Here is a 144,179-nt window from a genome sequence, read left to right as displayed (position 1 = left end):
TCAATGAAATTATTGAGTGATAAATGAATATATCAACATCTTCTCTTCCAAAGATTCTCCCCCCTCCATGCTTCCTTATCCTTAATTTTCTTCCACATGTCCTAAGCTCTGTTACTGTGTAGTAGCAAATCAGATCAGTTCCAGGCAACTGAGGGCCTGAAGGAACTTGCCAGATTCATCCCACTGTCTGTAGAACTCTGGAGAGGGCAGGCCTAAGGCGAGGATATTGGTGGGATGGCCACAGACATGGTCATAGGAGGGGAGGAGAGGCAGTAGGTGAGAAGAGGAGATGGGAGGAAGTATTGTGAGGTGGTTAAGAACAGGCTTTGAAGCCACCTGCCTGGACTCACATCCCAAGCCTGAAAGAGGTAGGTCCTCTCCTGCTTTCAGTTTCCTTGGGTGCAGAATAGGGATGAGACAGTACAGTCCTCACAGAGTTGCTATAAGGATTAAAAGTCTTAATATGGGTAAGTAACTTTGATAGTGTTTCTGGCATATGCTAAGCACTCATGTTTCTTGGTATTACTGGAGAGGGGCAATTAGAATTTAAAGGATACAGAAGTGGCCAGGCAAATGAGCTTGACATTTGTCTATCCATTTTTAGCTCTCAATTCATCAAATGTTGTCCTGATTCCCAAATAAATCTGTCTTGCACATGGCAGTGTAGACAGGAAGGGGAGAAAGGCATATGGAGTCAGACAGACCCGAGATCCAGTCCTGTCTTCTCTGCTGACTGGCTCTGAATCCTTGATGGAGCTCCACAAAGCCCATCTGAGTCCCAAATTCCTCAACTGGAGAAGGCTGGGGATACTAGAGAAGAAAAGCAAAAACACACAGCATACAACACCAACCAGCTAAACAGCCTCAGGAAGTCAGCTCCTCTCTCTCTTTCTCTCTCTCTCTCTTCTCATATATGTTGAATAAAGAATCTCTGCAATGATTTTGGAATTTAATGAACCAACGCCTTATATTTATTTCTCTAATCCAAGCATCCAAAAAAAATGGAAATACTTGAAATACTGAGAGTGCACTGACTTTGTTGAGATCACACCAAAAGTCAAGGCCCATCACATCCAGGTCAGGGCACTTGTCTCCAATGATATGAGAGGGCGTGTGGAAAAAGCACTGGTGCCTGGGGAACCTGACCCAGCACAGGAGGTGCTACTTGGCACGAGGCTCTTCCAGCACCACCAAAAGCATGGAGCATCACATACAAGCAGGTGTTCCTTTGTTTGTTTTTGCCTTTCAGTAGGAACTATAAGGACAGTGGTCTTTGCTCTGCTTGTTTGGTTTCGTGTTGCTTCCTTTTTTCCCAGATCACCCTGAGGGAACACACTTGTGACCACACATAATCGGTACTATTTCTGATGATGATGTTTGGAGATTATTCATGTACGAGGAATTTTTATTCCTGAGAATGTCATTGAAAAGACAAGCTGCTGTCAAAATGATAGAAAGGCAGGTAAATTCTCTGATTTCTCTTCAGATCACATAAACACATTGCGTTTTAAAAGGTAGTTAACTAATTGACTGAAAGCTGCAGTCTAATTGCTTCTGAATGTTTTGAACTGCAGATGATGTGTGTCCAAAGCTCTGACTCTCCTGAGAGTTCAAAGGAAATTCCAGGCGGGCACAGGATACACAAACGCTCCTGTGTGTGATCAACAAGCACAGTGACAGCCAGATGTGGTCTACTGCCTGGTTGGCAGGGCTTGCCTTTCCTGGCAGAACACCATCAAGGAAGGAGACTGACGTGAATGAACACATGTATTTCTCCAGAACACAGGTCACCTGTGTCATCTTGAACTTGAGAAAATGGTTTTTCCAATATATGGTAATTGAGTTTGTTTTGAAATAAAACCAGTATGAAAACAATGTGTCTTTTTCTTTTCTCTTCCCAGAGCTTAACCATAGTTACAAAACTAAGAATATTGCTCCTTGACTATTGATTCAGTAGACTATTACATGTAGTCAGCAAACCTAAGCCATGGAAGAAAGGGAATTGAATTTAGAATTTGGACTTGCTCATTATATCAAAAAAACACCTGCACACATATGTTTATTGCAGCACAATTCACAATTGCACAGATATGGAACCAACCTAAGTGTCCATCAACCAATAAGTGGATAAAGAAATATGCCATATATAAATCATGGAATGCTACTCGGCCAGGAAAAATAATGAAAAATGTCTTTTGCAGCAACTTGGATGGAACTGGAGGCCATTATTCTAAGTGAAGTAATGCAGGAATAGAAAACCAAATAGCGGTCCGGGCATGGTGGCTCACTCACGCCTGTAATCCCAGCACTTTGGGAGGCTGAAGTGGGTGGATCACCTGAGGTCGGGAGTTCGAGACCAGCCTGACCAACATGGAGAAACCCTGTCTCTACTAAAAATACAAAGTTAGCCGGGCGTGGTGGCACATGCCTGTAATCCCAGCTACTCGGGAGGCTGAGGCAGGAGTATAGCTTGAACCCAGGAGACAGAGGTTGCAGTGAGCCAAGATTGTGCCACTGCACTCCAGCCTGGGCAACAAGAGTGAAACTCCGTCTCAAAAAAAGAAAATCAAATAGTGTTTGTTCTCATTTATAAGTGGGAGCTAAGCTACGGACACACAAAGGCACACAGAGTGATATAAAGAACATAGGAGACTCAGAAAGTGGAAGGTTGGGAGGGGGGTGAGGGATTAACCAAACTACATAATTGGGTACAATGTGCACTACCTGGGTAATGGGCGCAGTCAGACTTCACCACTATCTGATTCATCCAGGTAACCAAAAACCACTTGTACCCCTAAAGCAACTGAAGGAAAAAAAAGAATTAGGACTTGCAGGCCGGGCGCAGTGGTTCACACCTATAATACCAGCACTTTGGGAGGCCGAGGTGGGCAGATCACCTGAGGTCTGGAGTTCGAGACCAGCCTAACCAACATGGTGAAACCCCATCTCTACTAAAAATACAAAAATTAGCCAGGCATGGTGGCACAAGCCTGTAGTCCCAGCTACTCAGGAGGCTGAGGCAGGAGAATTCGTTGAACCCAGGAGGCGGAGGTTGCAGTGAGCAGAGATGGCACCAATGCACTCCAGCCTGGGCGACAAACCAAGACAGAAAAAGCAGCAAAGGAGTAAGTGGGACATTTGGGGATTTTTTTTTTTTCTTCTATATAAAAAAGAAAAAGAAAGGAAGAAAGGGAGAAAGGGAGGAAGGGAAATCTTAGTTCTTCCTAAAAAGAATCAGAAAGAAACTGGGCTCTGTGAAGAGCTATAGGAAAATATTAACTTGGTAGACAAAGATAATATAAGGGAAAAATCTGTGTGACTGAGAAATGGCTTAGGTGGACTTGCTCAGGATATTAAACATTTAAGGAAAATGAAAAGGAAGAAGCCATTCAAGATACGATGAAATTCCCAAGAAAATGTCCACTTTTCTGTGGTTGAGTGACCACATTTTGCCCTATTGTGATGAGGATCTTCCTTGAGAAGCATTGCGGAATGTAAACAAAAGATAGTAGCTGAAAACATCAAGTTGTTGGCAACTTAAAAAAAAACACCAGTAATTAATTACTACAAAAATCTCTGAAAACATATTTGTTCTTCTAGCTACTGTGCCCAAAGCTGCCTTTTTTATTTCACCAATAACTATAGACAGTATGTTCAGCCTCCTCCTCTGACATGGTTACTATTCACTGACTAGAGCTCAGCCTTGTGAGAATCTCAGGGGGAGGGGGAGGGCTGTATAAATGAAGTTGATAATCAATACTGTGAATCATTCTATGTGGCAGGCACTGTGCGGTTTTCATATAAACCTCTCAACGGCTCTACAAACTAGGTAATATATCTAATTCACAAATGGGGAAACTGAGTCTCAGAGCAGCTATGAAACTTACGTTTGTTTGTGCACTTGCTAATCAGCCTGTGCATTTTCCCCTTCATCGCACTGCCATTAGCTGGAGAAATAAAACTGACCCATGAAGCAATGAATAAGCCATATAAAGTAATACTATGCTGGAATAAACGAGGGAATAAATGGGAGGAATTCAGAAGAATATAGAGATTCAGAAGAGATAAAAGATGACTGAATCTTGGCAGAAGACAAATGCTTTTCAAAAGGCATTTGCTTTGACGGGGAACATGGGATATGGAGAGGCGGCTTGAGAAAGAGCGGCATGACTGCTCAAAGGATCTTCCAAGCAAAGGTGCTGTGGCGGTCAGTGGCCAGCATGGTGAGAAAACAGAAGTCCTGAAGTGGATCCGTGAATTGCTGGAAGGCCTGAGTCAGGTTAGAGGATATGTGAGCCCCTAAGGTCACTACAAAATTTATTATCCAAATAGGAAATTTTGAGGCTGAAAGGGAGCACTAACTGGATGAAACATCACGGTTCCAGATACAAGGAAGGAATGGCACAGGACAAATTGAACTGTGCGGTCATCCTACACTTGATCCACACACCAATAAGTCCAATCAATGTTAAGTAAATTAAACTAACCTCTGAACCCATTGTCACTGTGAGCAAAATTTTACGTGTCTTTTTGTGTATGCATTTCCTAGGGAGAAGATTCATGGTTTTCATAAGCTTTCCAAAGAGGTCTGTGCATCCCTTCCCCACCTGCCCCACCAAAAAGCTTAAAAACTGCCTGATCGAAGCCAGGTATGGTGGCTTACGCCTGTAATCCCAGCACTCTGGGAGGCCCAGGCGGGCGGATCACAAGGTCAGGAGATCGAGACGACCCTGGCTAATATGGTGAAACCCTGTCTCTACTGACAATATTAAAAATTAGCCGGGCGTGGTGGCGGGCGCCTGTAGTCCCAGCTACTCCGCGGCTGAGGCAGGAGAATGGCGTGAACCCGGGAGAGGGAGGTTGCAGTGAGCTGAGATTGCGCCACTGCACTCCAGCCTGGGCGACAGAGCGAGACTCCATCTCAAAAAAAAAAGAGAAAAAAAGAAAAAAAAATTTGCCATTTGTTTGCCCCCTTGGTGCTTCAAACTCCACATGTGGAAAGATGCACTCAGGAACTATCCTTCAAACCTGCTTCTTCCTCACCTTTCCCTACAGTTGGAATGGCACCTCCATCCACCTAGTTGCTCAAGGTTGAAGCCTGGAAGTCTTGTTTTACTCCCTCTTTCTCGTAAGTACAACCTCCAGGCAAGCCCCAGTCTGGAACCTACTACTTCCTAACTGTCTCGCTCACCAACCCTCTTCTCCCTAACCTAACCTTCGGTACACTAGGCCACGCCAGCATCATCTCTGCCTGAAATCCTGTAATGGCCACCTAATTAAATAACCAGAAGCCCCTCCTGCCTCCTCCAGCCCACACTCCATGTGGCACCCAAAATGTTCTTTTTAAAAACCCAAATATAATTATGTTATTCACTGGCTTAAAATGTTTTCACTAATTCCCTTTGACCCTAGAAAAAGAAGTCCCACATCAACAAACAGCCTAGAAGTTCCTAAATAATCTGGTTCCTTCCTCGACTATGACATCCTTGTCTTCCCAGTCCCTCTCCCTAACGATAGGTTCCATGCTCATAGCATCCTACACATTCATTGTATAGTATGCATCACACATGTGATCACCTGTTCATACCTGTCTCTCCTGCTGGGTTAAAGCTGTCAAGCAAGGGCCCTTAAGAAGTCAGTATATCTCATGCCCTAATCGAGTGTCTGCACATAGAAACTGCTCTAGAAATGTTTGTTCAATGAATGAACGAATGAACAAATCATATATGACCGTCAGTCTTACATATATGCAGACACCCCTGTGATATGAACTCTAAGCACAGCCTCTAAAAACAAGTTGAAGCAGTGGTGGTAGAAACAATAGCGGGAGGCCACAGCAAGGGAAAGCCTGGCTACAATATTCCTTCTAGTGCCTTCGTTCAGATCACCAGACCACGGTAACTTGCCACTCTCTCCATGCTCCCTGCTATACAGGTCCTCACCCTAAGAAATATTTACATCAACTCTGGGAACTTACACCTGGCCTATGCAAACACACTACTCAAAAAAGACACCTCTGGAGTTCAATAATTACTTACAGAACAAATGAATGGAAAGTCAGTGGCCCTTGTCAAAACGGTGAAATTTGAGTGTTATCTTCTTCTTTCACCATTTCCCCAACTGTTGTGTGCCCTGTGAATGCTCCTATGAGCCACCCGGGTGCCCTTTAACTTTCCCCTCTCTGAGGAAATGATTGCAAATGAAATCAGTTTTAAAGGTATAAAAGACTGCAAAGGTGCAACGTTTTACCACCTAAGGGTCATTCTGCAAAATTAGGAAATAAAATTTTAAGCCAAATGAGTGTACTTTAATCTAAAATTCTAGGCATTCACAAGCTGAAGCTTTGTAAAATAGTGGCCTCCTTGATACCGCTGTCCACACAGCAAGTGAAACTGCTTTTTCTGCCCATTTCCAAAACCAGCTCTTTGGGCTCAATTGTTTCATTTTCTGCTGCTGTTTCCTGCTATTCAAAAGCTTAACTAATTAGCCGACAGCTGAGCCCAAGGTGCCTCCTTTATACGGTTCCTTTTGACATCTCACCCTCCCTTCCCATCATTCTATATCATACTCCAAAAAAATGCAGTTTTAAGGAGACCACCTCTTCCATGAAAAAGAATAGCCAGGAATCACTTACTAAACAAATACTTGTGGAGTTTAACTGTGTATAAATGAGTAGACCTTAAAATTGGCCATGATTTTTTTCCTATTAATTAAGTTTGACCGATTAAATTATTCAAAATTAAAGCATTTCCACTGTTTCAAAACCATGAGAAAAGTTTGGCAGTTTTACCACACCCTGGATTAGTTTCAAATTAAAACTTTGCCCTCATCATAAGTGGTCCCAATGGTATCAGGATATTCTTTTTTTCCTTTTCTATACCTGTGATTATGTCTGAGCAAAGGACTAGGAAAACCATTGTCTTTCGTGCAGATCTCTTTGTTAACAACAACAACAACAAAAATCCTAGTTACAGTTGCTTCTCAGCAGAGTAAGCTGCATAGTAATTGTATTTATCCTTTTGAGATGAATTCTGGGGAACTGCTTTGATTTTGAATAGTAAAAGAGTGCTGAGTCATGGAACACCTGCATTACTGTATTAGTGCAGGCAGTTCTGCTATAAAGAACTGCTCGACACTGGGTAATTTATAAAGAAGAGAAGTTTAATTGACTCACAGTTCCACATGGCTGGGGAGGCCTCAGGAAACTTACAATCATGGTGGAAGGGGAAGCAGACACTTCTTATGTGGCGGCAGGTGAGAGATAACGTGTGTGTGTGCAGGAAAACCTACCATTTATAAAACCATCAGATCTCATGAAAATTCACTATCACAAGAACAGCATGGGGGAACCACCCCCATAATCCAATCACCTCCCACCAGTTCTCTCCCTCTATACCTGGGGATTACAATTCAAAATAAGATTTGGGTAGGGACACAAAGCCTAACCATATCAAATACCAAGCTGGGAGTTCTTCATCATGCAATAACATATGAAAACTTATGAAGTTTCTAAGTCATTCAAGAAATTTTTTGAGTGCCCCAGACATGGTTTTCTGTGTTAGGAAGACAGCCGTGAACCAGAAAATAACAGCCCCTACCCTTGTAAGACTTCCAGTCTAGTGGTCATGCTTGTGAAAGATTCAAGTGCATAGAATGGACTGAAGGTTTGAGGTGGAGGAGCAAGTAAGAGGCTTTCCAGCAGTGCAAGCTTTATGCATACATAAGACCAACACAAGGGTGGCAAAGATGACTCCAAGGTGTTGAGTCTGAGGAACCAAATAGCTGTTATTAGTATTAAGAGAAAGATAGGATTTTGAAAGAATTTGGAGAAAAAGTTGATGATGTTGATTTTATATACTTTCAGTTTGAGGAAACATTATAAAATCTAGACGGAGATGCCCAACTGGCAATGAAAATCCTGGACCTAAAGCTTAGGAAAGGAAGATGTGAGGCTCCAATGAACAAAGACATAGCAGGCATTATAACAGTATCTGAGGTTGACCAGAAGAAGGTAGAAAAGAGAATAGGGACACTAAACTCATCTTTGTATCCAAAGTTGAACAAAAAAATCCTACATTGTTTGCATTTTATCATCCAAGTTTACACCCACAACTGTGGTGCCTGTGAAATATTATGATAAAGGCAGAGAGGAAATCTATAATTCAGTGCATTCTCTCCTCCTTAAATGAATGAAAGTCAGATGAGTCCACACCCTAGAAGGGAAGAGGCTGGCCAGCATTTCTGCCTGGGTCAGCTATTTGCCAGAGCCCTTGATGGTCTGGAATCCCTCAGAGCAGCAGGTCCCAAGCTCTTTGTGCCTTTAATTAATAAGAGAGATCACTATGTTTCAGGCCTATGTTGTTTGTGAGAGAGATGAGGTTAGACAGTTGCTGAATGTATTCCAAGGAAGGAATTCATGACAGAAGATGCCTGATCCAGATACTCAATTACTACTGCAAATCCCATGGAAAGACTAGCTTTGCTGGAGCAGAGAGGGGCCTGTATCAGGGACGTGGAAACTGATAAGCTGCTGTTCTCTCCAGAAATCATGTGAAACAAGGAGCAGCTTGGAAACCACAGGTTTGTAGGTATTTAGAAACCAAGATATGTTGAAAATAAGATCCTAAAAGAGTATACTATGCAAAGATCAACTCCTAACCAACTGAAATGGTGTGTTATTTTTCTGACGTCAGGGAAGACTTAAATAATTTGGGAAGAAGGCTGCCCAGTGGTATGTATAGAGGAACTCTCTCAGTTTTAAAATTGTTTAAGGAGTAGTAATGTATTTATGTTCAGTTGTACTACTCAGAGATCACACACATCGGCTCCCAATATAAAATAAATAAGCAGGACATTTAAATAAAGCAATATAATTCAGGAAGGAAAACAGCAACTGGGAACGCAGTGGATTTGCATACATCAAGCATCATGATAGTGTTAACTGCCATCAGATTCAGTCTACACTCAGAAGTATACAAGTAAGACAAAATATTTTTAATGCATCACAGAAATCAGCTATACAATGTTCTTACCAAATGCTAATGGTTGTTTCTGTCTCTACAATAAGGACATGATGGTCCCATTCTAAACCTGATCTGGTCAAGGTACATCTGGGGTATTGGTCAAATTTGAGTGCCCCATTGGAAGCTGTTCAAAGGAAGGCAACAACAACAAAAAAAAAATCAAAAGCTTTCCAACAAAAGGAATTATTGAGGAGGCTTTAGACATTTACCTTAGGAAAAATAATATTTAAGAGGAGTGTGGTACTGCCAGTGGATATTTTAGTGGGTTGCACTTATTTTATATAACTATAGAGGGAAAAATAGCAACAAATGTTTTCACTTAACAATTATTTCTTGAGACTCTGCTATGTGCTAGATGTTTGGTATACAAAGTGAGTAAAAACAGTATCCTTGCCCTCTTGAAGTTTACAGTCTAGCACAGGAGGGAGTAACTAATCAAATACCCACATATATAGCAGTGACAAATTCTACAAAGAGGTGCAGGCCATAGGAAAGCCTGTAAAAGATGAATTCGATGAAACCAGTTGGCTGGAAATGACTTCTTTACAGAAATGATTCAAAAAGGTACAGATGTGGGCTTACCACTAAGAAAATCATTTGAAGAATCATTCAAGAATGGTCAGCTTCCGGAGGAAGTGAGCCTCTTATCACTAGAGGCATTCAAATGGCTTTTGAATGGCTGGTTGCTGGTTGATTCATAAAGGAAGTCACCCACTGGAAGGGTTATACTATTTAAGGTGAGAATCCATCTAACCCTGAGATTCTGGGAATCTACAAACAGTAACACCAAGCACCCCCAAGAAAGCCTTGCCAGCGGGTTTTTAAGATGTCTGATTAAATATTGCCCTTCAGTTACAAAAGTACGAAACTAAGCAACCTGAGACATTTGCATACATGTGTACATACACTTGTACACATACAAAGATTTATATTTTTATACATCTATGAGTATATATAGATATGTTTTTAATCGTGATAAGAAGCATTATTATTTTATCAAAGCAATGCCATCGCCCCTACCATTCACTCTACCTCTTCTCCATGATTGCCTCTTTTCCTTTTCTGACTAGTTAAATAGAAATACATTTTGGTAGGATCACGAGATAGAGCAAGGATTAAATACACTTAATGATGTGCATTTGCTAGGCATTTTTGTCTTAGTACACAGATTGTGATTATTTTAGAACAGGAGTCCACAAAAAAATGGCCTGTAGGGCTGTCTTTTTTAATTTATTTTTTATTTATTTATTTATTTATTTATTTTGTATTTTTTAAAACCAGAACATTCATTGCATGACTAATCGTTGACATTAAGATGAACTGGATGCTGCAACAGCTGCCCTCTTGGGTTTAGGTGTTGTTCCTTCACGGAATCCATGCCTGAATCTATGGTATACAATTTTTAGGTGCCTCATTTGACCAGTTCTGGTGGTATTTCGTCTTTTAGCCTTGGCACTCCAGTTATACTTTCTCTTGCGCTTGGCAGTGTAGCCACATTTGCCACAGGTCGACTTCTGAAGGTGGTAGGCCTTAGAGCCACAGTGGTGGCATAACGTGTGCGTCTTATTGCAATGCTTTCCAAATGATGACGTTTCCTTCATCATCTCGCTTCTGCGGCCAAGACTAGAAATAAACACAGCCACACTCATTTATTGACATACCATCTAATGGTAATTGCAACACAGACTTTACGACCTGCAAAGCCTAAAATTTTTACTATCTGGTCATAACAGCAAACATGGAAGCTATCACATTCCTAGGGTTGTTTCAAAGACACCTGCTAGATATAAATAGGTTGATTTGAGTAGCAATGAGGATAATAACTGAAATGTAACAAAACATTAAATATAACTAAATTAAACCTATACATTCATATGTATTAAACATGCACTGTGTTTGGAATACAGACAGAAACCACACATTATTTTGAAAACTACTAAACATTCATCCTGTCTTTTCTATGCTCAGGTTAACCTAAGAATGGATAAGGGGAAGTTTCTCTCTATAGAAGTATTCTAGCTAATAAATGAAAAATAGGTAAAAAATTAGAATTTTGCCATTTTACAATTTCTAAGAAAGTGACAGATTTAGACAATAGTCATCAATGGCTGGTAGCCTGACAAGAGGCAGCCCAGAAATTGTATGACTCCTGAGGAGGGGAAGCCCCACCACCTAGGAGGAAGTCTCCCTTTCAGCAGGGATCAACAGGACCAGGCATTGCTCCCCTGTCATCCCCGGAGAGCTTCTGTACTGGCTCCCGTTATCACCAATGTCCATCTGGACTCCAGAGAAGGATGAGAGGTTGGCATTCTGTCACTTCCTTTGTATCTCCCGAGAGAATCTCTTCCTTGCTACCCACAGAAACACCCTTTCTCATGTTGGTCCTCCAATACTACTGCTTCCAGGCTTGTTTGTGGCTCTTACCAAAGTAAAATTAAATTCTGATTCTGTTCAGTAGCTCTACAACCATAGGATAAGTGATACATGTGCAGTATTCACCAGTACCACAGCTGATCTCCTTAAAACAAGTAACAGATGGCTCCCCTTCTGAGTTAGGTGAGGATTCCGCATTTCCCCGGGTGCCCCCACAGAAGCACACACTGAAGCCCCATCTTCAGGCTGTTCCTCAAGTGGGTGTTTGTGTTTTTCCATCAAGCTGTCTGCAATGCAGAACAAGATGCTTGACACATAACAGGTGTTTGAGAACTCTTTATGGAATGTATTGAATGTATCAGTAATAAATCTGTGAGCCCAGTAAATCAGCAGTGAGCTCAATTTACAGCCTGCCTGTTCTGTAAGTACAGAGTAGATATAAACAAAATACCCCTTGTAGTATCACAGTCATACCTGAGTTTATAGCCATGCACTATGTCACTGTTGTCATTTGGAGTAATATACAAAATTCAGCCGCATTGAATAATAGATCATTTTAACTGGTATCAATTATGCTTTATGGTAATTATCAAGATGTCATAAATTTAAGTGGGAAAAAAATGTTTGAAATTATTTAGGTGTCCCTTAGCATTGAGTCTTGTGCTCCCACAAAATATGAAAGAAAACAAATTTAACCAGGTGCAGCCAAAATGTTGGCTGCTTTCTGGAATAAGGCAGAAGCCTCACTAAATGGAGAATAAAGTAATTTGGGGTGGTAATCTACTCTTTAAGTTGAAAAGAAATTAAAACATAGAAATATAAACATTCTGAAAGCAAGTATTTTCTTTGTGTGTGGGTTTTTTTTTTTAGTATTTTAGAAGTTAGGTTTTTAAAAAGAGCACTTCGCTATTTCTTTTTATTTGAAAAACAGCTTTTCAAATCATTTATAGAGAATGGTCTGATTTTTTTCTTCTAAAGCAATTGCTTTAGCTGCCAGGGTATAAACAGGTCGTGGAATATAAAAGGAACAGCAAAGATCAGAGAACCTTAATATCCAGCTATCAAACTCAGAGCACTGTTTTCTTTTCAATAGGTTGACTCCTGGAACATTCTTGAGTTTCTATTTTTTTCCTTTTGAGATATTACTTACCCTAAAATCTAAGACCCATTTAGAGTTATGACTTAATAAATGTGATAACTTTCCAAGTTATCATGGAGTAACTTCAAAGAAATCTAATTGACATATTTCTGATTATAAAATTGGGAACTTAAAATAATTTAATGTACCTCATAAGATCTAATGTGAAACTTCAAACAAATTCTTCTAGTCATGAGAAAATTAACTTCTTTTTGCTTAATATCAAATCTATTAACAACCCAAATAAAGTTTGAGTGCAATTAACTTTGTATCAATTTAATCTCACCAAACTTTCATATTTTCTACAGAAGACAGTTTACGTAAGCTAACTTGGGAATAAAACTATAATTTAGATTGTTGAAATAAATTTACTTATCTGATTAAATGCATTTCTTGGTGTCCTTCAGTAAGGAACTCAAGCTTTTGTTTGTAATCCCTAAGTAATAATTTTTAACTTTAGAAGCCTCTCATTGTTTTCTAAAACCCAAATGGTGTAAATCTGATGTTTCTGAAAAAGAAATTACTTGGGTCAGGATTTTCTAAGGCTATGAATTAAAAACACTGGTAAAATAGTCTCTGAGACCCAAAAGGATTCCATCTGTTTGGGAAAATATGGTTGTTAGGCATGAGCTTTTAGTTTTCCACTTAACTTTATTTTGCTGATTTAAAATAAAAGACTTGTTTCTGTCACAATTAAGACTTTAAAGCAGCTGCATGACTTTGTTCTTCAGTGCTCTAAGGGGTTTGTTTTCTTTTAAATATGTAAACCTACCAAACTAAATAAATGGCCTTTATGTGCATCCAAGGTCTATTAGCTCATTAGGGACAAGAATTTAGCAAATACCACCAATAAAGGAAATAAACAAACTGGCTCTCTGGTGCCCTGGGCTCCAAGGGCTTTCTCCAAGGGGCTATTTTCACTGGGGAGAAGGGCTAATTGCTCATCCTGAGGGCTGTAGTGATTTCTTCACACCGAAGCACTTTGCTCCCTATTCACTTGTGAGTTGAGAAACAGAGAAAAGCATGCTCACGGTCCCTAAAGACCCCTAGAAATCTGGTGTAAATAAGAACTTGCCTTCAGAACTGTGAACAAAGCAGGCATTCCACTTGCCTGATGAAAATGTAGAAGAAGATGAACCCCAATGCAAATGCTGGCCTGTGCTCCCTTCCTCCCAGGGGCTCTCTCTGAGCAGACTTATTGCAGCAACACATTGTACCCTGATTCGCACCACTTCTGCCCTCAGCTTCCACTGGCTTCATGCTGCCTCTGGGCCTCCCCTCACACATGGCTTCATCTCCCAACCCCGCAAACAAGCATGCACACATGTGCACCCAGGGAATGTCCCTGACCTCTCCTATCAAGGTGCCCCATTAGCGTCCCAGGAAGGCCCGACACCGAGCCACCAGCTGACACCCACAGAGCTGAACGCAGCCAGTGGGGCCCCAGGAAAAGTGCCCGTAATTGGAAACCTAGTGCAAGCACCCAGAAATGGAAATGCGACTGTGATGTCTCAGCTCTGTTGCTAATTACTGGGTGTGATCACCCCTGTGGACAAATGATGTATGTCCTCTGGGTTTCAGTTTCCTCATCTGTGAAGTGAAGAATAAGTGGTAAATAATCTCCTAGTTGCTTTCAGTTCAAATATGATCTTAATTCCTACTGAGGTATCAGAGGCTGATAAGGGCTGATCATGTCCCCCCACTCTCAATCCTGGGGAATGCGTAATTAACAACAGCCTTAAAGCTTTGGTATCTTTCCGCAAAATAATAAAGCTTATCTATGAAAATATAAAGGAACCTAAATGGGGGCTTTAGAACACCCCACAAATCATACCTCTCCCTAGCATGTACTTCCGCCAAGCGTGAAGTCTCCCTCTGCACAGACAAGGGATATGCCTGGAACCTCTGTGCTGATTATTTAATCAATTGAGACTATTTTTTTAATGATAGTTCATTCGATTTGATACTAGATATTTTAGAAAATTGTAAAAATCCCTGGGGAGAATTCTGAGACTGTGACTACCAAGTAGAGAATAGGCAGTTTTGTATGAAAATTTTGTCAAGATAAAAAACTAAATTATCTCAAAACAGACAAACTATTCAGGTAGGAAGCTACTGCATTTAGGTATTCTTTAGAACATTTTAACAAACTGGAAACTTTCAGTGGTGAAAATTTAACAGACTATATTCACACAACTAAATGGCTTTAAATGCCTGTTTTCTTTGGCAATTATGAAGCAAAAATGCCTATTATTACATGAACTCACTTTATATATTCTATAAACTGGTTAAAATCTGTCCATAACTTTTGAGTGATTACCTCTTTTAGAATTGAGTAAAGAAACACTGAAAAAAACAGGTATCCATTAGTTGGGAGAAACAATGAACAATTAGAAACGTTTAAATCAGCAAAGAATTGATGGGCTTATATGTCTTTTATTGTATTTATCCCATTTCCTTTGTGAGTTTCTTGGGGACAAGAACTGAGTTCTGTTTCACTTGCATCCCTCCATGGCAGAAAAGGCAAAAGATCCCGACAGACAAGGAGTCCCCGGGAGATCCTTAGGAACTGATCTTGCCTGACGACTGGAGGTGGAGGTTCAAGTGTTCCCAAACCAAACTGAGGGTTGGGCTGCTATTTCTCGTGGCCCAATAATGAAATGCAGATGAAGTTGGTGGGGAAGAGAGTTTTATTTCCGCTACTGGTTACAGGGAGAAGGCCTGGAAGTTATTGCCAGACCAACTCAAAATTATGAAGTTTTCCAGAGCTTATATACTTTCTAAGCTATATGTCTACATGTAAGTGTGCACTCATCTAAAAACATAAGTGATTAACTTCTTCTAATCTATAACTAAGATCTGAGTCCTGAAGACCTTCCTCTGGAGCCTCAGTAAATTTACTTAATCTAAATGGGTCCAGGTGCTGGGGTGATTACCCTTATCTTGTCTCCTGTTAAATCACGGAGGTTTGAGGAGTTCCTTCAGAACCCCAATAAACTTTTTGTGGAGGCCTGGGGAGTTTCTTCAGACCCCCCAGTAAAACTTGTTTAATCCTAAAAGGGGCCTGTTCAGAATTCCTTCATTATTTTGTCATACTTTAAGGCCCAGAAAAGGCCTAGGCAAAACTCTTGGTGGGCTTTTTTTACATTCCAGCCTTTGTATAAGGACACTGGCTCTATCAGCTTTTAATATTTAACTTAACCACTGGGTCAGTACTGAAAGAGTTGTTATGGAGGCCTGCGTTAGTGAGACCTGGCCTGCCACATAAGGGCACCCTGACAAGGTCACACAGAGTGCCTAATGAGAGGTCATGGAGGTCACAATGCAGAGCTGAAGACATGCATATGCCAAGAAGCTGTCCCTGCTTCCAAATGTCATAGGGACAATCATAGAAAGATCTTCAGGTCTTTTCTGGGGACTTGAAAGACACTGTATAAGTGTGTTCTCACATTGCTATAAAGAACTACCTAAGACCAGGTAATTTATAAAGAAAAGAGGTTTAATCAACTCACAGTTCTGCAGGCTGTACAGGAAGCATGGCTGGGGAAACCTCAGGAAACTTAAAATCATGGCAGAAGGTGAAGGGGAAGTAGGCACATCCTACATGTCTGGCAGGAGGAAGAGAGCAAAGGTAGAGGTGCTACACACTTTAAACAACCAGATCTCCTGAGAACTCTCTCACTATCACAAGAATGGCAAAAGGGAAATCCGCCAACATGATTCAATCACCTCCCACCAGGCTCCTCCTCCAACACTGGGGATTACAATTCAACATGAGGTTTGGGCAGCAACACAAATCCAAACCAAGTCAGGCAGGAAAGAGGAAACTCCCTTGGATCATCACATATGGGGGCTCTGACAAGGAGGCCTCTCACAGCCCCGCCCCTCAGCCTTCCTGGGCCAGATGAAGAGGGAGGAAGAAGCCAGAATGAGCTGCAGTTTCCAGGCCCTCTTTCCTTAGAATGAGATTGTCCTTACAGTTAACAGAAAGAAAGGAGCCCTGAATTCAGTATAACAATTAAGCCTAAAAGGTATGAGGGTAACCAGAACCCAGAGAACACCAGCTGCTGCCTTCATACTGAGCCATCTCCTCTAAAAATGTTTCCACAGTTCCTCTATTACTTATGAAGGAAGCATACACATGCACCAGCGTGTCCACAGCACAATCACCACAGCCCTGGCAGCACAGGAAAAGCCCCATCCAGCTACACTTGGCTGGATCTTGGTATAAATTCTTTGGTTGATCAAGCACCCTCTATCTTTCCCTTCCATTTCCTATTCCTGATGAAACCTCCACTCAGTCCTGGCAGCAGAATGGCACATCTTCTCATGTCTGGTCTAAATGGGCAATGTTGAGGCAGTTTGCTCCTCTTTGAATGTTAAAGGATCAGTCTGTATTTTTCCATGTTCCATCCAGCCATACCCTGGCCACACAGGCCAGACATCCTGCCAGCCTCCTCTCTACTTTTGTAGGTCAACATGTTAGCTTTCTCCCTGGGACACGTGACCTCCTGACTATCTAAAAGTTTGTCTTTCCAGAAGCTCTGAGGACAGCCCTCCCCTTGCTTGCTCAAAAGCCTCCTGGGGGCTCTCTGTGAGGAGGAGGAGAGACTGGCCTCAGGAGGTTGTCAAAAGGGCTGTGTGCTCCACAGGGTCCGACCAGAACTGGAAGGGCCAGCAGTGTTGGTCTCTTTCTCTGTGCAGCTGACATCCTCTCCTGGCCTGTTGACAAAAAGAGTCGAACTCTGTAAAATATTTGAAGAGATTTATTCTGAGCCAAATATGAGTGGCCATGGCCCGTGACACAGCCCTCAGGAGGTCCTGAGAACATGTGCCCAAGGTCGTCAGGGAGCAGCTTTGTTTTACACATTTTAGAGAGGCGTGAGACATCAACCAAATACGTTTAAGAAATACATTGGTTTGGTCCAGAAAGGCGGAACAACTCAAAGTGGACAGCTTACAGGCTATAGGTGAATTTAAACATTTTCTGGTTGACAATTGGTTGAGTGTGTCTAAAGACCTGAGATTGATAGAAAGGGAATGTTCAGGGAATGTTCAGGTTGAGATAAAGACTGTGGAGACCAAAGTTCTTTTGAAGTCTTATAGTGGCTGCCCTTAGAGACAACAGATGACAAATGTTTCCTATTCAGATCTTAATTAATCTCTTTAGGATTGGGAAAGTGTGGAAGAAAAAGATCTAGCTATGTTAACAGAGATTCTTTACAGATGCAAATTTTCCCCCATGAAGAACAGCTTCGCAGGGCCTTTTCAAAATATGACAAAGAAATATGTTTTGAGGTAAAATATTTTTATTTTCTTCCTTGTCTTATAATGTTATGCCAGAGTCAGGTTGGAAAGTGAGTCATGATATATAGAGTTAAATAAAACCCATATGGTGATAATTTATGATTTGTAGGGCATGACACTCAAGGAATTTGGGCAAGATTAAAAAAAAATCAGAATTTAGTCCTCAGGGCAAATAACCTCTAGAAAACTCACAGCTTTTCTTGCAATCCATAAGCAAGTTTTCAGAGTTCATGAAGCCTCTACAATCTCTTGCTATTTCCAAGGTTGCAAGTGCAAACATGGAACATCTTGACTAGGACTCTGTTCTGTGAGATCACTGTGACCAAGTCTGGCATGCATTTTCCAGACGTTGCCCAGCATGGGCGTGTACTCATCTCCCACAAGAGTCTTCCGGGTGGGGGAATTCAAGTTCAGCCTGGAACCTTCTCCTAGAAGGATATGAGAGCCAGCAGGAAGAACATTCCTTTTCTTTTTAAGTACTTTAGCCTTAGATTTCAGGCAAATTTGAAACAATTGAGCATCTTACTGAAATGGGGAGGAGGTGTCTGAGCTTATAAATATTCTCTTCTTCTTTCTCCGGAAAGAAGAACCTGTACTTTTTAGAGGAGAGGCAGAAAATCCAAGAGACCACAGATCTTTTCCAATTTGGTCACAACGTTCAGTTTTCATAGGCTAGCCACTTTATGTTTGAAATCTCAAACTCTCTCTGATCTATCCAAATAATAATTACAAGAATAGAAGAAAACACTTACATAGTACAAATTATGTCTAAGCATGAATATTCCCAGCAACCTTAAGAAATACTATTCCCATATTACAGATTGGACAAGTGAGGCACAAAGAGGTTAAGTAACATACCCAAGATTGTACAGCTAAGGTATGATGAGCTGAGGTTCAAATCCAGTGTCTGATGCCGGATTCTATGACATTAACCACTTCACAAGGCACTAGTGAAACCTGAAGTTTTTGTGTCTCAAACTGAAAGGTATAAGGATTTGCTGGGAGATAAGAGACAAAGTGGCTTAAAAAAAAAAAAAAAAGGAGCCAAGAGTAGCAGGTACCTCTGCTCCACCTGCAAAATCCATTATTAAGCTACATTTTATAACCCAGGTGTCAGCCGGCCCTCCCTGCCTGCTCGGGATGTTCCTGAGATCTTGTCTTAAACTCCCAAATTCCTCAGCATGTGATGTTTGAAACATCAGCCAAGATTTCCACAAATTTCTAGGTGCTCACACTATTATTTCATATTTTGCCTTTTGGTCTCATGTTTCGGTTACACCATATAATAAAATCTATTCTCACAAAATATTTTTGGACAAACAAAGCTATCACGAGGAGACAACTGTTCCTTAAGTGTCATCTGGTCACCCTGACTCTGGTATCTTACTGACTCCCCCTCACCTCAGCCTCTCTCCATTTCCCTCTGGCCCCTTCTTTCTCCTCCTCGTTCTTCCCACCCCAATCACCCACCACCACCACACCCCAAATGGAACCAATCTTCCTTCAGGTCTTGTTCTTAGCAAAATCCTTTTGCTGTTTGGCCCTGCTCTTGAAGTCTCACCCTCTACCCTAAGGAGTGTCTTAAACAAAGACATTCTGGTGCCAGCTGTTCAGATAATAACATTCGTTCTCCCCCATTACAACGTGGTAATAATGTGGTGAATGTGATAAAAGGGAGGAGGTGTGGTTGTATAGAAGAGATCAAGACTGACGATGCCAGGGAATGCCTCAGTCTGCTGTAGCCCTCTATTGGTGTTTATGCCTTTCCATGCAAAGCCAATAAAAAGTCTAGAGTGAAGCCCTTTGGAGGCAGGGCAGCGGACGCGAGGGAGACAGACCAAATGGCCCCTCGTGATGTTTACATTCTAGAAGCAGAGACGGACAACAGATACACAAATGAACATATGACAATGTCAGGCAGGGATAGTACCATGAAAGTAAGAAATAAAAATAAAATCCTAAGACCACCACTCAACTGAACGGATCCACTCTTAGCCAAGGAGGCCCCAGAGAAACTTTAAAAACTGAGTTCCTGGCCATGACAGAACAGGATGCTGGAGACACCTCGGTATACCCCCTCCTTCGCTAACATCCAGTGAACTTTATTTCCTCAGGGAGAAACAGAAACCAGCCCTTTTAAGAAAGACTTGCTCCACTGCAGATTTCAAACACCTACCTGATGTTGTAGCCTTTTTGTGGTTTTGACACAACAACTGACAGCATTTCTTCCTTATAAAAGACCACTGACCCTGGAGTGGTTCTGGCCAGTTTACACAGGCTGTGCACAGAATGCCTTTGTCTCTTTTTCACCTTTTGATGTATACAGCCCAATGTTAATGCAGTTAAATGTTAAGTCTCCATGCCAAAGTAAACATGGGACATATGTAATATTCACTGTTGCTTATGTGTGTGCAAGTGTCCCTCCTTTATGAATATTCAAGGCTCCTCCTATAAACTGTTAAATATGTTTACTTAGCCAACTCCTTCAGTATAAACTCCTGTTTCACCCTTCCTCCTTTGAAATACCCACTTTCAGATTCTGCTGGCGGCTATGCTTCCCAACCTTCAGGCAGCAACCATTTATAAGAAATAAAGATCTCCTCTCTAAATTTACAGCTATTGTGATTTTAAGTTGACAAAAGAAACTAGAGCTGATGAAAGGACCGAAAGTGAAGTACGTGTAGAGGGAGGTATACTGAACAGGTGGTCGAAGAAGACACCACTGAGAGGTTATTCGGGCAAAGACCAGAGTGAAGTGAGGAAGGGAGCCACGAATGTCTCTAGGGAAGAGCATTCCAAGCCAAGGGAGCAGCAAAAACGGGGTTGATTAAAATGGCAAGAGGATGTGACTATAGTGGAATGGTAATAGAGTTCAGGCCATTATGCTCCATTCATTGCAAATAGGAAGGGCAGGGTGTTGACTTCCATGCATAAAATTTTTTGTCTTTAATCAGCTAAATATTTTGAACATATGATTCTATAAAGACATATCTTCCCCTTTTAGACCTAAGTATAGAACTTTACATTAGTTTTCATATTTATTAATTTTTGCCAAACTTAACCCATAACAAAAATGTTCAAAACAATGGTTTGAATAGTGACAATCCTATTTCCTCATATTATTTTGTTACTCAAGAATTCTATCAACTTTCTTCCCATACCACTTCATGAATAGATGCTTTCTTAATGGTCATGTAGCATAAAGTATAATTTATTTGGTCCAGGCCTCATTGGTGGACATTTAGCTTCCTTCTTGAAATATGTGTGTGTGTGTGTGTGTGTGTGTGTGTGAAAGAGACAGAGAGAGAGAGACAGATTTGTGTTCTCCTGCTCATCATTCCCCTCTCCCACATTTGTCTACCTTTTCTCTTCTCTTTATAAGATTTCCTACTTCTATTCCCTTGAATGTTGATGCTGCCCAGGGCTCTGTCCCCTGCTTGCTGTTCTTGTTGCTCTACATACTCTCTGAAAGGCTCTAAAAAACTATGCATTCCTTTCCTATATTCCGGCAATGAACAAGTAAAATTTGAAATTAAAAACCCAATATCATTTACATTATCACCCTCAAAAGTGAAATGCTTAGGTGTCAAGCTAACAAAATATGTTTGAGATCTATATGAAGAAAGCTGTGAAATGTTGATGAAAGAAAAAAAAAGAACTAAGTAAATAAAGAGATAATCCATGTTCATGGATAGGAAGACTCAATATTGTCAAGATGTCAGTTTTTTCCAATTTGATCTATAGATTCAATGCAATCTCAATCAAGATCTTAATAAATTACTTTGTGGAAATCAACCAAGTTGTTCTAAAGTTTATGTGAAGAAGAAAAAAGACCTAGAATAGCCAATTCAATATTGAAGAAAAAGAACAAAGTCAGAGGACTGACATAACCTTGATACTTACCTAGGTACTTACATACTTATAGTATGACTTCAAGACATACTATAAAGCTACAGTAGTCAAGATAGTGTGGTATTGTTGAACTAATACACAAATAGGTCAATGGAAAAAATAGAAAGCTCAGAAATAGATATACATAAATATAGTCAACTGATCTTTGAGAAAGTAGTAAAGGCAATACAATAAAGCAAAGACAGTCGTTCAACAAGTGGTATTGGAACAACTGGACATCCACATGCAAAAAAAAAAAAGAATCTAGACAAAAACTTTACATCCTTTCCAAAAATTAATTCAAAGTGAATCACAGACCTAGATGTAAAACACAAAACTATGGCTGGGTGTGGTGGCTCACTCCTGTAATCCTAGCACTTTGGGAGGCCGAGGCGGGCAGATCACAAGGTCAGGAGATCGAGACCATCCTGGCTAACATGGTGAAACCCCGTCTCTACTAAAAATACAAAAGATTAGCTGGGCGTGGTGGCAGGCACCTGTAGTCCCAGCTACTCGGGAGGCTGAGACAGGAGAATGGCATGAACCCAGGAGGTGGAGCATGCAGTGAGCGGGGATCCCGCCACTGCACTCCAGCCTGGGCAACAGAGTGAGACGCCGTCTCAAACAAACAAACAAACAAAAAAACATAACACAAACTATAACTTCTAGAAGATAACAGAAGAGAAAACCTAGTTGACCTTAGATATAGAGATAACTTTTCAGATACAACACCAAAGGCACAATTCATGAAAGAAAGAATTGATAAGTTGGACTTCATTAAAATTAAAAACTTCTGCTTTGCAAAAGACAATTTCAAGAGAGTTAGAAGACAAGCGACAAACTGGGAGAAAATATTTAAAAAGACACATCTGATAAGACTATTACCCAAAATATACAAAGACTGAAAGATAGATATTGTATGATATTTATATGTGGAATTTAAAATAGTCAAGCTTAGAGAGACAGAGAGTAGAATGGTGTTTGCCAGAGGTTGGGAGGCAAATAAACATATGAAAAGATGTTCCACATCATATGTCCTCAGGGAAGTAAAAATTAAAACAACCATGAGATGCCACTACACACCTGTCAAAAGACAAATTACAACACACTTAGTTTAAAGGTTTAATCAGCTTTATTTGTGAACCTAGAATCAGACACTTCATGTCATCAACTAGAATGAGTGCTCTGATAAGCTGAGTAGAGAAGGTTGGCTTTATAGGCAGGAAAAGAGTAAGGAAAGCAGAAACAAAAAAACAAAAAGCAGATTAGTCATTTTGAAGTTGCTTTTCTTATGAAGATTAAAGAAGAGGGGATGTCCTTATCATGCCAGCTAAAATTGGCCAGTTTGGGATTTGGCTATTCTCTCTCTCTCAATTTTTCAGAAGTTTAGATAAAGAACTTAGTGTAGGCTAGGTGGCATGGAACTTCAGTATGAATAACTCCATTTTGGTTTGGTCCATTGGGCCCAGTTTAGGAGATCAGTCCAAACCAATGGCCTCCTATAAATTGTATTTAACACACCTATTAGAATGGCCCAAATCTAGAACACTGACACACCAAATTCTAGGAAGGATGTGGAGCAAGAGAAATCTTCATTCATTGCTGGTGGGAATGCAAAATGGCATAGCCACTTTAGAAGATGGTTTGGATATTAACCATGGGTCTTTTAATATGGATATAAGCTGGGTAAGTCTCAGTCCAGCGAATTTCATTCGGTAATTAACTAACTAGGCAAATATGGAGTTCCAGGCACTGGGAGGGTCTGGGAGTAAAATGAAAAGCAAAGCAGACACAGGGCCGCTTTATCTGGATTTGTCTGGCCTTTGTCGTCCATCCCTGGGAAGGAAGCTTTAAACCCTTAGAATTTCCCAAGTGATAAGAACGTCTCTGTTACTCATGGTGGGTCCCTCAGACCACAGCTGAGTTTATGCTAAAAGGTGACTCAGGATGGGGCAAGACCAACTATGTGATTAGAGGTTTCAGACTTGGAGCCACATACTAACAGCCTGCCCTCCAGGAAGGGGAGGAAGGCTGGAGACTGAGTTCAACCTCATGGCCAGTGATTCTATTGATCATACTCATGTAATGAAAACCCAATAAAAACTCTAGACTTTGAAGCTTAGGTGAGCTTCTCTGATCAACAGTACTCTATGTGTATTATCATGCATGGGTGTGCCAGGAGAATGTGCCTCACTCCACAGAGAGGTCAACAGTGGCTTCCCATTTGGGACCTTTCCAGGCCTCACCCTATGCATCTCATTTTTTAAAGCTGGTCTTAATTTATATTATTTTGTGCTGTAATAAAATTGTATAATCATAAGTATAGTATTTTCTTGAATTCTGAGTCATTCTAGCAAATTATCAAAGGAGATAGTGGAAAATCTCTGGTTTATGGCCAGTTGGTCCAAAATGCAGGTGGCTGGGAGCCCCTGCAGTTGTGGCTGGCATCTGAAGTGAGAGAGATCTTGTGGGGGAACATGCCCTTCATCTGTGAAGTCTCTCAGAATTGCCTTGCAACCACCCGACTGTCATGGGTCTTGCCTAAGCTGGAGGGAACTTGTTGAACAACAACAGAAAATTAATTGTGGCCTTGCCTGTAGCCTAGAGTATGTTCCTTTGTTATTCCATCTCAGAGATAACATTTCTTCCCTTGTAGCACCTGCTTCAGTTTATTACACTTGATTAGGTGACCGCTAATTGAAGTTAGCTTTCCTCCCTAGTGAAGCAGCCATGTGTCTGCTTTGCTTTCCATTTTACTCCTAGCACCTCCCAGTGCCTGGAACTTAATATTTGCCTAGTTATTTACAGTTACTTAGTGAAATTAATTAGAAAGAGACTTACTCCTACCCCAATACACTCATATCCAGATTAAAAGATTCATGGCTAATATCTACAATTGATTTTCCTAACAGTGAAAAAAGTTATCTACATTTTTTTTTTTTTTTGACACAGAGTTTCGCTCTTGTCACCCAGGTTGGAGTGCAGTGGTGCAATTTCAGCTCATTGCAACCTCTATCTCCCAGGTTCAAGCGATTCGCCTGCCTCAGCCTCCCGAGTAGCTGGAATTACAGGTGTCTGCCACCACATCCAGCTAATTTTTGTATTTTTAGTAGAGGTGGAGTTTCACCATGTTGGCCAGGCTGGTCTCGATCTCTTCACCTCAGGTGATCCACCTGCCTCTGCCTCCCAAGGTGCTGGGATTACAGCTGTGAGCCACCGTGCCCAGCCGTGATTGACATTTATAATTGTGAAAACAATTATTTTTCTAGGCTTTGTTCTAGGGCATCAGAAATGCAGATAGTAAGAGCTCTTAAGAAATTCACAGCTTTTATGGAAAACTGCAGATCAAGGAAATGTCACATCTGCTGTTATCATACAACAACTTGGGAGTTTCTTTCAGTGAGTTCCAATCCTGGGGTGCCCTGTACTCTTCCACATGAGAAAGTATGTGCACCTCCGACACTCCATTGCTTTGTGCACAACATTACCACGTACAGAGAGGATGCTGTTTCTGTGGCTGGTGCCATCGTGTTTAATTACTACAGAAGAAATGAAGCCTATAACAAGACCAAAGAAGTCAAAGAAAAAAAATTAGTAAATGAAAATGGAAGACTGAAATATGAAGCTAGTAGGAAGGCAGGCACTGGCATAGTCTCATAAAAGGTCTTTCACTTGCCAAAAATTGTGCTAGGCACTGGGATACAAAGAGAACAAGCCATGATCCCTGCCCTCAGAGAGAACCAATCAATAAAGAACCATTACAAATTGATTAGGCCATAGTTTAAACAGATGTGCCTACCAAGTGCAGTGAGAGGAGAGGGGATGGGAGCATTGAGGCCAGCCTGAGGTTCAAAGAAGATATTGAGAAGAAGGAAGCATTGGAATTGCAGCTTGTGTAACATGTAGGGATTTTCTAGTGGCTGGGTGACAGAAAGGTATTATGCCTGTGGAAGGAACCACACATTCAAAAGGGTGGAGAGTATGTACTTGTCTAAATACAAGTAATTGTATTTGGTTTAAATATAAAGTGTGTGTGTGAGAGAGGGTGATAAAGGAAGAGTGAAATAGAGGAGAAAGATTGTCTTAGGCCACAAACGAGGTTTGGCAGCTACAGAGATGCTGGATCACAAATGCTAAACATGCAATGTAATACACTTTAGACTACAACTTCTAAAAGAATTTTTAAAAATTAGTAAACAGATGAACCAAAAAATGAACTGGAGTATGTTGAGGATGGGAGTCTGATGACCTTATTCGGAAGATGTGGACATTATAAAAATCATGCTGAGGGCAATATGTAATCACAGAGGGAAGTGAGGCAGCCAGTGAGTAATGAAGAAGAGGATCTTGTAGTGCAACTATATCAGGGACATGGGAGATAGAGGACAAGGGCAGGCAAAAGAAGTATTTGGGATCTGGCATCAATAGACTTGCAGATGGTTGAGAAATGGCAGACAGGGAGTCCATGAAGTCTCTAAGGTCTCTGGCTTGGATTGGTAATGGATCATAGAGTCATTATTTGACAGGAGAATACAAAAGGGAAGTGGCTGAGTTCAGCGTGGGAAAGCCGCATGGAGATATGTAAGAAACAGCTGGAGCTCAGAGGGAGTGTTTGCTGGAAGTGAAGCCTTGAGAACCACCAAGTCTAAGTTATGGTTGAGCTCACAGACTAAATAAGCTTGATCAGGAAGAGCTTATAAAGTGAGAAGAGAGGAGGCAAGGGCAGCCTGTTCTGAAGAGCTTGGGGCAAACATCCTGAACTTGACCATCATCTACAAAGAAGCTGTTCCAAGAAGAAAACTACTAGTTACTGGCACACAGTCTGGCTCTAAGAGTGTTCTTTAGATTTTTTGTCCAGATTACTTTGCTCTCTTGATTTGCAACTTCTACCTGTGCATATTTGATGAATAAATGTATGAACCTACCTATTTCCAGACTTAAGCAATACACTGACAGGTGCAACAGGAGCCACAAAAATGAAAAGAAAAAACAAGAGGAAAATTGTAAGTATAAAAGAGAAGCAGCCTTATGTTATGTAAATAGAAGAGAAATAAATTGTTTAACAGCGATCAGTGCATTAGACTAGTAAACGTAACTAGTAATTAGTGATATTACCTGTAAAGGAACCAAAAACATAGAAATGAAAGATAAAGAATAGTTATGGAGATAAAGACATAGCGATCCATAAGAAAGAGCAAAAATTCAGAATTGAGATAATAACCTTTCCATAAAAACACAGAGAGACCACATGGCTGGATGTTCACCTTATACCATATACAAAAATTAACTCAAAATGGATAAAAGGCCACTTGATTTAGCAAAGATTTTTTTGAAATGATGCCCAAAGCACAGGAAATAAAAAAGAAAAAACAGGTAAGTTAAACTTCAAAATTTGTGCATCAAAGGACACTACCAACAGAGTGAAAAGGCAACTCACATAATGGAAGAAAGCATTTGCAGATTATGCATCTGATAAGAGGTTAATATCCAGAACACATAAAGAACTCCTACAACTCAGCAAGAACAAAAAATGATTTAAAAATAAGCAAAGCACTTAAATAGACATTTCTCCAAATAAGGTTACAAATGACCAACAAGCACACGAAAAGATGCTAACATCACTAGCCATTAGGGAAATACAAATCAAACCACAATGAGATATTATTTCACACCCACCAGGATGCTATCATCCAAAAGTTAAATCTTAAGAAAATAGAAAATCACAAGTATTGATGAGCATGTGGAGACATTGGACCCCTGTGCATTAGTAGTGGGAATGTAAAATGCTGCCGCTGCTATAGAAAATGATGCAGCAATTTCTTAAAAAATTAAATAGAGGATTACCACATGATCCAGCAATTTCATTTCTGGGTAAATACCCAAAAGAAGTGAAATTACTGGTTTGCTAGAGTTATAACAACATACCACAACTGGATAGCTTAAGAAACAGGAATTTATTTTCTCACAATTCCGGTGGCTAGAAGTCCTAGATCAAGGTGTCAGAGAATTTGTGTCTCCTGAGGGTTTGTTTCTCTTTAAAAATTAAGTTAAAACTTTTACCACAATTTTTAACTAAAAATTAAGTTAATTGCTATAGATTTTTGTTTATAGCCTGAGAAACATATTTTTTGCTACTCTCCAAGAAATGCTAAAGCATAATTTGATTAATGGGAAGTCTAATTTTAACCATAAATTCCACTATCAGAAGGGAGCATTGCAAGAACTGACCACTTTGCATGCAAGAGGAGCTTTTTGTTTGTTTTGTTTTGCTTTGACATGGACTACCCTAGGGAATTGCTTGCACTTTTCCCTTGGCTGTAAATAAAAACATGGATCTGTGTTCTTATTTGGATATAATATTTTAAATATAAAAATAAGACAGTTGGGTAATTAATTCATGAGAATATCCCATCCAATTAAACATCCTGACTGGACCATGGCCTTTGTGTGGCCTGCAGAGAGCTTGAAACAGCTTAAAATTTGTATGGTTAGAAGCACCCTTTTACCAGTTTTAGTCAGTTCTGGCTGCTATAACAAAGCATATAGGCTGGGTTGCTTGGAAACCACAGACATTTATTTCCCACAGTTCTGAAAGCTGGAAGTCTGAGACTAGGGTTCCAGCAGAGCTGGGTACTGGCGAGGGCCCTCTTCTGGATTGCAGACCGCTATCTTCTCATTGTGTCCTCCTATGGCAGAAAGAGAAAGAGAGCTCTCCGGGATTCCTTTCAGAATAGCTTTAATCACATCCATGAGGACTCCACTCTCATGACCTAATCACCTTCCAAAAACCCCACCTCCTAATACCATCACCTTGCGTGTTAGAGCTTCAACATATGAATTTGGTGGGCAACATACACATTCAGTCCATTGCGCAGACTAAATATGAGACAAGTCATTCATTAAGTCAGTCTTTCTAGGACTATACAAAATGTCAAAATAACTAGGAGAAAAGAGAAAACTACTCAAGTGTGACATCAAGGGGAAAACGTTATCACAGAACTTGGTAATTTCTTACAGACAGGACTGGCGATAGAATCTGCAGGGCCTAGTGAAAAATAAAAATGTGGGACCCCTTGTTCAAAATGCAGACCCCAAAGTGCCATTGAAAGTACCAAAATATAAAACTTTTTCCTTTATTTTATGGTCTCTGACTTGGCTTGTGAAGATGCTTTTTATTTGCTATTTAATGTTGCTCTAAGTACAGAAAATTAAAACATTAAATTATTAGCACAAATTTTATTATGCATTTTTATATTGTTTTAAATGCAAATATAAGAACAGCTTACTTGGATGCAGAATCACCAGAATTACACAATTCTCATTTTGTAGTTCATGCATGCATGTGCATTTTGTTCTTACCAGAACAAAGGAAACTACACAAAGTTAACTCAACTGTGTTCATCTCACCTCTTGGTGTGTATATACTCTACCAACACTCTACCTTAGGCTACGGATAAGTAAGGAAGGATTGAAGGGGAAAAGAACAATATCATCACCCCATGTCATCCTTGTCAGCATAAGTGATGGCTAATACAAGGAAGTAACACCAGTAAAAAAGGATATCGAAGGGTCTGTTGGTCTTAGAAAACCATTTCCTTCTTTCCGCATTCGAAGGAAGTCCTGGTTCAAACAGAGACTGGCCTTTGGGGAGAGTCAATGCAAACCATTTCCTTCTTTCTGCATTCGAAGGAAGTCCTGGCTCAAACAGAGACTAGCCTTTGGGGAGAGTCAATGCCCCAGCTTACTTTGTCCTCACTCTAAGCTTCTCTGAAATCCTACCTGTCATGGGTCCATGGGAATTCTGGACTCATGAGGCATCTCAAATGCTATATGCTAATGGCGTAGCAAAAGAGCTCAAAAGAATTTCAAGACAGTGACAGCAGAGCATTAAAAAGCAGCATGAGCCACTCTGAATGTGTTCCCTTTGTGACTACAAATGTCAAACACCAATTTGCACATATTATTGAAATCTATTATATGTGGCCATCTAGGAAGGCTCAAGGTAGGCTAGGAAGGCTCAAGGTAGGCTAACAAGGCGGTGTTCAATGACATATCACTGTGGGATGGCTGTTTTCACCAATGCATTCACAGAGGGATGCTCGGAATGTTATCGGCTCTGGTATTCTAATATTGCCACATGAGATACTATTGCCATGCTCCTCAGTGGTATTTTCTTCCAAAAATAAGTACATTAATTAAAAATAAGAAAATACACGAATATAGTAAACAAATAATACTTAAGCAGGAGCTGGTAGGAATGAATGGAGGAACACTACCAAATCATCTAACAACAGCAGCACATCTCACTGGCAGAAATTCAGATGTGGAATTATGCTTCAAATGCTACTAATGGACTACGCAAAGGAGATACTGAATCTATGAAGGGTATTGAAATGCATACTTTTCTTCTACATATGATTCTACAGTGAATAAGTCTTATGAGACCTGATGGTTTTATAAAGGGGAGTTCCCCTGCACAAGCTCTCTTGCCTGCCACTATATAAGATATAAGTAGAAATTACTCTACTTTTAATTACAGTGGCTCACGCCTGTAATCCCAGCACTTTGGGAGGTTGAGGCGGGTGGATCACGAGGTCAGGAGATCAAGACCATTCTGGCTAACACGGTGAAACCCCGTCTCTACTAAAATACCAAAAAAAATTAGCCAGGCGTGGTGGCGGGCACCTGTAGTCCCAGCTACTCGGGAGGCTGAGGAAGGACAATGGTGTGAACCCGGGAGGTGGAGCTTGCAGTGAGCCGAGATTGCACCACTGCACTTCAGACAGAGCGAGACTCCATTTTAAAAAAAAAAAAAAAAAGGAAAAAGAAAAAAAAATAGAAAAATCCCAGTTTTTCAGGCCACACAGAGTTGTTCACTAGCTGCACTCTGGACCATGAATCCAGCCATTCAGAATCACATCTTGGTGGGATTTACTATCTACTCTGGATTGGAATATTGCCATTATCAGCCTCCAATGAAATAATGGACTTAGGCAATCATGGTTTTTAGTTACTAAAACCATAAGATGAAAAGTTGATATGTAAGATCACAGTGGATGAATCAGGCTGATACCCTAGGAACTCATTGATCAATCTTAATATTACCAAATATGATATTGTGTGCCTCCTCTCAGAAATACACACCACCACCTGGAAAGTATCAATGCCAAAAAAGTTGAATAGAATCTGATTAGCCATCTAGATCTATCTACAATCTAGAAGAGCATGTTAATTGTATATTTGCATGATTTTACACTCATCATACTAATCATCAAAGTCCAGAATGTAGTGAATGCTACATGACAACCTATATTCTTTCATAAATGAATTGCTGGGAACCAAAAATGTCAGGACGTGGACACCTGTAGATGAAAACAGATTAGAGCTACATATTCACCAGATATAATCAGTGAACCTTGTTTGGATCCTGTATTAGTCTGTTCTGACACTGCTAATAAAGACATACCCGAGACTGGGTAATAATTTATAAAGAAAAAGAGGTTTAATTGACTCACAGTTCCACATGGCTGGGGAGGCCTCACAATGGTGGCGGAAGGCAAAGGAGGACCAAAGGCACATCTTATAAAGTGGCAGGCAAGAGAGCTTGTGCAGGGGAACTCCCCTTTATAAAACCATCAGGTCTCATAAGACTTATTCACTATCAAGAGAAGAGCATGGGAAAGACCCACCCCCATGATTCAATTACCTCCCACAGGGTCCCTCCCATGACGTGTGGGAATTATGGAAGCTACAATTCAAGATGAGATTTGGGTGCGGACACAGCCAAACCATATCAGATCCTGATTCAAACTAAGCAACTGGAAAAAAAAAATGCATGTGACAATTTGAACACTAACTAGATAATCTGATAATATTTAGAACTCATTATTAATAATTCAGATAAGATAATGTTTGCATCTTATGGTTTTAGAAAAAAAGAATTACCTTATAAAGATAAATACAAAGACATTTATAGCTGCAATTAATTCTATGATGTCTGGAATTCAAAATAATCCTGTGGTAGAGGAAGGGGAGTATGCATCAAATAAGACTGGTTGAAGTCAGATGATGAGCACTTGATGGGGGCAGAGTTATCTATTATTATACGAATACTATTAGACCTTAAACTATTCTCTCTACTTTTGCACCTATTTGAGATTGTCCATAATAAAAACTTTGAAACATAAAAATTTTTGAAAACAGTATTTAAACAATGGTTTCATACCACGAGCTGTAGTCTTTACTCATATTTCATCCCTCTTCATGGCCTCTTCCATGATGCCAGGTGTGTGTTACTCACTTTACATATGTTCCTTTGTATAAGCCGTTCCTCTGTGCCCTCAAATGTCCAACTTACAGAATCCCCACGTTGCCCACACCCTTTCTTGTTTCTTGCATTGAAACAGAGATACTTCAATACAAATAAAACATATTTAACCCATTAATTGTTTTCTCCGGTGAACTTAGTCTTTCAGAAGTTAGTCTTCATTCATCTTTATCTTCCTCTCAAATGTTTAAATAGACAGATGCCAAGTATGTAACACTCTTTGGTATAAATAAATGAAACCATGTAATCATCATTTTCATCTCTGTTTTCTGACTTCCTTAAGCAAAGTTCCTCCTCCATGATCTTGTGAAGCTCTTCAAACTTCTGCCAGCATGCTTACTAAGTCTATCGCGAGTGTCATTTTGCATATACCTAAACTTATCTGTCTCTTCCTCCACAAGAAAGTGAGAGCTTTGAAGTTGCCAAGTGTTTCTTATTCCTCCATCTCCAGTTTGACACACACTAAGAATTCAATAAAAATTTTTTTTACGTAAAGGAAGAGAGGTAAGAGAAGCAGGGGCAGGAGGGAGAAAGAAATGTTTAAATAAATACATTAGAAACTGTGAATATTAATAGTTTAAATGTTTGACTCCTATGTTTTTCCAATCTTGTTTGACTGGTAAGTCTGCAGTGTTCATACCTTAAACTTGAGTCATGCTTACTACTTATAACCAGCTTCCACTAATTCTCTGATTGTATAAGAAGACAAGAACTATGAAAATCCACAAATATAATATCTGAAAAATCACAAAGTACAAGGTTAATCACACAAGATTAGGATTGCATCCCAAATTAGAAAATAAAATTGTTAACAAAAAAAGCATATTATTTTTGAATAATAAATTAGGTAAAAAATTTTGCAAAGAATCAAAATTTCCATCAAAGAAGAAAGGAGAAAATATGTACATGATTACAAACTTAATCAAAATGGACATTATTTAAAGAGGATTTGGCTTGAAAGCTTCTAGGTATTAGTTTGTTTTAATTCTGTATGTTCAAAAGTTGTGAAATACATAGTTTCTAGGATAGAGTGACCAAATATGTTTTATTTAATCATTCCACATGCCTTCCACCTGTTGGGAATAGACCATCTCTGTCAGGTCCTGTCTACTTTAAGTCAACATCACTCTATTCATCAAGCTGACAATCTTAAATGGAAGTCAGTGTTCTATTTGATTTTCTGCCATCATAATGTGCCTTCAGCCACAACCACTTTCAAATTGCTTTTTCCTGGGGAAGATTGCAATATGATAAGCTCACAGCCAAAAAGCCTTAATACATCAAATGGAATGGAGAATAAATGTAAAAAATGCACTAACAGAGGATGTCAGATCTCATTTATTTTTCATTTTACTCTTTCAGTACACATATATCTTTTTTATGTTGAAATATTATCTCTAAATCATCCATTCAAAAAGGGATTTTCAAATTAATTTAATTTTCATAACATGTGCAAGCAAACACAATAAGCAAACAAACAAAACAATCTCTCAATGGCCAAGCTGTGCTTTTCCTTTCTCCATGCAACACCTGCAGGCTGCATTGACTTCTGGGAGAACTGATGCACTGTCTCAGAACTTGCAGGTTTTTAACATGAACTTATACCACAGCAACTACAAGAAATTGTTCTGGGGCCTACCAAAAGTTAGGGATACCTGTTGTTTTAGTCTATTTTCTGCTGCTATAACAAAATACCTCAGACTGGGTAATTTACAAAGAAAAGATATTTACTTGGCTCACAGTTCTGGAGGCCAGGAAGTCCAGGATTAAGGGGCTGCATCTGGTGAAGGCCTTCTAGCTGCATCATACCATGACAGAAGGCATCACATGGTGAGAGAGCCCGAAGAGAGACTGCATGAGTCAGAGAGAGGTTGGGGGCTGGAACTTCATCCATTTTTATCAGGAACCCAGCCTCACAATAATGGCATTAATCCATTCACAAAAACAGAGTCCCTCATGACCTAATCACTTCTTAAAGGTCCCACCTTTCAACACTGTTACAATGGCAATTACATTTCAACATGAGTTTTGGAGGGGACATTAAAACTATAGTACCTGTGCATCAGTTAGGATCTGTTCCTTGGCAAATAATGGCACACAACAGGGCTTAACACACCATTTACTTAATATGGATTCAGAGGCAGGCAGTGCTAGGGCTGGGCAGGCACACCAACAATGCCACCAAGGACTCCACACTTTCACCCTTCCTCATGATCCATAGCGTGTGGGCTTTTGTCCTTGGGCTTTTATTTTTTTTTCTTTTTTGACGGAGTCTCACTCTGTCACCCAGGCTGGAGTGCAGTGGTGTAATCTTGGCTTACTGCAATCTCCGCCTGCCAGGTTCAAGCAATTCCCCTACCTCAGCCTCCCAAGTAGCTGGGACTACAGGCGTGTGTCACCTCGCCCAGCTAATTTTTGTATTTTTAGTAGAGACGGTGTTTCACCATGTTGGCCAGGATGGTCTCAACATCCTGACCTGTGATCCGCCCACCTCAACCTCCCAAAGTGCTGGGATTACAGGCGTGTGCCACTGCACCCAGCAGGGCTTGTTTCTTTATAGTCATCATATGCTCACATAGCAGTTGTCCAAAGGGAGGGAGGAAAGAAGGCAAAAAGAGCTTTCTCTTTGCCCCACTCTCTCTTCTGTCAAGGAGAAAAATCTTTCCCAGAATCCCCAATAGAGTTCCCATTTGGACTCATTGGCCAGAACTGGGTCACATGCACAAACCTGGAAAAAATCACTGGCAAAACAAATGGGGTTAATATGATTAGCCTGAATCAATTACAGTTCAACCCCTGAGGCCTCACACTGTTCAAACAAAGGAAGACTTCACTGCTAAATGAGGAAGACTTCACTATTAGCAAATGCCTTCAATCTGCCAAAAATTATATATTTATTCCTAAAGACACCTATAATTCCATTTTTAGCAAGTTAATACACTGAACATGGACATGCAGTGAAGTAGAATGGAAATCAAAATACAAAAGATTGATAAAATATTAGCCTTGATAGTTGGAGCTTTAATAAAAGGCCAAACAAGCGTTATTCTTACTTTTAAGATAATTCTAAGTGTGTGATATTTACCATAAATCCTTCATTAGTGAATATTAGAGATTTATCATTTTCCTTTCATGTAATGACCTTTACCATTAGTAAATGACATTTTTAAAATTAAATCAACAAGTCCTCCAAGAAGAAACATGAAATTGTAGAGAAGTGTCTAAATGTTAATGTTGCAAGACCATGAATAACCTTTAAGTTGTCTCTGCAGAAGCAAATTCATCATTAAATTTGACCAGTTCACTAGCACTGAGGATACCAGGAGCACCTGTTTTCTATGAGATCATCACCATTATTCAGATTCTACACAAGAATTTTTCAACAACCTATTTATGAGTCTACCTAACCATATCATCAAAAAGGACTTACCAAGTTCTTACTTAAATACAGCTATACTATTTCCCTGCTGTACCAAACCACAATCATATATATACATATACACACATACACATATGTTTATTCTGGAAAGATTTTTTTTTTTGAGATGGAGTTTTGCTCTTGTCGCCCAGGCTGAAGTGCAGTGGCACGATCTCCACTCACTGCAACCTCCACCTCCTGGGTTCAAGTGATTCTCTTGCCTCAGCCTCCCGAGTAGCTGGGATTATAGGATTATAGGCATGCACCAACACGCCCGGCTAATTTTCGTATTTTTAATAGAGATGGGGTTTCATCATGTTGGCCAGGCTGGTCTCGAACTCCTGACCTAAGGTGATCCACCTGTCGCAGCCTCCCATAGTGCTGGGATTACAGGCATGAGCCACCGCGCCCAGCCTGGAAAGATTTTTTTTCTGAGACAACTGGTGCTGACTCCCAGCAATCAGTTTTTCCTCTTCTAGGTTCCTGCTAATCGTTCATTTGTTAACTGCCCATGGTGCTGCCTTCACTGAGCTCTGTGCCATCAGTTACAGGGGGTTCTCCTTAGAGAGGAGCATAGCTGTCCCTCTGTGCTTTCCTGGAGCAGCCACATTCTCCACAGTCCTCAAATATCACATAGACTGTGGTTCACTTGGGTGTATTAAGTCGTTCTTGCATTGCTATAAATACCTGAGACTGGTTAATTTATAAAGAAAAGGGGTTTAATTGGCTCACAGTTCTGCAGGCTGTACAGGAAGCACGATGCTGGCATCTGCTCAGCTCCTGGGGAGGCCTTGGGAAGTATAATCACAGCAGAAGGCCAAGAGGGAGCAGGCACATCACATGGCCAGAGCAGGAGCAAGAGAGAGAGTGAGGGGGCAGGTGCCACACACTTTTAAACAACCAGATCTCACAAAAACTCTCTCTCAGGAAGACAGCACCAAGCCATGAGAGATCTGCCCCCATGATCCCAACGGCTCCCACCACACCCCACCTCCAGCATTGGAGATTACATTTCAACATGAGATTTAGAGGGGACACAGATCAAAACTATATCACTGAGCCATCTCTGTTTGGGTCTGTCCTCAGAAGAAATGCTTCTGGAAAAGGAGCTCAGATCCTTTGTGTCCATATTTGTTTCACTCTGAAATATCCTTAGACTTGCCACAAAGCAATGGAAGCAAATGAGGGCTGTGTTGTCTCTTTCTGATGCCTCAGCTGATACGGCCTGCCCAGAGAATGAAACTCTACATTTCTTGTACATTTTCTTGATACAAATATAATATTGAAAAGAACAATAATTTATTTGTTTTCTTTTATTCAGAAAATGAAACACCTTTGACAAATCTGTAATGACCCTGAATTCTGGGTGGTGCAACTGTGTGGTCTCATATTCCATGCACTACTCTCCTGTGCTTTCACAAGCTTTTAATATAAACAGGGCCTCTGGAGTCTTTTAAGTTTTTTTTTGTTCCAGTGGAAAACTAGTAGTTTTGAATTCCCACTATTCATTCAGAAAATATTTAAGCACTTACTATCTGCCAGGTGTTGAACAAGACACTCAACAAATGCCATCTCTAACCTGTTGGTAATGATTGCTAACCATTTAGGTGTTTTCTGCATTTTTCTGTTCAGGGAATGAATGCACAGAGAGCTTATTGAACCTGCTCAGGGTCCCACAGACAATAACTAGAGGTGCCAGAGACCCATATTACTGCCCAGTTTGGGTTTTATTGTAGTAACACTACTTCTAAGAATTGTGTCACTTTGTTCCTATGAAGAGCCCAAGAATACTAAATGGGGAAAGGAGAGCCTCTTCAACAAATGACAATGGGAAAGCTGGATACCCACATGCAAAAGAATAAAACTGGATCCTTATCTTCCATCATACACAAACCTCAAATCAAAATGGATTAAAGACTTAAACCTAAGACCAGAATCTGTAAAACTACCTAGAAGAAATCAGAAGGGCAAAGCTCTATGATACTGGTCTGGGCGATGATTTTTGGGAATGACCAAGAAAGCACAGGCAATAAAAAAGCAAAAATAGACAAACAGGATCACATCAAACTAAAAAGATTCAGCAAAGTAAAGGAAACAATCAACATAATTAAGAAACAACCTATAGAATGGGAGAAAATATTTGAAAACCATGTATCAGATAAAGGGTTAACATTGAAAATACATAAGAAACACAAACAACTCAATATCAAGAAAACAACCTGATTTTTAAGTGGGCAAAGGATGAGAAAAGACATTTCTTAACATAAGAGATACAAATGGTCAATGAGTGCATGAAAAATGCTTAACATCACTAATCATCAGAGAAATGTACATTAAAACCACAATGAGATACCCTCTCACACCTGTTAGAATGGTTGTATCAAAAAGATGAATGATAACAAGTGTTGGTGAGGATGTGGTGGAAAGGGAACCATTGTATACAGTTGGTAGGAATGTAAATTCGTACAGCCAGCATGGAAAACTATACAGAAGTTACTGAAAAAAATAGAAATAGAACTACCATGTGATTCAGCAATCCCTTTACTGGGTATCTATCCAAAAAAATTAAAATCAGTGTATCAAAGAGACACCCACACTCCTATGTTCAATGCGGTATTATTCACAATAGCTAAAATATGAAATCAACCTAAGTATCTCTCAACAGATGAATGAATAGAGAAAATGTGGCATATATACACAATGGATTATTATTTAACCTTAAAAAGAGGGAAATTCTGTCACTTGTGACAACATGGATGAACCTGGAGTACATTATGCCAACTGAAATCAGCCAGGACAGAAACACAAATACTGCATGACCTCACTTATGTGTGGAATCTAAGAAAGTCTAACTCCAAGAAGTAGAGAATAGAATGGTGGTTACCAGGGACAGGGATGGGAGAGTTAGGAGGATGTTGGTCAAAGAATACAAAATATCTGTTAGACAGGAGTAGTAAATTCAAGAGAGCTATTATACAACATGGTAATATAACTAACAACAATGTATTGTATTCTTAAAATTTTTAAACAAAAATATATAACAATTAAAAAAAATTGTGCCTCTTGGTAATACTTTGCCTTGCTTATGTGGCCCTTGCCTACAGTTAACACATATCATTTTTATTCTCGAGCTCAGCAATACATTTGGTGTTTATAGAGTAGTGGCTTCAGGCTTCAGACACTTCCTGGTTACCGTCTTCATCAGGATCATTCATAACTGAGGTGACATTTCACTTTTAGTGTGCTTCAGTTTCCTCCAAGAGCACATCTCTGAGGCATAGCCACCCCCAAATTCAGAAAGGCAAAAAGCCCGGGAGGCATGGGGTAGCTAATCCCAGTTGAGAGATGACAGCAGCCTTCCCTCTGGCCCCAGCACTGCCTTATCCGAGGCTCTTTCCTCCCTCTCCCTCCTTGTTCTCAGCCCTGTGCTTTGCTCAGGATGACAATGGTAAACTCCACAATGATCCGGTAAGCCCAACCAATAGTCCCTCTTTTGCTCTACAACTTCAGCTCTGACATTTTGTAAATTTCCTGTCCCCTGCTCCAGTTCCTCTTTCATTTTCTGTGCTCAGAACTCTCCCAACTCCTCTGTGCTACCAACAAAATAAAAACAACAAAACCATCCTCAAAAATCTGTCATTCTCTTGGACCAGCATTACCTTTAGTGTTTTGGATGATGAAAGCACAACTGTTCGTTGCACCTCTTTTTGTTTTTATTTTATTTTTAATTGGCAAATAAAAGTTGTATGTGTTTATGGTGAGGAAGTCGGGGAAAGGGGAGATGTTTGCCAAAGAGTGCAAAGTTTCAGTTACATGGGAGGAATCAGTTCTGGTGGTTTATTGCAAAACATGGTGACTATAGTTAATGTACTATGTATTTCAAAACATCTAAAAGAAGAGATTTTAAGTGTTCTCACTACAAAGCAATGATAAATATTTGAGATGCTGAACTTTTTAATACTTACATTCTTAAGTTTTTCAAGGCTTTTCTAATAAGTCTGGCATTCCTGCCCTTGGCAGTGTGAGATGGAAGATGATGTCGCAAGGGTGGCCGAGAAGCAGCTGGGCTGAGCTGTTAAAAGCACAGAGACCGGGGCCAGACTCCTCAGCCTGAAATCCTGCTTCCACTAAGTACCAGCTGGGTAACTTCAGGTAAGTTACTAAGCCCTTCTCTGCTTTGGTTTCTGTTTTATATAAAATTGGATTAGATATAGGAAGATAAAATGAGTTAATACTTGTAAAGTGCTTAGAACAGTGTCTGGCACATAGCAAGTACTACATAGTGTTTGTCAAATACATTTTTAAAAGAAGAAAAAAGAGAGAGCTTTGAACTGTTCCAGAACCAAAAGAAAACTGAGTTATTAACTCCAGAGTTGGGGGTTGCTGAAGTGTTACTTTCTGTTATATGTGGAAGGGGGAGGTTACTCCCCTTATCATGACATCAGGCTGTGAGGACGAAGAAAGGTAGCTGTGGTTGGACAGAGGGAGACAAGATTGGAGGAACAAAGCCCCAGTGGTCTCACAGAGACACAAGGCAGCCACAAAAGGAAAAAATGAGGAAGAGCAGCCAGAAACCAAACCAGAAATGAGAAAAGAAAGAAGGTGTCGATAGATCGCTTCTGCCGACGACTGGTTTCTAGGAAGAAGCCATGTAACTGATGTATCTTTTCAAATGGTTTATTTACATACTCATTCCCTTTTCATTTACAACTTGTGTAAAATTAAACTATTTTTTATTCATACTATGGGTAAGTGCAGCTTAACAATGGGTCATGCCAGCACTTATTAGTGCTAAGCTACCACAGGCACAGTAAGATGCATTTCAAACACATAATCTCATTTAAATACAGCAATATTGCAACAGAAACGTTGTGATCTGCATTTTGCCCATGAAACACTGGAGACCCAGGAAGGTCATAACCTCTCTCAAAGTCACAGGGCTAGTCAGAGCACAGCTGAAATCCAAACTCAAAGCCACCTGCCTCAACAGTGCACTCGCAACTGCTCTGTGAGACCCTCCATCTTAAGGTCTTATGTGGCAAGTGCTGCGAAGTGGGAAGAGCTCTAGATTAGGAGGTAGGTGGGTCGCCCTTGGCTCCTGCTGGGCCATAAACCAGCTGCTCACTTTGTATTTGAATCACAGTAAGAAAATCCCGAGACTGTGCCTGTCATATTCAAGATAGAATTTGTGCAACTCTGGTAAGGATGAGCAAGAGTTTCGACTTATTTTAATCATATTTTGTTTAGTATCTGATTTTGCCAAGTAAGGAAAACTTTAACCTGGAGGCGAGTGGGTGTTAGTTACCAGAGGAAAATAAGGAATTGACTTAATCAGAAATGATAAAGTAGTTCAGTGGAGATCTATAAGAAACAAATTCTCATTTTCTCATGGCTACACAGAGAATACTGTTTCAAAGTCAATTAAGATAAAAATTAAACATGGGACTTCCCAGGAAACTGTCTCATGAATTACCAAAGGAGATAGAGCAGGAGGGCCGTGGGTCTGTGGCTGTTGTCGCCTGTGTGCACCGGAGCCCTCCGCTAGGGGGCAGCACCCCACCCTCACTGCCCTAGGTGCAGTCCCTCGCTGTGTACGGAATTGACTTCAGTTCATAGGCGAGAAATTAGTATCCCCTTTGGCCCACACATAAAACCCTATTCTCCTATCTGGCTTTGGTAAGTCATAAAGCCGGTATTTTGATCTCTAACTCTCAGTCTTCTATACGTCTCTTAATTGGCTCTGACCCCAGGAAAAAAAGAGAAGGCTGTTAACAGTAGCAACAACTAACACATGATATCTGCTAAATTGTGCCCTCGAACTTGGCTTCTTGCAGCGTGCATATTGATTTAAGTATATGTTAGGAAAACGAATTTTATTGGCTATTTTAAATCCAAAAGAGAATGTAAAATGTGTCAATTTTTCACTCCCTGAGTAATCCCAAGGAATATTCTGAAACCTTACAACATTTATACTGCTGTTCATCAACATTAGTAGCTCATCTCATCACTCGGTTCTAATGAAGGTCTAGGTCCCTGTGCTGATTTTTATTTCTGTGAATTTTAGAAGTTCCTGTGCCCTTTCTTTTTCCCAGTAATGTGTTGGTATTCTGCTGATGTCTAATTATCCTTTCAGCCTTCTTCTTTGAGAGGAGCAATGTTGCTGTAGTTTTTCTAACAGACCATTTAAATCATAATCTCTTTTAAAATTGACATTTTTATTACTCTCTTGATTTAAATGCAAATATTTGAATATACTTTGAGAAGACATCATTGCAGACTCAGCGGGCTTGTGTGCCAGCTGGGGATGATCACAAACAGCAGAGTAAGGCCTCCCCATAAGACCTCAACCCTGCTTTGGGAATGGTTGTGATGATAAACCATTCTGGGCATTCTCACTCTGCCTAATTATGAATTCATATTTATTTATTACAGACACTGGTCCCAACTGCTCTCAAGTGTCCTTCCTACTAAGCACAAATTAGTTGAATGGGGCAACCTTATCAAGACCACATGCAAAACGGGAAGTGGGAATGGGCCACTAAGTAGCATCTAGAAAAAGATTTATTGGGTTATGCTGTTTTTTAAAAAGAAATCAATCTATTTAATACCTGACAAAAATCTTCAAAAAATCAAATAGGAAGCACAAATGCTACTGGGAAAAGTAGCAACCATAGAACCATAAACTATTGATGATCGTGAAGGTAGTAAGTAGCTACCAAAACAGACTTTCTAACTATTTCTGAGATTCTTTGATATGAATAGAATTCTGGCAAACTTAACTTTCTTATTAGTTAGACAGCGCTCCCTGCTATTTGCATACTTAGCATCACCAACTCAAGCCAGTTTTGCAAGATGTTTCTGTTTTAAGCAGAGAATACATAGTTCCTGTCCAGGAGAAACTAGATGGATCTTAAACAGAAAGTGGAGACGTAGAAATATTGAATACAGAGCATTTTAAAGCAATATGCATATAAGCTCAATGTGTATACAATGATTGCAAGACACATATGTCTCCCTTACCAGAATTCATCAAATAAACATAGGCACAAAAGTAGTCTTGCAGAACTTATTCTCTTTTTATTTCCCTTCTTTCAATAACAATTTCTTCCTCGTTACAGGTAACATTAGTTCAATGACATTTAATTCCTTAGATATATCAATAACACATTTTTTAAATGAGTATTCAATTATTAGACAAAAACAAAAAAGGAGGGAAATTTAATTTTCCCTTTTAATTTAAAGCCTAAGTGACTTTAAAGAATTTAATTCTTTCTTGAGTCTATTTGATTACATTCAATCATATAGTCCCTGTGCAGAAATAATTCTGAGGAAGTAATCCAGGCAATGTTTCCCAGCTGATTCAATTTAGTTAATAACTGGAGTTGTCAATCAATCAATCAAATACCAATTAATTCATAAAGCTGCTGGAAAGAAAGTTTAGGGAAAAATTTATATTCTACCCTAGGAAGTACATTTACATTATCAATGTTTGTATTAGTCTCATGCATGTTTCCTGTTGTTTTTTAATCTCCGCCTTTGATTAATTTCTTGTTTAAACTGCCTCCTAATCTCATCAGTTGCACAAATCAATATCCAGTGTTGACTAGTGTTTAATGAGCCCAACTTCAGGATAGCTACTGCTCTGCTGTGTTTCATGTCTTAAGAGAAACAAGATCTATTGCTCATCAGAACTGCAACCAGACAGAATTCTTCACAGAGTACTCATTGGAAAACTCTATGTAGCATGATGAATAATGTTTTTAACAATGTTTTTATAACCATAAACCCAAATTTCATAATGTTGCTTCTTGTAGGGTCTGTCAATTCAAGCTTTACATTCCAAGTTCACTACAAGAAAAACAAATGCACTAAAAGACAAAAACAAGGCAGTTCAGGCTCTCTGTAACTGACCAGGGATAAGCAGGGGTAAGCTCTCAGGTACTTTGTATCTTTACATTCTCTCGTTTCATAAGTCTTACCATATATATTTCACATAAATATTTGGAAAAGTGTTTCTCCTACTAGCAGAGTTAGCCACTTACTGACGCTCAGCTCCAAATTCACCCTTTTTGCTTGCTCTGTGAAAATGGTTCTGAGCCACTTAAGTATTTTCGCTTTGCTAAATGTTATGATATTAAGCTTTGTCAGTAAAGGCCACTGGTGAGATACTGCACAAGTGTTTTGCTTCCTGCTCTAGACAGGTTCCTGCAGGGCAGACAGCTCCCCCATACTCCCAGGCTCCTGCAGGGCAGGGCAGCCAGGGGTGCCTGGCACCCAGCAGCTGCCTCCTACAGTCTCTCTTGGGCACTGGGTGCAAAGGCTCAGTGCCTCCTGGGAAATACATTCCCACAAACAGCTTCCCTTGTCACCTTAGAAGGAATATCTCCAGTGAGTTCCAGAGGGTGGATTTCCAGCAAGTCCTGCCAGTGCCTCAGGGAATGGCAGCTCCTTCCAGCTGCTATGCCAATATTCCTCTAGTTCTTATTAGCCAAACACTCCTTACTCCAGTCTCCTGTTACAGTTAATAATTCTTTATGTTCATCTTTCCCTGTTCAAATTTCTGGATGATTTCTCTCTCCTAACTGATACATAGAATAACCAATAATGAGTAATGCTAAAGTCATATCACACTAACACCACTTAAAATTAACCAAAGTTAACCAAAGGGCAATCCTTACCTGTTATCTTTTTATTAATGTCACTATAATTTTATCTTAACACAAGGAAAAAAATTAAATGTTTGAAAATTTTAATTACATGTCAAATATTAGTGGTAAATACTTGTTAGTTGAGTAATATAAAAAGGTAAACACTTAAGAATTTTTATTTTGTCAGAAACTGCAGCATGAGTTACACAAATATTAACTTACTTAGTTCTATTTTTTTAAAAAACTTCAAGGTATTTTGTTGGTGCCCACTTTATAGACAAGGTAACTGAACCTAGAGGTTAAGTAATATGCTTAAATTCATATAATCCATAAATGGTGAAGCCTAGATTCAAAGCCAGACTCTCTTGAGCTCCAGAGTTTTTTCTTAACACAACTCAAAGAATCGTGGCAGCTTCTGCAGAAAGTCTGTGAGCCAGTCATTTTCTGCATCAACACAACAGCAGTTGTGCTCCAGGTCCAGAGTTGCTTTCTCTCCTCCTTTGTTAATTTAATCTCATTCCCTGAATATATATGCAAATTAATAGGAACTCAAGTTTACAGCTATCTTGGACAACTCTAATCTCTTTTTTGGGGTGGGGGAGTTACAGAAGTGGCAACTTATATTTAAAAATAATTCTTCTTCACATTTTTCCTTTTCACATTTACATCTCTGTACCAACATACTGCCTAGTGATCCCTAGTTGATACTGAAAAACAGATTTTATATTTTATCCATACTTCCCTGTGGAAACAAACATTTCCTTTGATTACCTATAAATAAAACATTCCCCTTAGGAAAAAACTGAGGAATCATCTTTTGGGTTGCTAAAATGTTCATAGGCCTTCCCATCTCTTACTGAGAAGATAAGCGTTGAAAACTTGTTTGTTTAAAAATGGAAAAACCCATAAAAATCAAAGACAAATATCCATAACTTGAAATTAAAATGAGAATTCTGTATTGCTGGGTTTGAATCTGACTTAGTTCTTGGTCATTATTAAATGCTTACTCACATGCCTCATAGCATTGTCACTGAAAACTCAATACAGGACTCAAGGTAACATCACAATGCCCCCTGAGAACAAAGAAAGGGTAAAGAATGCATATTTCCTATTACCTTTCACTTTCCTAAGAGAACAATGAGAAAACCATAGGAACTAGAGGATGGTTCAAGGAATTAAAAATCTTTACACAGAAGGAAGAAAATAAACAAAACAAACACCTACTTGGCAAGGCCATCTCATCAAAACGGTCTAATATGTATAAAAACATCAATCCATAAATAGCTCTTATTATTTTGAGATATGTCCCATCAATACCTAATTTATTGAGAGTTTTTAGCATGAAGGGCTGTTGAATTTTGTCAAAGGCCTTTTCTGCATCTATTGAGATTATCATGTGGTTTTTGTCTTTGGTTCTGCTTATATGCTGGATTAAGTTTATTGATTTGCGTATGTTGAACCAGCCTTGCATCCCAGGGATGAAGCCCACTTGATCATGCTTTTTTTTGATGGGCTGCTGGATTCAGCTTGCCAGTATTTTATTGAGGATTTTTGCATCAATGTTCCTCAAGGATATTGATCTAAAATTTTCTTTTTTTGTTGTGTCTCTGCCAGGCTTTGGTATGAGGATGATGCTGGCCTCATAAAATGAGTTAGGGAGGATTCCCTCTTTTTCTATTGATTGGAATAGTTTCAGAAGGAATGATACCAGCTCCTCCTTGTAACTCTGATAGAATTCAGCTGTGAATCTCTCTGGTCCTGGACTTTTTTTGGTAGGTAGGCTATAAATTATTGCCTCAATTTCAGAGCCTGTTATTAGTCTATTCAGGGATTCAACTTCTTCCTAGTTTAGACTTGGGCGGGTGTATGTGTCAAAGAATTTATCCATTTCTTCTAGATTTTCCAGTTTATTTGTGTAGAGGTGTTTATAGTATTCTCTAATGGTAGTTGTATTTCTGTGGGATCGGTGGTGATATCCCCCTTATCATGTTTTATTTTGTCTATTTGATTCTTCTCTCTTTTCTTCTTTATTAGTCTTGCTGGTGGTCTATCAATTTTGTTGATCTTTTCAAAAAACCAGCTCCTGAATTCATTGATTTTTTTAAGGATTTTTTTCTGTCTCTATCTCCTTCAGTTCTGCTCTGATGTTAGTTATTTCTTGCCTTCTGCTAGCTTTTGAATGTGTTTGCTCTTGCTTCTCTAGTTCTTTCAATTGTGATGTTAGGGTGTCAATTTTAGATCTTTCCTGCTTTCTCTTGTGGGCATTTAGTGCTATAAATTTCCCTCTACACACTGCTTTAAATGTGTCCCAGAGATTCTGGTATGTTGTGTCTTTGTTCTTAATGGTTTCTAAGAACATCTTTATTTCTGCCTTCATTTCTTTATGTACCCAGTAGTCACTGAGGAGCAGGTTGTTTGGTTTCCATGTAGTTGAGCAGTTTTGAGTGAGTTTCTTAATCCTGAGTTCTAGTTTGATTGCACTTGGTCTGAGAGACAGTTTGTTATAATTTCTGTTCTTTTACATTTGCTGAGGAGTGCTTTACTTCCAACTATGTGTTCAATTTTGGAATAAGTGTGATGTGGTGCTGAGAATAATGTATACTCTGTTGATTTGGGGTGGAGAGTTCTGTAGATGTCTATTAGGTCCACTTGGTGCAGAGCTGAGTTCAATTCCTGGATATCCTTGTTAACTTTGTGTCTTGTTGATCAGTCTAATGTTGACAGTGGGGTGTTAAAGTCTTCCATTATTATTGTTTGGGAGTCTAAGTCTCTTTGTAGGTCTCTAAGGACTTGCTTTATGAATCTGGGTGCTTCTGTATTGGGTGCATATATATTTAGGATAGTTAGCTCTTCTTCTTGAATTGATCCCTTTACCATTATATAATGGCCTTCTTTGTCTCCTTTGATCTTTGTTGGTTTAAAGTCTGTTTTGTCAGAGGCTAGGATTGCAACCCCTGCCTTTTTTTGTTTTCCATTTGGTTGGTAGATCTTCCTCCATCCCTTTATTTTGAGCCTATGTGTGTCTCTGCACGTGAGATGGGTTTCCTGAATACAGCACACTGATGGGTCTTGACTGTTTATCCAATTTGCCAATCTGTGTCTTTTAATTGGAGAATTTAGCCCATTTACATTTAAGGTTAATATTGTTATGTGTGAATTCGATTGTGTCATTATGATGTTAGCTGGTTATTTTGCTCATTAGTTGATGCAGTTTCTTCCTAGCCTTGATGGTCTTTACAATTTGGCATGTTTTTGCAGTGGCTGGTACCAGTTGTTCCTTTCCATGTTTAGTGCTTCCCTCAGGAGCTCTTGCAGGGCAGGCCTGGTGGTGATAAAATCTCTCAGCATTTGCTTGTCTGTAAAGGATTTTATTTCTCCTTCAATTATGAAGCTTAGTTTGGCTGGATATGAAATTCTGGGTTGAAAATTCTTTTCTTTAAGAATGTTAAATATTGTCTCCCACTCTTTTCTGGCTTGTAGAGTTTCGGCTGAGAGATCAGCTGTTAGTGTGATGGGCTTCCCTTTGTGGGTAACTTGACCTTTCTCTCTGGCTGCCCTTAACATTTTTTCTTTCATTTCAACTTTGGTGAATCTGACAATTATGTGTCTTGGAGTTGCTCTTCTCGAGGAGTATCTTTGTGGCGTTCTCTGTAGTTCCTGAATTTGAACGTTGGCCTGCCTTGCTAGATTGGGGAAGTTCTCCTGGATAATATCCTGCAGTGTTTTCCAGCTTGGTTCCATTCTCCCTGTCACTTTCAGGTACACCAATCAGACGTAGATTTTGTCTTTTCACATAATCCCATATTTCTTGGAGGCTTTGTTCATTTCTTTTTACTCTTTTTTCTCTAAACTTCTCTTCTCACTTCATTTCATTCATTTCATCTTCAATCACTGATACCCTTTCTTCCATTTGATCAAATCAGCTACTGAGGTTTGTGCATGCATCGCGTAGTTCTCATGCCATGGTTTTCAGCTCCAACAGATCATTTAAGGACTTCTCTACACTGGATATTCTAGTTAGCCATTTGTCTAATCTTTTTTAAAGTTTTTTAGCTTCTTTGGGATGGGTTCGATCTTCCTTCTTTAGCTCGGAGAAGTTTGATCGTCTGAAGCCTTCTTCTCTCAACTCATCAAAGTCACTCTCCATCCAGCTTTGTTCCATTGTTGGCGAGGAGCTGCATTCCTTTGGAGGGGGAGAGGCACTCTGATTTTTAGAATTTTCAGCTTCTCTGCTCTGTTTTTTCCCCATTTTTGTGGTTTTATCTACCTTTGTTCTTTGATGATGGTGACGTACAGATGGGGTTTTGGTGTGGATGTCCTTGCTGTTTGTTAGTTTTCCTTCTAACAGTCAGGATCCTCATCTGCAGGTCTGTTGGAGTTTGCTGGAGGTCCACTCCAGACGCTGTTTGCCTAGGTATCAGCAGCAGAAGCTGCAGAACAGCGAATATTGCTGAACAGCAAATGTTGCTGCCTGATCTTTCCCCTGGAAGCTTCGTCTCAGAGGGGTGCCCGGCCATGTGAGGTGTCATTCTGCCCCTACTGGGGGATGCCTCCCAGCTAGGCTACTTGGGGGTCAGGGACCCACTTGAGGAGGCAGTTTGTCCATTCTCAGATCTCCAGCTGCGTGCTGGGAGAACCACTACTCTCTTCCAAACTGTCAGACAGGGACATTTAAGTCTGCGGAGGTTTCTGCTGCCTTTTATTCAGCTATGCCCTGGCCGCAGAGGTGGAGTCTACAGAGGCAGGCAGGCCTCCTTGAGCTGCAGTGGGCTCCACCCAGTTCAAGTTTCCTAGCCACTTTGTTTACCTACTCAAGCCTCAGCAATGGTGGGCGCTCCTCTCCCAGCCTTGCTGCTGCCTTGCAGTTCGATCTCAGACTGCTCTGCTAGCAATGAGCTAGACTCTGTGGGTGTGGGACCCTCTGGGCCAGGCGCGGGATATAAACTCCTGGTGTGTTGTTTGCTAAGACCACTGGAAAAGTGCAATATTAGGGTGGGAGTGACCTAATTTTCCACGTGCCATCTGTCACAGCTTTCCTTGGCTAGGAAAGGGAATTCTCTGATCCCTTGCACTTCCTGGGTGAGGCGATGCCTCGCCGTGCTTCAGCTCATGCTCAGTGGGCTTCACCCACTGTCCTGCGCCCACTGTCCGACAAGCCCCAGTGAGATGAACCCGGTACCTCAGTTGGAAATGCAGAAATCACCCATCTTCTGCATCGCTCATGCTGGGATGCGTAGACTGGAGCTGTTGCGTATCGGCCATCTTGACAAACCTGACAAAAACAAGAAATGGGGAAAGGATTCCCTATTTAATAAATGGTGCTGGGAAAACTGGCTAGCCATATGTAGAAAGCTGAAACTGGATCCCTTCCTTATGCCTTATACAAAAATTAATTGAAGATGGATCACAGACTTCAATGTTAGACCTAAAACCATAAAAATCCTGGAAGAAAACTTAGGCAATACCATGCAGGACATAGGCATGAGCAAGGACTTCATGTCTAAAACACCAAAAGCAATGGCAACAAAAGCCAAAATTGACAAATGGGATCTAATTAAACTAAAGAGCTTCTGCACAGCATAAGAAACCACCATCAGAGTGAACAGGCAATCTATAGAATGGGAGAAAATTTTTGCAACCTACTCATCTGACAAAGGGCTAATATCCAGAATCTACAATGATCTCAAACAAATTTACAAGAAAAAAACAACCCCATCAAAAAGTGGGTGAAGGATATGAACAGACACTTCTCAATAGAAGACATTTATGCAGCCAAACAACACATGAAAAAATGTTCATCATCACTGGCCATCAGAGAAATGCAAATCAAAACCACAATGAGATACCATCTCACACCAGTTAGAATGGCGATCACTAAAAAGTCAGGAAACAACAGGTGCTGGAGAGGATGTGGAGAAATAGGAACACTTTTACACTGTTGGTGGGACTGTAAACTAGTTCAACCATTGTGGAAGTTGGTGTGGCGATTCCGCAGGGATCTAGAACTAGAAATACCATTTGACTCAGCCATCCTATTACTGGGTATATACCCAAAGGATTATAAATCATGCTACTATAAAGACACATGCACATGTATGTTTATTGTGTCACTATTCACAATAGCAAAGACTTGGAACCAACCCAAATGTCCATCAATGATAGACTGGATTAAGAAAATGTGGCACATATACACCATGGAATACTATGCAGCCATAAAAAATGATGAGTTCATGTCCTTTGTAGGGACATGGATGAAGCTGGAAACCATCATTCTCAGCAAACTATCACAAGGACAAAAAATCAAACACCTCATCCTCATGTTCTCACTCATAGGTGGGAATTCAACAATGAGAACACTTGGACACAGGAAGGGGAACATCACACACTGGGGCCTGTCGTGGGGTAGTGGGGAGGGGAGAGGGAGAGCATTAGGAGATATACCTAATGTAAATGATGAGTTAATGGGTGCAGCACACCAACATGGCACATGTATACATATGTAACAAACCTGCATGTTGTGCACATGTACCCTAGAATTTAAAGTATAATTAAAAAAAAATCAATTCACTCAACCTTCTCCCCAAGACAGCCATGAGGAGGCAGGAGCCTGCTAATTTCCTCTGCTCTCCTCCACGTAGCCTGTTCAATATCATTGAAACTTTTTCATTAATTTGGACTTGGAAATCACATTTTACTTTTTTCTTAGGAGAACGGCTGTAGATTCTAACACTCAAGCTTCAAAATGCTAAGCTAATGACTAGGCTAACTGAATTAGTGAACAAAATTGAGCCCAACTCCTGCTTCATCCTCACTCCTCTCTCAGCCTTAAATAATTCTCTTAAGCAAAGCCAATATAGGAGAAACAAATAGCCCCTTTCAAAAAACTTTTTTATATCTGCTGCTTACCTGCTTTTTAGTGACTCAGAGCCATCCAATTTGAATTGCAAACCATGGGAAATGTTGCCAGACTTTACTTGTAAAGCAGAACATATCTTATGTGCTCTCACATAATATAACAATAATTAGTCATTTAAAATCAACCAAGTGTTCTAGTTGTTTAAGAAGAATTTTATTCAATGACAATGTACATAATTTTAGAGACCGAACCACAGTGACTATGAAGTATAAAATAGCTTAATCCAAGCTTCTACTATGATGTAGACATTTTGAAATGCTTTTAAACCCTGGTATCTAAAGTCTATTCAGAAAATTATAGTCATATGCTTGAGTACTCACCGTGCCTTACAATTTTTGACTAAAAGTAGCTTGTCTCCACGAAATGAATTCCACATTATTGGTGACCTACATGACAAAAGAAAAAAAAATCCAGTTCAGAGGATAATTGAACGACGTGTAAGCTTAGCACTCCATGGTTTATTACTGAAGTCCAGTTCTGTGCACTTCAAAATTTAACTCTGTGACCTGAGAGCTTAGGAGTAGAGCTGAAGTAACTTCACAATCATTAATTCTGCATGTTTTACATTAGGAATTCATAAGATTTTTCCCACCTTCCTCTTATGTGAGTCTGTTTTGTTTTGTTTTTTAATGGAGAAAAACTCCCCAGATCTTCAAATACAATCAGCTCTCCACCAAGATGTTCTTTGTTTGTGCTGTGGTTTCTCATCTCCTTGGGGAAACCACAGCACCCCCATTTGAGGAATACAGCTGATCAAGTTGGGAGGCCAACAGCTGTCTTTGAAAGAACTGTCTAGTGCTCTGATAAGTTTTATTTTTCAGTAAAATATTAGGTACCAATAATCCCCATTTTTAAAAGCTGTTCATAAGAGCAACAATCCACAGGGAGAAAACCTGAAAATTAATCCACGTGTCCAACCAGAACAGTCAGGTGTGGAGTTCCTGACTGTTCTGTCAGGCACTGACCTTACCTGACCGCTCCCCACACACTGCACAGTCTGGGAGCCATGCCCTGCCTCTGAGGCTTCACAGGGAGCACAGCATCACCAAACTACTTCTGTGTCCTCAAATCCAGGAAGGGGCACTGCATTTTCAAAGGAATGTTATCCAACGACTAGTTGTTTAACATTTTTCCATTTTCAGTGTCAAAAGCCTGGCCTGTCTTCTTCATTTTAATCCCAGGGCCTAGCAGAGTGACTGGCACATAACAGAATGCTGAGGTTCGGGAGTCATGGACAGCTTCAGCCCCAATATAGGTGAGATCTTGTGGAGGCCACCTAACTTCTCTAAGCCTCAGAGGACTGTTTTGAGGAGTAATAAGGTCATGTACAATGTTTGGCACTTAGTGACTATAATTATGTTTGCCCTTATCAATAACACCTTAATGGAGCAGAGGACGCAGGCAAAATGGGGTGCCCCATACACCAAGCCGAGGAGCTGGAACCTGGTCTCCCAGCTGTGACCAACCACTCCAGTCTGCCTAAGACAGAGGGGCCTCCCTGGATGTGGGATTTCAGTGCCATAAGAGGACCAGCCCTAAACAAACCAGGTTGGTGGGTCACCCTCTCTCCAGATAACAGTAACATGGGAGAAATGTGTAGAATGGGGTCGAACTGTATGAAACTGCTAAAATTTGACCATTTTTAATCTACCAAAATGGCAAAATTGTATGCCTTAACCAAATGATTGCCAACTCCAAAAATTGTGGATCCAGCTGGGTGCAGTGGCTCACGCCTGTAATCCCAGCACTTCGGGAGGCCAAGGAGGGTGGATCATGAGGTCAGGAGTTCGAGACCAGCCTGGCCAACATGGTGAAACTCTGTCTCTACTAAAAATACAAAAATTAGTTGGGCGTGGTGGCACGCACCTATAATCCCAGCTACTTGGGAGAACTGCTTGAACCCGGGAGGAGGACGTTGCAGTGAGTCGAGATTGAGCCACTGCACTCCAGCCTGGGCAACAGAGCAAAACTCCGTCTGGAAACAAACAAACAAAAAAACAAACAAAAATAGAAAATCCGTGCACTGACTCCCAGAGTGCTGATTCCTCCTCCATAACGCACCAGCAGTAACCATTCATTCTTTGTGCACTGCTGGTGCTGACATCTGAATTCTCTGGAAGAATTTGAAGATGTACGTTCTTGGTGGGGTGGCCCAGTTAATGGGGGAAAATTGTAAGAGCTATTTAAAGCATCCTCTTGTCCAGACCCTGCAGGCCTCAAATATGTTTTTTTGGAAGGAAAGATCTGTCTTTGAAATTCCCAGCTAAACAAAAGCTAAAGTAGGATTTTCTGAAGGAGCAAGTGTTTAATAAGTGAGATGGGCAAACTCAGCCGGCTCCAGCAGGTAGTGTCAAAGGGCCATCAGTTGGGGTCACGTTCATAGAGCCTGCCAGGTGATTTTGATGCTCAACTCACACTGAATTTGGAGGCACTAATACTTCCCCTTCTAGGTTGTCTTTTGAAATACGGTGCCTTGCCCACATGGACTTGGAAGCCCTGGACTGTCTACACCACACACATTCATCAGACCAATGTCAATCAGTTTTAAGTTACAAGGAATCTAGCAGAAAAAAAGAAAAAAAGAAACACCACCACCTTTGTGAATCTCTTATAGCAAAATTGAAAAACACAGGAAGATGGGCAGCAACTGAACTTGAATTTTCAACTTGTTTTGATGTAATGTAAACAGCCAGAGTTTGTGGCATTCACTTTTTTTGAAATTTAGTTCTTGGCTTCCTTTGAGTAGAAGGCATTACAGTTGACATTCAACTGTAAAATGGATTTATGGTTTCTACAAATCACTCCCTGGGGCCTTTAAGCAACAGAAGCCCTGTGAGGCCAAGAGGAACTGTGGCTCAGGCAATGGTTTGATGTGATTCAGACTTCCAGTGGTCTCTGAGCTACCTGGGGCATGAGAACAGGAGCCTGTGAGCGGCAGGGATTTGTGAGGCCTGGCCCTGTCTTCAGCTGATAAGCGGAAGACTCTTCATGGGTGTCCAGCCAACCCATCAGTTTTCATCACCAGTTATTAAAAAACCAGTGACAAGGCTGGGCACAGTGGCTCATGCCTGTAATCCCAGCACTTTGGGAGGCTGAGGCAGGCAAATCACGAGGTCAGGAGATCAAGACCAGCCTGGCCAACACGGTGAAACCCCGTCTCTACTAAAAATACAAAAAAAAAATTAGCTGGGCATGGTGGTGCACCCCTATAGTCCCAGCTACTCTGGAAGCTGAGGCAGGAAAATCGCTTGAACCGGGAAAGCAGAGGTTGCAGTGAGCCGAGATCATCCCACTGCATTCTAGCCTGGCAACGTAGCGAGACTCTGTCTCAAAAAAAAAATTAAATTAAAAAATAAATAAATAACCAGGGACAGGGATCTTTCATGTGCAAAGGCCAGATGGCTTATCTGCTGCAACTTCATGAAGGCAGCAGTGATTTCCAATTCTCGCAAACACAAAATCCTTCACTTTGAAGCCAGCCCACAGCCATTTCCACCATTTCCTTTCCTTTCTGCAAATGTGTGCTGTTTTCTGTGTCTGCTCGTCCGCTCCCCGGATGTGTCACTTTGGAAGGGTTATTTATCTCCTCTGATCCCAGTCATTTTCCTGATTTGAAAAATGCATCAGTGGACAGGAGAACGTGTGAAGATTGAATTAACTAATGCAGTGAATAAACTTACAGCAACGACTGGCACAAAGTGAGTTTCCAATGAGAGATGGCGATATTATTATTCTTCTATTCATGACTCTCTTTCGAGTTCAGTAATTCTAAACTGTTTTAAAATATAAGCTTTTTTATCATTTAGGTCTGGCAAGGCCAACAGATCAGCAGACAAGTGCCACTGAAAAGACAGTTCATTACTCACAGATCCCAAGAGGATGGGGTGCACTACATGGGGGGCAGTGCATAGAGGGAAGCGTCAGGGTCAGTCTGGAGGTGGGTGGAGGAGCAAAGCACCAGCAAGAGCCTTTACTGTGGTTTCCATGGGGAACACAGGCAAGGCAGGATATGCATGCTTAGGATTGGCTGGTTTGAATCATTTCAAGGCTCTGAGGACTTAGGGGCTGTCCTTAGCTGTCTGGTCCCTGCCCTGGGGTGATTAGGGAAGGGAAGGCTGGCCCAGAGTGTGAAATCCCCATAGAGGAGGTGGTGGGAGTAGGCTGTGGATTGGTTGCTTTGCACATGAAAGGCAAGCTCCCAGAGGAGTTGTCTGTGATCTCTGGGAATTAGCTACCCACTTCACACTTCATACCGTCAAAGTATGAAGAAAAGAAAAGGCATGGTGAATACATAAACTCTCCTTCCATACCTCAGGAGACCTGCCTATCTGAGTTCACACTAGGCTTCTCCTCAACCACCTTCACCCGAATCCTGAAAGCCATTATGTAGGACCTCTTGCAAATATATGGCCTCCCAGATAGTAGAGGCCAGCTCAGGGCAAAAAGAAGCACTCAGAAAAGTCTTTTGCTTTCTTCTTCTTTCTGAAATCCTGAGGCATCAGTCCTGCCATGGTTCACACCAGCAGTGCAGCCCATGCTCATGGAGGTGAAGTGAGAGACTGGCCTGCAAGAGTGACACATACAGAGAAGCGGAGGTAAGGCAGGCCCAGCATTCACTTTGAAGATATATTATTTCAAGATATTTCCCTTTATTGAGATGTGGTAGTGATAGTTAATGATGGCTCCTCTCCCTGCTCAGAGTTCAGAAAGAATCCAGAAAGAGATGAAAACATCAGGTTTGTTGTGAGTGAAGCAGAACTGGAAACATTTTGCATCTGGGGACATAATAGAGCATTTACATTCTCCCTCCAATTGTACTTTCCCGTCAGCTGACAGACAGACCACTGCAGACCTCTCCATAGGGAAGAAGGAAGTGTATGACCCCTGGATAGGCTGTTCTGGAAAAGAGACCACCCCAGTGATAGGAGCAATCCGGTTCCAGCTCCTTCCCCCAGTTTCACATCCTATCCTGTGCTCCCCTCCATTGGGGATGATGAGTGTGGGGCAAGGAAAGGAGGGAAGCCAATTTCCTCTAAAACCTCAGAAAGGGAGGGACTTCTTCTTTATTAGTATGGGCCAACCTGGGATGATGGGGAGAGGAGAGAACAATGTTTCCTACAAATGTATGAGTACTTACTGAGGGCAGGGCTTTGTGCTGGGTCCTGCAGCTGCAGAGATCAATTAGGCAACTCTCCTTTCCTAACACTCATGGGCTGGCAGGGGAAAGAAAGGAGCCTATGAAACAAGTCACTCTCAGCCACTGCAGTTCGCATTTGGAATGTATTAAAGGCGACAATGCTGTGAATATTCCAGGTTTGTCTAATCTCACAGTTGCCTACTCCCACTTCCTGAGGCCTGGAGCAGGATGGCCGTCCATCACCACACACACACACACACACACACACACACACACACACACACACACACACTACTGATAGTCCACAGTGTAAACCAGGTTCTCCCAGAATCACAGAAAGGCCATTTTACAAAGTGGCATTGAGCTCCTTTTATGTGCTGGTCTGCAGACATTCAAAGAAGTATGAAGTACAATGCTTGCCTTTTAGAAAGGAAAAAAAAATGTAAAACAAGATCAACATTATTTCTAAGGTAACCATGAGACAGGCAAGTTTGTGGTAAATTTGTACAGAAAATGCAAGCAATCAGAAGAAGGAAAAACTATCAGAGACTGTCATCATCCACACAGGCTTCCTGGAGGAGTTGGGTCTCTGTCTAGACTTTGAAAAATGTGTCTAGACAGAGAAAGAGAAAAATTTCCAAAGAAAAGAAACAGCTACTTGAAAATACCTGGTACAGGAGGGTTAAAGGCACATGGGGGAAGGCCTCAAAGTTGGCTAGGTATTTCATCAAGGCATGGGCAACATGAGAGTGTGGCTACTTCTCAGACTGTGGATAGCAGTTCACCAGCTGTTCAAGGTCAGAAGGGACTTCCTCTCTGCCAGCTGATGGCCTGATGACCTCCTATCTCTGGCCTCAGAGGGTGGGCACACTGGAGGAATACTTAACACATCTGAGGCCAGAGGAGAAAACACACAGAATCCTTCAATGGCCCAAGCAAGCCTGAGCCTGGCAGACTTTGCAGTCGGATCCGCCAAGCTGTTGCATTTGCTACCTCAGCTGGCCGCTGTCACTGAGTCCCACCGGGCACAGAGACAATCCCATTGAGGCACTCCTGCCTCTCTTACAGGACAAGAATGGAAATGGCAGCACACGGTAGTCACCTCAAAACCACTTTCTAAAGGAGAGCCTGCACTGTTGTGTCCCCAGGACACCAGGGACTGGATGGGCACCTTTTCTGTGCTCTCCATCATCACCTAGGCACCCCACCTAGCCTTTCTCAGTGAAGATAAGCCTCTACCTTTTGTGTATTCTCCCTTTGTGTTTTCATCTCGCATGCTCTTCCTCATCTGAAGTCTTGTGTTGAGGACTAAGCAGCATAAGATGACTGATGCAGTCTAATAAACTGCACTAAGACAAGTGCTCGGCAGCAAATCTATTTTCCTGACAGTTGTAAGATGCAATCTCCTTGTTGTTGGAGGGTGTCATGCACAGGGCTGGGCTCCTCCAGTCTGCACATCCCCCAAAGTATTGCAGTGTGACAGCCTTCATTAGGAGAGGAAGAAACCCCTGGACAAGATATTGCCACTCTGGAAATTCGGCTCTGTGGGGTGCCATGAATATCTTACCTTCTGACAAACAAGTTTCCTCCAGAATTGACATATTCTTGGCCATGTGACATGATCTAAACTAAGTTTCCTGGTGGTTTTCTTTTCTTTTTCTCTTTTTAAATGAGGTTTTGCCTGACAATCTAGAAACTGAACACACTCTGACAGGTGATGCTATTTGAAGCATTTGTTACTGTGAGGATAGGAGGCGTAAGGCGGGGCACCTAGCAGATTCACCTCCCTCTGTCCCCAGAGAAAGTTTCTGAGCTTCGTGGAGCTCATGTGCCTCAAGCGCGTGGCTTCTGCCTTTCCATTTTCCGGTGACACAAGTACACCTGTGGTAGCAAACAGGTCTGGAACACATGTGCTGCGGCTGAGGATCCAGCAAACCATACCTGAGTGTGCACTGTGTGCCTGGCACTGCATTCCACCTGGAATTCAACCTGCATTCAACCTGGTGCAACCTGGGATGTGCACTGTTTGGTTTAATCCTCCCTACCATCCCACAGGATAGATATATTTCTGTCCACATTGTACAGATGTGGAAACTGGGTTACTGAAAGTTTAAGTGCTAGGATCACCGAGCCAGTCTGTGACTCTAGCCGAGGCGCTTATCCAGGGGAGATTTGGCCCCTCGCCTCTGTCCTTTAAAATGTGGATTGGACTGGCCAGGAGCAGCCAGACTCGGGTTAAATACTTGTGCTGTTTGATTTCCTTTTATTTTTCTGATATGTGTTCTCCTTGGAAAAAGAAATGGACCAGGAAAGGTAGATGGAAATCTCCTTTAAGATGAAAAATGCTCATAACACATAGAATCACTGGAAGCACTTACATTGCCATGGAGAACGAAGGGGTCATCATCACGTGGATGTTAGCTTTTTTAGCAGCTTTTTTGTGCCCTACCTACGTCTGAGTGCCTCGATTCCACCTTCATGGCAAATGAAACAGGGGCCTCAGAAAGCAAGGGGAGGGGAAAGGGAGTTGATGCGCCTCCTCTCCATTGTAGAGAAGGCCTTGCTGCAAGCATCACTTCAGATTTGCCTCTGCTTGTGCATAAAGGCCCAAAAAGAATGAACTGGACAAACATTCTCATGGACCTCTGGAAAAAACAAACTGCATTTTGCAAGTTTTCCCATTTTTCCCGGAAATGTTATGCTCTAATCAACCTGGTGCTCAGCTGCAGGGAAGTGTTTGTGGTGTCCAAGCAGTGGCTGCTGCCCAGAGAGAGAAACTACTTGCACCTCCATTCACTCAATCCCATCCACATCTTTTCCCAGGGTACCCGGGCTCATAAACTCTAGCAGATCTCCACCCAGGCATGCTGGGGTCTATGTTATAAGAGGCAGCATGTGGTAGAAAGGGGCTAAAATGAGAGTTAGCAGGCTTCAGTTGAGTCCATCTCTGCCACTTCCAAGTCGGGTAACTGGGTAAGCTAGTTGACGCTAAAACCCTGGCAACATAATGCAGGGTGCAGGTGAAGAACAAATGCAATGGAGCTCAACAAAGGGCTTTGTGAGCTCGAGAGCACAATTCGATGTCACCCCCTCCCTGACTAGCATGTGGGCTCCCCAGGTTGGAGCCCCTTTCCCTCTCCCCTGCATGTCCATCGCGGGCTTCAATGTGTCTGGCAGGCAGGTAAGTGCCCCGATCGCACACAGCCCTGGGACCTCTGCAGAGGTGGCTGCGAGGAATGACACGTCCTTCCTTGTATCCAAGTCATCCTTCCACAATCACAGGACCTCTTTTTTGTTCTCAATTGAGAACATTAGGAGAGCTCTCTACTCTCACTGTGGTGGCTCCCTTGCCTATCCCATGCACCCTGGCAGGAGGTCAGTGAGGGCAAGATGGGGAGACCAATCTCTCTCTCTCCCTGATTCTCCACCACTCTCCCCCACCCTACCCCCATCTCTCTCTGCCTCTGTGTATGTTGGTGCTTCTCTGCCCCGCCACTGTCTCTCCCTCTCTCTCTGCCTCTCTCTGTCTGCCTTTGTCTCCTCTCCTCCCTCTCTCTCTCTCTCTCTCCCCTCCTCTGCCTCTCTGTCTCTTTCTCCCGTCTCTGCCTCTCTCTCCCTCTGCCTCTCCCTCTCTCTCTCCTCCCTTGTCTCTTCCTCTCCGTCTGTCTGCCTTTCTCTCTATCTCTGCCTCTGTGTGTCTGTTTGTGCTTCTCTGCTCCCCGCTGCACTGTCTCTCCCTCTCTCTCTGCCTCTGTGTCTGCCTCTCTCTTTCTATCTCTCTCCCTCTCTCTGCCTCTGTGTGTGTGTGTGCTTCTCTGTCCCACCCCTCCACTGTCTCTCCCTCTCTCCCTGCCCCTCTGTCTCTCCCTCCCTTTCTCTCTCTGCATGTGTGTGTGTGTGTGTGTGTGTGTGCACGCGATAGTGCTTGCTTCTCTGGCCGCCCGCCCTCTCCTGCTGTCTCTCCCTCTCTCTCTCTCCTTCTCTCTGTGTCTTTCTCTCTTTCTCTCCCTCAGTCTCCTCCTTTCTCTCCCTTCCTCCCTCCCTCTGCAACTGCCACCCCCGAGCACGCTCATATTCCAGCTGCCACTGTGAGGTGAACACAGTCTCCACCTGCTTCAGGGGTGTGCTGCACAGAATGGGGAACCTGGCTTGGGAATTCCAGTTTGCTGTTGAGACATTTGGCTGTGGAAATGGCTGTTCCACTGAAGAGTGAGCACTTCGTCATAGAGACAGCATCTGTTTTGCCTCATGGGGAAAGGAGAATGATAGTTATTCTTTTTATTATGAGAACACCAGGCTGTGCCAAGTACATTATTCCCATGCAGGGGAATTTTACTAGCACCATTGCCCTCCCTCCTCCTCCCCATTCCGTTCCTGCCCAGTGTTCTCCCTCTCCCATGACAGTGTCTTTCCCCAGCATGAGATTGCAAATGTCATTTCCTGGCATCATACTTATGAAGGGGAATGAGAAGACATTACCATTTTTATTAATTATATTCTGGGATTTTACAAAAACAAATTCATCTTAATTCTAAGAGACTACAGAATCAAATTCATCATGAAAGACTCCCATGATCACCAGGTCAGTTTTTTAGTAGATTGATAATGGACCTGTCACTCTTTGCCATTTCCACCCAGGAAAATTGAAGTGCGAATTTGAGTGACCGTCTGTACGTCCAAAATGGAAAATGGCATTCATCAGACTACTTCTTTCTCTTATTTCATGTGTAACTCCTTAACAGAAAACAACTGCTGCACACGGAGGGCCTTATCAGACACGGGACAGGGACCACAGTATTAGCACTCAAGTGCTCATAGCCTTTCCCCCACCAAGCCCATCCATTCTGTGCACTGTTGGCCCCAGGGGAGACAAGGTAATTTTCTCCCTTCCTGGTCATCTTGGGGCCCAGACCACCAGCTGGAGAAATGATGCAGAGAGAGCAGGTAGGAGCTCCCTTCCAGGTGGGAAACGCAAGGCAGGCAGCCTCCTCTGACGATGCTGCCGTGGCTGGACTGAAATTGTGCTCACTTCCACTCAAGTGAGCAAAGCACATCTGTGTTGCTTATTTTCTACTATTGATCTTTCCTTCCTTAGTCTCCCACCCCATCAACGCCACTGTACAGCAAGGGAGGGGAAAAGGACTTTTAAACGTGTCTATTCACAGGAAAGCAGTGTCCTAAGGCTTCTGACTGCCTCCTTCCTCACTGCAACTGTCATTTCAAGCGTATGCTCCTTCTCCAGCCTCTCCTGCCACAAGAGCACCCAGCGGGTGGGATACACATGGAGTTACCATGTCCCCAGGTGGGCAAGGGAGACACAGGTCTCAGGTCTGTGGGCAGCCAGTGTAGGCCCTGCTGTTTGGGCTCCTGCTGGCCTCTGCAGCAATGCAGTCCTCTCTGCCAGGCCCTGCTCACCTCTGCTCCTGAACCCTGCACCTGGCATCTCAAGGTCCATGTTGTCTCTGTCATGCGTAGCATCTTTCTCAGCTGCTGACGTGGCCTTGCTTTGGCTCTCTCATCTATTCTGCAGCCCTTAGATAGGATTACCATGCCCCCTTTGACAAGGCCCCTGGGTGTTTACCCTCACCTAGTGATTCTGATCTCAGCCCCTCCGTCTCTCCTCTGGTACACGGGAACTCCAAAATACCTTCCAAGATACTCAAGGTCAAAATAGACTCATGGTCAATAAATTCTGAGCCTCGTCTGTCTACATACACCCACCTGTCATACTATTTATTCTGATGTGGCTGTAGGATGCTTCTGGCAGGGCCCCATGCAAGATGGTGTCAGTCTAGGCCCACCGGGTGAAGAAAAAAGGGCCTGTTGACTTTTAGCTTTGCTGCCATCCCATTCAATGCCACCCTCTCTTTCAAAAGTCTGCGCTCAGAGTGAGATTAATGCAGCAAACAGGGTTCGGTTGCTGCCTTTTAGAAAGGCTTGCCCACAATCCACAAGCCAGACAGAGCCACTTCCACAGGGTCATGCTCTTCCTTCCCAAAGGGGCTTCTGCCTTGTCCTCTTTTCCCGAATCATAAGGACTATTGGAGCAAAATGAGAAAGCCAGCTTGCAGGTAAGAGAAAATCCAAAATATTACTCTAATGATACTTTCTCCCCTCAAGCCTTCTACTAAATAATAATAATGACACACAGTTGTGGTCATTGTTAAAGAAAAAGGAAACACAGCAATCCATCTCAACATCACTGAATTTAAGTAATCAATGACTATAATAAGAAAGGGATGATTTAGGGGAAATTCTTATAGTGACAAAATGTTAGAACTAGAAGTTCCAGAATCATATAAAACATTTAGGACCTTTCTATTCTGTAGATGAGAAAGCTGAAATACTGCAAGTTGAAATGACTCATCCTAGATCCCAGGTCTAGTGAAGAGTGAGCACCAGAAATCACACGTACTAGACTACCAGCAGTCAGATATAATCAGCCCCCAAATCTCCTGTGGTTCACTATATATAAAAGAAAAAAAAAAAACAAGGAATATCCAACCAAAACAAGGTAAATACACAGGAGGGTTCACTGGGCAAGAACAGATGCAAACCAGAGAGATTTTGAAGAGCCTGGGGTCTCTAGACAATTCGGCACTGCTGTGGATTGCATGTTTGTATCCCCTCTAAATACATATGTTGAAGCCCGAGCCTCCAGTGTGATGGTATTTGGAGATGGGGCCTTCGGGAGGTGATAAGGTCATTAAAGTGGAGCCCTCATGAATGACATTAGTGCCTTACAAGAAGAAGCAGGAGACAGCTTGCTTCCTCTCGCTCTCCCCATGTGAGGTCTGAAATTGTCTACAAACCAGGAAGAGGGCCCCCAGCAGAGTCTGACCATGCTGGCACCCTGATCTCAGACTTCCCAGACTCCAGACTGTGTTAAATAAATTTCTGTTGTGTGAGCCACCCACTCTATGGTAATTTTTTATAGCAGTCTGAACAAACTAAGACAGGCACTTCAAAGAAAACGTCAATGCCATATTGGGCCATTTACTCAACAAGTTCTTAATAACAGTGTGCTATGTGCCAGGCACCATGGTACATCAGGGCAGAGCCGTAAGGAAGAGTAAAACAGCAACCTGGGAACTGGAGACCACACATTTCAAGAAGCAAATGAAAGAGGCCACTGAGCAAGAGGTTGGGATAAAGAAAGACAGAAATACAAGGGATAGTCCAGATTCTAAGCACCATATTTGGCAAACCCCACACCATTTAGAAGATTGCACACAGAATCAACCATCTGCCCCAGGCAAGAAACTTCTAGGCTGCTTCTTGCTAAGGCAGAAGTCTCTCCCAATAAAGAATCCTCAGGAATGTGCCCTGCACACCAGCCCCATCCCACCAGACCCTTCCTGCTCCCCACCTCATAGACCTCTCTGGGACAACACCTGTTTCTAGCTTGGCTACTTTTCTGCTGGAAAATAACCATGTGTACCTACCAAAGCAAAGGCTTCTGGTTATGTTACCAGAACACCAGGGGTTTGGCCTAGGTCCTCCTGCTTGCCATACAGCAAAAAGCCGAGCACTGAGACTTTTATTGCCAAGGAAGAAGGCTTTAATCAGGTGCTGCAGCCAAGGTGATGGGAGCCCAGTCTCAAACCCATCTCCCTGACCTACTAAAACTAGGGGTTTCTAAGTAGGGAAGAAACGTAACAATGTGTACAAGCAGGATAAATGAGGGGTCCTCCATCTCATTGTCTGGATGTGGTGATCTGGTGAGTTTCAATTCTTTGACACTTTCTTTGAGAGACCTGAAGGTCATTTCCTGAGGAAGGAACTCAGATTAAACAAATGTAAGGTGTAAGCTTTAAGACCAGAAGGGTCAAGTTCTGTGTTTATGCAAGAAACTATCTATGGGATTATTGGGTTGGTTTCAGTTAGCTAAATGTTCACCTTTCCATTGACACTATTTGGACACAAATTTCCTCTCTGTTTTCCTCTTCCCCTCCTCTCTACATTTTTTGCCTGTGCAAAGGAAACTTGGAAAATCAGAACAGTAAGAACAATTTTTCAACCACCATGATTCCAGCAAAAAGGATTTTCTAATCACAAGAAATCCTCCAAATGGAGACACAAAATTCTTCACTTAAACAAGATTGTGCTTTATAGAGTGGAGGAGATAAATGTTTCATGTAAACCCCTGTAAAATATTTCTGTTGGTAAAGTATGTTAGATATACAATTGTTATCAGTAAGTATTTTATAACAATGAATTGCATTGTAAATGCGACATCTAGAAGGCTTTTAAACTATTCCTTTTAAAAAATTTACATCTTCCTCGTTCCAAAAACGTTTAAGGTGGGGGAAAATCCTATTACTAGTTGTATGTGGTAGTTTCCTTCCATGTCACACTCTCAGAGTTTAGCATAGCACTAGATCTGTTGTTCACATTGCATTGATGGTTGACCCTTAAACAACACAGTTTTAAACTTTGAGGATCCACTTACAGGTGGATTTCCTCCTACTTTGCTGCCCCTGAAACAGCAAGACCAACCCTCCTCTTTCTCTTCCTCCTCAGCCTACTCAACATAAGATGATGAGGATGAAGACCTTTATGGTGATCCACTTCCACTTAATGAATAGTAAATATATTTTCTCTTCCTTACAATTTTCTTAATAATAACATCTTTTTCTGTAGCGTACTTTATTGTAAGAATATAGTATTTAACACATATGATATACAAAATATGTGTTAGTCAACTGTTTATGTTATTGGTAAGGCTTATGGTCAACAGTAAGCTATTAGTAGTTAAGTTTGGGGAAAGTCAAAAGTTATACGTGGATTTTTGATTGTGCAGGAGTTCAGCGCCCCTGACTCCCAAGTTGTTCAAGGGTCAATTGCACGTACAATGCTATCCTGTTTCATATTTTATTGTCCATAAGATGGAAAGTAGACACATGTTGTAAAATTTTTGTGCCATAATTTAACTTTTTTCCCTTTTTGGTAATGCCATGATATTTCCATAATTCAGAGAGAATTGTGGACTACGTGAATGTCCTGCTACACCACAACGCATGCCTAACCCTTCAGAGACCTCACTCTTTCTTTCCCCGGTCTCACATCTATTGTGATGAGATGATGCAGTGATGGGCATGCACCCTGCCTGAAGTTCTTAGCCCGAATTGAGCTCTCCTCATTTGGACTCAGACAGCTTTCCTGGTTTCTTGGCCCACAGGCCCCATACACTGCATGCCCTGGCTACTCTGATGCCTTATGCTCCTACTTTCCTATTGTCACTCCTTACTTTCTCTCCACCTGGGGATATTCTTCCCCAAATCATGCCATGAAATCTCCCTCATCCTCCCCCTCTCTCCAGACACACTTTCCTGGTGTTCAATTTTCAGATAATTGTTTCTTTCAGTTACTTGGATTCCTGCCTTATTTACCCATCTGTATGTGGAATCGGATCTGTCACTTTGCTGCACACTCTGCTCCCACTCACCCTTGGATCCTGACCAATGCATCCTATCATCAGGTCCCATAAGCCTTGAAAGGCAAACCTTACAGACCCTCATTCTTCAAGCATCCCTTCATTCATCCGACAAATATTTCCTTCGTGCCTAATATGTGCAAGGGCTTCCGTAAGTTGGGGCTGACTCAGGAATACCTTACCCTGTGCTTTTGGTCAGCTTTTTGCTTGGTCTCCTCTTCTTGGCTCTGAATTCCTGGCCTATGCCTCATCCCTCATACCTCATACCTATGCCTCAGGACCTGGGCATTAGACTTATCTTCCTGACATCGCAGAGCTGAATTCCACTATCCTCTCCAGTTCCTCATGATCACTTTCTGCTCCTGGACTTGGCCCCACCAAGCCCTATTCCTGAGTCAACACTAGATGGTTCCCCAGCAGGCCTGCAAGCCTCCATCCCTCCATTGCTGCCCTGCCATGCAACAGTCATTTGTTTCTAGATCCATAGTATGTGGGTCTTTTACTGAAAACTAACAATAAAAAATTAAATTAAAAAATCCTCAAGAGGAGGCAATTAATCTATTAGTCTAGTTACTGTGTTTTTCCAACTATGTATTGTACAGCAGAAGCTCTGTTCCTTTCTATTTTGTCTCGGTGAGGTTGCATGATGATATTTCCTGACTTTGACTTTCAACTATTCCTGAGCCTCTTTGGCTTAGCAAATGATTAGGTTTGAGCCAAGCTGAGGCTGTCTCAGAAAGTAACTGTGCATTTCTCAACAAGCCAGTGGGGCACTTTGTTCTCTTTGTTCTTCTTAGGTAATTAACACCTGCTCGTTCTGCAGCTCATACAGTCATGAAATGTTGAGATAGAAGCAGGGGAGGGAAAGATCACCTCACCCCACTTTCCATCCTATGTCATAATTCAGCCTATAGGGAGGCTGATGGTGACAGAGATTATTTACGTCACAAGGAATTTCCTTTTTTAGAAGCGTACTTTTGTGTGTGTGTGTGTGTGTGTGTGTTTGACTGAGTTTCTCTCTGTTTCCCAGGCTGGAGTGCAATGGCACAATCTCGGCTCACTGCAACCCCAACCTCCACCTCCCAGGTTCAAGAGATTCTCCTGCCTTAGCCTCCCAAGTAGCTGAGATTACAGGTACCTGCCACCACGCCCAGCTAATTTTTTATATTTTTAGTAGAGACAGAGTTTCACCATGTTGGTCAAGCTGGTCTCAAACTCCTGACCTCAGGTGATCCACCCACCTCAGCCTCCCAAAGTGCTGGGATTACAGGAGTGCACCACCGCGTTTGGCCGGAAGTATATTTTTTCAACCTTTCTACTTATGGTGGGTTAAATTGGAGCATTGAGCAAGTGACAAATGCCCTGAATGTTCTTGACCTGCCAGTCTTCCTCTGTCCAGGGCTCATTGTCACTGATGGAGGGCAAAGCAGTGGTCCAGGCAGCCACACCAGCCCAGCCAGCCCTGTAGGGTCAAAATGGTACATCCAGGCCACCTTGTCCTTCTGTTATAGTGAACCAAGTGATAACTCCCACGACTTTTCTCCCAACCATCTTACTACTTTTAGAGGTTGTAAAAAATGTCAGTTTTCCATGAGATGTCCTTCCAGTACAGGAATGATAATTATTATCATAAGTACCAAATAATATAACACATGTAAAATGCCTGGCTGTTCTGTATGGTTAAATAAATGATCATGGTATGATTTCACAGATCACTCAGTTTACTGCCATACAAAGAGATATTTTTTCTTTTGGGTCACAATGCTTAAACGTGAACACATCTTACAGGGAATACCCTCGATTAGATGAAGTCCATTTACCACATAGTGGGTGAGCTTCAAACTTAGTAAAGTCAAATTGCTCAAGTGGGATGGAATCAGGCCTCTGTGGAAAGGAGAGTCTAATCAAAGACTGAGGTGTACCTTTACACAAGCAGTTCTCAGAAGAGATGGCATCCAACGCAGCAGAGATCTGTGACTACTAGAAGGCACCTGGAAGCTGGCTTACTTTGTTTTGTCAGAGAAGTGGCTAGTGGAGTGCAGCCTAAGCTCTCAGAGTATCTGTGAAACTCTGGAGTTTCTATGTATTTGAAGTTCAGCAGCTGACATGTGTGGTCTCATAATGTGTGATGTCACATTCTCAAGACAGCAGGAAAACCCTCCAAGTTCTCCTCACAGCAAAACATGTCACTCACGTAGAAAACTACAAAAGTGGAATCATTTCAAGGCTCCATAATACTGGCACAGTATCTGGCACAGAGAGGGCATTTGAGAGGCACTGGGTTTGCAACAAATATTTTAAGAGATCTAGGTATCGGCCTTTGGTTTTTTCTCTTCTCTAGCTGTTATCCAAACCTAATTAGTGTCCCCTTATGACATGGATTGGTAAGCAATTCTTCCTCATATTCTGGCATAAACTATACACGTGAACATAGCCTCATCCACCCCCTCAGGCATAAACTGTAAATAAACGAAGTTCTACTTTTGCCTTGTAAAATGTATACCCTTTGTCATATCTTTATTTTGAAAAAATATAAAAATTTTCATTTATAAATAAATGAAATAAATGAAATAATTAAATGAAATTTCATTTAATTATTTCATTTATTTCCCTAGATTTTCAAGAAATAATACCTTAATTTGAATTACAGCAGGGAATTAAAGTTTTTGCTTGGTAAATAGTCCAAAGAGAACAGCTTGACTAATATCATATCTTCAAAGATTGTCATGTGGAGATTTGCCTTGGCTTTTTAGAAGGCAGATATATAACTGTTCAGGTGTCTCTAAATGACCAAAATATCCAAAAGATGACAAAGAATAAGAATGAAGAGCATATGAGAAGGAATCTGAAGTATAAGGAAGCATTTAGCCGGGCGCGGTGGCTCACGCCTGTAATCCCAGCACTTTGGGAGGCCGAGGCAGACGGATCACAAGATCAGGAGATTGAGGCCATCTTGGCTAACACGGTGAAACCCCGTCTCTACTAAAAATATCCAAAAAAAAAAAAAAAATTTGGCGGGCATAGTGGCGGGTGCCTGTAGTCCCAGCTACTTGGGAGGCTGAGGCAGGAGAATGGCGTGAACCCAGGAGGCGGAGCTTGCAGTGAGCCAAGATAGCACCACTGCACTCCAACCAGGGCAACAGAGCAAGACTCCGTCTCAAAAAAGGGGGGGGGGAAGCATTTAAATGACTGTGTTTACAATCTTAAATCAACTCTATTAAGTAATAAATAGTGAAAGTTGCATTGACACTTATATATATACATTTTTTTTTTTAAGACTGAGTTTTGCTCTTGTTACCCAGGCTGGAGTGCAATGGCACGATCTCCACCTCCCGGGTTCAAGCTATTTTTCTGCCTCAGCCTCCTGAGTACCTGGGACTACAGGCGCACGCCACCATGCCCAGCTAATTTTTGTATTTTTAGTAGAGATGGGGTTTCACCATCTTGGTCAGGATGGTCTCAATCTCCTGACCTCGTGATCCACCCACCTCAGCCTCCCAAAGAGCTGGGATTACAGGCATGAGCCACTGCGCCTGGCCCAGTTAAAATATTTTACTCCAGGATTACAAGAACGGTAAATTTCTTTATTCAAACTTGTAGTGGGTGAGCTCTTTTAATAGAATATTTCATTTTAGTCTTCATCTTTCTTCACAGTGATACCTTAGTTTGTACAACATTGTACAATTTTCAAAGATACCATCGTAAACCCTTAAGCCTTTTAGAAATCTTACAAGTCAGGCTGTTTGACTCCCAATCTGGTACTTGAGCCTCTTCAATGCATCCAGCATCCGGATGCTCACTCCTGGAGCCTCTGGCAATCCCACACCTCCCACAATGGGGAGTCTGTTTCCTTCTAACACAGCTCATTGCACATTTACGGCTCTGTACCTCAAAGTCATCTGTAAATATTTTACTCCTACAACACGGAACTGTACATTGTATTCCTGTAAGATGTTTATAAGACTGATATTGAAATGGGAAAAGTTCCCTTTCCCCTCTCAGATAGCATGGGATGGGGGTGTGGCTCACTTCTTCAGTGCTCAGACCTCTAGGGGAGCATACAGATGGGCAGGCTCTGGGGCTCCAAGTCCACAGCAGTGTCTGGGGGTGAATGCTTACAGCTCCTGAAGTCCCAGTGAGCATGTGTTACAGGATGCTCTTTTAGTTTAGCTGTCCATAGGCAGCTTGTGTTAGTCAGCTCAATTAGACCCTCTACCTCATCACAAGGACAAAGGGCTTTCTGTATCCCTGGGTTCTTGTGTTGGCGTACCAGAAAAATCGGATCACACGTGGCCTTGGAGAATGAGTGCAAGGTTTCATTAAGTGGAAGTAGCTCTCAGCAGATGGGGGAGCCAGAAGGGAGATGGTTTTCCCCTAGAGTCGGGCCCTTGGTGGCCCAGGCTCTCCTCCAACTGCCCCAGCCAAACTCCATGTCCTTCTGCTTCTGCCGGTCAGTGGCCTACTGGCGTGCTGGTGCCTATTGGTGCATTCCTCTGGACGTTCAGCTGCCTGTGTGTTCCCCCACTGATGTGTTCCTCTGGAAGTCCAGCTGCCTGTGCTTCTGCCTACTGGGGTGGGGGCGGGGGGCAGTGTTTATAGGCACAGGATGGGCATGGCAGGCCAGGGCGGTCTTGGGCAATTCAACCTTTGGGCAGGAAATGCCTATCCTCACCAAGGTCCGTGGGGGTGGAGGCTTAGCCAGGGGCCACGCCCTCCTCTACCCAGCATTTCCCTTCCCAGCTTCAGTATCATTTAAAGGGACCATACTCTTTCCTTCCCAGCACTTCAGTACCAAAATTACTATTTTAAATGAAAAACATAGAAATTTTATTCCAACCTGTATCATTATTCAAACTAATAAAATACAACCCAAATTTAGTCATTATGCAAGAAATGTTCTCTAAGGATGAGGAAATGAGGTTTAAACAATGCCAACTGATGCCGAACTATCCCTCAACAGCTGAATCACAAAGCTGAAACCAGAACTCAAATCTGCTATTTCCTAGTAACTCTGTTCAATAACATCTCATTTTCAATCAATAGGCCTCCAACTCCCTCATAAGACAATATACACATCAAATGATGAGACCAGTTACAACTAGTGTGGTCTTTTCCTCATTGATGTGGCTGGAAATTTTGACTCCAAATAAAGCCTAGACTTTAGCATCTTGCCTCTAAGACAAATCAGATTTTAAAACTTAACTGTTATTTTCGTAAAACAAGCAATAGACTCAGCCTGGTTTAAAATTCAGTACATCACCAGATGTTTCTTTCACCAAAGAGAATCACAGGCATTGTGTAGGAATGACACCTGCCAATTCTTAGAATGTCTGATTTCAATAGTACATTTTTAGCTGAATGGCAATCATGGAAATATAAGCTGCATTTGGTTCTCCAAGATTCCAGCATTTGGAGCTAGGTACTGTTGCTTTAAATATTATATAAGCATTGAAATTTACATGCCTACCAGCACTAGCATGAATTAGCCTCTTTGAATCATGAATATCCTTAAAACAAAGCTATGAGCAAAACATTAGCAATTTCTAAGTTGCACTTACTTTTGACCATAATGGTCCCAGAAATATTTTTCCTAGGCACTTTTTATTTACCATTAATTATCAAATTACTTTAAATTGGCAGTATTTTTAAAGACACTATATAATTATGTGTCTCATATATCAGCAGGTGCTCACATTACTCAGAGTTTTTCAGTCATGGGAAAGTTAATTATAATAACCTTAATTGTTTCTCTGCTACAGTAAAAATGGACCCTGAAAAATACCACTAGGGGCTTAATGTTTGACACACAGATAAAAATGAGCAGAGATTTTTTTTTGTAAGCCGCTGCATTAAATCACATAATTGGACAGAAAAGATTTAGGTGCAATTTGTTTTTGTAATTGTATTCTAAGTGGTGTAATTTTTAATTATACACAGAGAGTTCAATGTTCATTCCTTGAATTTTTAAGCTGAGATTTTTCTTTTCTACCTGCAGCTCCTTTGTTCAGGCTTGCTTCTTTTTTGACATGGATTATTTGAATTCCTAACTCAACAATAAATTCACAGCTTCCTAAGTTTTACTTGTGCAATGGTAAAATGAAAAACATATAGCTTGGGAAATACAGCACAACTCTGGAAAAAAAGTAATAATCATTTTCTCTAATTAAGAAATTTTTTGAGAATGGTATAAGGTTGTTCCTTTCTATCCTTTCTTCTTTAGGCAAAGATCAGCTGCCTTTGACGTCTGACACAATCACATGCATATAATGTGACAGTCACCAATTCTGTACTTTTCCAGACATCAGTCCGTACTCCCTTGCCTTCACCTCAGTTTTAGTACAGCAGGAAGCCCACAGCCATGCTGTTAATGGCTAACGTCGTGGTTGTTGTCCCTCGGCACCCCAGTGTGTGGTTTCCTAGCTTGATTTGCCCAGAAATGTGTCAGAGACTGAGTTGTAGCTGATGTACAGGGTCCAACTCACATCAGACTGATTTGGATGAAAACCCAAATAGGCAATCACACTTTCTAGTAGAAAATCTTGTTGGGGCATCAACATTAAGATCTGAAAATATGGCCGGGCGCGGTGGCTCACACCTGTAATCCGAGCACTTTGGGAGGCCGAGACGGGGGGATCACGAGGTCAGGAGTTTGAGATCAGCCTGGCCAACATGGTGAAAAATCGTTTCTACTAAAAATGCAAAAATTAGCTGGGCATGGTAGTGGGCACCTGTAATCCCAGCTACTCGGGAGGCTAAGGCGGGAGAATCATTTGAACTTGGGAGGTGGAGGTTGCAGTGAGCTGAGATCGTGCCACTGCACTCCAGCCTGGGCGACATGAGTGAAACTCCAACTCAAAAATAATAATAATAATAATAATAATAATCTGAAGATATTTGAGGGAAAATGCATACCAGCAATAGTAGTAGTAGCAGCAGCAGTAGTAGTTAACTGACCTAAAGAAAGAAAAGACCAATATCTGGACACACCTTTTAAGTGTTGGGCCCCATTTCCACAGTGAACCTTGGAATGGATTGGTCCTCAGCTTTCTTCATGTCTCTTTTTTCAGACCCTGAGTTGCCTCACTCTTTCTTCTGACCACAATAAGCATTACTTCCTTTCAAGAAGACTGCCAAATCTGCCCTTAGAAAAGACAAAAACAAACATAATTTAGAAAAAACTTAACTGCAAAAATATGCTTCAACTAGGTATTCAAAGTAGTGAAAAACTAGAGAAAATGTGGTAGGTACAGTGGAAAGAGAACAAGCTTCAGAAAGCCATCTCATTATTTGGAATCACAACCCCTGCTCAGAAACATACCCTGATATGGTTTGGCTCTGTGTCCCCACCCAAATCTCATGCCGAATTGTAATCCCTACATGTCAAGGAAGGGACCTGGTGGGAGGTGATTGGATCATGGGGGCAGGTTCCCCCGTGCTGTTCTTGTGACAGTGAGAGGGTTCTCATAAGATTTGATGGTTTTAAAAGTGACTGTTTCCCCTGTGCTCTCTCGCTCTCACTCTGTCTCTCTCCTGCCACCATGAGAAGATATACCTTGCTTCCCCTTCACCTTCCACCATGACTGGAAGTTTCCTCAGATCTCTCCAACCATGCAGAACTGTGAGTCAATTAAGCCTCCTCTCTATAAATTACCCAATCTCAGGTAGTATCTTTATAGCAGTGTCAGAACAAACTAATACAGAGGACTGGAGGCTGAGGCAGGAGAATTGCTTGAGGTTAGGAGTTCAAGACCCGCCTGGGCAACATAGTAAGAGCCTGTATCTACAAACTATACAAAAATTAGCTGGGCATAGTGTTGTGCACCTATAGTCTCAACTACTGAGGAGGCTGAGGCAGGAGGATCACTTGAGCCCATGAGTTTGAAGCTGCAGTGAGCTATGAATGTGCCACTGCACTCTGGCCTGGGCGACAGGGCAAGATCCTGTCTCAAATATATATATATATATGTTTATCTGGTCTTTTCCCCCAGCTCTTAACACAGAGCTTTAAAACTCCTTGGCATTTCCTGAGTGATGGAAGTAACTTTGTTACGCTAAGGAGGTGATTAGTGGTGGGTGTCTGGATAGCTTCAGGAGGGGGAGTTGGTCCCAGAGAGACCATGTGTGTATTAGAGAGCTGGACTTTCAGCCACCTAACCTTTGGGAAGAAAAGCTGGAGATCGAGTTCAATCAAGTGGCCAATGGTTTAATAAAACCCCAATAAAAACCCTTGCATCAAGGCTCAGAGGAGCCTCTTGGTTGGTGAACTGATGATGTGCAAGGAGGGCAATTCTTTGAGGACAGGGCATGGAAGTTCTGCCTCTGGCTCTGTGCTTATCCCTTGTAAAAAGAAAATAAAATCTTTGGACTCCACACTTGATATGCCAAAGAAAAAAGTTAAGCTTGAGAACTCAAATGAAACAAACAAAAACTTCCTCCTTTTGTCCTCAGAGAGCTGTGATTCCACATGCTTACTTTACCTGATTTAAATGTATATCTACCAAGAGCAAGATGCATGCACAACTGACTTTTCCCCACTTCTGTCTTTGGACAGGTAAAATGTGGATTCAATGAGCATTAATCAAAACCTCACAAGAATGTAGCCACTGGCCTCATTGCCTATCTTCCTCTTTCTAGTTTCTTTCATCATTTCCCTCCTACCCAATCTTTCCCGTTTAAATATTGAAGTCCTCAAAACCCTCTTTGGAAAAGGCACAGGCCACAGATCCTATTGTGATTTGTGTTTCTTTTTCCTGGGTGCACCTTCGGCCTTGGCAAAATAAACCTCTATACTGATTGATATCTGTCTCGGACACTTTTTGGTTTACACCCTTATAATAAAACTGTAAGAGGCCAGGCACAGTGGCTCACGCCTGTAATCCCAGGACTTTCGGAGGCCAAGGAGGGCGAATCACAAAGTCAAGAGATGGAGACCATCCTGGCCAACATGGTGAAAACTTATCTCTACTAAAAATACAAAAATTAGCTTGGTGTAGTGTCATGTGCCTGTAGTCCCAGCTACTTGGGAGGCTGAGGCAGGAAAATCACTTGAATCCGGGAGGCAGAATTGCAGTGAGCTGAGATTGTCCCATTGCACTCCAGCCTGGTGACAGAGCGAGACTCCGTCTCAAACAAACAAACAAAAATTGTAAGAGTAAGTATAATGCTTTTCTGGGTTCTGTGAGGCATTCCTGTGAATTATCCAAACTGAAGCACTCATCAGTCAGAACTGTGGGGGATCCGGGGGGGCCTGGAACTTGCTGCTGGCCTCTGAGGTGAGGGCTATCTTATGGAAGACTTAACCCTTCATTGTAGGGTCTGACGCTAGCTCTGGATCATTAGTGTCAGAATTTAATTGCACCACCCCCAGTTCGGGTGGAAAAGGAGCTAGAACAATCATACCTGGCTTTAATTATTATATAAACTTCATTCAAAATCACCAAAGTTCAGACAAATTCTGTTTCCCCACATTGTCATTGAAAATCTCTGCGTGGTTCCAGATTACAAGTCAGGGTGTAAGTCAGGGATCTGCAGCAAAGATAAATGAGAGAGACATCCCCAACAGGGCAGGGAGGTCTGCATTCAAGGCAAATGTGGACCCTCAGTTTTTCATAGTGTAATAGAAGGCCACAAGAGTGGCTTTTGAAATACTTATGTGTTACAAAGCCAAAAAAATGACTCTTACGACAGAATATCCAGGCCAGTGAGCAGGCTTGTTCCTATTCCCAGAGGACAGGCTGGGGGTGCAAAACAGCCTAGCAACATGTAGATCTGCTTGCAAGAGACAAGGGCACAGCCAGATCTCTGTCCTCAGGAGGGAGTCAGACCTGAGAGGTGTTCCTTTTTTAGATGTGCAAAAGAAACAACAGTCTGACTTCCCAAAAATAGGGGAAGTTAATTAAATTATAAGACATCATCTAAAGTTAAATTATAAGATGTCATCTAAAGAACACTATGTAGCCATTACCAATCAGGTTGCAAAAGTGAAATCCTGTGGAAAGCTATTCACCATTGATTAAGTAGAAAAACGCTAGTGACTGAACAGTGCTTTCGAATGAGCCCTGGAGGATGGGGTAGCCCAAACCCTCTCACACAATCTCTTTCCCTCATTCCAGCACATTCTTCAGGATGTGGCCTCCCAGTCACCATTCCCAGTCTCCAAAATGCTAGTCTTTTCCAGGTCCTCTTCTCTCTACGAGAAGAATGATAAAAGGAAGGAAAGCAGGGAAGGAGTGGGAGATAATTGGTCTTGCTTTCTAAGTCTTCATCTAGGTAACCTGCTACCTCAATATACTTATGACTGAGGAGCTCCAGGGAGCTGAAATGTTTATCAGTCCAGGTAAGATGCTTGATTTTAACTTGAGCCAAGTGAGGGATTCATTTATTCAATGAACGGAAATTGGGCATCTACGAAGTACCAAAGAATGAGAGGAGGGCAAAGAATACAGACATAAAAAAGGCAGTCCAGCCTTCCAGTGAGCAAGGTGACAGCAGCATGAGCCCATGCATTAGCAACTTTAGAGCAAGAAGCAAGCAGCTGTCTGCAGAAGTAAGGAAAAACTTCGCAGAGGAGACAAAGTCCCCTAGGATCTGAAAGGTGGAGCAGGAATGTCATGCAGGAAAGGGCGAATGGAAATTTCAGAGAGGAAAATCACAAAATGCAATGCGAGGCTCAGCCTGCTTTGGAAACAGGGAGATGTCCAGTGTACGTGGAGTATAAAAAGTGGGTGGATGCGTGTCTTCTTCCAAGCACTTCAATCATTAATTTTAAATCACCGGTTCTTCTCTCTACCCCTTCAGATTTCAAGTTTCCTCGCAGTGTCTTACCCATCTTTATTTTCCCTGTGCCTTGCATACATTAGGTATGCAATAGTACTTATTGACCTGAACTTAGGCAAGAAGTAAGTGGGGTTGGATGTGAAGGGCTCTGTGACATGTGGAGTTTGGACTTCATCTTATACACTCTTAGGGAGAGGTTGGAGGCTCTGCTGAAGACTTTGTTAGGGTGAAGGAAGCACATCTGTCTTTTAGAGGGAAAATCTGCTGGCTCTGTGTGTGTGCATTGGGGACTGCAGGAGACAACTACAGTAGTGAGGGATCAGAGGCAGGAAGGACAGCAATGGAACTGTGATGATTTCACAGGTTTAGGATATATATGCCACAGAAGCAATAGTTTCTGGTGACCAATGCACTACTAAGAAGTTGTAGTCAAAACTAACTCTATGAAAAACGGGTGGCTGCAGGCATACACCATGACTGGGAACAGAGAAGGCAGATAAATTTTATGCTTGAGGGGATTAACCTAAATTTTGGATTAACCTAAATTAGCTTTGATGTCTATAGTTCTTAGAGGAAGCAATCAGGAGGCAACTGAAAATCTGGGTCAGGGACGTGATAGAAAATGGGAGCCATGCAGATTTGATAGAAGTCGTGATAGAACTAGGAAAGAGGACTAAGGACATGACCAGGGAGCCACATTAAGTGTTAGGCCAAGGAGGGTGGACAGGAGGAGAAAAAGGGTGATCCAGTGTGCACAGGGAGGGAGCTCTGAAAGCCATCAGGCCATTGTGAAGCTCAGCAGAAGGCGTTTGGGAATAATTGTGTAATGAGTTGCCAAGTGTATGAGGAACTGCAGACTCTCATGAAGAAAGTTACAGTAAACCAATCTCTGCATGATGTGTTGCTGCAGGAAGATGGTCCTGACTTTCCACAATCCCGAAGGCTCTGCTTTGCCTTTCTGCATCTAACTTTCCTGCCGTCTGCCTCCATCTTCTACAAGCCCAGGCTTGGAAGCAGAATCACAAGGAAATTGCTGCAATTCCACAGTACAGAAAAGCTTCAAAGGAAAGCCACATCTCCCAGATCTAGGGATAAGAGGGGAAAATGCATCCACTCTTTGCTCTTTGCAGCAGCTCTTCCTATACCTGGCTAGTTCCATTTCGATGCTCCAGTATTTGTCACCCTGAGCTGAAACAACATGAAAGAAACTCATTTTGAGGAATGTTTCTTTCTGCACATTTTCTTTTGCTCATGCAGAGTAGTTTAGATCCTTTGGCTGCAAAAAAGATAAGCCACTTGTGACAGAGTAACATTTTGAAGATAAATTACTTGGCCCACCACCGGTATTTCACAACCATTTACTCGTGTACTTCCACCTCTTTGCTATTTAGTAAGCACAGCCAAAAATGGCAATGCTCTGAAAAGTAAATTCTGCCTTATTTCTAAAATTATATATATCCATCTACTATAAGTAATAAGACTGTATAATAAGTTTAACACAGACTCATTGTTCTAATTTAAATATGAGCATAAATTTTCCTTTAACATATTAGGTAATATTTTTGAAAGTTTTAATATTTTTAACTATGTTATTATGAAAGGAACTTCATATTTCATTTACAACAGTTTAGGAAAAAGGAAAAGAACTGTTACTTCAGAAAAGAATGAAGGCTGTCTGAGTAATAATGCTGTCATACTTTGAAATTCAAAGCAGTGTCTTTGCTATCTTTATCAGAAAGAGTAAAATGCCACCTTATTTTGAAAATTATTCAGGACTTATTGAAAACAACCAAGTAGATGGCTTCTCTATAATAAAACAGATTCTACTGATAGACTTTTAGGAGAGAAGGATTATAACCCTTCAAAAGTGTGTGATTTCTAGTGACACACACATTTGTTTTCACAACTACTTTAACATAAACCTATATTCATGATCTTGGATAGAACAGAGTAAAAACAAGAAAAACCACGCACACATATTTCTTTACATTAATCAGATGTTAACATTAAAGCCATGTTTTATTTCTAATTAAAAGCAGCTCCAAGAGAACAAAAAACAAAAATAAACAACAACACAACAGAAAACTTAGCATTCTCTTTGTGCAGTGCAGGACATAATATTGGAAAATCAGTCCTTCTACTTAGCCACACTTAATGTCAAAATCAAGTGGGGATGGGACCAATTATTTCTCACAAAAACAAGCCTTTAAAAGAAAAGTAAGGTAGCTAAAAGATTTACAGTCTCTTCAATGGTGACCCAAATCATGTTATTCTCAGAATGCAAAGGGCTTCAGCATATTTGCAGCTGCTGTTTTCTCTGCCAGGAATGCTTGTCCTTTGGTTCTTCCCATTTCTAGATTCTTCTCATCCTTTGCAATGAGATCTACGCCTACAGAAAGGCCTTCCTGAATCACCTTACCTACATTGCATCTGAAACAAGTTCTTGTCTCCTGGAATCCTGTTAGCGTCTTCTATTGCACTAATCTGAATCTGCCATCATCTCTGTCTTTATCTTATTTTTCTCTTGTTTCCTAGCATATTGTTTGTCTCCCTCCATAAAATATCAGCTCATCCAGGACATGAGCTGGCTCAATCTTACTGTTAAGACCCTCAGGGCCTGGAGCAGGGCCTGGCACAGAGTAGGCAGACACTCAATAAACTTCTGGGCTCTACTAAAGTTGTTGTCATCACTGTAAAAGAATATTTCATGTATTTTACAAAGAAGATAGGTCTTCTGTGCTCAGTTTCAGACCCTGGAGGTCCATGCTCCTGCCCAAGCTGTGTCTCATCTCTGCAGGTGGAGCCCAGTTGACAGGAAATGTTTCTCCAGAAGCTGAAAAGCTGCCTGGTAAAGGCCTTTCATAAAATGGTCTGCGTTTGGGACCAGGAAGACAGAAGACTCCTCAAGAAGAGAACTGGAACCTTAACCTACTTCAGACTTCTTCATGTCTGAAGCTTATTTCCACCATCCCATTGAGAACCAAAGAAGTGAGCTCCTTGGAGAATCGGCTCCCACCTGGACCTTCTGTTTATCCTTCCAATAGCTGCTGCATTCATCCTTCCCAGCTAATGACACTTCCAGCCTTTCGTGTTTCAAAGTATCACGGACTTTGCAAAAGATACCAGGTTTCTATGGAGCAGATAGTACTTTTAACAATCACCATGTGCATTATTATTTCCTCCTAAGGCATACTTAGACATCAATGCATGCTACAGCAAGGCAACTTATCTCACCCTCACCAAGGTATGAACTTCGGAATTTGAACTTGTTCCTTTGGGGTAAGTTGTATCACCAGCACTCACTAACAGAGTGTATTTTCCAGTGAGGTTTCATTCTGTTTCAGATATTCTGCACTTTCAGTGGCAAAATTTTAAAGAAAAGGAGACAAAATGGAACACAAATTCAATATGACTATTGTCATCCTTCCCTCCCAGGAAGTGTAGGAATCATCCAAAGTGGTAAAAGAGCAGCGCTTCTAAACTCTGACTTCACATGGAAAATAACGCGACTACTAAAACTGATAACAATAGCAGTCCATGCCATTTGACAGGGGTGTGTAGGAGAGGTGGTGAGCAAGCTGAAATCCCTTCAGGTATTTGCAGAACTTCTGAGCAAAAGCTAAAGCTAAAATTAACATTAAATATGCAAAGTATTTTTAACCCAACATAAATTAACAATGTTCCTATTTCAATTCTATTGCTCTTGGGATGACTATGTCCTTTGGAAAATGTTTAAATAACTTAAGATTTCCGTCATGAGTTTACTATTTCAAAACTTATTTTTTTAACTGCAAGATACCTTTTTATGTTACCAGGAGTGTTACCAGCTAGCTGCCAAAACCTGGTTGAAGTTCTCCCACTTTATATTGTAAATGATTACATAGTTTATTAGTAATTTTGTCCCCTGTCCACCCACTGGTCCATTTGGATGGGAAAATTTTCAAAATAACTTCATAAGAAAATGATAAGAAAAATGTGGTCACCGGTATCATCAGGAACTTCCAGACAGCTCAGCACAGAAAAGTTGGTTTTAAAGTCCTCGAAAACGTTACTGGTAATGAGCTTCCACTCCTTTAGAGTAGTCGTTGTCCATAGATACACCACAGAGTAAGGTTATAAAAATAAAAGTTGTTTCAGGAAATTTCCCATTGCTTTATTACATGATCAATGAGAGTAAAGAGAAATGGAAGCTGAAGGGATAGGAATGAGGGACCTGCTGGGAGAGTGATCACAATATCCAAAGGAAATTTAAAATGCCTGTTGAAAGTGACACACTGACTCAGCATTGTCACTAACACAGAATCACCACAATAAAACTGCCCTGCCTTGTGGCTCCTGGCACCTCATGTCTCTTTAGGTTAAGCAGAGAGAGGTCTGTGTTTCTTTGGAACAAGGTGCAGCCTCCCCCTAAGCTACAGAGAGGCTCTGAGCAAGGACCAGCCCCCAGGGTGCAGCCTTGCCCACCCTCCACAGGCTCCAGAGCAGATGGGGTGGCTCTAGAAAGCAAATGGTCAAAACTTCTAGCACTAAATAGAGCTTTAACATGTCTCAGATACTAGCAAAATAGAGAAGCCTCAGATGGCTTTAGGTCTGGAAGTGTGTTGCTAAAAATGCTAAAAATTTAACAAACTTTTATAAATCCTTAAGAGATCTTTTTCAGTTTTGTGAAGCACTGTTAATTGCCCATGTGTTTCAACTTGCAGACAGGCAAGAATTTGGCTTTGTATGTTTAAAAATATGTACATCTTGGTTCATAATGATGATTTATTTCCAAAATGGTGACTCATACTAGGATTACATATAAAACATCATATGTGGGCCTTATATGTAATAATGTGTAAGTATAGTATATTAATTACTCTGACATAACATGGGCAGAGATTTGTATTAATTTATTTCTATTTCATCTAATCAATATTTTACTTAAGTCTAAAACCTTATATATATGTTGACTTATGTATCATCATATATATAAATATTGTATCTATTGAACTGAGCAATCTGTAGTTTATTTTAAATTCTGATACGTTAAAGATGTGGAGAACTACATGAAATCATAGGAAATTTTTCATTCAAATAAAAATTGCAAAGAGCCATTCCTAAATGGCAACCTGGTTTTAGCTGCAAAGACGGAAAGTGATAAGAAGAGACCCCGAAAATCTAAGTTATGCAAAATGTCAACTTATACCTAGATGGCTAAACTCAGGGTTCACTGTCTGGACTTAACAGAGAACATGTTTGCAGAAAAAGAAAATGGAGGCCGGGTGCAGTGGCTAATGCCTGTAATCCCAGCACTTCGGGAGGCTGAGGTGGGTGGATCACCTGAGGTCAGGAGTTTGAGACCAGCCTGGCCAATATGGTGAAACTCTGTCTCTACTAAAAATACAAAAATTAGCTGGGCGTGGTGGTGTGCGCCTGTAATCCCAGCTACTCAGGAGGCTGAGACAGGAGAATCGCTTGAACACGGGAGGCAGAGGTTGCAGTGAGTGGAGATCGCGCCACTGCACTCCAGCCTGGGAGACAGAGCAAGACTCCATCTGAAAAAAAAAAAAAGAAAGAAAAGAAAAGAAACTGGAGACTAGTTATTATCATCAGGAAAGTCAAATGATGGAACAAATAGAAATGAGAATCTGTAGATAAAAATTATAGATTCACATAGCATCAATTCTAATTTCAAGTTTGATTGTCTGGTCCCAGTAGGCTCTATCTATAGTTCAATTACAATCAATGCTGTATTGACGTTGACAAAATCTGAAAAAGATGCTTCAATGAATGCTTAAGTTAAATAGGTCTCAAACAAAATAAGGAAAAGGAAAAGAAGAAATAAGAAAGAGGAGGAGGAGAGGAGGAGGAGGAGGGGAAAGAGGAGGAGGGAGAATCAAGCTATCTATTTCATTAAAGCCATCTCAAGCAGCAAACTTTGGACTACATTGTCATCACTATACTAGAAATAGACTGTGTCTATACACTAAGTATACTGTAGCAGGTTTCCATTACTAGCCAGCCTCCAAGACCACTGACTTAATTTTCTGCTGTTTAGAGTCATGCATAATTTAAATTGATCAAATACATTTCTAATGCTCTATTCCTATCCCAGATGTAATATACCTTTCTATTCCTTGTCAAATCTTAAGAAATAGTAGCCCTAAGGATGCAAAGTTGCTGAAAGTGCATCAAGGCAAGAAACAAATTCCTCTTCCCTTTATTCCACAAACACTGTCCTCACCGACCTGAGGTTTCCAGCAAGGGAACTGTATATCAAGCAGGCACAGGAATTGCCCTTGGTGTTCAGGATTTACAATCCAAGAAACAGCATGTTAGCAAAAGTACTCCCCTAAAAAGTCATCTTGGCCTGTTTTGATTAAGTCTATTTCCTTTTTTATTTATAGTAGAAGAGGTGCCGGACAACTCGTATGAAAGCATACCGTATCTCTTGCCTTCTAAAGAACATGCAATTGTTTCCTTCCCGTGGATCTCGTTTCTAAATTAACATTTATGGTCCTCCATAATCTGTCTCTTCTTTCTTCTGCTCATATTTATCTTCCTGTACTTCTCAAAATGAATCCTAAGTTCTAGCCAGGACAATTTTCTAACTGTTTTTCCTACTTACTCTTGTTCTCTTTTTTTTTCTCTTTTGAGACAGGGTCTTGCTGTGTTGCCCAGGCTGGAGTGCAGTGGCATGATCTCAGCTCACTGCAACCTCCGCCTCCTGGGTTCAAGGGATTCTCCTGCCTCAGCCTCCCGAGTAGCTGGGATTACAGGCTACACCTGGCTAATTTTTGTATTTTTAGTAGAGATGGGGTTTCACCATATTGGGCAGGACATCCAGTGATGTGCAGTCTGGGACTAGGATGGCAGTTCCATGACGTTGCCAGAGCCCAGGTCCTCCGATTGCTCTGACCAACCACCCTGAGGAAGTGGCTTTTGTCCTCACAGTGTCCTCATGGTTGTAATCCACCTGATACTCCTCCTATATCCCATACACAGGCACGGAGGACGAGCCAATGGCCAAAAACTTCCTTCTCCAAGGCTTTGCCTTTTAATTAGAGAAGAGAACCTTTCCCAGGAAGTTCTATGTACATATTATTGGCAAAGACTGCCTGCCCTGCTACCTACCTTAAGCTACACACAAAAGCTGGGAGATTGAATATTCAGCTTCCCAGTGTCTGAGACAAGGGAACACAAGGGGCTGGGAGATTGAGATGCATGTTGAATAAGCCAACCTATAGTATTTGCTGTACCTTCATAGTCAGCTTATAAACCTATACATTTATCAAAGAATTCGCCCTAAATCTACCCTTGAAAAAACTGCATTAACTGTGGATATTCACAAGGACATGTCATGGACTCTGCAGGCAATTCCAAAAAAGAAAATGCAAATATAATTTGTACAATAGCAGCAACATTGAAATAGTTATTCAGATTCCAAGAGCAACTATATTAAAATGGACCACATTCATCTAAACAGATATCTTCTTAAATGTTTGGGCTTTAAACCAAGTCGGCATGTCACTGCAGAGTGGCGTGTTTACTATATTATTCCCACAGGATGCATATGCACACATGTGGGTGTCTTGAAAAGGTAGGAAGCTCTTTGAGGGTGGCCTGTGCTCTGTGCCTTTTTGTTACCTCTATTGTACCCAGAAGGGTTCACGATAGAATACACTGAGGTGTACAATTTAACTCACAAATGGACAGGGTGATAGGCAGCCACAGATTTTTGCTGGGCACTTAGGGCATCTTATTTTATATTTTTTTGTTTGTCTTTTGTTTTGTTTTGTTCTTTTAGACAAGAGCCTCGCTCTGTCACCCAGGCTGGAGTTCAGTGGCGAAATATTGGCTCACTGCAACTTCTGCCTCCCGGATTCCAGCAATTCTCCTGCCTCAGCCTCCTGAGTAGCTGGGATTATAAGTGCATGCCACCACACCTGGCTAATTTTTGTATTTTTTGTAGATACGGGGTATCACCATGTTGGCTAGGCTGGTCTTGAACTCCTGACCTCAAGTGATCCACTGGCATTGGCCTCCCAAAGTGCTGGGATTACAGGTGTGAGCCACTGCACCCGGCCTACTTAAGGCATCTTAATATTATAGTTGCACCTAGCAGAGTTCTTGTATGTGGTAACTACTCAAGTCTTTTCTGTATTGGATAAAGGCAATTCATCTGCCATAGGCTAAACAGGGGTGACCCTTTTTCTGAGAAACTGCTCTAGAAATGTGTGCTAGACACTTCTGACATTTCTCATTTTCTAGCTATTTAGTTGTCAACTTGAGTAGGGAATACATATAAGTAAAAATAGAAAGAGCAGCAGCATTGCACAGCTCCACAGGCATCATTCTTATCGGAGCTGACGTGAGGGGCATCTCCGGAGCTGTGCTCTGTATGACCCATGTGGCTGTATGCATCAGGCCTTTGGGAATACTGCAAGGGACATGGCCTGTACTGTCCTTATGCATTTAATGATGAACGATGGCTTAGAAAGAAAAAGTATTCTGCAGGATCAAACCTCAATTCAAAGAATGCTTTGCTATTAGATCTGTGGCTAATTAGACCCATTTTACCCATCATATGGCAAACAAGTGTTCTTTCTCCCTTCGATGAAATAACCTGTAAAGCAGATGAATTTTGACATTTCTCATTGAGACACCCAGGATGGTGAGGAAGACCAACAACACTGTCCACAATGCTGCCCTGTGATGTGCAGGATAAATGTCAGATGTGAATTCGGATTTGATTCAAGGTCTCATGAAAGCTAAATGCCACTCAGAACACCAGCTCACCTTTGTGAATTCTGACGTCAGTGTTAGGCGCCACTGAAGTCCCCTGGTTTCTACTTTTAGAGGAGTCCAGTTGCAGTATGTAAGTCAAGCAGCTCAAGAATGTCAACTGCAAAAACTTTGAGGGCTTTTGCGAGCCAGTTCCTGTCACGACGGTAGCTCAAAGCTGGCCATGATGAAACTATTTACACCAAAGAAAACCACAAATCAGTGGGTTTTTTTTTTTTTTTTGAACTGGTTGGAAAACATTTATGAATGCACCACTGATCATGTGTAAAATGAGAAAGCAGCTGCAGCCTCATTGTTACCTGGGCAGAAACACCCAGGTCACAGTCAAAAAAGCCAGGGTGTGCTAATAGAAAATCATTAAACTCTAGGAAATAGAGTCAAATGACAAGTATTCAGCATCTACAGATGTTCTACCCCATGCTGAGTCCTGCAGAGATGAAATAGAAAGCTGAAAGCCAATTCTCTGACTTTAAAGAGCTTTCAACTGACTGACTTCAAACTATGATCATATCCCTAAGAGCAAACACTCAATGAATCCTGGCTGTGTGCCAAATGTCTGTCACCTCATTTCATCCTGAAAACCTGATGGCATTGTTCCTGTTATTAGCCTCATTTTGTAGATGAAGAAATGGAGGCTTAGAGAATCTTAGTCTATCATTCAAGTTTGCACAGGAAGTGAGCAGAGCTGGGGGCCAGCCCCAAGCAGACAGAAGCACCTGATGGTGACCCCCACAACCCAAGAGCACAGTGCAAGTGAGGGCGGGTCCACGCCAGGGCTGTGTGTGTGGATCAAGGGATACCCCAGCGACACAGGAGAAGGACAGACCCGACCGAGAGGAGGCAGGAGGCCACAGGGATGAAGGCAGAAGAAAAGTACAGAGCTGGGGTGAGCATGGGGTGGATCCCAGGCCATCTCAAGGATCTCCTCCAAATGGGCCTTCAGAGGCAGATGTGACATCACCTCCCCATGAGAAGCTGCCAAAAGGCAATGCTTGGGCAACCAGCTCCTCTACAGTGGATGAAGGAGAGTGAATCTAAACACATCGCTATGAAATTTCCCTTTCCTTAGAAACTCTAAGTCAGTGCTCCAAATTCTCATTCCCCACAATTAAAATTGAACTAAAATAATGTTTGTTTCAGTGTACCAAAGCATATTTTAATAAGATAATTACAAAAAGTCTGGTGGTAGAAATTACACTTTGCATTCATGTCATGGTTTAAAGCTGATGATGCTGGAAATTGTAAGACTCTAGTCTAGTATATCTAAAAACAGATTAAGTACTAATTAATGATTTCCTCTCTTTAGTGAGCCTGACATCTCATTAACTAATTATCATCAATCTTTAACTTTTTCAAAGCATGATGTTCTGCCTGCCAAGGTTCTGTGGGCTGTCTTCTTAACACTGTGGTACAATTCTCCACCCTGGCTCCAGCATAGCAAAGCTGTGCTACATGGAATCAGATACTCTGTGAGCCAGGCTACACCCTCTGAGATACATGAATGCCACACAAACAAGCTTTAGTGAAATAGCTGCTAAAGTAGTTACAGTCCTTTCCCTGCCCACAAATGCCAGAACTAACCAGGGCTCAACTGGCTGTGCAGATGCACAGTAGACAGAGAGAGGAGAGTCCTTTGTCTGTGATGGGCGGGGACAGTGCAGTGGGAAGGGGCTCTCCCAGCTTCCTTTCTTTCCTCTGACATCAGATATTTAGAAAGCAATTCCACTATTCCACAATTCCACTTTGGAAATGTTTCTTGACTCAGTTTCAGCAAGACACTAAATTAGAACACAATCATCCCTGCTTTTGACTTATTAAAGGAATGACAATTTAATATTATCAAAGAAACAGACTAAAATCTAAGTTCGAGATCACTCATTGAAGCATTTTTTATAATAATGAATATTTAGAAACAATATAAATGGCTAAAATCAAGTAATAATTCATTTTTATCATGACATCATGTATCATATAGCTATTAAAAAGCATGTATTTGGCCGGGTGCGGTGGCTCACACCTATAATCCCAGCACTTTGGGAGGCCAAGGCGGGAAGATCATGAGGTCACGAGATCGAGACCATCCTGGCTAACATGGTGAAACCCCGTCTCTACTAAAAATACCAAAAAAAAAAAAAAAATTAGCCAGGCGTGGTGGTGGGCTCCTGTAGTCCCAGCTACTCAGGAGGCTGAGGCAGGAGAATGGGGTGAACCCGGGAGACAGAGCTTGCAGTAAGCCAGATCACGCCACTGCACTCCAGCCTGGGTGACAGAGTGAGACTCCATCCTCCCCCGCCAAAAAAAAAAAACATGTATTTGAAGACTATCGAATCTCATGGGGAAAATGTCACAATGTAATGTCAGGTGAAAAAAAGGAAAACATAAACTTTATTATTTCAAGTTTAAAACAAAATTTGTGGGTGTTTCTGTGTATATATATGTGCACATGTATATGTAAATAGTGATATTTTGTGTATTGCCAATATTAAATACATAACATATTTTAGCATATAAACATTATGTAATCTATATTTATATATAAATAGTATAACAGATGTTTGTAATAATATGTTTAATGTATATTTCATATTGGATAAGTAAAATTTTGCTAGTTATTTCTGAGAAGTTGCTTTACAGATGAATTTTATATTATTCTTCCTATTTTGAAATATTTCTTAATTCTCTATAATAAGCACATATAATTGTATAGTTAGAAAAACATTAAAGAATGCTTGGATTAATTTGGTAACCAGAACACTCTTCCTAGACATAAATATCTCATAACACTTCACTCACTGCTTCCCTAACAAACTGACTGTTCCTCTTGCTACACTTCTGTGACCGTGGGCGCCATCTGGCCTGCTCTCACCCTCCCTGGCTGTCTGTGAAGGCTGATGTGTCCCCATCAATCCAGTGCACATAATTGGAGCTCCGCACACCCTCACATGCTCAACTGTGCTCCAACCAGCAGGCAGGGTAGAGACAGTGTTATATGACAAACAAGTGAAGCTGAACTGTCTCTGGATATCAGACGAAAAAAAATTGGGTTTGCCCTTGGCTAGGGACCTAGTCCACCAATTTATCACCAATTAGCTCCCTCCACCACACTCACTCATTCCTGAGGCTGGCTCAAAGGAAACATGAATGCCTGAGCTGCGGGTACTGCTGCTTCTAGAACAGTGTAAAGCTTTGTCCATGAGCATCTGTATCAAAATCACCTGTGATTCTTTTAAAAAGTGAAGTTTCTGAGCCCTGTATCAGACCTACAAACCAGGGCAGTTTTCTTACTGTCAATGAAAAGCAGAGCTTTTAAAAGAATGTACTTGAACTGAATACATGAAAATGAAACCCAGTATGAAGTCACCCTGAGTCACTCTGGGGACTTGAAAGGCAGGTCTCCTGGGACAGAATGAGTGCCAAAGCCCAGGAGCGATGGGGAGAGGGGCATCCACCAGGCAAGCCGCTGCCCCTGGAATTCCGATTTAATAAGCAGACTAGGGCTTGTGCACACCAGAGGGTTGCATGACTTTTCAGAGGCGAATCACAGCACCCGCCCAGAAGAGCGAAGGAGCAAGAGAGGGTTAACGTGGCCTAGACTGGATAAAGATGACTGGGCATTGCAGTCACCTACAACCCAAGTGCTGACTAACAGCCAGGCTCTCTGTGTGGTCCTAACTTCAGCATCATTCTGGCAGGGAATTTGGGCAGCTTCAACCCAAAGAAAGTCCATGGAGAAGGCTTGGTCATCATCAGTTCCACTGGGTTCTTCTGGAATCCTGATTCTTGCCTTATTGGCTCATAATTCACATCCTTGAAAGAATTCCAGAATACCTGTGTCCACTTAATTTACTAAATCCCTAGTATTGGACTCTGAGAAGTTAGACGTCTAGAAATAATAGAGCTTTATTGGGATGTCCCACATAAGAATCACATTAAATAGCCCTGAGTTGGTGGATAAAAAAGCATAGAATCACAATATGTGAAATGTTTAAAATTAACTTATAGTTCATGTATATTTCATTCATTTTGGTATGCACTCAAAAAATATTTATCCAGCACCTCCAACAGGCCAGGTACATGAGGATCCATAGTGAATGAAGATAAACCTGGTTTCTGTCCTCAAGGAGTGATGTTCAGAGCGGGAGGCAAGGAGGAATCGAATGAGCATATGAGCTAATATAAAACTGCAATGCTGACATGAGTTAGGAAAGAAAGGTCCTGCCCTGGGAGAGTCAGGAATGGGGGCCTGCTCAGTCCAGGGAGGCCTGAGGAGGCTTTTGTGAGGAAATTGCACTTGAGCTGGGGGCAGGAGGCTGAGTAGGGGCTGACCAGACAAAGGGGCAGTAATAGCACTGTGGCAGAAAGAAGTTAGTGGAGCTAGAAGTTGGGGGGTGCCCAGGTGAGGTGAGGTGGGAAGAGGGTCTGAAGAGGCAGGACACCCAGACTAGGACAGGTTTGGAGCCTAAGGAAGGGGAAGGGGCTTGTCTTTTATTCCAAGAGCAGAGGAAGACACTGAAGGTGTCCATTGGAAAAGTTTGACCTGTGATGTGAGAACAGATGTGGAAGAAGTGGTTGGCAAAGCAGCAAATTACATAAATCAATTAGGACTTGCAACTTGCAACACTTCAGGCAAGAGAGAGTGGCCACTCAGACTATAGTGGTCAAGGGAGGCACGTGGTCCGTAGATTGCTTTGAAAGATCTATTCTCAACTTCTCAATGCAGAAATGAGGACAGGTGTCTACAGAAGTCAGCTGGCCTCCCCAAAGTCCAACATCTAGATGGGGGTACATGGGCTGGAACCCAGTCCCATGACCCCAGCACTGGAAGCAATGAAAAGTCAAGTAACATTAAAATAAATGTTCATGGCCAGGCACTGTGGCTTGCACCTGTAATCCCACCTACTCAGCAAGCTGAGATGGGAGGATTGCTTGAGGCCAGGAATTTGAGACTAGCCTGGGCAACATAGCAAGACCCTGGCTCTATAAAATAATTAATTAATGAAATGTTCTTCTTTGTTGCATTGGTCTTTTGTAATGATATGGCCAAGTCAGCCAGAATTAGACACAAGTGGAACACAACAAAATGCGAGTAATGGTGTTCAAGTCACCTCGCCGATAAAGCCCCAGCAGGCACGTATCCTCACCAAAGCTTATCTGGTCTTTAATCTTTTTGTTGCCCAGGCTGGAGTGCAGTGGTGTGATCTCGGCTCACCACAACCTCTGCCTCCCGGGTTCAAGCAATTCTCCTGTCTCAGCCTCCCAAGTAGCTAGGATTACAGATGCCAGCCACCACGCCAAGCTAATTTTTGTATTTTTAGTCGAGATGGGGTTTCACCATATTGGTTAGGCTGTCTCAAATTCTTGACCTCAGGTGATCCACCCACCTTGGCCTCCCAAAGTGCTGGGATTACAGGCATGAGCCATCACGCCTGGCCTGGTCCTTAATCTTTATAACCACAAACCTATCATATGTGAACGTAGTACTTTGTATTTTAAAAAAATAATCTAATATGTATGATTTCATTTGGTACACGTGACCTGTGAGGGCACTGGTGTTTCTCACACCCCTACCTACCACTGGTAACTGAGAAACCTAAAACACAGAGAAGCAACCTGCCTGTGGTTGCAAAGCCAATCAGTAAGAGAACCTGGATTCCTGCTTCTGGGCTCCACATTTTCCTGCTAAAATGTGCTATTTCTAAGGTTTACCCTCAATGCTTTCCCACAACCACGATTCTACTCTTTCAAAATAATGCCAAAAATGTCAATAGACTACAAGAGAGTCACACAGATGATGAGGATGATGCTGACAGTTATGCCTTAGCAGCATGCTTAGTGGACACAAATAGTGTCTGATTTAATTTTTACAATAAACCTGTGAGACAGGTGGCATCATTATGCCAGTTTCACAGATGAGAAAACCAAGGCTCAGAGACATTAAGTAACTCAAGCCCAGCCAGTTTATAAGTAGCAGAGAACAGATTCAAACCTGATCTGACTCCAAGACCTGACTTCAACCATCAACATCTATTTCCCCTTGTCTAGGGAGCCTGAGGATCTCAGCCACTTCCTATTTGGTCTATACAAGAGTCACACATGAAACAAGCTTGGTGAGCACAAGCAGTTTCATGAAATTTTTGTGATCTCTTTATTGCTTGTTCCTTCACACACCTAACAGACCTAAAATCATATTTATACAAACTATTTTGTCAAGGTACATGTCACATAAATAGACGATGAACACTCTTCTCCAAAAAAAATACGTCATTGAGAATTTTCTTTCCATTTTTTGTTTTTGTTTTTTGAGACAGGGTCTCACTCTGTTGCCCAGGCTGGAGTGCAGTGGCACTATCTGGGCTCACTGCAGCCTTGACCTCCCAGGCTCAAGTGATCCTCCCACCTCAGCCCTGTAAGTAGCTGGGACTACAGGTGAGCTTCACCATGCCCAGATAATTTTTTTTGTATTTTTAGTAGAGACTAGTAGAGACATGGGTTTTGCCATGTTGCCCAGTCTGGTCTCACACTCCAGAGCTCCAGCAATCCACCAGCCTCGGCCTCCCACAGTGCTGGGATTAAAGGCATGAACCATAGCGCCTGGCAAGATATTTCTTTTTGAACTGCATCTTCTGTTACAGTAAGTGAAGTGTCTGGCTTGGACAAGTTTATGTGACATTACATAGGATGGATTATGAGGAGGAGCAATTTGGGGGTTCAGGGTACTGTTTGGTTACTTGAGATGGGATAATCGTGATGTCATGAATGTTTGTTCTGTACTGATGGCTTCACAAATAAGGCTGAATACTTTGCTAAAATTGCTGCAAAGATCAATCAATCATAAAACATCCATCCAATCCCAGGATCCTGACTGATTCCAGCTCAGATATTAACTAAATCTGGGAAGGACAGTGGAGAGCCAAAACTAAGTTAGGAAGAAATATAAATATGTCCAGAAACTAGGCAATCTCGTATGAGCAATGTCAGTGTATTCAAAAAAGTGACTAAAAGCAATAAATAAGTGACAAACCTTATCATCTAAACTATAGAAGTTTTGATAGTGAAAAAGAGTTCTATTAATAACTATCAGGACAACATAAACTGAGCTGTTCCAGAAAATAATTTGTAAGATCACGCTTGTTAGGTAGAGAGAGGGTGGGCTACAGAGAAATACACATCAAAATAAGTGTGTATAACTGAGAAACAGTTATGAATGAGGAAACAATGGTGTGACAGGAAAGTTAAGATGAGATGCTAGGACAGTCACAAGGTCACAGAAGTCCACAGGTGAAGACAGTCAATTGAGCTGCTCAGAGACAGAGGAAGAATTGACTGGAAGCTAAAATGCTTAACCTTCAAGACACCTTCCAAGATTTTAGCAATTTGTTCACATGATTCTATATCTCATAAAGTAAGGAAAAGTGGTCAGGCATGGTGGTTCATGCCTGTAATCTCAGCACTTTGGGAAGTGGAGATGGGAGGATTGCTTGAGCCCAGGAGTTCAAGGCCAAGAGCTATGATTGTACCACTGCACTCCAGCCTGGGTGACAGACTGAGACTCTGTTTAAAAAAAAACAAAAAAAAAGAAAGAAAGAGTAAGAAATGTCTGTATTCTTTTACTTAAAGTTGCTCCACTAAGTTGTAGGAGCATACGGCTCCACAACAGCTGTATGCATTCGGCTTGCAAAGCTGATTCTTCTACGTGGATGCCACTGGGCTCCTAGACTTCAATGCCAGTCTTAGACCACTAGAAACAAAAGGTTTTCAGAAATACCAACATTACTCCTTTAAATTCTTAAATTTTTCTCAGGCCACAATTATCAAAAGTGGGCTGAGCAGTCAGCGTTAGAGAACCCACACACGCTGCACCAAACTAGCCATGGAAATGTCACCGACTGAGTGGTCCATGGAAGAAGTTATGCCCTGAACTCAAAAGAGAGGGTTGGAGGAGCTCTAGACGAGTATGCCTAATGTCCCAATATCCAAGCGATTCTGCTGGTCTTCTCTGTGGATGAAGCCAGATACTATCCAACAGTTTTGAAAAGTCTCACTTAACTGTCTTAGGACAGGTATTCCCCAGTACCTAAGGGTCAGCTCAGGAGCTTCCTCCCAGTGGTGCTGAGCAAACTCTCCCTTTTACCCACACCCCTTGAACCACAAAGAGGCTCTGAAGACTGAAGAGCAGGAGAAGAGGAAGAAGAGTTGGAACTTTCTAGAAAAGGTCTTGGGATACTCCAGAATCAAATGCCAGCCTGTGCTGAAGCAAAAAAAAAAAAAAAAAAAAAAAAAAAAGACCCGTAATCTGCCTCACTTTCTTAAACTGAGCCAGTGGAGGGAAAAGGGGAGATGACAATTTCTCCCTCAGAACAATGAACCTCTGAGAGCTGAGTGGGAGGAATTAGTGACAATAACATGATGTCTGTCAACTTTTGAAAAATTGGAATCAGGAAATCCAAAAGTAAAGTCGAAAGAAGACAAATTAGGTATATCAAGATTTGACACATTACTGAACACCTGCTAATGAAAAAAAAAGTATTTCCTTTTAATTTTTTATTGTCTTTATGCATAATACTTTTAAAAATCACATAACATTTTCATAAAAGCATAAAGAGTATTTTTTAAAACTTTGCTTCTAACATGGAAAAGAATAAAATAGCCGTGTGAAGCTCATCCTCTAAAAGAGACAGTAGCTTGCTCTTGAGTCTTAGTTTTTTCGTTTTCTACAGCTTTCCTAAATAATTCAGATAGAGGAGCCTTAAAACATGCCAATTGTGAGAGCTGTTGCTGTTCTGCTGGAAGTTTTAAGAAATGATTGTAGTAAAGCCAGAGATGTAGCAGGGAAGCAAAAGTGCAGATGATTTTCCAATTTGAGTATCTTTCTCAAGGGATTGAAATGCAATTTGTCAGGATAATAGACTGAGTCATTTTCTGTGGTCAACAGATGTGACAAAGCCACATAGCCACATGGCTTCTTAAATGTGACTGGACATTTAATAATGCTAATGCCAGTGATCACTTAGAGATAATCAGTAATTGCTCCAGGAGCAGCCATGAAACCTACATACCCCAGAACACCTCATTCGAAGATCCTCACTGGCAGTGCACGTTCATATCCAAACCGGGGGCCTAGTTTGGAGCACTTGGGCCACATGGGAGGCGGTCTAGAGTTCAATAATCCTCGGTTTCAATTTCCTCTGCTTCTTACGAGTTTTATAACTTTGAGCGAGTTACATAACACCTCCAGTCCTCAATTTGGTGTGTTGTGTGGAACCAATGAGGTAAACACTTAGCATTCAACCCAGCACCATATAAGCCCTAGAATGCTAAGAAACTTCAAGGAAATGGCTTTCTGACTTAAGCAGAATGTATGAGAAGGTTTTCTTATCCAAGTTAAGTCTTTTACTCATCCTTCAAGTTATCCTGGCAAAGGAAATAACTCAGGTCAAATATCTCTGTGAACATGTAGAGTCTTGATAATTAATTGAGCAATTATCTTGGAAGCATCTACATTAATGAAGCATCGAAATGTTGGCAGCTAAACAACACATTTCTTGTGAACCATAGATATCCCAAGGTCTGAATTCTAATTGTAATTATCCAGATTCCTAGACTCCCTTTGTCTCTCTCATGCTTAATGTTGGGAACTCTACTCTGCATCTCATTCTCATATTCTTTCTTTCTAGGAAGGAAGAGGGAAAAGTGAGAAAACAGAGGAAAAGTTCCCAAAGCAATCAACTTTATTCTTTGTGAATAGCTTTCTAAAATGTGCCAGAGCTACTATTCAATATCATGTTGATGATTTTGGCCAATGTAATAAGACAAGAGAAGCAATTAGTAGTCTAAGAATTAAAAAGAGGTATTTGCATGTGATAAAATTATACATCCGTAGTGTCCCCCTAAAAAATAAATCAGTGGAAAACCAGTATTAACAATAAGATAATTTATTATAGTAGTTTAAATGGATACTTTCAAAAATAGCTCTCACATGTAAAACAAAAATCAATTGAAAATTAATGGGAAATTATAATGGGAAAGATTCTATTTACATTTAGAAAAGAAAACATTGGGCATAACTTTAACACTAATATTAAGAAGTATATAAAGCCTATATGAGGAAAATCATAAAACACTCCTAAAAACTACAGAGCTTACTTAGTGGAAAATGGGAAGACATGTAGTATACCTTGGCAGAAAAACTCATTACCATAAAGATGTAAATCATCCCTAAGTTGATTAACAAGCTTAATGCCATCTCAGTACAATATCAACAGTCTTTTATCTCTAAAGCTAGAGAAAGTGGTAACAAAGTTCATTTGGAAGAACAAACAAGCAATAATAACTACCAAAGCCCCAGGAAAGGAGCACAGTGGGTTGGTTGTGGGGGGAAACTTTTCCTACTGTGTATAAAATGACATTACAAATTATTGTTACTGTATGAATGATAAAGTCTATATAATTAAAAATAGCATAATATTGGTTCACATACAAACTAATGTGATAAAATAGAAAATCCAGAAATAGGCATGGTTGTATGTGGAAATTTAATACATGTAAAAAAGCAGAATTTCAAATCAATGGGGAAAGGATGGCCTTCTTGACAAATAATATTGGGATAACTCAATAGCAATGTGAAAAGTGATAATATAGGATATATTTCTTTTAATAGACACCAGGGAAATTCAAAATAGTTTAGAGATTGAAATGTAAAAAATAAAACCACACAAATATGAAAAGAAAACAGAGATGAATTTCTTAATTACCTGAAAACGCATAAGTATTCCTAATCATGATTCAAAACACAGAGGCAACAAGGAGAAATAGTGATAAATTTAGCTCTGTGAAATTAAAACACATTTACAGTAGCAAAGTATAAAACAAATGACAATCTAGAGAAGTATATTTGCCACATGTAACAAACACAAAGAGCTAACTAATATCCTTAATTTACAAAGGCTTCTAAAAGTGGAGAAAAGACCAACAACCTGATAGAAAAAAATGGGCGAGAGGTAACAATAAAAAATTATTTTAAAAAGAAACACAAATGACACTTAAACATATAACAAGATGCTCAATCTTGCTCATAAAAAGTAAATGTAACGTAAAATTTACTCTTCTAACAAACTGGCAAAAATCCAAATATTCTACCAGTAGCTACAACATGTACAAGGAGAAATAAACAGGTACAAAAATCCATAGAAATTTTTTCCTGTTCTTTACATGCCAGATGGAGTTGCCTGCTCTCACTTAACCAGAAGGATAAGAAGGCTGTAAAACCCAAGATAGTAAAAAAGTTTGGCTCAGCGATAATGTTGCATCATGTCCAAGACTAATTCTTTTTTTAAATGTTCAGTTTAAGTAGTAATAAAGTCAGTGGAGATGAAGTTTGGCTTTTATTTAGTCAACCAACATTGATTATCTACCATATGCCAGACCCCATCTCCTTTCCCTGTTAAAATCAATATCTTTGCAGAAACACTAATGTTATCAGCATGTTCTGGATATGCAAAGAGAAGAGGCAACTGGAGAGAACTACCCACAAGAGAAGGAGGAGAAAAGGTGCAGGAATGGACAGAAACTGGCCAATCATGAGGCTGAATAAGTGGCCCTAAGTCCTATCCTGCTGAAATATTCCTGAAAATGGTTTGAAGACTAGAAAAACCTCTTATCAAAATTCTTCAGTGGTTGTTTCTTTCCCTTGTCCTCAAAACTGAGATTATTACAGTATCTTTCTTGTTTATTCAGTACCTACACCTGGGATTTCCAGGCTCCTTACAATGGCATCCATCTCTGCTGATAACCACCGTGCTTGGAACTCTAGCAAGACTGTGGTAACCCTGGGCAACATAGTAAACAGAGGGCAAAATAGTAGCCCTCTGTTTGAAGCAGAAGCCATTTCACATTAGATATTGCCTATGTTCCAGTGGCACATAAAATCCCACATTAAACAAGACATCATTTTGTTGTACATCTTTCATCATTACAGTTGGGTAAGGAGGTTGGGGAGATTTTGTCTCTCACCACCTCTCAGGAAGTTGGATGTCAACATATGAACCCCTCCCCTCTGTTACCAAGGGCAAGAGATATTGTAAGTATTCTGAAATGAGACACAGTTTGAAAAAAAAAAAAGGAAATGTTTTCTACCAAAAAACCCTACCTCAACTGGACAGATTTGGAATGCAAGGAAAGTTTCCTGAAATATGCACTTCTCTAATTCAATCTGGTACACTTGAATCAGATTTGCAGGATAATTGGCTCTTTTGGACATTTAAAAGCAAAATAGCCAGGTTTGCTAATGGAAGATCAGGTGTTGGGTCTTTCAAAATATTATTCACAGTCATTAAAACAGTTCCAGTAAAAACACTCCAGGACGATGTCGTGCCTGTTAGGCAGTGCTGTGAGATTAAACTGACAGGCATAGATAGCATCACAGGCATCTGCCGGCTGCCAGAACCAGGAGGGGAAGCTCCCAAGGCCTCCATAGGGTTTTCCAGAACTCTTGTCCAGGGCCCCATCCTTTGGCCAAGAAAAACAAAGAAGTAGGGCTTTTATGTGAACTGAAGGAGAACTTGAAAAGAAAATGCCCTAAAATATGGAATACCCTGATGGTTCCAAGTTAGATATGTTTATAACTTTAGAATTTCTTCTTCTTTTAAGTATAGAGTCTTTCAATGATGTGATCCCCTTGGGGCGTTAGGTGTACTTGAACTCACCCTAACAATAAAATGAAAGAACAGCTTAGCTGGAAGTCACCACTCTCAGCAGCCAAGCATAAAGGTTTTATTTTCTCCCTTGATCATTACCCAAGTTTGCTTTTGATAGATCCCACTCACCAGGGTTTGCCATATTGGCCTATTACAAGGGATGTTTATTTTCTTCCAAATGCTATCATATGCCTTAACTCCACAGTGGCAGCAAGAAAGAAATGTGTGATTGGAAACTGTAGGCACATTGCAGACGTGGATGGATGATTGCCACAGAACAAAAGGAGGCGGGAAGCCAGAGCGGCGTCGCTTTTCCACTGGGGGTAGAAACCCAGACAGTCCTGTGGCGAGATAAGCCCAAACAAACCTTTCTTTCAAAACACATTTTATTTTTTTAAAGATCCATTGTAAGAGCTATTCATATCATATTTTTAAAAATTTTCCTGATTTCCTCATGAGACTCATTCTCAACCATCAGAAATTCATTTTCAGGGGTTTTGTGCTGCAAGATGCAAGACACAGTTACATTAAAAATGTTGTCACACTCAAGGGAAAATGCAGCAAAGTAGTTCACAAAGCCACACAGCACCATCCACCATATAATTTTTCCATTCTCTATTACTTCCACTGATGAAGTACACTTCCTTCCTCCTTAACCACCCAGAACAGGATTATGTGTGAGACACGCTTCTTTTGTGACCCATAATCAGACTTCTGAAAATCTTTGCAATCATCTTGCCTGCAAGGAGCTAGGTTAGTTTTTGTAAAAGTTGCATGATGCTTTTTTAGTTGATTTAACATTTTTTTGGAAGTACCTATGATTTTTTTTTAAGAGACAGAGTATCAATCTGTTGCCCAGGCTGGAATGCAGTGGCACAATTTTGGCTCACTGCAGCCTCAACCTCCTGGGATCAAGCCACCCTCCTGCTTCAGCCACCTGAGTAGCTGGGACCATAGGCACATGTCACCATGCCTGGAAAATTAAAAAAAAAAAAAATTCATGGAAATAGGGTCTCACTATGTTGTGTATGCTGGTCTTGAACTCTTGGCCTCAAGTAATCCTCCTGCCTCAGCCTCCCAGAGTGCTGAGTTTACAAGTGTGAGCCACAATGCCTGGCTGTATCTATGATTTTTACTCCCTGTTCTTATGTACCTATCATTATAGGTTTAATTATAGAATACTTTAATGATGCTATGCAGAATTTGAGATTGTACTATTTGGGTTTGAAGAGGAAGAGAGTGCAAATGCATACAGTTTAACAATTCTGTAAAGATGTGCCTGCATGTGGATTTTGTTGTTGAAACAGGGAATAGAAAGGTACAAACTGGGTGGAAATTCCACCACATCCAGAAATGCAACAAGCAGCTTAAGATGAAAGAAAATTCCAAATGGCTTTGGGCATTTTTCTGGCTTTATCTCCAGTTTGATTTTTAGTGATCTGCTCATAGGTCTTAGTCATAGATATTACATATATTCCTTTGTATAGATATTTTAGTACATTTCCTTGTAGAGGTGTTTTGTGATTTAAAAAAAGGTTAGTGCTTTATCTTTTCATTAAAAGATACACAGTACAAAGGAAAATTGGCACTGACTGCAGACATGTTGATTGGAAACATGGTCAGGCTATTACTTCAAAGACGAAGGTAAAATCTAAGTAGATGTTTTATAGACTGTCACTTGCCAGGACATGTTACAGCTCCTCAGAAAAAAACACATGAAACTGAAATCACAATTCTTTGTTTGTTCAAAAAAGATAGAAAATATATCAAAGTACATTTTTTACTGTGTTATTTCCTAAACACAGGAAGTAGAATTATTCTGGCACAGAAAATATAATCCTCAATATATTTATTTGCAGGTTAAAATTCTTGCTAACTGCTTATAACAGCACACATATCATTTAGGTTCTTCAAAAAGTTCATGGAAATGCATATTATGAAAAAACTATGCATAGATTTCAAAACTTGTTTACACTGAAATAAACTTGTGCTAACTTGTTATACATATATGAATAGGATCTAGTTTGCGTTATTAAGAAGAATAAGATCTCAGTTTGAAAAGCATCCCTATCAGAGCAACATGAATTCTGCTGAACTTGAAGGAAGAACAAACATCAAATTTATCGTGAAGCTTGGGTGGAAGAATGGTGAAGTCACTGATGCTTTACAAAAAGTTTATGGGGACAATGCCACAAATAAATCAGCAGTATACAAATAGATAACTCGTTTTAAGAAGGGACAAGATGATGTTGAAAATGAAGCCCACAACAGCAGACCATTCATATCGATTTGAAAGAAAAAATTCATCTTGTTTATATCCAAACTGAAGAGGACAGATGATTAGCAAATGAAACAATAGCCAACACCATAGATATCTCAAGTGATTCATCTTACACAATTGTGACTGAAAATTAAAGTTGAACAAACGTTCCACTCTATGGGTGCAAAAACATTGCATGACAGATCAGCTGCAGACAAGAGCAGAGCTTTCAATGGAAATTTTAAACAAGTGGGATCAAGATCCTGAAACATTTCTTTGAACAACTGTCACAGGAGATGAAACATGGCTCTACTATGTTTGAAGTATGATCCTGAAGACAAAACACAGTCCAAGCAATGGCTACCAAGAAGGAGCAGTGGTCCAGTCAAAGCAAAAGTGGATCGGTCAAGAGCAAACGTCATAGCAACAGTTTTTTGGGGGATGCTCAAGGCATTTTCCTTGTTGACATTCTGGAAGGCCAAAGAATGATAACATCTGCTAATTATGAAAGTGTTTTGAGAAAGTTAGCCAATGCTTTAGCAGACATATTCCCAGAAAAGCTTCAACAGAGAATCCTTCTCTACCTCGACATACTCCTGCCCATTCCTCTCATCAAACAAGGGCAATTTTATGAGGATTTCAATGGGAAATGATTAGGCATCGGCCTTACAGTCCTGATTGGCACTTTCTGACTTCTTTTTGTTTCCTAATCTTAAAAATATCTTTAAAGAGCACTTATTTTTTTTCAGTTAATAATGTAAAAAAGACTACATTGACATGGTTAAATTCCCAGGTCCATCAGTTTTTTAGGAATGGACTAAAATGGCTGATACCATCACTTATATAAGTGTCTTAAACTACATAGAGCTTATGTTGAGAAATCAAGTTTATATTTTTTATTTCTTTCTTTTTTTTTTTTTTGAGACAGAGTTTCACTCTTGTTGCCAAGGCTGGAGTACAATGGCATGATCTTGGCTCACTGCAACCTCCACCTCCTGGGTTCAAGTGATTCTCCTGCCTCAGCCTCCTAAGTAGCTGGGATTACAGGCATGTGCCACCACGCCCAGCTAATTTTGTATTTTTTAGTAGAGACAGAGTTTCTCCATGTTGGTTAGGCTGGTCTTGAACTCCTGGCCTCAGATGATCCTCCTGCCTCGGCCTCCCAAACTGCTGGGATTACAGGCATGAGTCACCATGCCTGGCCTCTATCTTTTAATTCCATTTTCCAAGAACCTTTTGAAGTCCTCTTCTATATTACAGACAAATAGTCAATGGATATTTGTTCAGTTATGTTAACCTGAATTAATTGTATCTCCAAGAAAAAGTGTTTGGGTGGAACCAGTAATGTTTTAGAAAATACCACATTGCTTTCTAAAGCACAAAAGCAAAGAAGTGCAAAGCCTGCCTTCTACAAAGTTTTTTTTAATAATATATATTTTTCAGTCAATGACAGAGAACCAATTACTAGAAATAAATAAACTGGGACTTTTAGAAATGCGAGAATATGAGGAATATGTACCACTCAGTCAATTGTCTTCCTGTGTGGCGGCTTGCCAGACAATCACTGGAGACATCTGGAGGCAGAGAACAAACACTTCTGCCCACTTCTCTGCTCAAACTTGAGTCATCTGCTGTTTGTACTTAGAGAGGTAAAGAGCAAAACTATCTCAAGGCAGACACTAGCTTCAGGCATTTATCTGTCCAAAGCTGAGAACCCACTGTTTCTTCTCCACCAGTGCCTCACTCCCCACTTTGGGAGGCTAAATATTGTATATGTTTTCTTTTCCATTCATCCTCTTCACCTTGTTTCACCTGCTTGGCCTCAATCTTTCCCATGGGAAATGAATGAATGAATGAATGAATGAAAAATATAATTGAAGATCAACATCTTATTTCTAGCCTCTCTTATCTCAACCTATAGAATAGAGGGTAGAGATAGACAGCAGGGGATGGAACAGATGTGCCTTACTTTTTTCTCTTGCCTTGCAGTTGAGAATTGGGTTGTCAAGTTGAAGAAAAAGAAATTGTGTCTCCTTTCTGATTAATGGTTCAGTGTTCTTCCATACTGCTTTCCCAAAAAGATGGGTAGAGAACAACCCTCCAAATAGGTCTTCTTCCTAACAGTACACTCTGAACCAAAACATAGACTACTAAGAAATAAATTTGTATTATTATAAATCTTAGTTAAGAGATTGAAATAGATTTATTTAGTTTCCAATACAGAATATAAGGACCAATAGCTACAAAACAATTCAGGTAAATATAATTAAGGAAAAGATTTTGAGTGAGAAGTAGGAAGGTCCTTAGCTTTTAGGACAGAATACCATCAATCTGTCCTCCTGCTAATGATGACAGCCAAAAATGCTGTCTATTCTTTATTGATGGCAATAGTACCGATTTCAGTGTCCTGGTTATTTTGACCTTATTAAAACCCAAATGACTTCAGAGAAACGATACTGAAGACTTACTATCCAGGTTGGGATCTAACACAACTATTCCATGTGAGACCTTGGTTTTCTCAATCTCAGTAATTTTCAGAAATCAGCATAGTCATTTTTCTTTTTTCCATCCACACCCCCCATCCCTTGTTTATGGATGGCAGAGGCCCAGATGGCAGTACCCCAAAAATACCAACCTGTCTCCATACTGAAGAATTATCTGGGGATAAACAGGGAGCAAAATGCCGAATAAATTAATTCCTGTGTTAATGTCTCCATCCTGTATGGGTAGCAATAAAGAACAATCCACCAGACAAACCATTGGAATAGAATTAAAAGAGCAATAAAGGCAAGTGGAAGAACAAAATTAGGAAACCAAGTCCAAGATATGCTGATGGATGGTAGTCTCAGCTTATAGGAAGGAGTTAGTCAGATATATCTTGTGCATAGAGCCGAGTCAACCCTGGCTAGTGAGATGGTGGTTATGAGGGGAGCAGTGGCAGATGTGTGGTCTAGATGGGAAAATATGATAGGAGAGATGCTCAGGCAAGGAAGGTGAGAGAAGGAGCTGATTAAGGGCTGGAGACTTGAATGAAGGAGTTAATGAAAGAGTAAGGTACTTGTGAGCAAGAAAGATACACTAAAAAAGAGATAGGAAACCTGGGCCTACCTGTGGAAATTTGTTTAAAGCTGACCATCCTTTAGGCTTGCCATACAATTGCTGTATGACTGACATAGTTCCTCATATTTGAGACAAAGTTTACTTTAATTCTCATGCAAAAGTACATTTTATTGGCTAATTAGGTTTCTACCTGCAGAGACACACATACAAAAAAAAACCCGTAGTAGCAACATCTTACTGGGTTTTCTTAAATCCAACAGGTGGCTTCTTCTTGGATCTCTGAATGGTGGTGAGATCAACCTCTGGGCCAGCCAAGTATGGAACTCAATCCAAAACAACGGACTTCTTTTGTTTCATGTCAGTTCAGCTTCCTACAAACAAAATTAAAGCAGCATTGGGTTAGTAATTGGAAATGCATATCAAAGAGAAGAAGCTTAACTCAAAACAGATTTTCCTAACCATCTTCAATGTACATGTGTAGGAGGAATGCATTCTTTATTTGTAGCAGTGCAAATGTCAGTGATTACAAACGTGTGTGACTGTTTGCCAGCAATTTGTTCTTGCCCTTGGATGATCAGACCCTTACGGAATCTAGGCAGAATGTGGAACTTCCATTGGCTTCCATTGGCTTTGGTGTGAAATATAGAGATATGAGTAGTGGTGACAAGAGGGGACACGGGAAAGGCCCGTGGGAATAGGCCTTTGAGGGGAAGCACGCTGATCTCTTGTTCTGCAGTGCATGCTTGGGATGGTATACGCATGCCTTCTCTCACTAAGACTAGGACTGCTTAAAGAATGCGAATATAAGTATCCATATTTGGGTGAAAAATACATTTTCAAGGGCTGGTAAAATGACATGGAGGAAGGGAGGATCCAGGGAGCCTTCTGAAGAGTATTGTCAGGATGTCTCTTCTCTGTCAGCCACCTGGATATGTTTCACATTTTGTTTCCCAAACAAGGACTAGATTGGATCCCAGAAGGGAATGGTTTCCTTAGTATACATTCCGAATTCCTTTGTAAGGGAAAAATCCACTTCATCTGGTCTAAGAATACATAAGAACAAATGAAAATGTTGTGGCTGGAGATGTTCCTGAGTTAATATCAGGATGTTTGCCTGCTGGTTTCTGTTTTACCAAACAAAACATAGCTGCCAATTCATCCATCTGTAAAAGTGCTCCTTGTGGACCCCCTCAAGAGAAGTACTGGTTATTTTATTTGCAGAAAACGTTTTTTTGGGAGTTGTTTACTTTCTGTGACTGAAGTGGGGAACATGAGGGTCCCTTTACCGAGCCCTCATATTCCATGTGTACTCTGTATTTTATTGAGGCTGTTTCCCAGTCAGAACGGCGTCTCTCTTTGTTTGTCATTCCAAATCTTTCAGTGTCTTTAGGGCTCTGAGGGCCCTGGAGAGCCTCACCCAACCTCTCATCCTTCCATGGCTGTCCCCACCTCTGTGCACTTATGAGTCAATGTTGCCGCACTTCATTACATGCTGTTCATATTACAGCATTATAAGATTTTTTCTTTTAAAAGCCTATCTTCTTCAATCAGGTAGTAAGACCATTGTGGGTTGAGGCGTGTTTCATACTTCCCACATAATCACTCCAGACTTAAAACAGAACCGGAAATACATGAAATAAAAAATTATTTGTCTGTTCTCAAATAAAAATTATTCTTCTGTTCTCTACAAATCTCCAAGTGCATAATGCAGCAAATATGCAGGTTATTCTGATATTCTACACTATTATTTGATGAAAAAGAAGATTTTTAAATATGCAGTAATAGGGAAAATCCTGTGGTCATTTAATGATTCTGGTAAGTCAAGGAGAAAAGGTATAATTAATGAGTAAAACCAAAGTGCACAAACTATGTAACCAGGAAGAGAAATTGAAAATTGAATAACAGAGACTTAGATGGTGGGGGATGCAATTGTCTGGGAGGGGAATTTTTAAAGGAACTTCTTTGGATTTTATAAAAGTTATAAGCTTCAAGAAGGAGGATCCATCTCCCATTTTTTTTTTTTGAAAACAATTCAGCACTTGATTTAAAACATTTGAAGGATAACTAAATAAATGTAAAAAAAAAAAGAGACTAAATTCTAAATTGTAAGGGCGGGTTTAATCAGAAAACACAGTCTTCAAGAAGAGAATTTCTTATGGCTGCATAGTGTTCCATGGTGTATATGTGCCACATTTTCTTAATCCAGTCTATCATTGTTGGACATTTGGGTTGGTTCCAAGTCTTTGCTATTGTGAATAGTGCCGCAATAAACGTACGTGTGCATGTGTCTTTATAGCAGCATGATTTATAGTCCTTTGGGTATATACCCAGTAATGGGATGGCTGGGTCAAATGGTATTTCTAGTTCTAGATGAGTTTATGTCCTTTGTAGGGACATGGATGAAATTGGAAATCATCATTCTCAGTAAACTATCACAAGAACGAAAAACCAAACACCGCATATTCTCACTCATAGGTGGGAACTGAACAATGAGAACACATGGACACAGGAAGGGGAACATCACACTCTGGGGACTGTTGTGGGGTGGGGGGAGGGGGGAGGGATAGCATTAGGAGATATACCTAATGCTAAATGACTAGTTAATGGGTGCAGCACACCAGCATGGCACATGTATACCTATATAACTAACCTGCACATTGTGCACATGTACCCTAAAACTTAAAGTATAATAATAATAAAAAATAAATAAATAAATAAATAAATAAATGCTTTGACATTTCATCATTAAAAGGGTTTAATCGTTATAAGTTTCAGGGACAAATCTTTTTCAGCTTAAGTAGATTTATTTTTATTTCTAGGTTATGCAGAGGAGAAATGATTATTTTATTAAAATGTATAAACAGAATTATTAATACATTTATATAACACATATTAATATACACACATTCTTTCAAGTGATTCAATTTAAATAATTTCATTAGTAAATTTTATAATGTTGAACTATCCCTGCACTTAAAAAAAAAACCCTACTTGATCATGAAAAAAAAAAAAAAGAGAATTTTTGGCAATGTGGTGGATCACCTATTATAAGGAGGGCCTCTACCTGCTACAAACATAAAATACTGGATGACATATGTATAAAAAGTATTTCCAAATATATCTTGAAGCTTAAAATACAGAGAAATGTCCAGTTGTCAAGTATTAAGAATGAAAGAAAAGAAAAGTCTGTACAATAGAGGGAAGCTAATCCTACCAGGGCAGTGGGGGTGGGGACTTTAGGGTCAGATATGAGGATTCTGACACTCACGCAGAGAGAGGGAATGTTGCTACAAGCCTGCACTAAGGAGAAGGAGCTCTATGCCTTCGCAGACACACACACACACACACACACACACACAGAGGCTGCCCACCACTAGCCTTGGGAAGCAGCAAGAAATGTTGTTATGTATCCAGGCCTTGATGTTGAGACAAAGGCATCTGTAGATCTGCACCAAGTGCAGTTTTGAAATTACACTATCTTCCTTACCTGAAAGCCTCAAGCCAATAAATGAATATAATCGTTGTTCCGGGAACACTGACACCTCCCCTCCGGCCTGTTTATCAATTTGGGTTAGGCAAAGATGACTTAGGAAACAAAAAAGCACAAAACATAGAAGAAAAAAACTGCTAAATTAGACTTCTTAAAAATAAAAAAGTATGCTCTTGAAAAATACTGTAAAGAAAATGAAAAGAGAAGTTACAGACGGGGAGAAAATATTTGCAAAACATATACCTAGTAAAGGATATGCATTTAAATTATAAAGAACTCAATTTAATAATAAAAAGGCACAAAACTCAATTTTTAAATTGACAAGAGATTTAAACAGACACTTTACCAAAGAACTCTTTTAAAATTTAAAACTAACAGTACGACGTGCTGGCAAGAATGCACAGCAGCTAGAACTCTCATACACTGCTGATAAGAATGGAATGGTACAATAACTGGAAAGCTATTTGTTTCTTATCGTACCCATAAGCAATCCCACACCTAAGATGTTACCATAACAGCCCTGCAACTCTACTCCCAGGTGTTTGCCCAAGAGATATAAAAACACCCATAGGTAAATGTTTGTGGCAACTTTATTCAAAATTGCCAACAACAGAAACAACTAAAATGTCCACCACTAGTATGGATCAACAAACCGTGATACACTCATGCTATGGAACACTACTCAGCAATAAAAAGAATGAACTACAGATGCATGCCACAATCTGCGTGAATCTCAAAAGCATTACACTGAGTGAAAGAAGCCAAATAACAGCTATATCCTCTACGATTTCATTTATATGACCTTCTAGAACAGGTAAAACTATAGGGACAGAAATCAGATCAGTGGTTTCCAGGGACTGGATGTGGGGGAAGGGGATTAAATACAAAGGTGCATTAGCGAAATTATCTGAGTATAGGAATATTCGACATCCTTTTAGCACTCACATGAGCGCATACATTTGTCAAAACTCATCGAACAGAGCACCTAAAGAGAACACTTTACTGTGTATAAATTATTCCTCGATGAACCTGAGATCATGTTAAATGAGTATATGTTACATTTCTGACTTCGCAAATACTCTATGGAATTAGAGGCTCAACACACATAAATCGAAGTTCCAGAAGTAAAGAACAAGGTGGGTGGGAAGTGGCAGTATTCAAATGTATAATAACTGAAATTTTTACAAAATTAAAGAAATATATTTCTTCATATTAAAGAAGCACCTTAAGTCCTGAGCAAGCAAATAAAACAAACTGCAGAATACCAAGTTACAGAAAAGTCCAATCGCCACTAGAGAAAAAAGATTCACAGTAATGATAATTTTCTCAATGGATACAGGATATCTGAGTCTCCTGTTTCTTGCTTTGTTTTGTTTTGTTTTGTTTTGTTTTGTTTTGTTTTGTTTGAGATGGAGTCTCGCTCTGTCGCCAGGGTGGAGTGCAGTGGCACGATCTCAGCTCACTGCAACCTCCTCCAACTCCCTGGTTCAAGCAATTTTCCTGCCTCACCCTCCCGAGTAGCTGGGACTATAGGCGTGTGCCACCATGCCCAGCTAATTTTTGTATTTTTAGTAGAGACTGGGTTTCACCATGTTGGCCAGGATTGTCTCGATCTCTTGACCTTGTGATCCACCTGCCTTAGCCTCCCAAAGTGCTGGGATTACAGGCATGAGCCAACGCACCCAGCCTGAGTCTCCTGTTTTATTGTCTTCTTCCTATATACCTGTTAAAAACTGTGCTAACATAAGTCAGGCTCCTTTTTTCTCTCTTGCAAATAAGAGAAAATCTCTGCTGAAATCTAAGAGTTGTTCACACTCTAAGTATTTCTCTTTCTCTTTTGACTGATGTTCAACTCTGATGAAAATCCTAATGTAATATTTAGAGATGATTCAGAGCTTAAGAATAAGATATTCTTTGTACTTATATGTTATAATTTATAAGTATTTTAATGTAAAATAATCTGCTCTAATTCTACTGAGATAACTCAGTATGAACATAGCCCCTCCCCAGATATTTAAGAGTAAATATACCACTAATATATTTTGCTTTTGGAATTATCCATGATTTCAGCATGCTATGGAAACAAAGGAGTTTTCTAACTTATTCATGTGCCTCTCCACTGAAAATTCTAAAATAAATTAAGAGCTACCTATTGGAGACAATCTAACATCCAAAGAAAACCAAACTCAGTTATTTAGATTAAAAACTTTTTTTTTTTTTTTGAGGCAGGGTCTCCCTCTGTCACCCAGGCTGGAGTGCAGTGGCGTGATCTCTGCTCACTGCAACCTTTGCCTCCCAGGATCAAGTGATTCTCCTGCCTCAGCCTCCCAGGTAGCTGGAATTACAGGCGTGCACCACCATGCCCAACTAATTTTTGTATTTTCTGTAGAGATGGGGTTTCACCATATTGCCCAGGCTGGTCTCAAACTCCTGAGCTCAAGCAATCTGCCCTCCTTGGCCTCTCAAAGTGCTGGGGTTATAGGTGTGAGCTACCGCACCCAGCCTTAACACCTACTTTAAAGATATACTTTTCAATTAACTAATTATTTTTATTTTCAGACAATTATAGATTCACATGCATTTCTAAGAAATAATAAGAAAAGAGTCAATATAACTTTTATCCAGTTTCCTCCAATGGTAACATTTTGCAAATCTATAGTACAATGTCACAATCAGGATATTAGCATGCAGTCAAGATACAAAATATTTCCATAACCATAGGGGTTTGTTGTATATTCTTTGGGATTTTCCATGTCATCTGCAAATAGGGATCATTTTCTTTCTTTCTAATCTGTGCACATGTTTGCTTTGTATTGCCTTATTGCATTTGCTAGAACTTCCAACATTATGTTGAATAAGAGTGCTGAGAGTGGGTGTCTTCAGGTGGACTACCAGTGACCTGCACTTTAAAAAATGCTGCATTTCAGAGCCTGGAAAATCTTAAAAAGAAAGTATTTTGAACATACATTGGCCTATTTGCTCAGGGATCTTGTCACAGATGCATACCATTTAATAAAAACCTACATTCAAAAAAAAGTAGACATCTTTGCCTTTGCCCAATCTTAAAGGGAAAGTATAATGTTAGGTGTAGGTTTTCTGTAGATGCTCTCTGTGAAATTGAGGAAGTCCCTCTCTACTCTTAGTTTTCAGAAAATTTTTATCATTAATGGATGTTGAATATCGTCAGATACTTTTCTGAGTCAATTGATATGATGATGAGATTTTTCATCTTTAGTCTGTTAATATGGTGAATTACACTGATTGACTTTTTAAATTTTATTCTTAGAGACAGGGTCTCACTATGTTGCCAAGGCTGGCCTCAAACTGCCAGGCTCAAGTGACCCTCTTGCCTCAGCCTCCCAAGTAGCTGGAAATACAGATATGTGCCACCATGTCCAGTGATATTAATTGATTTTTGAATAATTAACCAGATTTGCATCTCTGGAATAAACACCACTTGGTGATGGTGTCTGTTCTGCAATGCTATAAAGTGATACCTGAGGCCAGGGGCGATGGTGCATGCCTTTAGTCCCAGCACTTTGGGAGGTTGAGATGGGCAGATCACTTGGGCCCAGGAATTCAAGACCAGCCTGGGCAACATAAGGAGACCCCATCTCTACAAAAAATTAAAAAACTGGCCAGGTGTTGTGGCTCACACCCTGTGGTCCCAGCTACTCAGGTGGCTGAGGTGAGAGGATTACTTGAGCCCAGCAGTCAAGGCTGCAGTGAGCCATGATCGTGCCCCTGCACTCCAGTCTTGGTGAGAGAATGAGACCCTGTCTCAAAAACAACACCGCCACCAACAACATAAATAAATAAATAAATCCTGAAACTGCATAGCTTATAAGGAAAAGAGGTTTATTTGGCTCACGGTTTTGCAGGCTCTACAAGCATAGTGCCAGTATCTGCTTGATTTCTGGTAAGGCCCCAGGAAGTTTTACTCATGGCAGAACGTAAAGGGGGAGGTGTCACATGGCAAGAAGAGCAAGAGAGAGAGAGGGAAGAGGTGCCAGGCTTTTGTAAACAACCAACTCTTGCATGAACTAATAGAGTGAGAACTCACTCATCACCAAGGGCATGGCATCAAGTCATTATGAGGAATCCCCCACTATGACCCAAACAATTCCCACTAGGCCCTATCTCCAGCATTGGAGATCACAGTTCAACATGAGGTTTGGAGGGAACAAATATCTAAACCGTATCAGTGTACAATCTTTTTAAATATTGTTGACTTCTATTTGTTAATGTTAGTTTAATATTTTTGTGTTTTTATTTGTGAATCTGTATGTTCTGGGGTGGCTGGGTGTCTTTGTGTGTCTACTGTCTATTTCTGTTTTTTGTGTCAAGGTAACATGAACTTCATAAAATGAGTTAAGCAGTATTCTCTCTTTTATTTTCTGGGAGAGATTATGTAAACCTGGTGTTAATTCTTCCTTAAACATTTTGGAGAATTTTCTAGTGAACTTATCTGGGTCTGGAAAGTTCTTTTTGGGGGAGTTTTTCAATTATAGATGTAATTTCCTTAATACTTATAGGACTATTCAAATTATGTTTTACATTGGATGAGTTCTAGTAATTTGTGTTTTTCAAAGGTCCATTTCATCTAAGTTGTTACATTTATGTGTAGAGTCTTTAGTAATATCTCATTATTTTTGGATATTTTAATGTCTGTAGTGATATTTCCAACTGTAACAATAGTCTCCAACTATACTTGTGGATTTGTCTAATTATCCTTTTAGATCCTTCAGTTTTTGCTTCACACATTTTGCAACTTTGTTTTTTGGTGTATATACATTTAGTATTGCTATACCTGCTGGGTAAGCTGATTCTTTTTCATTATATAACATCTCTCTATGTCTTTGATAATATTCTTTGCCCTGAAGTCTACTTCATCTGATATCAACAGAGCTAGTCTTGATTTCCTTTAAAAATTTTTGCATGATATAACCATTTCCTTCCTTTTAGTTTCAACTTGATTATATCATTGAATCTTAATTGAGCTTCTTGCAGATAGCATATACAAGGATTGTGATTTAAATTCATTTTATCCATCTCTATCCTTTACTTGGTATATTTAGATCATTTACATTTAGTGTAGTTAAGAGATTGTACTGAGCTGGGGTTAATTCTTCTTTAAACACCTTTGAAAATTTCCCAGTAGGCCTTTCTGGGTCTGGAGCTTTCTTTTGCGGGGAATTTTTTAAATTATGAGTGTAATTTCCTTAACAGTTATAGGGCTATTAAAATATTTTAGGGCTTATGTGTGCTGTTTTGTTTTCTATTTTTCTCTATTTTCTTATTTTTTAATGCCTTTCTGTGGGCTACTTAGACATATTTTAGAATTCCATTTTGATTTATCTACAGTGTTTTGGAGTCTATCTCTGTATAACTTTTTTCAATAGTTGTTTTAGGTATTTACATATATATTTATATATGTGTGTAAGTATATTCATACATATGTGTGTGTACAAAAATGTGATATAATATGGTTTCATCAAATGAAATATCAAAATCTTATCTCCTTTTGTGTTCCTTTATCATCCCCCATTTATAATATATTTCTTAAATATTTTCTCTACACGTATTTAGAACCACATCAGGCAATGTTATAACTTTTGCTTCAACTGTCAGACATAATTTAGAAGTCTAGTGGAGAAAGAAAGCCTATTATTGTATTTATTTATATTTTTGACTGTATTTTTCTTTCTTCCTTGCTGATGTTCCAAAGTTCCTTCTTTTATCATTTCCTTTTTATTTAAAGAAATTCCTTCAGCATTCTTCAGGATAGATCTTCTGGCAACAAATTGTCTTTTCCCTTATCTGAGAATGTCCTAATTTCCTGTTTATTTCATGATATATTCACCAGCTATAGGACTCTAGGCTGACAGGTATCTTTTTTAACCTTTGAAAAATATTGTGACACTACCTTCTGGCCTTCATGGTTTCTGATGAGAAATCCTCTATAATTGTATTGTTGTTTTCTTACATGGTTAGGTATCATTTCTCTGTTTCTGCTTTTAAGACCTTTGTCTTTAGTTTTTATAAGTTTAATTATGATGTGTTTTGGTACTGATTTATTTAGGTTTATCTGGTTTGGATTCACTCAGCTTCTTGAATCTAGGATTACATCTGACACCAAATTTAGAAAACGTTCAGCCCCCACCCTCTTTTATGTCTCCTTCTGGGACTCCAATGCCATGACAGTTGGGTATTTTGTTATAGTCCCAAAACAGAGCCCCTTGAGGCTCTGTTCATTTCTTTTTAGTCTATTTTTCTGTGTTATTTAAGTTGAGTGATTTATATTATTTTATCTTCCAGTTCAGTGATTATTTTCTCTGTTCCCCCAACCGGCTGTTGAGTCTATCCACTGAGCTTTTATTTTAATGATTATATTTTTCAATTCTAACATTTATATTTGGTTATTCTTTATATATTCTATTTCTTTGATGAAGCTTTCTGTTTTCTTGCTGTTATGGGTTAAAATTGTGTCTCTCAGAAATTCATAGGCTAATGTCCTAACCACCAGTCTCTCAGAACATGCCTTAGTTAGAAATAGAGTTGTTGCAAATGTAATTAATTAAGATAAGGTCATACCAGAGTAGGTTGGGTCCCTAATCCATTATAGCCAGTGTTCTTATAAAAAGATAAAATTTGGACACAGACATGCACATTGGGAGAAAGCTATGTGAACATGAAAGCAAATATCACGGTGATTTGCCTACAAATCAAGGAACACCAAAGACTGCCAGCAAACCACCCCAAGCTAGGAGAGAGAGAGGCCTGGAACAGACCCTCCCTCAAAGCCCTCAGAAGAAATCAACCATGATGATACCTTGATCTTGGATCCCTAGCTTCTAAACTCTAAAACCTATTGCCACTTGATTTGTGGTATTTTGCTATGGTAGCCCTAGCAAACTAGCATACTTGCTAAGGCTTTCTATTTTTCTCATTTGTTTCCATTGTTTCTGTAAATTCTCATTAAGCTATTTTTATCATTGCTATTTAAAATCTTTTTCAGATTATTTTAAAATCTCTGTCATCTTGAAGTTGGCATCTGTTGATTTTTTTTTTTTCATTTAGTTTCAGACGTTCCTGGTTCTTGGTAAAACGAGTAACTTTCTGCTGAAACCTGACATTTTTGTATTATGTTTTGAGATGCCAGATCTTATTTAAACACTGTTTTAGCTCACTATCTCTGACACCACTCCAACAGGGCAAGGGGAGGAACTGCCTTGCTACTGCTAGATGGAGTAAGAAAAGTCCAGACTCTCCACTTGGTCTCAGCTGACACCTAAGGGGAGAAGCTCCTCATAAGTGCTGGGCAGGCATGGGAGTTCATGGTCCCCACAGGATCTTCACTGACACATGTTAGAGGTGGCCCCAATACTGTTAGGCAATGTTGAAAGTACTGACTTTCTACTCAGCTTCCTCTGATACTACCACAGCGGTAAGAAAGTGGAACGCTTCTTTACTGCTGGATGGAGGTGAAAGTCTAGGCTTTCTACAGAATATCTCTACTGACACTTTGATGTGGAGAACTCTTGATACCTGCCAACAAGAAGAAAGTCTTGGCTCCCCACTTAACTTTCTCTGAAACCACCTGGCAGAGGTTTAAGGATACCTTATTGCAACTTCAGGAAGGTGGAAGTCTAAGCTCTCCACTCAGCCTTTGCTTGTGTTGGGGCGGGGGGTGGGGACTAGTTTTTCTGTGGTTTTTTGACTAGAGTAGAATAGCAATTGTCAAAAAGTCTTCTTCCTAAGCTACCCCTTTCTTGGTCTTTTGGCTACAAAGAGCAAGCTTTTTTTTCCTGGAGTTTTTCTTGGGGAGTTGGGTGGTCGGGAGGTCTGAGTGATTTGGTGTTTCTGTGTTGCTGAGTTATTTGGCTCCAAGTTTGAGATATATGAAATAAAAAGAAAATCCAGAGAACTCATCATCACATTATTCTCAGATCTGAAGGTCCCTAACTAATCTGCATTCTCCTCTCCACCTCTAAGAATCCTTCTTTTATATTGTTTTATTTATAGTCCAGAGCCTTTAGGTGTATTTAGCAGAAGGAATAGGAAAAAGTACATCTACTTTATCTTCGGGGAAGTGGATGTCTAAAAGTATACTCTTTTTTTTTTTTTTTTTTTGAGACGGAGTCTTGCTGTGTCGCCCAGGCTGGAGTGCAGTGGCAGGATGTCGGCTCACTGCAAGCTGTGCCTCCCGGCTTCACGCCATTCTCCTGCCTCAGCCTCCCGAGTAGATGGGACTATAGGCTGCCACTGTGCCCAGCTAATTTTTGTATTTTTAGTAGAGACGGAGTTTCACCGTGTTAGCCAGGATGGTCTTGATCTCCTGACCTCATGATCCACCTGCCTCAGCCTCCCAAAGTGCTGGGATTACAGGCGTGAGCCACCGCACCCAACCTTAAAAATATACTCTTAAAACTAAAGAAAATTTTCCACCTATTTGCTAAATTGTCTTTACTGTTTTAATCATAATTAGTACTATAAAACCATTCGTTGTTTGCTCTGATTTCTGAATAATAAAACAATATTTAAACATAGCTGGCTGTTTATATAAAAAAGAAAAGATATGGCCGGGCATGGTGGCTCACACCTGCAAACCCAGCATTTTGAGAGGCTGAGGCAGGTGGATCACCTGAGGTCAGGAGTTTGAGACCAGTGTGGACAACATGGTGAAACCCCGCCTCTACTAATGATACAAAAATTAGCCAGGCGTAGTGGCACACACCTGTAATTCCAGCTACTCTGGAGGCTGAGGCAGGAGAATCGCTTGAACCCGGGAGGTGGAGGTTGCAGTGAGCTGAGATTGCACCATTGCACTCCAGACTGGATGATAAGAGCAAAATTCCGTCTCAAAAAAAAAAATGCTATCTCAAAAATTGTGCCACATGAAGTCACCCAAAGCCAATCTCCGACCTCTCATTGTTATCTAACAAAAACTAATCTATGTAACAGAGAAAATTGGATGAAACTTTTCAAAAACATTGGGATGAAAAATGTTCCCCAAGAAACACAATGAGTAACCAAATACTTCCATAATTAAAAACTACAAAGGTAGGGCAAGACTTAGGACCCTACTCCATTGATCATTTGTGCATTTACAAGTGAATTTCATTCAGTTGCTTCAAAGTTTAAATATGCATTAATAATAATGTGTAAATGTCCTGGTTTAATTCAAACTCTTTCCTTACCAAAACACTAAAGCTCATTTACACACACAAAATATGTTAATACTTTCCCCACTTGGAAAGAAAATATTAACATACATTAATGACAATATGAATATGTTAATGTTGTCCTTCCAAGTGGAGAATATATTCAATACTCTCCAATGATTAAAAATATACACCATGGAATACTACTCAGCCATAAACAGAAACTTCCTTAAAGCCCTGGGAAAACAAACTAAGATCATGATATTTTAAAGTAAAAATATTAAAGTCCTCAAGTTCACTTCCTGCGCTAATGATAACAGCCACCAGATCTACATCTCATGAAAGATGTACATCTGGAAGATTGAGTACGTTAAAAGAGTATCGAAAGTGAGCCTTGACGCCCCATTGGAAAGAACTACTTCAGGTTCTCCTAATTACAAATGTTGTCCTTAAGCTTCAGGACACACATCTACAGATACATGTGCCCTAGGGCAAATATTCTTTGAATTCCATAGCCTGGGCATCAAGTACAAATGAAGATCTGACCCTGAGGCTCATGAAAAGATCCCTAGAAGCAGGTCATATGTTAAAGTAGACAGATTCCTTTCAAAATTCTATGGATTAAGAAGGTGTCTTCCTGAGTAGAGAGCTTCCTCCCAAAACCTTCAGATTGAAATCCTTGATGGACCATCAGACTTACCTTTGCATTTTTATCATATTATGCATGTCCTCATTCTCTTCTTTTCTTTCATAATAGTCCTCTTTAAATCTTTTCTCACCACCACATCTGTCAAATGTTAAATTTGATAACTGGCCTCAAAGTACCCTATAAAGTATTAACCCTCATACATGTATGAGACAGGGTCCGGCTCTGTCACCCAGGCTGGAGGTGCAGTGGCACTGTCACAACTCACTGCAGCCTTGACCTCCTGGGTTCAAACAATCCACCCACCTCCAACTCCCAAGTAGTTGGGACTACAGGCACATGGCAACATGTCCAACAATTACCTGCTGCCACTGATGCTTTCAAAGCTTTACAGGAATCCAAGGAATACCACAAAAGAAAGGGACATGGGCATACTGACAGAAACTTCAGTTTAATTATTTTGTTCTAAAGCAATGCAATAATCACTATATAATATTTTAATTCTAGCTATGATTGTCTCCCTCCAAAATCAGACAAACTAAATTTAGACATCTATTTTGGATACATTCATTTTACCTTTCCAAATATTCTAAAGAAACCTCCTAATTAGATCTTATGAGAAATCAGACACGACAATTTTAGGGAGGGATCTAAGACATTGACATTGGATTTCACTGGTTTGTAAAAGGATTTCTACTCTAGTTAAACTAGTTACTAAAGTAGAGTGTGTAATTTCTAACTTGCTTATGGCTTAAATAACAAAATTTAATTATTTAAAAAACCAAAATTTTAAAGATTATCAAGAAATTGTTAACTAAAATAGCCCCAGGTAATACAATTGTCCTTGATTGTTAAGCAGCCACTATGAAATGTGTGTAATAATTAATATTTAATAGATGGGTAAACAAAAATAATCAATTAGAGGTGAAAAAGTCACTTTGTTAACTAAAGTTGATCAGACTAATTATTGAGACTTACTCTGCTTATTAGGCAGAAAGTAGTTTTTAAAATGAATATAGGCCAGGTGCAGTGGCTCTTGCCTGGAATTCCAATACTCTAGGTGGCCAATGTGGGAGGGTTGCTTGAGCCCAGGAGTTTGAGACCAGCCTGGGTAACATAGCAAGACCACATCTCTACAAAAAATTTAAAAATTAGCTGGGTGTGGTGCCATGCTCCTATAGTCCCAAATACTTGGGAGGCAGAGGTAGGAGGATTGTTGGAACCCAGGAGGTCAAGGCTGCAATGAGCTGTGATGGCGCCACTGCCCCCTCAGCCTGGGTGACAGAGCAGACCCTGTCTCAGAAAAAAACAATGAATACAAAATATCTTCAAAATATTTTTCATAACTTTTATGATTTTTCTTCTATGGGTTTTCCTTCTTCTCATGTCTAATGTCCAGTAAACTTCTAACTGATGATTCTGCGTCACAGAGGCTAAACATTCTTAAAGTCAAATTTGCTCCTTTGGGAAATTCTTTTGACTGAAAAAGAAGAAACTAAGAAAATTTTTTTTGAGTAAAACAGTGCATATCCTGTCTAACTAAAGCGAAGGTGCCAACAGAAGGATATTATGCAGACTTTATTCAGAGATAGCCTGTCAAGTATATTCAACAACTAAACTCCCAAAGTTTTGGCCTTGTTTTGTGGTGTTAGCTACAAGTTATTCAGTGTGTTTATCCCAAAAATAAAAAACAAGACTCACTGTTGCCAAACTGCCTAGTTTTTTCTCTTCTTTCTTCCTCTTCTTTTCTTTCGCTCCTTTCCTTCCTTTTTCTTCTTTTTTTTCTCTTATACATCCTGGTTTTTTCCTTTGTCACTGATAAAAGGCTAAAAGCTCTTCCTTTCACAAACAAAAGTGAATTGCTGACTCTGTGTTACCCTTTAAATTATTAAATAAAATTAAACAGTAGCCAAATGTATCCCCCAAAATTCCAAGCCCAGTAGGTTTTACATGAAAATTTTACCAAATGTACGAAGAACAAATAATCACTACCTTGCAAAAATTGTTTCAAAGAAATCTACCAATTTATTTATTAAAAATAGAAGTGAAAAATGGACTAATATTATTTATAAACATAGATATGAAAATTATGAAAAATATTAATAAACTGAACCTAGCACTGTGTGTGATACATATGTGTGTACGTATGTGTATATGTGTGTGAAATTGAAAGGTCTTTCTATTAAAAAGACCTAGTAATAAAATTCCCCTCATTAATAGACTAAAAAATAAAAACAATACAATCAAACTTGGAATTCAGAAAAGGCCTATGAATACATTAAACTCCTGTCATGACTAGAAAAATAATATTAACCCATTTATGCCGGAGGTTGCAATTTTTTGAATTTTTGCACAAGTGAAAAAATCAGACCTTGGTGATGACCTTGAGTAGTAGGATATAAATAACTCCCACATGCTTAGGGTTCCAATAATGGAACACTGGGCATAAGTGGGTTAATGAGGAAATGGAAGGGAACTCCTTTAACCTGAAAAAGAGCACCAAAACATACAGCAAACATAATAATAAGTCATGGAGTGTTAAAAGTCTCCCTTAAAAGTCAAGAATAAGACTTATCGGGCTATTATCACTGCTTACATGCACCACTTCTATGTATTGGATATACTGACATTGTACAAGACAAGAAAATAAAGTTATAAGGATTAGAAAAGAAAAACAAATTCTCATTGTTCTGTAATATATGGAAGTTTTAATAGAATTTATACATCAAATATGACCACTAATAGAAGAGTCCAAAATGATTGTTCTATACAAAATCAGCATACCAAAATCAATAGCTTTCTTAAAAATTTGAACCAACCAGTAAAACTACTGTAATAAAGAAGGCTTTTATTCACAATAGCAACAGAACAATTAAAGATAGAAATCAATATAAAAAGAGGTCCAAGGTCTATATTTTAAAATTTACAAAACTTTATGGAAAGACATTAAAGAAATTTTAAATAAGTTGAGAGATATATTATGCCCTTGAATAAGAAACTCAATACCATAAATTTTGCACTGCACCCCAGTTAAATGGAATAACAATCAAAATCCAAATAAGATTTTTATGTTAAACTTGATAAGCCCTTATTAAAACTCTCATAGAAGACATAGTCAAGATAATTTTTTTGAAAGAGAAGAACAATGAGGACGGACTTGCCCTATCAAAAATCAAGACTTTGTTATAAGGCTATAGTAATTAAGGAGGTATGACTCCAGCACAGAGCTACATAACAGACTAATGAGGAAGTAAAGAGACCAAAACCAGATCCACAAGTAACTGAAGGAGGATGGACTATGCAATAAATAGGACTGTAACAAACACACCATATTCAAAAGTGAACTCTACATAGATTAAAGCCCTAAGTACACAAGTCAAAAATTAAAACTACCATAAGAAAATAGAGATAAACATCTTTATGATCTCCAATTTGAACACGATTTCTTTTTTAAAATTTGTAGTTGTGGCAAAAATATATATATAAAATTCATCATCCTAACCAATTTATTTTATTTTTTGTTTGTTTTTATTTATTCACTTACTTTGCTTAGAGACAGGGTCTCTGTTGCCCAGGCTGTAGTGTGGTGGTGTGATCACAGCTCACTGCCACCTCAAATTCCTGGTATTAGTCTGTTCTCACTGCTATAAAGACATACCTGAGACTGGGTAATTTATAAAGAAAAGAAGTTTAATCACTTCACAGTTCTGCAGGCTGTACAGGCTTCTGCTTCTGGGGAGGCCTCAGGAAACTTACAATCGTGGTGGGAGGCAAAGGGGAAGCACACACAGTCTTCACATGGCCAGCAGGAGAGAGAGAGCAGTGGGAGGTGCTACATACTTTCAAACAACCAGATCTAGTGAGCACTCTATCACAAGAACAGCAAGGGGAAGTCCACTCCCATGATTCAATCACCTACCAACACTGAGAATTACAATTCGACATGAGATTTGGGTGGGGACACAGAGCCAAACCTTATCACCTGTGCTCAAGCAATCCTCTTACCTCAGCCTCCTGAGTAACTGGGACTAAAGGCATGGGCCACTATGCCAAGCTAATTATTTTTATTTTTATTTTTGTAGAGACCAGGTCTCCCTATTTAGCCCAAGCTGGTCTCAAACTCCTGGCCTCAAGTGATCCTCCCATTTCAGCCTCCCAAAGCATTGGGATTATAGGCATGAGCCTCAGCACCCAGCCCATCTTAACCATTTTTAAGTGTAGAGTCCAATTGTATATAGTATATTGAGATTGTTGTGCAACAGCTCTCCAGAACTTTTTATCTTCAAAACTGAAATCTTATACCCATTAAATAACAACTCCCCATTTCTGTCTCCCCTCAGATGCTGACAACCACCATTCTATTTCTGTCTAAATCTGACTACTTTACATGCTTCATGTAAGTGGAATCATACAGACTTTGTCTTTTCGTCATTGTCTTATTTCACTTAGCATAATGTTCTCAAAGTTTATCCATCTTGTAACATGTGAAAGGCTTTCCCTCCTTTTTAAGGTTGAAAATTATTTCATTTTATATTTCTGCCACATTTTGTTTATCTAGTCATTCACTGAAGGATATCTGGGTTGTTTCTACCTCTTGACTATCGTGATATGTCTGTTATGAACATGAATGTGCAAATTTATCCTTGCGATCTTGTTTTCAATTCTTTTGGATATACACTTGGAAGTGAGTTGCTGGATTATATGGTAATCCTATGGTTAATTTTTGAGGAGGCTCCGTACTATTTTCCACAGCAGCTGCACCATTCTACATTTTCATCAATAGTGCACCAGGATTCCAATTTCACCACATCCTTGCTAACACTCATTATTTTAAGGTTTTTTTGATAGTAGCCATCCTAACCAATATAAGGTGTGGGCAGGATTTCTTCAGACACAAAAATCAAAAAAACATAAGAAAAGGATTAATAAATTTTACTTATTTCATGATTTGAAAATTAATTTAATAAAAATCTTAGACTAAGAGCAGTTATTTGCAACATATTGAATTTAAAAAGGATTAGGGACTGCAGCCCTCCCGCCTTCCCGCCGCTGTAGCCGGGACCAGCGGCTCCGGGCCGGGCTGATACAGCCTCTTCACCGTGCCCCCGCCCGCGACCATGGCTCCGAGGTGGCGCGGCACCTGCTCTTTCGGTCTCACATGGCAACGAAAACAACTTGTATGTCTTCACAAGGATCTGATGATGAACAGAGAAAAAGAGAAAACATTCGTTCCTTGACTATGTCTGGCAATGTTGGTTTTGAGAATTTGCCTGATGAGCTGGTGAACAGATCCATTCAGCAAGGTTTCTGCTTTAATATTCTGTGTGGGGGAAACTGGAATTAGAAAATCAACACTGACTGACACATTGTTTAATACTAATTTTGAAGACTATGAATCCTCACATTTTTGCCCAAATGTTAAACTTAAAGCTCAGACATATGAACTCCAGGAAAGTAATGTTCGATTGAAATTGACCATTGTGAATACAGTGGGATTTGGTGACCAAATAAATAAAGAAGAGAGCTACCAACCGATAGCTGACTACATAGATGCTCAGTTTGAGGCCTATCTCCAAGAATAACTGAAGATTAAACATTCTCTCTTTACCTACCATGATTCTCGCATCCGTTTGTGCCTCTACTTCATTTCACCGACAGGCCACTCTCTGAAGACACTTGATCTCTTAACCATGAAGAACCTTGACAGCAAGGTAAACATTATACCAGTGATTGCCAAAGCAGATACGGTTTCTAAAACTGAATTACATAAGTTTAAGATCAAGTTCATGAGTGAATTGGTCAGCAATGGCGTCCAGATATACCAGTTCCCAACGGATGATGACACTATTGCTAAGGTCAACGCTGCAATGAATGGACAGATGCCGTTTGCTGTTGTGGGAAGTATGGATGAGGTAAAAGTCGGAAACAAGATGGTTAAAGCTCGCCAGTACCCTTGGGGTGTTGTACAAGTGGAAAATGAAAACCACTGTGACTTTGTAAAGCTGCGGGAAATGTTCATTTGTACAAATATGGAGGACCTGCGATAGCAGACCCATACCAGGCACTATGAGCTTTACAGGCGCTGCAAACTGGAGGAAATGGGCTTTACAGATGTGGGCCCAGAAAACAAGCCGGTCAGTCTTCAAGAGACCTATGAAGCCAAAAGACATGAGTTCCATGGTGAACGTCAGAGGAAGGAAGAAGAAATGAAACAGATGTTTGTGCAGCCAGTGAAGGAGAAAGAAGCCATATTGAAAGAAGCTGAGAGAGAGCTACAGGCCAAATTTGAGCACCTTAAGAGACTTCACCAAGAAGAGAGAATGAAGCTTGAAGAACAGAGAAGACTTTTGGAAGAAGAAATAATTGCTTTCTCTAAAAAGAAAGCTACCTCCGAGATATTTCACAGCCAGTCCTTTCTGGCAACAGGCAGCAACCTGAGTAAGGACAAGGACCGTAAGAACTCCAATTTTTTGTAAAACAGAAGTTCCAGAGCACAGAAGGTCATCATCACAAGCAAAATTTATTAAAAAAAAACAAACAAAACTAGAAGTGTGCTTTGATTTTGCTGTTTTATTTATCACTTCTATATTTGGTGAACGGCCACAGTTACTGATATTTATGGAAAAGTACTTTCAAGTATGAGGTCAATACGTAAGCCAGAGTGAATGATACTACAAGTTGAGCATCTCTAATTCAAAAATCTGAAATCCAGAAGCTTCAAAATCTGAATCTTTTTGAACAATGACTTGACCCCACAAGTGGAAAATTCCCCACCTGACACCTTTGCTTTCTGATGGTTCAGTTTAAACAGATTTTGTTTCTCGCACAAAATTATTAAAAATGTTGTATAAATTACTTTCAGGCTATATGTATAAGGTGGATGTGAAACATGAATTATGTAATTAGAGTCGGGTCCCATTGTGTATACACAGATATTCCAGAACCTGAAATCCAAAACACTTCTGGTCCCTAGCATTTTGGATAAGGGATACTCAGCTTGTACCTATATATTCGTATATATTCACTGTTGTTAGAAATTTTTAAGTTGCTGTTTGGTGATGAATCCAAATCTTTTCTCTTGCTACCAAGCTATTGTCACTGCAGTGCATTATACCAAAGAGCAAAGTGTCAGTGCCACTGAAAATACAGAACCCATTAATATCGTGGCTAACTGATTACATTTATATTCCAAGATGAACCTTTTTTATATATAACAAAAATTTGAGGGAATATGTTTTGGGATGTATTATAGAGCCAAAACTCTAACCTCTTAATAGTTTTTATAGAACTGAAAAATTTTTGATAGTTACCCAATTGGTGATACGATCTTAAGCTTTTGTGTCAGATTATTTAATATGATGACTTCATGCTTTATTATGCCTTATTATGGCTGATGTATTACTGTGGTGAAACAAAATATCTTTAAAAGTTAAAACATCCACATATAGAAACTCTTTTTTCCTAAGGATAAAGTACCTTTGAGCATGAGTGTATCACAGCTTTCATTAGGAAAACTTTTCATTACATACTTGTTTAAACTCCGTCTTCCAGGGGAAAAATAATAAGGTTGAATCATTTTATTAAAAATACTTTTTAAGAAAATAACTATGAACATCTGAATATTAAAGATATAAAAATGCACATAACTCATATTTCAGGTGGTATTTGCATTCAGTGCCTTACTAGTATTCTCAGAACATTTTAATGATTTCTAACATTTCTTAACAGTCATAGATATATAAATTTTCATTTTTTGTACTTGAATATTCTAAATAAAACTGACATTTACTCTTGACAAATAAAACATATATATATTTACTAAAATGTGTTTAATTTTACTTTTTGAAAACTGTCATTTTAAAAATATTCACTTAATTATGTATTTGAATTATTTTGGAGATGAGGTATTTTATGAGTATTTTCAGACAATAAAACTTAATTAGTCTGTGTCAAAAAAAAAAAAAGATTAGGATAGAAAATGGCCAGAGAATATGCATTCTTCAGAGAAATAGAATCCCAAATGATCAATAAATACATAGAAATATGTTCATCTCACTTGCTATAAGGTTAGTACAAAGCAAAATAACAATGAGGTGTCATTTCATACCCATCATATGGGTGACAATTTTAATATCTGGCAAGTTTTGGAGAAGATGTGAAAAATGGAAATTTCAATACTGCTGCTGAGAGCGTAAGTTGGTACAACTCCTTCACAGAGCAATTTGTCAATAACAAATACAATTAAAAAGTGGTTGGGCATGATGGCTCACACCTGTAGTCCCAACTACTCCAGAGGCTGGGGCAGGAGGATCACTTGAGGCCAGGCATTTGAGACTGCAGTTAGCCATGTTCACACCACTGCACTTCCAGCCTGGGTGACAGAAAGTGCCCATACATCAACACCCTGGTCACCCAAGGTAGGTGTATTTCCTGAGCAATTCTTCAGGGATATTTACTACAGCATTGTTTCTAAAAGAAATCACCTAAATGTTCATAGTAAGGTAATAAATCACAAATTGTGGCTTAATCATTCCAGAAAGCAATTTAAATGATTAAAATAGAAATAATTGTATTAACATGGATAAATCTCAAAAACATAATAATGTCCTAGAACACTTACAATCTGATATCATTAAATGTGATTTTAAAAACACATAACACAATCTTGTATATTTTATGAACTCAAATGGATGGAACAAAATGTAAAAATATGAATGAGAAGACCTACACTGTTCTAAAAGCTGGCTCACTCTGAAGGCAGAGATACGGAAGTAACACGGAGGAAGAGAGCAAAATAGGCTTTACAATCTGAACAATTTGTTCCCTTGAACATGGAAAATATGCCAATATTTATTATGGACATGCATCTAGGTAGTGGGTATGTGTTTGTTTTATTATTCTGTTTTCTACAAGTATTATTTGCATAAGAAAATGAATATGAGTGGACAAAAGAGGCATTTAAATTTATCACTATTCCATTGGCTGTTGTTTAAGGGTCAGGTTTGTATCTCATTTCCATGCACTTAGAATCCATCATTTAGTTCACAGAGGGACAAGCTATAATAATTAAAAATTCATGTCATTCTTCTACCACAGCAGTCTTTATAATACTTAAACATTCACGTCACTCTTCTACCACAGCTGTCTTTATAATACTTACAAATTCGAGTCACTCTTCCACCACAGCTGTCTCTGCACAGAGGCTTCTCCTATCCTTGCTGGCTCCATTGCTTCTTACATATATAAAATGTTTCATTTGCACCACACAAACTACCAAAACTATAGTTTAACTTTTAGAGAGGGCAGAGGTATTTTTTCCAGAGAACCCCAGTCTTAAACTACATTTTCTCACTCGTTTGGCAGTTCAGCTTACTGAGAAACAATCTCATCCGTGCTTGTTCATTATACTTTGTTAAGTATCTGCTGTGCAATAATTATGGGGGTTTTTGGTGTATGGGAGAAAATCTAACCTTGACAACAGTAGCCCCTCACTCCCTGATTTGCCCCAGCAAGTAGGAAAGCCAACCTGGCTACCAATTAATCTACTGACTCCATAGATATTTACTGAGAACCCACTCTTTCCCAGGCACAAAAAAATAAGTTTAGTATCAAATACTACAACCAAAGTACTATGAAGTGAGCGTGAAGTGGAGACTACCATTGGGGTTCAACAGCGGCTTCTCCTATCCTTGCTGGCTCTGGACCTCTCAGGGCTGAGTGGTAGTCTGGTCCATGCAGATGAAGGCAGGGAAGCAGAAGGGAAATGAGGGTTAATAGTGAAACTAGACATTGACATGTCAGCCCCATGCTAAATGCAGTGTTCATAGCTAAACGCAGATTTTTAGAACTGCAAGGGTCCTTGCTCATTTTATAAATGAGTAAACTGAGTCCGAAGAGATTAAGTCCAAAGAGATTAAGTCCTTTCTCTAGATTTTATGGTCCTTCTAGATCAGTCACTTCATAAAGCTTTTAGAGCCAGCAATAGAATGCAAGGCTCCAAGTAGATTAGCATGTGTCCAGCAAGCCACGTGGACCAGAGGGCAGGAGCTGCTGGAGCCACGCCCATCCCAGGGCCCCTGCAATCCGGCCTCCATCTGTGCATCCAAACGCCTGGGCAGAAGCCAGTTCTTATTCCCAAAATAAGCTGGAAATCTCAATTTTTTTTAACATTTAATTTAATTTAATTTAATTTAATTTTTTTGAGATCAAGTCTCACCCTGTCAGCCAGGCTGGAGTGCAGTGGCACCATCTCGGCTCACTGCAACCTCCGCCTCCCAGGTTCAAGCAATTCTCCTGCCCCAGCCTCCCAAGTAGCTGGGATTACAGGCGTGCGTCGCCATGCCCAGCTAATTTTTTGTATCTTTAGTAGAGATGGGGTTTCGCCATGTTGGCCAGGCTGGTCTTGAACTCCTGACCTCAGGTGATCTGTCCACCTCAGCCTCCCAAAGTGCTGGGATTATAGGCATGAGCCACTGCGCCAGGCCGAAAATCTCAATTTTTATGGAAGATCTCTTATTCTTAAATGATGGAAGCCAATTCAAAACTTTAAAACATACTATATGAGCCATGTGTGGGCCGAGTTCCAAGCACTGGTCACTATTTCACAATATCTGCTGTAAAGAACTGGGTCTGAGGCTTTATCCTGGCTGGATTTTATGGCTCCTGAATGCAGGAAAAGAAAACAAGTTATGTTCAAAGCTGCTCAATGTTTGAGACATCTGAAATTTATTTTGATGTAAAGCAGAAGTCATAAAACTGATTCATTTGTACCTTTGAAGATTACAAAGAATAAAATTGCCCACCTGGCCCATCCAGAAAGACCATAATTATCAGGGATCTATCATCAGGTCCTGCGGTGGGAAGGAGAGAGGACCAGGCTACACTCAGTGATCCCAATGCACTCGCACCATAATGCTTCTTCATCCTCCCATATCCCCTCTGCCTCATCCTCCCCACAGCCTTATTCTCCCAGCTCTTTCCTCTCTTCTCTTGGTCACTGAGAAGTAGTCAGAATGGAGATTGATAACTGAGGGCAGTGTAGAAGAAGTCTGGGAGCTTAAGCACGTCCAGGCATAATTCTGCTTATTAACAGAAACAAACATTTACAGAGTCTTTAGTATGTTTCTCACCCTATTGTAAGCACTTTCCATTTTAATCCTTAGAATTCCATGAGTGAGGTACTACGATGATGATCCCTTTGTAGAGGAGGCTTGGAGAGGTTACTACCTTAGCCAAGGCCACAAGTAGCAGAGCTAGGACCAGGGACCAGATGGTTCCAATCCGAAGCCTCAGAGCCCCAAAGCGGAGGGCTCCACCACCACCGCCCCCTCATTGTCCTGTTCACGCGATTTCATCCTGTTCACTTCTATTCTCACGACACATCACATCATTCAGATTTCTTAACCCAAAACAGAGTAAACATGAAACAAGTAAAAGATCGTGTACATGTGGGAATTTTTTTAAAAAGAAACATTTTAAACTGATATTTAGAGTCTGTCTTGTCTTTTCATTGTAATAACAGTAAAGTCTGTCCTGCAGCAATGAGTAAGCGGCTTCTGGGAAGGACACAGAGATGAGCTCATTCCTGGGACTTGCACTTTCTTTTTAAGAACTTCAAGAGCAGACTTGGAGGAAAAGACCTCTGCTCTCTAAAATACCACTGCTTGATAGAGAGCAGTGTTTTCCCTGTATTTTAAATGAAAAGGAAGGCTCACATCCATGTGTATATGTGTAGTATGGCATGTGTGTGGAATGGTACATCTGTGGTGTAGTGGGGGGAGGATGTGTATGTGTGTATGAGTGTGGTGTGTGTGCATGTGTGGCATGTGCATGTGTATCTGTATGTGTGAGTTTTTTGTGTGTGTGTGACAGAGTTTCGCTCTTGTTGCCCAGGCTGAAGTGCAATGGCACAATCTCAGCTCACTGCAACCTCTGCCTCCCAGGTTCAAGCGATTGTCCTGCCTCAGCCTCCCGAGTAGCTGGGATTACAGGCATGCACCACCATGCCCGGCTAACACTGTATTTTCAGTGGAGATGGGGTTTCTCTACGTTGGTCAGGCTGGTCTCAAACTCCTGACCTCAGGTGATCCACCCACCTCAGCCTCCCAAAGTGCTGGGATTACAGGTGTGAGCCACCGCGTGTGGCCTGTATGTGTGACTTTTAAAGTTACACTCAGGGCAATCAATTTAGCCATGTGATCTAAGGTCCTGAGATTAAGCCATTAGTCGAGGCCACATCCATTTGTGTGTTTTCTTCCTGCAGACAATCCTTTCCTAAGTACTATCTAATGGTTCGACTGCATGAGAATCATATGGGGGACCTGTCACAGTGCATAACTCTGGGGCCCCTCCAGGTCTCCAGCATCAGAGCCCCTGGGCATGGGCTGAAGAATCTGCCCATTTATCTAACAGGTGTCCCAGTCAATGTCAATGCACTCTTGTAGGAAAGCCACTGCTATAAGCTATGGTTATATAGACGAATGTCCCATTCAAGTATTTCAATTGCAGATACTCCAGATAAAAGGTAAAAAAGAATTCGGGCATAGTCAATTTTTCTCTTACTTTTCTGGCATTAACTAAATAAGAGGGGGGAAATAATCTTATCCCTTATTCCCATCACACACACAGACATACACACACACACTCAGATGCACACAAACATTTGCACACATATGCACAGAAAGGCAAGCCCATTTATGTTCTCAGCTTCTAATTTCTTTTTTTTTTTTTTTTTCTTAATTGAGACAGGGTCTCGCTGTCTCACCTAGCCTGGATCTCAGTGGTGTAAACACAGTTCACTGCAGCCCGAACTCCTGGGCTCAAGCAGTCCTCTTGCCTCAGCCTCCCACAATGCCGGCACTACAGGCATGAGCCACCACGCCCGGCCTGAATTCATTTTTATTTGACAAGCACATGAAGCCTTATCAGACGGAGGCCTCAATCCTTTGGCTGGGGTTTATAAGCAGGTAGCGCTAGACCTTCCCATTCTACATAAGCTGATGGGCATGGTAATAGCTGGGGGTTTTCTCACAAGTCAAAGACAAATTGTCTGTTTTCAAGCGTGTGAAACAGTTAATACATTTGAGGTCTCTCTCTTGCTTCATAGGCCATCTTGGCTCAGACATTCTACAGACAATTATCGTTGATGTTACAAATGAGGACTTTCCAAGTGCAGATGCTTTCGACCAGGCAGCACCTCCAGCAGGCGGTCATTAGAGATCTTGGGCTAACAGGTCTGACCCTCATTTTTCACACACATTCATTTAAATGATTTCAAAGGTTTTATTACCTAAATTATAAACTTTCCTGTGACAAACAGCATGATAAGAATAAACAGGTAAAATAGAACCAACACTGAAATCCAGAAAGAGGATAAAAATAAAGTGCAAGCCTCATTTAGAACCTTCCTTTGATTTTCCATCCAGTAATGACCCACTCTCCAAGCCTAGGTCCAAGTGCCAGGAATGAAAGGACGGTTCTAAGTGAAATGCACTCCTGCTCTGTGTTACTCCAGAAATATTGCCATTGCTTTTTGGACAGAAAAACTTCTTCCTTCCCATGTCTGTCCTTCCTTGCTTCTCTCTTCTCATAAACGTTACCACACCATGGAACATAGTGAGCCTGTTGCAGTAATTCATCTGAGAAGCATTAAAGGCCTGCACCAAGGCAGTGAGTATGATGATTGAGAGGAGGTGACAGGTTCAAGAGACATTAAAGAGGTAGAATCATTGTGATGATGGGAAGGAGGGATGGGAGGCAGAGAATCAAGGAAAGGGAGAGGCCATGGATAACAGGCGAGTTCTCGGTTTGAATCCCCAAACGTCAGAGCTTACAAAGTCATATGCCTCCAGGAGCCAAGCGAGTAAAATGCACTAGTGAAGAGAGCCTGGGTAAGGACAGTGGAGACTATGAGAAACTAGAGAAGGCAGGCAAAAGAGAAGCCTGGGACTCCTCGGTCCCAGCCAGTTGCTGCCATCTCAGAACCAAGGCCAAGGGCTTATACAACTTCTTGTTTCTAAGACAACCCAGAAAGCTTGGTTTTCCTACAAAAAGTCTGGTTTTAAAATCAGTATAATTAATGTTTAAGTATTAATCTTTATTATAGGTTTTTAAAATTTTTATTTTAGGTTTGGGGTACATGTGAAGGCTTGTTACATAGATAAACACGTGTCACTGGGGTTTACTGCACATATTATCACATCGCCCACTTATTAACCTCAGTACCCAATAGTTATCTTTTCTGTTCCTTTCCCTCCTCACACCCTCCCCCCACAAGTAGACCCCAGTATCTGTTGTTTCCTTCTTTGCATTCATAAGTTCTTATCATAAAATATAGATTTAAAAAAAAAAATAAAAACACTGTATAGACCAAATAGAACATGTTGTGGGGGATGTTAAGGGCTGGACGTAGCTTGGGGCTTCCAGTTTCAAGCCTCAAAAATAGATGATGATACTCGCCAGGTGATATGGTTTGAAGTTTGTGTCCTCTCCAAAATTCATGTTTAAATGTGGTGGCACATGCCTGTAATCCCAGCTACTCGGGAGGCTGAGGCAGGACAATCACTTGAACCTGGGAGGCAGAGGTTGCAGTGAGCTGAGATCATGCCACTGCACTCCAGCCTGGGCAACGAAAGTGAAATTCCATCTCAAAAAAAAAAAAAAAAGTAATCTCTAATGCAATAATATTAAGAGTTGTGGCCTTTAAGGGGTGATTAGGTCATGGGGGTTCCTCTCTCATGAATGGGATTCTTCACACAGAATTTAGCTCCTTTTGCCCTTTCCAGCCCTTCTGCCACGTGAGGACACATCATTTATACCTTCCAGAGGATGCTGCACCTTGGAATCAGAGAGTCCAGTTCCTCACCAGACACTAAACTTGTCAGTGTCTTGATCTTGAACCTTCCAGCCTCCAGAAATGTGAGAAATAAATTTCTCACATTTATAAATTACCAGTGTCAGGCATTTTGTTATAACAGCATAAATAGACTAAGACACAAAGGTAATAAATTCCTTCTCTCTCTAGATAATGTGGTTTTAAAAAAATAAGATAAGATAAGATAAATCTATAATCTGGTCCAACTACCATGGAAACTCAAGATCAGAGAGGAATCTGCTTTCATCTGATTCAACTATCCCTCTTATTCTTGGATTGTCTCTTTTTCTGTTTGCCTGTGACCCGGAGATTCCATTACTCTGTGAATGCTCTAATGGCCTTGAACTGCGTCAGCTGCCTACACTGTACGTCTGAGCACAAAAATGTTGCTTTGAAATTTGTAGTTACCTATCTTTTTTCTCTGTTCTTAGGCTTATCTGCTGAGATAACATAAATGAGGATGTGATTTGACACTTACTTTGTTAAAATGAACACTGGATAATTTGAATGTCAATCAAGTGTAGAAAAATGTCCACATTTAAAAAATCAGTCAAATAATTGTCACATCACTTCACTCTGCTTTACAGATGTAGCTCCAGCTATGAGAATCCCCAGAGTTTTACATTCTGAGTGCTTTTTAATGGTCTTTTGAAACCTAAAACAAAATCAGTTTGATTTGGAAAGTGATACCTTTATTCAAAAAAAAATTATTGAGTGCATATTATATATCAGTACCTGTGCCTACCTGTGGAGAATAAAAAGGAGACTATGGGAAATCACACATAGGGTAGAACAGAAGACATTCACTATTAATTTTAATCCAAGGTAGAACAATGTTATGACTTACAAGAGTTTGTCCCTTCTTAGTAATAATAAGACACAACTAGCAACAAACTATTGAAAAACAAACTCTTAAAATGGTACTATTTGAAAAATAACAAAATGTGTGAAATGCTTAAGGTTGAACTTTACAAAATTTGCACAATGCCTACATACTTAAAACTACAAAACATTGCTGAAAGAATTTTTAAAAGACATGAACAAATGAAGACGTGTACCATGCTCATGAATTGGAAGATACAGTCATGAAGATGTCAATTATCCTGAAATTAATATGCAGATTTAAATCAAATTAAAATTACATTAAATTTAAATTAGGTCCAATTAAAATCCCAGCAGGCTTTTTTTTCGTAGAAATTGACAAACTAATTCTAGTTATTAATTGAAATGTAAAGAATCTATAATAGACAAAGCAATTAGAAAAAAAAACAAAGTTAGAGGATTTACACCGTTTAATTTCAAGATTTAATATAATGTAACAGTAATGAAGACAGTATGGATTGTTGGCAAAAAGACAGACGCACTGATCAGTGATATAAAGAATCACAAAGAATTTAGACATAGATCCACACATATGTGGTCAGTTGATTTTTTTACCAAGTTGCCAAAGTAATTAAATGGGAAAACAATGTTATTTTCAATAAGTGGTGCTAGAACACTGGGTATTCATTTTGGGGGAAAAATGTACTTTAACCTTTATCTCACAGCTGACACAAATATTAACTAGACATGTATCAAAGACTTACACATGACAACTAAAGCTATAAAACTTACAGACCAAAACAAGGACATTATTTTTGCAACAATGGAGTAGGCAAAGATTTCTTAGATGGGACACAAAAGGCATAAGCTATAAAAGAAAAAATGATAAATTGTGGACTTCATCAAAATAAAAATATTCTGCTCTTCAAAAGACATAGCTAAGAAAATAAAAAGGAAAGCCTGACAGTGGAAGAAAATATTCACTATGTATTTATACATAGTGTATAAATATGTATTTATAACAAAGAACTTGCAGCCAGAATATATAAAGAGCACTTATAACTCAGTCATAGATAAACAACCCAATAAAAGGTAAAATATGCTTTTGTTTTTGTTTTTTTGAGATGGAGTCTAGCTCTGTTGCCCAGGCTGGAGTGCAGTGGCATGATCTCAGCTCACTGCAACCTCCGCCTCCTGAGTTCAAGCAATTCTCCTGCCTCAGCCTCCCGAGTAGCTGAGACTACAGGCATCTGCCACCACTGCCAGCTAATTTTTGTATTTTTAGTAGAGATGGGGTATCACCATGTTGACCAGGCTGGTCTCGAACTCCTGACCTCAGGTGATCTGCTCACCTCATCCTCCCAAAGTGCTGGGATTACAGGTGTGAGCCACACAGCCCAGCTTAAAATAAGTAAAATATGTTAATAGAAGCATTGCAAAATACATAAATAACAAAAAAACACATGAGAAAAAGCTCAACATGATTAGCCATCAGGAAAATGCAAATTAAAATCATTTGATGACACTACACACCTATTGGACTGGCAAAAATTAAAAATTAAAAAAAAACCCAGATGTCTCCCATTCACTGAGAGTGAATATACAGGAGGACAGATTTGAAGAACAGAAGATTAAAGTAGTTTAACATATGATAAGTTTGGATTGCCTGGAGCACATGTACACTGAGATATGTCCATGTAGATGCAGAAGCCTGAGCTAGAGGTAGAGATTTATGAACAAGTGATGTATAGATGAGAGGTTGTATTAGTCTGTTTTGCACTGCTATAAAGGAATACCCCTGACTGGGTAATTTAAAGAAAAAAGATTTATTTGGCTCATCGTTCTGCAAGCTGTACAAGAAGCATGGCACCACCATCAGCTTGACTTCTGCTGAAGCCTCAGGAATCTTTTACTCATGATGGAAGGCAAAAGGAGCCAGCATGTCATATGGAGAGAGGGGGAGGCAAAGAGGAGGGGAGGCAGAGAGGAGGGGATGGCAGGCTCTTTTTAACAATCAATTCTCACATGAACTAATGGAGTGAGAACTCATTCATTACCATAAGGAAGGCATCAAGCCGTTTATGAAGAATCTGCCCCTCATGACCCAAACACCTTCCACTAGGTCCCACCTCCAATATTGGGGGACTACATTTCAACATGAAATTTGGAGGGGGGAAATACCCAACTATATCATTCTGTCCCTGGCCCCCCAAATCTCATGTCCTTCTCACATTGCAAAATATAATCATCCTTTACCAAGAGTACCCCCAAATTTTAACTCATTCCAGCAGCAACTCAAAAGTCTGAAGTCTAAAGTCTCATCTGAAACTCAAGGGCAGTTCCTTCCACCTATGAGCCTCTGAGATCAAAAACTGAGATGGAACAAGGAACCCCCCCCACAACCTAAGGAGTCTGGTGGCCTCCCAAGCATGGAAGTACAGGGAAATCTTTAATTACTAAAAGGGAAATTCCAGACACCTGGCTAGCCATGAGAAGTAAATGAGCAGCTTGATAAGCAAGAAGGTAATAGTAGCTTAAAATAATAGCCAAGAAATCTAGAATCACAGGATTCTAGATTTTGTTCCCCTATAGAAACTAAACATAACACCTAACATATGGCTCTGAGTTGTTTTTCAAAAATCCTTATCCACACCAACAGATGTACTGGCATATAGATTTCAGATAAGAGGGAACTGAAGACTGAACTTTGACCACCATTCTTTGTTCTAAATTTGTTCCTGAGGGGCCTGAAAGGAGTCACATTCATGGGCCAGAGATAACATTCTTTTCTGATGATCCCACATTTTTAAACAAAGCTTCTCTTCCTTAAGCAATTGCAAATCAGAAAATCTTGGGATGTCACCCTTGCATTCTGTGTGCCTGCAGACTTAGCACCACACAGAGGCTGCCAAGGCTTATAGCTTGCACTATGCTGAGTGGCATCCCAAGCAGCACCTGGGCCCTTTGAGCTGTGGCCATAGCTGGAGCAGCATCCCAAATCATCACAGGGCAGCAGTACCCTGGGCTTGGCCCCTGAAACCATTCTGTCCTCCTAGACCTCTAGCTTTTTTTCCCATCATCTTGAATATCAGCACCTAGCTCCCTTTCAGTCATGTTACTGTCTCTAGCAAGTGGTTGCTCCATAGCTTTCTTGGATTTCTCTCTTTTGGATTCCACTCCTTTGGATTCCTATAGTGAAAGCATTCTTTCCTTCTCTACCAGATGGCCAGGCTGTGAATTTTCCAAATTTTTATGCTCTGCTTCCCTTTTAATTTTAATTTCCAACTATGGGTCCTTCCTTTGCTCTCACATCTGATCATAGACTGTTGGAAGCAGTCATGACACTTCTTGAATGCTTTGCTTCCACCAGAGACCCTGGGTCGTCATTCTTACCTGGGTCATCATTCTTAACATACAGCCTTAGAATGATGAACTTTCACAAAGCCTTCAACAAAGCCCTGCAACCTAGACACAATGCAGCCAAGTTCTTTTCTAGGTCATCTTTGCTCTAGTTTCCCAAGTTCTTCACCTCCATCTGAGACTTAGCCTGGACTTCACTGTCCACATTTCTATCAGCATTTTGCTCACAGCCATTTAACCAGTCTCTAATAAGTTCCAAATTTTCCCAATCATCCTGTCTTCCAAGTCCTCTAAACTCTCCCAACCTTTCCCTATTACTCAGTTCCAAAGCTGCTTTCACATTTTTAGGTATCTTTATAGCAATGCTCACCTCCCCAGTACTAATATTCTGTATTAATCTGTTTTGTGCTTTTATAAAGGAATACACTTGACTGGGTTATTAATAAAGAAAAGATTTATTTGGCACATGGTTCTACAAGCTGTAGAAGAAGCATGTTGCCAGCATCTTCTTGGCTTCTGATGAGGCCTCAGGAAGATTTTATTCATGGTGAAAGGCAATGGGAATCATGGTGTCACATGGTGAGAGAGGAAGAGGCAGAAAGGAAGTGATGCCAGGCTCTTTTTAACAATTAGTTCTCATATGAAATTATAGAGGAAGAACTCACTCATTACAAGAAAGGCATGAGGTCATTCAATGAAGGATCAATCCTCATGACCCAAACATCTCCCACTAAGCCCCACCTCCAACATCAGGGATCACATTTCAACATGAGATTTGAGGAGACAAGTATCTAAATTATATCAAAGGTAAACTCCTGGAGAAGATAAATTTTCCCAAGAAGAATGTGTAATTTGAGATGAGATGAACCACAGGACAAAACCAGATGGAACATCATCATTTAAGGGACAGATATAGGAAGAAAAATCCAGGAAAGAGTAAAAAGAACAACCAAAAAGGTAATAGTGAACAATGTCAGGGAGAATACTTGGAAAGAGTGAGGGGACAATGGTGTCCAATACTGAAGATATGATAAGTGGTATAATAACTGAAATAGTTTTGTTGGGTTTTCATCTAAAATGTTATTGCTGACTTAACAAGTACAATTTCACTGGAGTGATAAGAATAAAAGCACATTTTCAGTGGAATAAGGAAATCATAGAAGATAAAGGAGAGCTACCAAAAAAATTAGACCATTCTTCAACAATCTTAATTGTGATGAATGAGTTAGGATAGAAGTTGAGACAGAAGTTTTTAGGAGAATCATTATAGATTTGAAAAGTGCTTTTGTAAAAAATCAGAAGAAAAATAAGCAAGTTTATATGTTCATAAGGATATATACAGAGTAAGAAGCAATAGAGAGAAAAAACTGGCAATGCAAGAGAGAAAAGAGTAAGTAATTAGCTACTCTCTCCCAGCAAAGACCAAAGATACCACGGAGGCTTCATTTTCAGAACGCTCTGGCACATTTTCCAGACATCTGTATACCTGCAGGCCTGAGGGAGCATCATCCCTCCCTACTGCAGGTTCTCACTAAGAGTGGCTGAGTAATCTCCTTTCTTCCTATTTCACTCACACTACCTCCTACCCCATCCCACCAAAGGCTTCCTACATCAAGTCAATGCCCATTCACACTCCCTTGCATCTCAACAACTCCCATCACTGACAGCTCCTTCCTGTCACTCTGCCTTGTCCTGGAATCCTCTCTTGTGCCTTTCTCACTTATTCAAATCCTCCCCTCTGTGGACCGTCTGAGTCCTAGTCCAAACACATCTTACTTTTCCTAATTTGCTCTATACCTACAGATACATTGGAGATTAATACTACATAATATATCCCAAATGAAATAACTATTCACAAGATTTTTGTGTGCTATCCAGAACTCATTTTTTCTAGGAATATCTTGTTACAGTTTTATGAAGCAGCTTTCTACCTATAGTTATAAATTATTCTATTATTGTAATTTTTGATATGGAGCACTGGATCCATGCAGATAAACAGCCTGTTTCCTTCAGTCATTACAAGAATATTTCCTTTCTTTCATGATTTGAACACTCTACTAAGGCAACCAAATCATAGCTCAAGAAAAGAGGCCAAGAATATGATAATCCAGGAATTTTCAAAAAGGCCATTTTGCCTCAGAAATTTAAGCTTAACACAGCACTGTAAAAAGGGTCATTAATAAAGAAGTTCACACCAAGACACATTATAAGGAAATTGTAAAAAAAAAAAAAGAGAGAGAGAGAGAATTTTGAAAATACCAAGAGAAAAGCAACTCAGTAAGGGAACCCCTATAGACTATCAGTGGATTTCTCAGCAGAAACTGTGAAAGTAGAAGGAAGTGGGATGATATATTCAAAGTGCTAAAATATTTTTTAACTGTCAACCAAGAATATTATATCTGGTAAACTGTCCCTCAAACATGAAGGAGACGGGGCCAGGCACGGTGGTTCACACCTGTAATCCTAGCACTTTGGGAGGCTGAGGCAAGAGGATTGCTTGAGCTCAGGAGTTCAAGACCAGCTGGGGCAACATAGTGAGGCCCAATCTCTATTAAAATAAAGAAAAAAAATGAAGGAGAGATAAAGGTTTTCCCAGATAAACAATCACTGAGAGAGTTCATCACTAGAGATGCCTTACAAGAAATGCTAAAGTGAGTCCTTTAAGTTAAAAAGAAAAGATACTAAACATGAAAGCATAAGAAAATATAAAGCTTGCTGGTAAATATATAAACAAATATGGAATACCGTAATACTATAACAGTGGAATATAAATGACTTTTTAATTTTGGCATACAATATAAAATATATAATCTGTGACACCAATAACAAAGATGGAGAGAGTAAAAGGGTAGAGTTTTTGTATGTCATTGAATTTATTATCAGCTTAAAATAGATGTGATAACTATAAGATGTTTTATGTAGGACCTATAATAAACACAAAGAACATACCTATGAAGATACACAAAAGAAAATGAGAAAAAATAAAAATATGTCACCACAAAATGTCAACAACAAAAAAAAGCAAAATAAAGACAGCAAGAGAGGAAAAGAGAGACAAAAGTGCTAAAGACAGACAGGAAACTATTAACAAAATGGCAATAGTAAGTCTATCCTTATTAATAATTTCTTTAAATACAAATGGACCAAACTCCCTAGTCAAAAGGCAGAGAATTACTGGGACAATCCAACTATATGCTTTCCACAAAAGACTTACTTTAGATTTAAGGACACACATAGATTGAAAGTGAAAGAATGGAAAAAGATATGCAAATGACAACTTCCAAAAGAGGGAAAGAATGGCCATACTTACATCAGACAAATTGACTTTAAGTCAAAAATTGTCACTAGCGAAAAAGAAGGACATTATATAATGATAAAAGAATCAATTCACCAGGAAGACATAATAATTATACATACATATATATATATACATATGGATATATACACATACATATATGCAAATATTAGAGCATCTAAAGATACAAGAGAAACACTCATCAAACTCAAGAAAGAAATAGACAGAAGAAATATAAGCAGATAGCAACACAATAATAGTAGGAAATTTCAACAGCTCACTTTCAATAATGAATAGAACATCTAGAAAGAAAATTGATAAGAAAACAGAATGTGAACAACACTATACACCAAATGGACCTAACAGGCATATACAGAACATTCCACGCAACAGCAGCAGAATACACATTCCTCTCAAGAAGGTACTGAATATCATCCACAATAGATCACATTTTAGATCACAAAACATGTCTGAATGAATTTAAGAAAATTGAAAATTATAACAAATATCTTTACTGATCACAACGGAATAAAAATAGAAATCAACAGCAGAAGGAAAACTTGAAAATTCAAAAATGTAGAAATGAAACAACACACTTTTGAATAACCAATAGGACAAAGAAAAAAAATAAAAAGAAAATTAAAAAATATCTTGAGACAAACAAAAACAAAATATGGTATATCATACCAAATCTTATGGGATGTAGCAAAGGCAGTACTAAGAGGAAAGTTTATAGTGTTAAACTCCTACACTTAAAAAGAAAAAATATCTTAAATAGAAGACCTAACTCTACACCTAAAGAAATTAGAAAAAAAGCAACCATGTGCAAATTTAGCAGAAGGAAGGAAATAATGTAGATTACAGCAGAAATAAATTAAATAGAGAATAGAAAAAAATCATTAAAACTAAGGATTGGTTTTTTGAGAATATCAACAAAATTGACAAACATTTGGCTAGACTAAGAAAAAAAGAGAAAAGATTCAAAGAAAACCAGAAAAAAAAGAGAAAAGATTCAAAGAAAACCAGAAAAAAAAGAGAAGCCATTACAACTCACGAATACAAAGGATCATAAGAGACTACTATTAACAATGATGCACCAACAAATTGGATAACCTAGAAGAAATTCCTAGAAACATTCAACCTACCAAGACTGAATCATGAAAAAATAGAAAATCTAAACAGACATAATTAACAAAGACATTGAATCAGTAGTCAAAAGCCCCCCAAAAAAGAAAAGCCCAAGACCACATAATTTCACTGGTGAATTCTACCAAACCTTTAAAGAAGAATTAATGTGAATCTTTCTCAAACACTCATAAAACATTTTTAAAGTGAGGAACACTTCCAAACTCATTATATGAGGCCAGCATTACCCTGATACAAAGGCCAGAGAAAGACACTATGAGAAAAGAAAGCTACAGGTCAATATCCCTAATAAATATACATGTAAATATTCTTAACAATATATGAGCAAACATACCATTAAAAGGATCTTAACCATGACTCAAGTGGGAGTTACCCCTGGGATATAAAGATGGTTTATCATATGAAAATCAATCAATGTGATACACCACATTAACAGAACAAAGAATAAAAATCACAAATAATGATCTCAATAGATGCAGAACAAGCATTTGACAAAATTCAACATACTTTCATTAAAGAAATCAATACACAACGAAGAGAAGGAAATTATATCAACATAATAAAGGCTATATATGAAAAGTCCACAGCTAACATTATACTCGATGGTGAAAAACTAAAACTTTTCCAGTGACATCAAGAAGAAGAAAAGGATGCCTGCTCTTGCCACTCCATTTACCATAGTAATGGAAGTCCTAGCCAGAACGATTTGGTAAGAAAAAGAAATAAATGGCATTCAAATCTCAAAGAAAGAAGTAAAATTATTGCAGTTTGTGGATGACATGATCTTATATAGAGAAAACTGTAAAAGCTCCACCAATAAACTATTAGAACTAATAAATAAATTTAGTGACACTGAAGGATAAGAAGTAACATACAAACATCAGGTGTGTTTTTATACACTAATAAATCATCTGAAAAGGAAATTAATAAAATAATCCAATTTAGAATGGCATCATTAAAGAATAAGCTTAAGCATAAGCTTAACCAAGGAAATAAAAAACTTACACACTGAAAACTACAAAACATTGCTGAAAGGAATTAAAGAAGAAAGAAAGAAATAGAAAGACATTCTATGTTAATGGATTGGAAGATTTAATATTGTTACAATGTCTGTACTACTCAAAGTGATCTACAGACCTGATGCAATCTCTATCAAAATCCCAATGGCACTTTTTACAAAAATTAGAAAAAAAGATTCTAAAATTCAGATGGAACCACAAAGGACCCTGAACAGCCAAAAATATCTTAAGAAAAAAAGAACAAAGCTTGAGGTCCCACATTTCCTGATTTCAAAATATATTACAAAGCTACAATGGCAAAAAAAGAACACAGTATAATACTAACATAAATACAGATACATTAGTCAATGGAATAGATAGACAGCAAAGAAATCCATGCATTTATGGTGAGTTGATTTTTAACAAAGGTGCAGAGAAAACACAATGGGGAACAAATAGTCTCTCCAACAGATGGTGTTGGGAAAACTGGATATACACATTAAAAAGAAGAAAATTGGATCATTATCTTACACAAAAATCAACTCAAAATGGGGTAAAGATTTATACATAATATCCGAAACCACAAAACTACTAGAAGGAAAGCATTGCAGAAATGCTTCATTACTCTGGTGACAATTTCTTGGATAAGACACCAAAAAATAGGCAAGAAATGCAAAAATAAACAAGTGGAACCACATCAATCTAAAAAGCTTCTGCATAGCCAAGGAAACAGTCAACAGAGTGACAAGGTAACCTATGAAATGGGAGAAAATATTTGTAAGTCATATATTTCATAATAGGTTAATATCCAAAATATATCCAAACAATAGATTAAAACAACTTATTTTAAAATGGTCAAAAGTATAGAATAGACATTTCTCCAGAGAATATATATAAATGGTCAACAAGTATATGAAAAGATTCTCATATCTTTTCATGATCATTAATCATCAGAGAAATGCCAATCAAAACGACAATGAAATATTATCTCACATCTGCTAAAATAGCCATTATGTTTAAAAAAAACAGAAATTAAGAAGTTTTAGCAAGGACATGGAAAAATTAGAACGCTTGTGACTGCTGGTGGAAAGGTAAAATGGTGCAGCCACTATGAAGATGGGTATGAAGGTTACTCAAGAAATTAAAAATAGAACTGTCATATGATCCAGCAATCCTACATCTGTGTATTTATCCAAATAATTGAAATCAGGATCTCAAAGAGATATTAGCACTCCCATGATCATTGAAGAATTCTACACAGTGTGAGATGGGGTCCAATTTCATCCATTTGCTTGTGGATATGCAGTTTTCCCAACACCATTGATGAAAGACAGCATCTTACCCATTGTGTGTTTTTGGCATTTTTGTCAGAGATCAATTGATCATAAATCCATGGATTTATTTCTGGGTTCTCTATACTCTTCTGCTTTACCATTGGCCTATATGTTTATTTGTACACTGATCTCATTCTGTTTTGATTACGATAGGTTTGCAGTATATTTGTTATCAGGTAATCTCTTCAGCTTTCTTCTTTTTCCTCAAGATTACTTTAGCTGTTTGGATGTTTTGTGGTTCCATACAGATTTTAGGATTATTTCTCTATTTCTGTGGAAACAGATGCCATTGAAATTTTTATAGGGATTGTACTGAATCTTTAGATCCCTTTGGTAGTAGGAATATGTTAACAATATTAATTATTCCAATTCATAAACATGAGATATCTTTCTTTATGTCTTCCTCAATTTATTTCATCAATGATTCATAGTTTTCAATGTACAGATCTCTTACCCCCTTGGTTAAATTTATTCCTAAGTAATTTTTAACTCTATTGTTTGCTTGATTTCTTTTTCAGATAGCCATCATTAGTTTACAGAAACACAGCTGATTTTACATGTTGATTTTGTATCTTGTAATTTCACTGAATTTGTTCATTAGTTCTAACAGGGTTTTTGGTGTGTCCTAGTTGTACATTTTATATACAAGTCTGCCTGTGATCCATTTTGAGTTAATTTTTTTAAAGGTGTAAGATCTGTGTCTAGTTTCATTTATTTGCATATGGATGTCCCATTGTTCAAGCACCATTTGTTGAAAAGACTTTCTCTGTTGTAGTGCTTCTGCTTCTTTGTCAAAAATCAGTGGGCTATATTTATGTGGGTATATTTCTGGGCTGTCTATTCTGTTCCATTAACCTATTTGTCTATTCTTTTGCCAATAGCATACTGTTTTGATCACTATTTTTATAAGTCAGCTTTGTAGTAAGACTTGAAGTCAAGTGGTGTCAGTCCTCCAAGTTTGTTCTTCTCCATCAGTAAGTGCTGACTATTCTGGCTTTTTTGCCATCCACATAAACTTTAGACTCAGTTTGTCAATAAACATAAAATACCTTGCTGGGATTTTTACTAGATTGCATTGAATCCATAGATCACTCTGGGAAGAACTAACATCTTGAAAATATTGAGTCTACCTATCCATCAATATGGAATATCTCTCCATTTATTTAGCTTTTCTTCCATTTCTTTCATCAGAGTTTTGTAGTTTTCCTATAGATTTTGTACATATGCTGATAAATCTGTGGGGTCCCAGTGTACATGGTACAGTGTTTTTAAATTTCAAATTCCACTTGCCATTGTTGGTATATAGAAAAGTGACTGACTTTTGTGTACTAACCTAACATCCTGCAACCCTGCTATAATTGCTTATTAATTCTAGGAGGTTTTTTTTAATTATTTCAGATTTTCTATACAGATGATCATGTCACTGTATAGAAATAAAGATAGCTTTATTTACTCCTTCCCAATCTATACGCCTTTCAATCTATTTTCTTATCTTATTGCATTAGCTAGGACTTCCAGCAGGCCCTCTAATATTTCATTTTGTTGTAATGTTGATGAGAAAAAAAATCAATTCCTAGCCAGGGTCACTGTTATGTGTGGAGTTTGCACATTCTTCCCATGTCTGCATAGGTTTTCTCTGGGTACTCCAGCTTCCTCCTACATCCCAAAGATGTGCACATTAGGTGAACTGGCATGACCACATTGTCCCAGTCTGAGTGAGGGTGGGGGTGTCTGTGAGTGTGCCCTGCGATGAAATGACATCCTGTCCAGGGTTGGTTCCTGCCTTGTGTTTTGAGCTGCTGGAATATGTTCCAGCCATGTACAACCCTGAATTGGAATAAAGAAGACTGGAAAATGAATGAA

At 40.1% G+C, this 144,179-nt stretch overlaps 1 protein-coding gene, 1 long non-coding RNA gene and 1 pseudogene across 2 annotated transcripts; 1 reads left to right on the top strand and 2 right to left on the bottom strand.

The window, feature by feature from the left end:
- Nucleotides 1-10,112: 10,112 nt before the first annotated feature.
- Nucleotides 10,113-10,642, bottom strand: LOC117981401 (large ribosomal subunit protein eL37-like). The gene has a single exon (XM_034966120.3). The coding sequence runs from the start codon at nt 10,625-10,627 to the stop codon at nt 10,334-10,336; it is 294 nt and encodes a 97-aa protein (XP_034822011.2). The 5' UTR covers nt 10,628-10,642; the 3' UTR covers nt 10,113-10,333.
- Nucleotides 10,643-39,579: 28,937 nt separating this feature from the next.
- LOC117981402 (uncharacterized) lies at nt 39,580-103,555 on the bottom strand. Its single transcript, XR_004672901.3, has 4 exons — nt 103,428-103,555; nt 72,602-72,755; nt 51,362-51,427; nt 39,580-49,397 (listed from the first exon to the last, which is right to left on the bottom strand). It is a non-coding gene; the product is annotated as an uncharacterized LOC117981402 (long non-coding RNA).
- Nucleotides 103,556-121,616: 18,061 nt separating this feature from the next.
- On the top strand, nt 121,617-123,693 carry LOC100972402 (septin-10-like; annotated as a pseudogene).
- The last annotated feature ends 20,486 nt before the right edge of the window (nt 123,694-144,179 follow it).

The sequence above is a fragment of the Pan paniscus genome, chromosome 7 (assembly GCF_029289425.2).
Source record: "Pan paniscus chromosome 7, NHGRI_mPanPan1-v2.0_pri, whole genome shotgun sequence".
NCBI classification, from domain to species: Eukaryota; Metazoa; Chordata; class Mammalia; order Primates; family Hominidae; genus Pan; species Pan paniscus.
Note: the sequence above shows the minus strand (reverse complement) of the source record. Positions and strands in the feature narration are given on the sequence as shown.

Coding starts and splice junctions, on each gene's coding strand:
- LOC117981401 (XM_034966120.3), bottom strand. CDS start 10,627: ATGATGAAGGAAACGTCATCATTTGGAAAGCATTGCAATAAGACGCAC.